The sequence below is a fragment of the Vidua chalybeata genome, chromosome 2 (assembly GCF_026979565.1).
Source record: "Vidua chalybeata isolate OUT-0048 chromosome 2, bVidCha1 merged haplotype, whole genome shotgun sequence".
Taxonomy (NCBI): Eukaryota; Metazoa; Chordata; class Aves; order Passeriformes; family Viduidae; genus Vidua; species Vidua chalybeata.
This window is the reverse complement of record NC_071531.1, coordinates 72,391,848-72,515,518: the sequence shown is the minus strand read 5'-3', so window position 1 is coordinate 72,515,518 and position 123,671 is coordinate 72,391,848. Positions and strand designations below refer to the sequence as shown.

Sequence of the window (123,671 nt, the reverse complement as noted above, 5' to 3'; positions counted from 1 at the left end):
GCTTTAACGAGGTAATCTTATTGTGAATCTTTTGGTATCAAATCAGTTTATCAGTCTTACACACCCATTAACCTAACCAAATTACTTGTGTAAAACTCATGGCGTTTTTATATAACTAAGTTCTTACTGTTTTAGCCTTGAATATTTATGTCCCATTGACCTTTATAAGGCCAAGCTCAAATCTATTGTACTGGCAATCTCGAAAAGCTGCAGGTTTGCAGGGCAATTTGCCAAAAACTACACTGTTGTCATTTTCTGAGTAAAGCTGCACTTTAAAAACAAAACAAAACAAAAACAAAAACAAATCTCTAGCGAAGAGTTACTTACACCAGAATAATCCTCGCTATGAATGCATAAAATCACAACATATTTGGCACACCTTTATAATCTCTCCAGTAAATCCATGTTACTGCTATTTCAGTTATGAAGCAATTGTTTGCCTGCATATTATTACTTTGAAGTTCTGTTACATTTAAGTTCTGGCACGTTAAGGTTCTGTTAAATTTAAATTCTTGTAATTTCTGGTAAGATTAATTTTTGTTAATATCTGCTCATTTGAATTACAAGATAAAATTATTTTGTTATAGAGATAAAACCAACTGAAATAACTGATGAAACATTAGTAGCCACCTTTTTAAAAATATAAGATAGTAAGTTGTGTCAAATACGTGAAGATACGGTTTCTTAAATCCTTAATTTCATCAAGGATTTTATGAATGTAAATGTTTCACACTGATTAATTGACATAATTATTTTTAACAATTGCTGCAGTTTATCTTCCATAGGTAACACTGAAGAATGAGTAACAATTCAAGATTATGACTGTTATTAGGTGTAAGCTGTTTAGTACTTTCTTGCTTTTATTCTGTTTTAATGTCATAACATGAATTCACTGACTTCCTATGACAGGTATTGTCCATAAGATACTATTTAACTGAGGATAAATGACAAAGCTGGCTGCTTTACCAACTTTAACATATCTTTGTGTAACTATCTGCAAGACGTCCATCATTTTAGGAAACTTTCCTAGCTGCTGTTAAGGAGAGGCTTGTTTTTAAGGAATGTTAGGGAGACCCTTCCAGTTAAGGCCTTGGCTCTGGCCAAGTCATGGATCTATCTGGTTTGGGAAGTACACCGAACAACCCAGGTGTTTCCTGCATAAAAACAATACTCCAGTCACTTTGACTTGCCAATTTGGACTCACGCTTCTTTTAAAGTGAACTTGGAAACCTTACCTGGGAATGGTTCTTCATGTCCTCACTAAAAACAAGGCTTGTCAGCTGTTGCAGACTCTGGGTGATAGTACAGTATTTAGGGAATTGGTAATGTATCATTTTTAATTACCATCCTATCTCTTGTGTGCTACTGATTTAGTGTATGTCCTTGCCTATGTCTGCTTAGTGTGAGTTTGTTGCTTTATCATGTATATTGTTTTACTTTCATGTTGCCTTCATGTTCATAGCGAGAAATGTGCATGTTGCAAAAAAAAAAAAAATAAAAAAAAAGGGATACAGCTCTTCAAGAACATTTCGCTAATGCAATATTTACACTAGAACTTTTGAAAATAAATCATCAAATGTAATCCCCAGCAGAGCGATACTGCTCTGAAGATTTGCATGTACAGAACCAATTTCTAGAAGTTTCTACATAAAGATTCCCAATTGGATGTGCAATGGCAAGGCCCAGCTGATTTACTAACCTAGGGGAGAAGGTACGCATGTGTTTAATTGCCAGCAGGTCGAAGGTGGCTGCCTGCTCATCTGGACAAACATCGATTGCCTCCAAGAGGATGAGGCCAAATGAAAAGAAAAGTGACCTAATCAGCATCCAGCTCTTGTGGCCAAGGCGGGAGCAGAAGTAGGACTGCCAGAACATGGCTGTGTCTGGAGACTTACAGAGGCCACCTGCCAACAGCCGCCTTATGTCATCGTCGTGGTATTGTGTTCCTGCTAACCTTCTGCAGTTATTCCCTGTTCCAGGCTTCCAAACAGACATTCAGTGATGTCAAAGTCAGCATTTCCAGCTAATGGGCTTCCTCCTGCCTAAACAGCACGGCCCCTGAACTCCAACCATATGAACTTGAGAACAGCCATTTATTTCCACTTCCTAGGAGACCTTGGACATTATCCTTTTGTTCTCCTATACTGTGAGTCTCTTTGTCAGTGGCATGGTTGTATTCCATGGGTTTTTATTGATTGTTATCTGTATTCCACGTATCTTATCCTGTGTCCAGCAGATGACCAGTAATACTCTTAGTAAATTAATAGCCTTACAAGTGCAAACTGTTTTAACATCAGGGTACACGAACCCTTTGCATAAAAAATAGAAAAGGGGGAATTGTTGTCACGAACCCTTTGCATAAAAAATAGAAAAGGGGGAATTGTTGTATATATTGTTAGCCTTGTTGTCCTTGTGAAATCATGGCTCAGGCCTGCTACTTCGGCTAAGTAGAAGAGGACTATGGGAGAGTGACTCAGCTGGAATAGGGGTAGGGAGACGTGAGAGACGTGCTGCGGAGACTGCCGCATGTCCACATCGTGGTGTATGCTGATTGGTTGACTTGGGCTTGTTGGGTCTTAAAACTATGCAATAACCAGCTAACTGCTAGAAAAGCCTGGTTTTTTGCAATAAAATTGGCAATTGGTACTTGCCACCATCTTCAGTGTCAGTCTTGTGTCCACTGTTAGTACCCCATCTTGGGCAGTGCCAGTAGGAAATGTCATTTAGTGGAGGAACGTGAGCTCTTCTGACTTGTGCCACCTGCAAGTTTCATGTGCTCAGATAGAACTGGAGACTGGGGATTAAGCAGCATCGGTGCTTACAATTACCAGTGGAACCTATGGAGATGTAATCCAGTTGCTTCACAGAGTGTAACTTGAGTGACTTTTATTATCACAATTTCCTGAAATTACTGTTACACTAATGGACTAATCTTCCAGTACCACCTCTCTCTTACTGGAATTGCGACTCTGTCTTACTGGAGTAACAAAAGTCATTTTGCCCCTGAAAATGCCTTTTATAAATGAGTATCTTTTATACTCATTTAAGTTGACAGCACCTACCTAGCAACTACAGACAAATTTGGTAACCCGTAGGCATTCTCTGATTTCCATAGCATGTAAAAGGATTTTAAATTGTCTTCAACTGATCTTGGCAAATTACCTCAGAAATACAGTCCTCTTTGTTGGTGTGAGACAAAGGTAACTTACATGTTTTGTTTTCTTTTGACTTGAGGAATAATTAAGACCTCAAACATCTGGACTGATTTGCTGTGTTCAAATGACAGTCTAAAGCAATTTTCTCAGCATTTTGTCATAGCTGACAATTTCCGTCACCATGTTGTTTGGAAGAACTTTTGGCCTTTGACCAGATTTGGACAAGAATAGCAGATAATGATAATACCCATCTATCTGTGTATCTCTCTATACACATACACATCTAAATTTATTTTTCAGAAGACTTTATCCATGGGTCGTTAGAAGTTTTTTTAAGAATTAAAAAGCCATGTACTGGCTCTTTGACCATTTCCAGTGGCCCTGACAGCTGTGCTCTGAGCAATTCCCCTTTCCCTCTTTGTCCCCACAGTGTGCTGCTCGGCTGCCATGAGTTATCTGCTGCTGTGTCACGCCTTGGAGCATGTATCAGCCCTGAGGTGACTTCCAGTTGCTTCAGTCCTGCGAATATCACCTTTGGCCGTGGCTCTGTAAAAGTGCCTATGTCCCCATGGTCACACAGGTGTGCTGCAGATCGACTGCCAATGCACAAAGGGGCCAAACACTTATCTTTAACATCACTACAAACACAATTATCACTTGATTCCTCAAATACTTTAGAGACATTGCAGACAAGTCTCCTGTTGCCAGCTCAGCTGACAGTCTCAATCTCCATCAGAAGAAGATCAGAATTTGCTAACTCTTCAGGGTTGTGTTTTTTAAATTACTACTTACATCTTCCCAGTTTTTGTGCTGTTTTTTTTTTTTTTTTTTTTTTTTTTTTTTTTTTTTCCTAGTGTGTACATGAAGTAGATCACTGAAGTGACCATTTTCTCACCCAGATTGTCAGTCATAAATGGTACCATTTTCCTCAGGCACACTGCACTGTAACAGAAGACAGTGGTAAGGAGTTATTGGTGCAGTTTGCAAAAGCATCTCCTTTTGATCATTTAGGTGATTAGGTTCACTCCTCCCTCAAGCTTTCTTCACACAAGAGTCTTCTGAGCATTTTGTCCATCCACAACTTTCTGGATATTTCCATCCAGAGGTATTGACCTATCAAGGTGAGTCACACCTGATGGAACTGGTTTTGACACTGATGGTTATTACCCTCACTGCCATTCAGGCTCAGCAATTATGGGATAATTTGTCTTCTGAAATCCCAAGTCTTGCAACAGGATGAAAGATCTTCCATCAGGCACTACAAATCATCCTTGGAAGTTTTGGTTCATCATATTTACTCCACCTCTAACAACATTTTAAATCCAAGGAGCTTTATGCTGAGAAGATCGTTGTCACTAGTTCCTTTTCTTGTGAAATGGGAAGCGCCCTGTTGTTCTGGGCAGTGCTTCTGTATATTTCATCTTCACAAGCTCTGAATGCATGATTGCTTTTTATTGCTACTGAACAACCTTTGAGTAAACATGAATCATTCTTTATGGCACCAAATTTGAAATGTTTCCTTACCAGCTACGTTGATTATCTAGCCCAGGTAGGAATTTTATAATGATCTGTAGTACGCACAACATTTTAAAATAGAACAAGCTTGTTACAAGCTTGTTTGCTGCTGTCCCTGCTGTGATGGGAAAAAAAAAAAAAAAAGAAGAAAAATCTCTCCCTGTCTGGTATGGATTCCAAGTGTAACAAATCATACATGTTTTTAAACTACTTATAAGACCTTTGATCAATTTAATTCTTTCATATATCTGTAAATGCAATTGTACTTTCCTTCTGCTACAAAGCAAAAGCCAGTGATTATTTTGGGATTATTTCTGGATGACCTGCAGCTGCTTACATTTTTCTGCATTAAAATTAGTGGTCTGAACAGCCAAGGAGTAGCATCATGGATGTTGCTGTAAGTTTGTTTGGCCAAAGAAGCCCCAGCACAGTAGGTGGCAAAGATGGGTGGGTGTGAGGCTACACATTGAATGGCTGCTGTCTTCAGCAGGGAGGTGTTTCCCCAGGGTGCAGGGACTCCCTGGGGGCAGAGGTAGTGATCTCCAAAGAAGGTCATTATTAAAAAGCCATCAGGGATTTGCAAACCAAATCTACTGGGTTGTTGAATGCTTTCTCCTTTGCTACTGATGTAACTTGCCAGGCAGCAGTGGTGTCTGTCCCAAATAAGCAACAAGAGCATGTCCATGTACACACTTTCAGTCTTTCATGTCCCCAGGAGGCTGATTTTCAGTGCATGTCTTCATTTGTACCTTGTAGGAGCAGAGTGGCTGCAGAGAGCCACTCTGGTGAAGCAAAAGGGAGCCCCAGGGGAAAACTGAACCTCTGTGTGTTATCTGTGCCTTTCAGCATGGGCAGAACAATGAAAACAAAATATTGTAGGACTGAGAAAGTCCTGCTGGAGACTGGGTGGAAGGAACCCAGCCTCTCTTCCTAGGAGAATGAAATCAAGGTGAGTGGACCCCAGAAGACTCATCTGGCAAACCTGAATTAGCTTCTGAAAAATGTAGCTGACTCCCATCTGTCATCCATATTTCAGGTTTCTTGGAAATGGTGCATGAGGCAGGGTGCTGAAGAAGCCCAGTGACCCAGACCGTTTAGCCACACTACTTTGTGTCCAAGCCAGCTGCCATCTTCATTACTTGTGACCCGTTGTCCTGCACGAGAGAATCGGAGTCACCAAGCTCTACCTCTGCCGCACATTCCCTCATGGAAGGATCACTCAGCCAGATCCACAGCTCCACAGACACTGATCTCATTCCAGTCCTGCTGCTATGGGACCAAGTGTGGAAATGGCCAGGTCAAAATTCCCACCCATTGGCACAGCTAAGCTAACACACATCTGGAGGCTGGGTGGACAGTCCAGGCTGGAACAGCAGCCAGCAAACCTATAGGACTGGTTCTGCATCGGCTTTGTCCTGAGGGGCAATTAATAAGTGAGCAATCAAGATGGAGCCTCTTTGACGTCCCCCCACCCTCCCCTGCTCTTCCCAGGTGAAATCTTCAATTTCCTCATTCCAGCCCGAACAATATAACCATTATCACAGCCACCTGACTCCCTGGCTCTCTGTCCCCACCCCTTTCCTGATCTCTCCTGCCTGTTCCTGCAGATCGGAGGCAGAAGCAGCCACCTCAGACCAGTTTTTCATCCGGCAGCTGCTGCTCCCCAGCCAACAGAGATGGCAGGGCTGGGGCTGGTCCCCTGCGAGCCCAAGGCAGCACCGGCCTTGGCACAGCTCGGTGGACACAGGTGCTCCCTGCTGCCTGCCTGCAGCTTTACCAGATCTGGTGACAGGACAGCCTTGCTTATGTTCACCTTGATTTCTGACACTGCCTCATGTGATTCTCCAAATGCCCTCCCCAGGCACTCCCATCCCAGTGGTTTCATGTTGCTTCTGCTTCTCAGCTCTGCTTTGTTGATGGTGATCTCTTCTCTGGAATACAAGCCAAAACCTATTACCTTGAAAAGGGAATACAAATGTAATTAAGCCCTTAAGAAGAAAAGTCAATCTATAAATCCTAATTCTTTTATGGGTAAGGCCGGATTTCATAGCCAAATGGCCCAAGGGAGCACCTCCCACCACACCCTTCTCAAAAGGAGGAGCAGAAGGCATCACCCCCACTTTCCAGTCTCCCTTTTATTTGTTCCAATGTTCAATTCATTCTTCTGCTTGAGAGATTTTATGTCCTCCCTTGCAAGATCTCAGGCCAGCAGTGACGCAATGGTCTGGAAATGGTCTTAAAGGTCTGGAATGGCCCAGGAGGCAAAGAACCTAAATTTTGTTCAAGGTGTAGCTTGATAAATTCAAGTGAAGCATTAGGTAACAAGATACTCTCTGGTGTTGTCTTGGTTTTTATAATGAAGTAATCTGAGGTTTGTCCTCTGTAGGACTCAGAATATCTGGATTCATATATTAATTTTTTTTTGTTTGTTTCATTCTTTCTTTTAAGCAGAAAAGGTTGGCCAACAAAACGTAAATCTTAGTCAAGCCATGTGACTACTTCTAGTGACCGTGAGAAGAGTGAGATTTCTTCATTATAGTCACAGTCTCATTCTGTCCTTTCTTCTTTTAACTCTGTATCAAGATTTCAGCTGCTTCAAATACATCTCACGTACCAAGAAGTTTGTACTCCTGGGTGAATTTTGGGATTGGGAAGGGATTTTCATCAAGTGAGACACATAGGTTGTTTTTTTAGAGAAAGTATCTTTCTCTGTCCCTTTGAAAAATGGTCCACTTCAAGGGGTCTCAGGTTTTTTATCTTTCATATCCCCTGCCAGTAAAGTATCTCAAAGTATTTGCTCCTGGTTTGAGGATGTGCATGTTTAGCAGCTGAGGCAATTGATCCTTCATGCTAAGGACTTAGTAAGATGTTGATGGTATTTCATGGGAGAACAGGTCTGTGAGGATGCTTTAGGTATGTACAGAAATATTAAAAAAAGGGGAAACCAGCAATCTGTAAAGAAACCAATACTAAACAAACACAGGACTTCAGAACTGTTTTAAAAAGACAGGAAATAAAATTATAAAAAGTAGAGTTGAAAACAAGGGAAGGAGAGGGAGCTGAATGGAAAGAACAGTAGTGAATGAACTCAAAAAGAGAATAAAATTGTGCCCTCCTTCTCTGGAAGCTGCACCTGGATATGGTGGGAAATCAGTGTTACCACCCATACAGCCTTCTGTCACTATCCTTAATTTGTCCCTAACCCCTTTTGCCTCCTCTTGTCACCATATCACTACCTGCTTGGCAAGTGTTGCTGTTCCCTCTTACTCCTCTCTCCCCTCTCTCTGTGACATTCCAGTGCCCTGCACTGAATAACAGCACCTGCCACAGCTGTTTTCTGCTATGTATCCAAAAGTGTCACCCCTTCCACATTTTCATCACCTGAATTCACTCCTGTCACGCTTTGCCATCCTTGGTAACTGGGCACGCTCATGGGCTGAAAAATGGGGTGAACACCTTTTCTTGTGGGCTACAGAAACAATTGTCCAGTGGGGTAAGGGAAGTTCCAAAAAGCATCTGGGGTTGCCTACAACTGGAAAATTAGAGAAACTTTGTAATGTTGCATATAGAAAGGCAGCAAGCCAGGTCCAACAAGGAACAACTAGCAAAAGGAATCAAAACTAAACAGATCTCTCTTGAAACCCATCAGGCACCTGCCAGATGTTCTGAAGGGCAAAACAGTGATCAGGCTGTGCAGGGAGTGCCCAGTGGAGATAAGGCCATCACAGACACCTCTGCAGTCTGTGTGAAGTGCTGAGTGATGAGATCAGGGTGGCAGAACCCATTCTTCAGCAGGGTGGGGTTTGTCAGCGAACGTGTCTGAAACTGAAGCGGCTGCGGAAAAGGCTGTTCAACACACTGACAAAGCAAACAGTAACAACTTGCTGGGAGCAATGGCATTTGTCCAAGAGTCTTAAAGGATCTCTAGAGTAAAATGGCTGAAACTGCTCTGAGCAGTGTGTAACCCAATGTCTACCCCCAGCATGGTACCTCAGGAGGGGAAAGGGCTGAATGTGATGCCCCAGTTTGGCCAGGGGCAGGTGGTGGAACAGTTTCTAGGGCTTGTTTGGGCTTCAGATGAAGATAACATGAATAAAAAGATGAGAGATTAGTACAGCTAGAGACTAAGAGGGTCTAGGGCAGCCTGGCACACCACTCCATGGTCCCCAGCAGGACATCCATACTGTCCTCTGCCAACCTGACAGTATGTGTGCTCTGGTCCACTTCCTGAAGGTTTGGATGCATCCGTGGATGAATGCTGCCTGTGGTACTGGAGCCAGCCAGGACTTGTGGAGTAGTTGGCTCTTGCTGCAGGACATAAGGGATGTGACGGTCAAGGTGCTTTGACCCAGCTCCTGGTGAAGGGGACAGCAGCAGTGACAGAGGGATGTGTTTGTGTCTCTTTCCCATCCTTTCTCCTTTCCTGATTCAGAAGAAGATGCTCCCAGTGCTGCAGCCTACCTGGAGACGTGGGTGGGGATGGTCTCCATTCCTCTGCTGTCTCTCCTCAACAGGGGCTGCTGCCAACTGCTGCTGGTTCTAGAGCCTGAAATCAACCCTTTCCACTCCAGATGGGCTTTTTGGACTTCTCAGTTAATTTTTCTTCTCAGTTAATTCTCAGGAGAGAATATCTGCCATTTTTCAGCATCTGCTCATCACTCATTGAAGTAAATGCATGGGAACCCACCTGGATGTGCTGGGAGAAGTGGAATTTTCAACTGACTTGGGAGAAGGAGCATGTTTTTGCAGTGGGTGGGAGCTGGACTGACTGAATGTTACACATCATGCTCTGGAGGGAAGCATGAGTCCCACGTTTTGTCTGGGACACAATTCAGAGCTGGAGGCCTTGAGAAAAAAAAAGACATCCTTTTCCCTTTTCTTCTTTCTCCTTTTGTTCCTTTTTTTTTTTTTTTTTGGTGTGTGGTTTCTGTTTGTGGGTTTTTTGAGAGGCAGAGAATATGAAAAGTTACAGGCACTTTGTTATCCATTGTAGCTTATCACTGCTCATGTTACTGAAGTCCAGGTGAAGGACACGTCAGACAGAGTGTTCAGGGCAGAAGATTGGTGTCACTAGGAGAAGCAAACACGCAGCACTAGTGAGGACGTGTCTTTGGTCAGCATTTTGTACTCTTCAGGAAGTTGTATCCTTGTAACCCTTCAGAGGAAATAAAGGGTTCTTCACAGTCTGATCTATGATGAACTTGGCAATTACATGTGAGGGTGAGCACAACTCTCAAGGCTTCTGACAATTTCAGAGATACCAAGAATCAGAGAATGGTTTGGGTTGTCAGGGACCTTAAAGATCATCTAGTTCCAACCCATTGGGCAGGGTCACCTTTCACTGGACCAGGTTGCTCAGAGCTCTATTCAGCATTCTCACATGTTTCTAGAGCGACATCTCTACGGCTTATAAAGCAACGCTTGGTAAGCCACGTCTTTCCTGTGGTGCACGTACACTGAATTCCAATGTCACAGAGGTGGCAGGTGCATGGCTGGTGGGGGCCAGCACACTGGCCTGGAGGGTTGGGAGTGGCCTCTCCTGTTCTTGTGTCTGCCATGTTCCAGAAAAGGGCTCTGGCTGAACACGGTGCCTGTGCTGCTGTACCTGTGCTGGAGAAACAAAGCCCACAGCTTTGGAAGCAGTGCAGAATGTGTGGTTGTGATATAATGTGAGGTTGAAGCAAACACAGTTTATTTAAATCATTTACCTCTGGTCAGTGCATGCTTTCTTGGAGGCAGCTGAGCTTCAGCTCTGTTCATAAAGTGCTTCTAAACCAATGTAGTTAAACTGCTGAATCTATTTTGCTAACTAAAATTGAATGAGCAGAGGCATAATTAAACAAGTGGAACCTACAGGGAAAATATAATCTTGAGCTTTGCTTTATTCTTTGAAAAATATCTGCTCTTTTAATACCACTTTAGACATTCTGGCTTGTCCATATCCACAAAACAATGCAGCCACAGCCTCCAAGTAATCTTTGTTGGCTCAAGTGTAAAGAACTTAATCTTTTGCTTTGCAAGTTGACAAAACATGTATAAAATTTTGTATCTTATATCCAACAATTCTACTAAAGAACTAGTTTTAAATGCCTACATTTAGTATTTATTTGCACTGACACTGTGCCTTACAATGGGCTGGTGTGCCCAGCAGCTAATCAGATGATGACCAGATTCCTGATCCTCGATCCACGTGGCCGGGCAGTGATGCCATGTGGCACTTGGCCACGGCACATTTGACCTTGGAAGGCAGCGTGGCTGTCTCCCAGAGAAGCAGAATGACTAATATTGTTTATTCCTGTCTTCTTAATGCAATCAAGTTTATATTTGATGCACTCTTAGTCTCAGTGACATTTTCTGTAATAAGTGTTTTATATTTAAAATGGAATGAGTATTGCTGTTAAGCACAAGGTCACCTTGTTTATCAGTGAGCATTACTTTTTTCTGCTTCAGAGTATCTACTTCACTTGTTTTTGTGATTTAAATCCAGCTTGAGACCTTCAGGGATGCAGTAATTGCAGACTCTAGTGGGGAGTATCAGAGAGCAGGTAGTCAAACAAAATCAAATGCCATGGTATATTTCTCCTTATGAGGAATATGGCCACTCCTAATGCATTTCTTCCATATCTCCATTATTTTTCCTTCCTTCCAAGACAGTTTATGGGCCAAAAAGGCAGACAAACTGCCAGCTCTCATTTCCGGTGTAACACAGGCCTTGGAATTTTACCCAGTGTCTCTTTTCACCAATGTAATTGATTTTTTAAAAAATTTTATTATTGTTATGAAAGGACAGCTTGAAAAAACTATCCTGACCTTTATTTGAATACCTTGAAAGACAGTCTACCCTTCTGACTGACTGCTAGCTAGGACAGTCATCCTCTCTGTTGAGGATGTGATGTCTTATTCTGCTCTGAACATGCCTACATAAAACTTGCAGTGGTTGATTCTCACTGTGCCTTTCTCTGCAGGTGACGGTGCCACCAGCACTCTGTATTTTCTGTGGTGTGACTGAGAGATACTGGTTTAGTGAGACCCGAGTAATGGCTCAGAGTGTCCCTGTCAGGCATTGTCTGACCTTCCTAATTGCTCCTGTCATTGTGCTCTGGGCCCTCTCCAGGCTTTCAGGATAATGAAGAGCCGTGTGGGTGGCTGCTCTGTGGGTGGGTGCTGCAGCTTCAGGCTTTGAACTCCGCACTGTCAGTCAAAGGTGACAGTGACTCCTCCAGTGGCTGCCAGTGAGGCTCCTGCTCTTGGCAGCTTGTCCTTCCTCGCTGTCTGCACAGCAGCCAGCGGTCACACACCCACCTGGGGGTGTCCAGGGGTGTCTGAGTCCAGCGGGCTGTCCACGAGGGATCCATGAGTCCTGAGCCAGAACAGCGGCATTAAAAGTGAAGAGGAAAGGATATGAGCAAAAACTGCTTCCACCAGCAGTTGCACGCTGCCCCTGGCCACTCTTAGGTGTTTCCACAGGTCAGACAATTCAGAGGGATTCAAGGATCAGCATTGAGGGAGTGTGGTGGTCCAGGACCTGAACAGACTCCACTAACACCACTGAGCATCCTGTCTCAGCTGAGGATGTTCACCTGGCCAGGTGACTCGTTCTCATCTGAAGGACTCCCTCTCCTTTAGCTACTGACCTTGACATTTGCAAGTTTTATCAAAAGTGGTTTTTACAGTTGTATCTCCTGGTGCAATTATTAAAGAGCACAGTTCTTGCAGAGAGACACACATTTTCAGCAGTGATTGGTGCTTCTTTTTGGACAATGAAGTTTTGCCTGTTAGCTGCTACTTAATCCATGTAATGCAAATTGTGATGTATACAGATGTTACCCTTTTTTTCTTCAGAATTTACAAGTTTCTTGATTTGTTTGCACCAGTGCTTTCATCAACCAAATGTATTATTTTGTCAAAGAATGAAGTCAGGTTTGTTTCTCACAACTTTCTTTTTTTAATACTAAATTATGAAAATTATTTTAATTGTTGGAGCATCTGTTAGCTAACTTGCAGTAACTGCACACTCTTTTACCTATGATTATTACTACAGAACCATTTAACAGTCAGGTGTCATCTCACTTTCTGTCTCTGGACACTGGCACATGTTTTTCCAAGACCTTGGGATTTATCTAGTACACCAGGATTTTTAAATACCAAACTCCATTGGGCCAGGTGCCTCCTCAGTCAAATTTTTCTATAATTCTGAGATGCAAATTTGCTTGGCTACTGATCTGAAAATACTTATGTTTAATAGATGCTGTTAAAACTTTCCTTAGTTTGCAGAAAGATGAAGATGTTTTTCACTATCCTCTTGTAGCATGAATACACAAATCTGTTTCTTTTTGTATGCAAACGACTAACTTTTCTGTATCAAGAAACCTCCATCAAAAGTCATCACTATCAACAGTTTTACCTATATCCACCCAGTAAGAGCCTAGGCTCTCACTGCTATTCCTTAGTTTTCAATGTATTTTGAAAAAAACTGCTTCCAAGTGCCGTTAGCACTTGCAGCAATCCAGTTTTTCCAGATTATTTTGAACACTCCTTATCACCTTGTATGCTTCATAAATTCTCACTTTTATTGTGTGCCATATACCTCCTTTCCATACCCCTTCCTTCTGCCTTTTCCCCCCCGCCATTGCTTTTATACAAGATTTCTAAGCTTTAACCTTCACATTCCCTGCTAGGCCAGAAAACAGCTGAATTGTGTCTGTCTTTTTTTTCACAACTACAGAGTCACAGATCTTCTTCATCTTGTAAACTCCCAACAGTGAAATGTTGATTAATAAAAATTTTATTGCAGCTTTCTCCTGAGGAGTCCTATTTTTCTGATTGCTTGATTTACCATCAGTTTAACCCATAACTTCCCCTGCTTGAGGATTTACCATTTTGAAATACCAATTTTTGCCTACATATATGCTCATCTTCACGCATAAAATGCATAAATACATAAAGATCTTGGTTAATGCCTTGTAAGCATTGACCAAGTGTACTTCTATACATCTACAGGTACACATCTACATACATGTTGTATATCTACTTACAACATGTACACATACATGCATGTACCTGCATTTCCACATCATACATGCAGGCATACAAACACACCTATATGCAGTGTATTTTTCTCTGGAAGCAGAGAAGAGGCATTTCTAAAAGTGTGTGCCTGTTGCCTGTAGCACAGCCATGCAGCACGGAGCTGAGGCTGTCCAGGCTGCCCTTCCTGGATGAAGATGTGTTTTTCTGTGAGTCCATCCCTGAATGGTCACTCAGCTCCTCCACCAAGGGCAACCCTCCCCCTCCCAGACCAACCAAGCACTCTGTTAATATTTGGACAGGGCTGGCTTTTCTGAGCAGGATGTGTCAAGAGACAGGAGGCAAAGGACTGCAGGTGAGTGGCACAAAGGTGTCCTCTATTCTGAAGCCCTTCCATGTTGCTGAAGCTTTGGTTTATCTGAAAAGGAGAGAGAAACAATAAAAGAAGTAAAATGCAGTAAGACTAAAGCAGTGCAAAACATCACCCTGTGCTGCCTTTTGCCAGAAACGAGTCTCCAGCTCATCCACTCCCCACCTCTCCCTGCAGGATCCTGGGATATCCTGACCTCCATCTCTCTTAAGCAGCAGTGCAGGGGAGAGGCAGATGCTCTTCTGTGCATCTCGACCATGAGGGAAGAGGCTCAGCATTTTCAACTCCCACCTGTTCTTCTCCTGAGCACAGTGAACAGGTCAGTGATGAAGATGACAGCAGCAATAACATCCCCCACCTGTCCTTGGGATGTCCCTTGCTCTGCAGAGGAAGAGAAGGCTCAGTGATGTTGTGTTACCTGGAGCAGCAGAGTAGCTGGCGAGTTGTCACAGCTGAACAACCATATTCCCCAGCAGCTGGCCGTGTGCGTGCTCTTGTCACACATGTGACAGGAAGCAAGTGAGCCAAAGCCACACAGACCCAGAACCTGGTGTACTGGCTGCACTGATGTGTCATGACTCGTTAAACTACGAGTATGGCTTGCTGTTCCCTGCTGGGTCAGAAAGAGACACAGGAGCAATCTGACATCAGCAAGGAGAGTGTGAACCCCAACAGCTCCAACAGGGGGAAGCATTTTTTGCTATAGCTCTCTAGTAGCTTCAGCCTCCAGCTGAACATGGGGTCCAGCTGTATGCCCAACTCCTTGGGGCATGGCTGCTTTCTTGTGCCTGCCCACTGAGGTCCAGCCCACTTGCTACAGACTTGTTCTGTTGCTTCACCTTCAGTCATAAAATCTCTTTTCCCCTGAAGGGAATGAGATGTTTGCTCCCTCAGAACCTCAGGGAGTCAAATAAAAGCTGAAGAAGTGAAAGGGTGGAGAAGGACAGAGAGAATGGGTATGAAAGGACACCAGAAAGAAAGCATGGGGAACCAGGAAGATGTGGAATAACTCAGAGGTTTTGATCCCCATGGTGGGTAGATGGGGTGTGAGGAGGTCTGGGCAGGATGAAGAACTTGTCCCTCTCCTCCTGACACCTACCTGGTGCCTTGAGATGGGCACTCACAGAGATGGGCTCTGCCAGGGCAGCTCTGGGTGGCTGGTGCCTGCATTGGGACTGAGCTGATGCTGAGGCAGGAGGTCATGCTGGAGGGGCCATCTCAGCTTTGCCAGTGCCTGGAGAAATGTGTGTTTGGGAAAGGCATTTCTGTGTTGTGGCAGGTCAGACTAGTCTTCACATCTCTCTCAAAGATGCCACTGCTGGAATGACATGAACTCTTGGAAGTTCTGGAGGAGGTAAACAGGGAATTGATTTATTGGTAGCACAGTACAAAAGTCTGTCCCCAAGGGAAAGAAGTTGAGCAGCCTGTGACAATGGGTGTTGGGAGCGGTGGTAGGAGGGTGCAGGGCAGTTTCAGTGCCTAAGGACAGGGGACTCTTGTTGCCCCCAGGTACTTCCCTTCCTCACTGGCCAAATGCAGCTAGGTGATTGTTGGACCTGGTGCTGTGGGGTGGACAAACAAACAAATGCTACATCTCTTGTCTCCCAGGCTCAGTCCTTGCAGCCAAGGGATGGGTCCCCACTTCCTAGCAGCTTTGATACAGCCACATGGACTTTTGGCCACCTGGTCACCTGTAGTCAGCATTGTTCCCTCCTTGGCTGCTGCAGTAGGTTTTTCTGAGCAGCAGGGCAATGATGACCCTGCTGGAGAGCCACAGAGTGACCATGAGCCAGGACGTAAGGCAGGGCCCTCACCAGGCCACTGAAAGCTGTGTGTGAAGATCTCAGGGTCCACCTCCTCCCCATCCTAGACCATACACAGCAGGGATTCTGCATGGGGGATGGATACTGACTGTCAGTGGATCCCTCTCACCCTGTACCATTTTCCTCTCTGGAAAAGCATTCACCTTTAGGAGGACTCTGTTTTCACTGGGTGACCTTCACTACAGGAGTGAGTGTGCAGGAGAAGCCCCACACTGGCTACCAGAGCTGCTTCACTTTCACTCTGACAAAGCTACAGAGAAAAAAACCCTTACATTCAAACCTATTAACTCTTCCTGCACCAAGCTTGGGAGCCTGGAGGCAGCAGGGAAATGAGGCACAACTGCTGGGGTCAAGGAGCCCTTCCCAACCCGCAGTGTTTGAAAGCAGTCACCTCTCTGGATATTTGCTTTTTATGCTACTTTATTTTTGTGAAAGACTTGGAGGCTGAAGAGGCTTTTTTCTTTTTCTTTTTCTTTTTCTTTTTCTTTTTCTTTTTCTTTTTCTTTTTCTTTTTCTTTTTCTTTTTCTTTTTCTTTTTCTTTTTCTTTTTCTTTTCTTCTTTTTCTTTTTTCCCCCCTGCAAAACCTTCTTCAGCTGGAAAGAAGATGGTTGCTCTGCAGTGCATGATCCAGCTCCAGCTCCCCTTTAGCCCAGTGGGCGTGTAGTGCCACCACAGCTGTGAATTCAGCCCTGGTTTTGCAGGAAGAAACGTCACTGGGGATAAAACAAGCTGCGAGAAAGGAAATGGATGAGCTCTGATGGTGTTTAACTGCTGCCTTTTCTCTGTCTTTCAAACACATGGGGAGAAGTTGGCTTCTGCTGGTCTGTTTCCTCTCCTCACAGTAACAGAACTCACCCTTGCTGTGGCCAGCTAAAATCATGGATACACACCTGCAGGAAACCATGATAACTACCAGACACAGCTCGGGGGTCTGGATACAGACTCTGCATCCCAGTCCCATCCTCACTCACCAGTTCAGTCCTGCTTGGAAAAGCCTCACAAGGAATATTAACTCTTCCTGCAGAAGCTATGCTTAGGAGCCATGAGCTGTCAGATGTGGCCAGCTGCTCCGCCTGGTGCTCCCGCTGCCTCTCCAGGGTAAGATCACACACGCCTACCAGCACACCCTGTGAGACCCTGCCAGTCTGAGACGCACTCACCTGTGCTCCCCTGGCCCTGCAGGGGCCAGCATTGTTGTCCAGCATTATCTGTGCTCTCAGAGGGCACCCACATATTCCAACAAAGCACAGCTTTGCCATGAAGGCACTGAGTTCCAGAGAGCCATTCGGTGGTGCTACAGCTGCTGGGAGAGAGCTGTGTATCTGTTTTCCTACTCAGGGAGATGAAAACCTGTTAAATCACTATGTGATGACAGATAAGAGGTATCAATGAGCAGAGGCCTAGACATCAAGGGGAAAGAATACATTCATTGTGATGAGAGGAGCAGCAGCAGACAAAAGCAGTAGCCAAAGGACCATCTAATTCAGCTAAGGGAAGCAGGTGAGGCCAGAGTGGCAGATGCTGGTGCACTGAGGGAATCTCAAGTGATGCTGTGGAATCAGAGAAGTGATGCGGGGAGGAGACCTCCAGAGGTCTCTGGTACAACCTCTGACTCAGTCAGGTCGCCATAACTTTGTCCAACCAAATCTGGAAACCCTCCAAGAGTGGAGATACTGTCACCCATCTGGGGACCTCTTCCAATGATGCTTTTTTGCCCTTCTGGTAAAAAAGTCATTCCTGAAGTTCAGCCTGAACCTACCAAGATTCAGTTTGTTGTCACTGTCCCTTGATACATCACCTGAGAAGACCTTGGCTCCATTATCTTTGTAACCACCTTCTAGATTTTGGTAGGAAAAAATATAGGATGTAAATTAGATACCAGGCAAGTACCAGGAACATGGTAGCTTAACAGTCATCCCTGGTGTTAAAAATTCTGCTGTTCAGGGCTGGTAGAAAGGAAAATAAAGCCAGTTCATTAATATCACATGTATGATGTTACAGGTTGTTTAGATGGAACTCAGAAAGCTAAAAGAGGCTTTTCTCTGGTGCAGCTCAGTGTCAGCCATGAACTGTATGAGTTCATACCTGGATATGTAGGGAGAGAGCAAATATTAAAAGAGATAAACCCCAGTAAGATCTCTGCTGATATGGGGAAAATAACTTGACATGGGAAAATAACAGAGTTATGGACCAGTGAATCATCTCTCATCATCATAATGGGCCTCAGGCCTATGATTCTCAGCCTGACATGACAAATTCCTTCACCAAACCATCACTGAACCTACAAAAGATTTGTTAGCTGTAAATAGCAATTAAGTCATAGAGCAGGTGGCCATCAAAAATAAATTTGGAGCATGCGATCATAATTTCCTTACATATAAATTCAGTGGGAAGAGAAATAAGAATAAGGCTGCACTGCATATGCATGTTTTGTTTCAAAAGAAATTAAACTCCAGGGAATTTGAGACTCTTTAGTGTGGAATGCAGTGGTAAGGAAACTGTATGTGAAAGATGCTCAGAATTTCTGACAGAGATGTGCAGTGTCTCTGGAACATGCAAAGCAAAGAAACAAAAGCCCCTGGATGAACAGCCACAAATTGAAGGGTAAGGAGAAAACTTTCCTTCATATGTTTGTAGATATAATGTAGCATCAATCTGGGAAATGGATTTTTAAGAGATAATTTTTCATTTAAGTAAATACCTGAACCAGAAAGGAGAAAGTGGCTGTGCAAAGAAGATGAGGTCAAACCTAAAAATATTTGTTAAAATTACATAAATATAAAACATATATAAATAAAAGTCTTCAACCAGGAAAATTATAGTGAAGAGCAAAGCAGAGGACAGGAGCATAATGAATATGAGAGTACAGGAATTGCCACCCCTGATTTGAAGGCAAAACATACATTAATGTGATGAAGTCAAGAAAACAAGCTAAGACCTGAATTTGAATGGATTTTTTTATACCATAATATTTTTTATTCCTAAGAACACAACAAGGAGTTACAGAGTTTCACAAAATAACAGGCACTGTTCAGATAAACTTCACCTTATCTGTGCTCTCTGTTTTGGGAATTGGAGGTCCATCAAAAAATTCCTTCCTTCAACCCAGACTTAGGATACATGTCAGTAGGTCACTTGCCCTTTCACCCCTTAAAAATTATCATCTGCCCCATGTTACTGTATAGCACCAATTGGGAATTTCCAGAGTATTTGTAAAGGAAATGCTTTTATCCAGAAAACCTCTGGTTTTGGCAGCACATCCCAACTCCTTTCATTCCTGTGCCCTTTCACCTGTCTCCTCTTGCCTCTCCTCACACCACCTACAAAGAGGCAGGTCTCTATCCAATCCCATTACCTTTTCTGTTTCTTGTCTTCTCTTGTCATGAGATTTTTTTGCCCTGCTCTGACCTTTCTGATTTCCTTTCTGATTCCTTCATTTCACTTCCATTTTTCCAGTGAGAGGAAACACTGCAAGACACATCAGCCTGGAGTGTGTGGAGTATTGCTCTTGCACTTCACAGGATTTGTGGACAGCACGAACAAGATCAAAGTCATGAAGCTCCAGAGTGTGGGGGCTGGACTGAGAGCAACCTCAATGCTCTGCTGGAATTGGATCCCCTTTTCCAGTTCAGACCCTGCCAAAACAATAGACTATTTTGAAAAACACCACATGCTCAATGTCTTCTAATGAAATTACTCAAGCTGAGATTTAACCAAAGTTTTCTTGGCCAAATTACAAACTCAAACCAGGAGCTAAGAACTTGCTGAACCCAAACCGAAGCCTCTTACCTTTTAAATACGCCAGCATTGTGCTCACCAAGACACATAGTGCAGGAAAATTCAGCTCCTTCCAGCTCCTAAATCTTCTGGTGACTCTGCTAATGGCAGGACCATCAACAATTGGCTAGCTTGGCATGACCCTTGGATTAATAAAACTGCATCTGACACCAGCCCACAGCACTCCACCTTTGGTAAGGCTGGGATGAAGCGAGAAGCAGCTCCCTGCTGACATTGGCCAGGTGGGTATGCAGAAATGCAAGGGTGATCTCCCCTTCCCTGTACAGCTTTGCCTCTCCCAGATCAGGTTGACTAGACTAATCTGAAGATTTTGGCTGTGGATTTTTAGCTTTCACTGGATGTGCTGAAGGTTACTTAATCCAATTTACAGTTTTTCAGAAAGACACCTAAATATTCACAGGAGCAAATACGTCTCTCTATGAATGAGCACTCTGTGTCTCTCCAGCCCTGTAGGAATACCAGAAGGGAAATGACCCAGTCTCCTGGATGTTCTATGCACACCCTGGCTGATCCCATGAAGTAGAAGTTGCAATATTCCTAACTCTGACCTGCACCATCAACCATCACATTTCCAAAGGTTGCATCCCCCTGAAGTCTGACTCAGGCACCCTTTGTGGAGGGAAGAAGCAGGATCCATTTTAATAAGGCTGGAACTGAAGTCATGCTGTCTCCAGGAGCAGGGAGTGACAAGAACAAAATCCTCTGGAACTGACAGAAGGCAGCCAGGAGCAGAATAGCAGCGGTGCTGGTGACACTGGCACTAAAGGTAAAATGAGCCAAATTCACACCTAACATAGGCCAAAATTTCAGGGCAGCCACAGCACTTTACAGCACCTAAAGTGGCTGATCATATGAGAGATGGTTCACAGGCTGAAATTTTTCATGGTATCTTGCCAGCCTTGAACACTGACTTACTCTGAGACCCTATTATTTAAGCAACTTTTTTTTTTTCTACCCTCCCCACATTATCCATAAGAGTAAGTGGCTCCATTTTCAAGCACCCAGCATAAATTCTGGCACCCAATTTTTGGACATACATTTGCAGATACTGCGGTCTGTAGCTACAGTTGGGTGCTCAGCATATCTCAAAATCAGAGACATGATAAGTGAAGAATGAGGCCCTGATGTAGAGACCTAGGAATCTAGGTATCTTAGGAATTCCTAGAGACCTAGGAAGTCTAGGAATTCTGGCTGTATGTTTTCACATCTGTCAGCTTTGCTGGGTAAACCAAGGAGATAATATTCCATGTTACACGGAATGTTTTGAGGATAGGTGAGTTTTTGTAAGCAGCTTTAAAGAATAGACAGTTTCTTTTTGTGCAGTGGCCTTAAGCCTCAGGATGAAGGATCAGAGTGTCTGGTTCTAACTGCTCCTGGCCCAGCTTAGGTTCCCTGTGTTCATTTCCTTCTGTTTCCTCTTCATAAACCTGGGATGCTACTTGTGTTTTCTGCAAGATACCTGTGCAGAGAAGTTTATTTTCATGTCTAAAGCACTATGAGACTTCCTAAGGATCTCTAGGGACAGAAAGAAAAAGAAAAAGAAAAAGAAAAAAGAAAAAGAAAAAGAAAAAGAAAAAGAAAAAAAGAAAAAGAAAAAGAAAAAGAAAAAGAAAAAGAAAAAGAAAAAGTGCTGCTTTTCCTGTTCCTGGGACCATTCCACTGTCCTCACAGCTCAGACTGTATGCTCCTGAGTGTGCGTGTCTGGAGACAAAAAACATCCTCATAGGGTTAAAAATCTCACAGGGACCACTTAAGCTGCAAGTGTAGACAAGGCTGAGCTGCACTCAGGGTGGTTTGGGTCACCACACAATTCATGCCTTTAACTGCCAAGCACTCAGCTCAGGTTCATCAGCAACCTCTCTGGGTAAGAGAGGGCTCCTTTTTGCATGGCCACTTCATCCCAGATCTGCACCGAGGTCGAGGATGGCAAGTGTAGCACATATCCCTCTGCCCAAGCCAGTTTGCACCTGGCCAGCCCAGGTGAGAAGAGCAGTGGTCCAGGCCAGCAAACATCCCAGCTCCCAGCAAGGTTCTCCTGCCTGAGACAGAGAGATGAAAGCCAGACCCCAGTCCTGAGCTCACACTTCTGGCTCTGAGCTTAAAAAAGAAAGGGGGTGAGTCAGCACCCTATGGCTGTGCAGTGGCTGGAAACTGTCCTAAGCTGACAAATAAATTTATGGCTGTTTCAGAGGAATCTCACCCACCACCACATCCATGGCATTTCTGACTAGCACCGCTGAAATGGTTTCAAGTAGTGTAATGAGACAGACACTGCTGGTAATATGCCTGTTTTCTCTCATCTTTTGCCTCAGCAAGCCCATTCTGGTATAAGTTAGTGTATCTATTAAAAGATAAGCCAAATTCTAATCACTTTTCTGCTCTGTAAAAAAGAGTCTATGCTCCAGACCATTCAACTGAAGAAAACATTATCCATACTGTTAACCATACTGAACGGGTTACTGAATTACTTTCTTTATGGAAAAGAATATTATTTCCTTGACATCCTGTTTTCAGTTGCTTACAATTAGAATTTGCAATTTACAACTGCAAAACTGTGTTGGTAAGGCATTCTAAAAATGACTTTTAATATTCTTTAATTGCTTTAATGAATTTTCAGATAAAACACAGAAAATTGTTGCCTTAAAATATAAAAAGTCTATTGAGTCTCTAAAATTGTTAGCTACTTGATTACTTCTAACAAAGAGCAAGTTTGCTTGCTTTGGTTTAGTTTGAATGCTCCCATGAACTCAGCTTTAGGCTTGCACTCAACTAGGTGTGCTTGCCTTAGTCAGGGTTCTAAATGATGGTCTGTGGCTGCGCAGTGAATTCCCACGTTCTCACTGGAGTTCTAATTAATTCATGTAATTTTGGGGTGTCCTTTTCTTTTGCCCACATCTCAGAGCAGGTTAGCAGTCCCTAGGTCTGCCAGGCAGGATGGCATCTACTTGTGCTCCAAGAATTTGGCTTTCCAGACAAAATGAAGGTGTTTCAGATCTATTTGAGCTAAGTACATTAACTGCTCTTGCTTCTCTCAGGCACATGGTACAGGAGCAGCAGCCTACCTTCAAGGATGTAAAAATGCTGTTTTCAAATAAGATCCTCATTGCTTTCTTCAGGATGCTGTATTAAACCAGGAACAGAAAACAGAAAGCACGTGATGTTAGTAAGCAGTGGTTGAAGCTTTAACAATTTAACGCGGGGTAAAAAAATGCAGAGGTTTCAAACGCAGTTGCGGAGAAGCCAATTTTGTACGTCCAAAGGAGAGTTGGAAGCAACAATCTTTACACCTGAATCCCCAAATCTTCATCTCAGAGCCCTGAAGGGAGGCATGTCAGAGGGGAAGCAAGTTGTTCACACTCTGTGCTTGAAAGTAGAGACCAAAGTCTTTCGAGTCTGCTCCCGAGATTCGCTCATGCCCGTCAGCAGCACGGGGTCTGTCCTGTGCTCCGCCTGGTAGAAGGGACAATTCCTCAGGTGCTCCGACATGCTCGGGACGTCGCTGTGCTGCCAGTTGTGAACTCTGGAGAACAGGCTGCTGAACTGCCAGATCTAATGCAAGAGAGGGGACAGGAATCGGGGAGAGGAAGTTAGGATTTTAAATAGCTCTCTATGCTTACAATGGGTGTACATTACTCACTCTGGACACTGCAATGAATGTCTGATGGTGCAGGGCTGGCATAGCAAGTGAAAGTGGGGTCTGTATTGTTATGTACCTTGTACTTGCTGGTTTTGCTGCTTTACTTATCACCTGCTGTTTTGAATGGGGATGGTAATACTTAAATATCAGGAATTCTTAGTTCTCAGTGCCTAGAAATGGTGCACATGCAAATGGGTTACCCAAGATGAGCTTGGGTGGGGACTTTCAGAAAATGTCTAGTTACACCTTCATCCTTTTGTTAGACGTATTGCACTCTACAGCCCTGGTCCCTGACAAAAAAACCTTGTGCAAATTCACAACCTCATGAACCTTCCCCACATCTGCATGCTTATATGCAGCTTTCCTTGTCATTCCCATGTTTTATCTGAAGAGAACACATGACTCTTTTTCCCAGTGTCATAGTCACTTGCCTTTTTACGAGCTCTCCAAGAAGTACCACCATGGGAATATCTTTTTTTCTCCCAGACCAGCAGGACCATTCCCCTCTCTTGAAGAAGAGTGGCACAGATGTCCCTCATGAGCACTGACACTTGTGATAGCTGAGATAAACTGAAGCTGTCCAGGAATCCTGCAATGTACTTGAGCACTTCCACTGGGAGGCTGCTCAGCAAGTCCTTGTTTCTCCCTCTACTATCCACGATGAAATTGCACTTGCCCGGTTCAGCAAGAAGGGTGTCCACCTCTGGCTTAATAGCAAATGTCTTGAGAGGCTTGCTGTAAATAACCTTGGCCTTAAGTCCCTCGGGGCGGAAGTGATTTTGGACAAAAGGACATCCCAAGTAGGCCAGTGGGCAGCGATGCTGGAACCATCTGTCCAGGCATGACTGGATATCAGCGTGCACGTTTTTGAAGTGGAATGGGAACTCATCCCTCCTAAAGAAATGACTGCAAGTGAATGTGAAAGCCGAACTGCTTTTATTGTGTCTTCTGGTTACACATTCAGTGTAGAGCTCCATGTGCAGTTCTGGTGGGCTGTTTTCATCCAGAATATCTGCTAGAACTGCGCTGGAGGAGAAGGGCTCCAAAGGAAAGCTGTATGTCTGTGTTGCAAAATCCACAAAGAGTCCATCGATACCTCTTGCTTCAGAGATCTCATGGCCTTTCAGCTCTTTTTCCAGAGCACACAGCAGTGTGGCTTCAACTATATTTGTCTTAGGTAGTTCTTCTATGTTTATTCCCAATTCTGAGGTATCCACTGACTTGTCTGAAGTTGGCATCTTGTGGCCCAGTGCATCTCCTAGTCGCGCTCTTTTGCCACAGTAACTAACTGGCACTTTGAAGGTGTAGACAGTCTTCACCTCCTGGGCTTCCAAGTTCCCATAGACAAAGTCCTTTTCTCTGGGAGTGCAAGCAGCCATCTGGCCAAAGCGGATGAGCATTCCCCCGTGATGTACCAGATACATGTTGTAATCCGCTACACCGACTTCCTTCTTCAGCCTCTCCAGGACCCCTTCTTGCCAGGGAGCCAGTCCATTCAGTTCTCTACTCGGTGTTACTTGTTCAGACTTTTGGCCCTTTCCCTCTTCTGCACCATCAGGTCCTTCCTTTGCCTTCTCTGTGGAGCTGGCAGCACGAGAGGCTGATGCTGTTTTCTTGGAAGCCTCCTCTGTCTTTTGTCCTGTGCTGGTTGCTGAGCCTGTTACCTGGCAAGCCAGAAGCTCTTTGCTGAAAATGTTCTCCCATGTTTTGTAACTCCCCAGATCCATTCCCTCTTTGTCCTTTGCCAAATCTTCCCGCTCACGTTGGCTGAGCTCAGACTGGTCATTGCCCTCTTGGGAACCACAGGCAGCTCCTCCTACAGCACCTGCTTCCCCACCCATGGCTTGATCCATTAGTTCTTCCAGTTCATCCTTTTTCCTCCACTCTGGAAATAATTCAGCTATTTTCAAAGCCCTGAAAAGTATCTTCTGGTCTCTGAGTGCCAAAGCTGTGTCCAGACATTCTTCATTCAAGGTCTCTTTCATAATATTCTTGTGCAGCGTTGTGTCTGAATCCACGTTTGGCCAGCGGTTCCACTCCATGGAGCAGCAGACAACACTGGCTGGACAGACCTGGAGGTGCTTCCCCAGCTTAAAGCGGGCCATGGAGAAAGGGCAGCCATAGGCTGAGTTGAGGCAGGACACCTGCTCCAAGGGGCAGAGCAATTTGTGCTCCTCCTCCTTGCACATGTGGAAGGTGGCCCCGCAGTGGAGGTGGCAGCTGATCACCATGCAGGACACGGAGATCTCAATGGGTGCGCGGCAGTGCCGGCTGAAACATCGCTCACAGTGCCTGTGTTGCCCAGGGGGAGCTTTCTGGGCCCGGTGCTGTGTGTGGCAAAGACAAGAAGACAAGAGTTATTGTCCGAAGGAACGAGGATGGCCACAGACCCTCCGCGCCCATAGCTGGTTTCCACACATGAGGTGTTAACATGCTCTTCTGGTGGGAATGAGGCTGTGAGAAAGTGACTGCCAGCTCCATAGAGTCACATATCATCTCTGATCCCCACGGTACAGCGTGGCCTGGTACCAGCACAGATACAGACAAGGTCTTTACTCCTTAGCTCAGGCAGCCAGGGTATGAGCTGTTTTCTGTCCCAATATTTCACCAGGCTGCTGAAATCAAGACTGCTAGGGGCACAGTGAAGGAGCATCCCACTTCCTCAACAATGAGTAGGAAAAACGACATTCCTTTTTCCTCTCTAGATTTGGCCTAGGCCTCTTCTCATCTCCCTACAAAGACATAAATGTTGCACAATGAACCTCCCTTTGCTCTACCCCACCAAGGTCAAGAGTGAGGATTATTTTCAGGATGATTCCAGTGTGGAAAACAGCCTGGGTAAGAGCTAGTTTCCTTGGCCTTCTTTACTCTGCTTTCCTAATTTACCCTTACACTCCAATTGTTGGCTTACAGAACTAGAGGCTGCTCAGTCATGACTTGGAGCTACTTCCCTGGATACCTTCAACTGGTATCAGTGACTTGGCCCATAGAAGACCTGCTGCAAGTAGAAACCTCCCAGCTTTTGACTTCTTGCTCCTTACTATAGGAGCTGCATTCCATTCTGGTTCTGGAATCGCTGTCAATCTTTGTCGAAAGAAAAAAGCTAATGAAAAGGAGGAATTCGAGTTCTGTTTTCAAATAGGACCCAGGTTGCTTTTCTTTTTTTATGTGAAAATAGGAAAAAAAATTTGACTAATCTTCCCCCCTCCATATTTCATGCAGTAAGAACTACCATAGGCCCAACAGACTCTCACTTGGCCCTGAGAAAAGACAGGCATTGGTAGCAAAATAATTTAGACTTTGTATTATTTTTCCTAGGGTTAAAGAAAACAAGTTAAAGAAAAGTACTGTTTACCAGATGTACTTTCTTTTGCAAAGCCAGGGTTAAGTGACCTAGCCCTGGGGAGAGGTGTGCTGCAGAGGAAGTGGGCTCAGGCTCTATGTAAAGAACTTCCTCTCTCTTTCTTGAAGGTGTTCTCTTGACTTTGTGTCTTTCACACTTTTACACCCTGGCAGTGGAAGTCATGAACAACACCGGAGAAGGAAAAATGTCTGGGAAAGGCAATGCTTGTGTGTCTCTGCACAAAATACCAACACTGATATTTGAAAATTTGATGTGCGTTAATTGCTCAACACAACTTTGTTCCATCTTTTGCAATTTCCAGTGCTGATCAATACCTGCTTACCCTCCTAATGAATCAACCCCATTCCCTCTTGGCCCTGCAGAGTAAAGGAACACACACCTTTTGTGGTCCCTTTACTCAGAGACAAACTTGCACTCTCAAGTATAAGGTACCATCACCTTTGCAGGGAAGGAGCTCAAGACAGCAATGCAGAAAGTAAAACGTTGTGACTTCCCGTTAAAACATCCCTTCCTTGTCTTAGGAAACACTGGCTTCTGCACAGAGGTGACACCAGGGTGCTGGCCAGGGTGGCCTCAGCCACACCAAGCCCTTAAATACATGTGGTTTGCGGTGGCACCTGTCCTGCTTTAGGCTGTTTAGTTACATCTACTTTTATGCAGCTCAGAGAAGCAGGAGATACAGATGGATTTATTTCACACTGGCAGCATCCTTGCTGCTCTCATTCTTGTAGCATTTTGCTGCAAATATAATCTCTAAAAATAGTCCCAGCCATGACTTGCATAAGGTCAGAGGAAGGCTGGGTACATTACACTGCAATAAAAACATGACTGTGTGAACAATACTTTCCACTGCAAAAGTAACAACTGGGGAGAAATAGTTGATAAAAACACCCCTACATTAGAGGCATAGGCCTTATTGTTCTCCAAAACACAGAAAGGACTGATGGCAAAGTTTCTGGAGAGAAGCCTGCTTTCACATTGTTGTATGCTGAAATAAACCCTGTCCAAATCATGTGTAGAGAAAGAAAATACATGCTTTGTTTATGAAAAGTGACCATATCACAGCATTCAGATGCAGAATCAGTCTTCCTTGTTATTCAGGCATTTTTTAGTTTAGTTTATCTCATCTCTAACTTGTATATGCTGTTCTTTTTAGACAAAAGATATCTATTCCTCTCTTCTCATTGTCAAATCTGTGAACATAGAGGACAGGAAGAAGGGACAGAGATTTTCTTTCTGATATTTATCAGGGTTTGAATGCTTCTTCTATTCTGACATGCCAGTAATCAGGAGCTCTGTATTTTAATTGATAATTTAGTTGGCTGTAGATAAGTTGATGGTATTATTGCAAGTACACAAACTGTAAACTCAAAAGGCTCAGCAGGAAGTTTACAAATTTTGCCTCAGTATGTCTGATACATAACATCCAGAGGTAGGTGACACACAGATAAATCAGGTGACAAAACATTTCTCTAAACTTGTACACTTCTTGATTCCATGCAACTTGCAAAATTTCTCAAAGTCTGGGTTAGAAAGAAAAAAACCAAACAAACCAGAAAATTATTACTTCAATCATGTTCAAACTACTGTGTAAGGAAAGAATGCACATTACAGTCCATAGTCTGTCCACTTTGGTAAATATTTTTAGACCATCATGACAGCAAATCAAGTAAGGTTTAAAAATATACAGCTGCTATTTTAACTGCAGTTATGTCTCTGTCTGGAGTGGGCTTGTTCAGTGATAATAAGTTACAGTTTGTAAACGAATTAAAATTTTTTTTCAGGAGACATATATTTAATTAATTTGCAGTAAATGAGCCAAAATAATACAAGTATTTTCTCATTTGGCATGTGACTGACCATTTGACATACTAAGGTCATACATAGTACCTGAGTTCTTTGCACAGAATCAAGGGATACCTCCCAGTTTGAAGAAACGTCAAAAAGGGCCACCAGAAACCCAGATAATGACCCTAAAGAGTGCCTCTGAGATGAAATTGCAAATGAACATAAAACAATCTTTCTAAATTTTACAACATGATAACAAGCTCCTAAAAAAATCTCATGAAAGTTCACATCCAAATGCTGGAGCCAAGAATGCTGAAGTTATATATAAAGTTACAACAGAAGGAATGTGAATACTTTTGGTGAAGTGTATAGGGCAGATAGGCAGTGTTCTCTATTTCTTTTAAACCTTGTTACCTAGTATATAGTGTTTATCTCATCTTTATCATACTGAAATCTTGAGGGGAATAGTTATTAATTTTCTTACAATAAAAATTTTCATGTCAGTATATTTACTATCTTAGATCTGATCGTGTTCACAATAATTAATTTATCTTTGCAATACTAGAGGAGCACTTGAGGTTGAAAAATACTATTGCTTCTATTTGGCGGATGTAAAATTTAAGTTTAGAAAGATGAAAATACATAGAATTAAATATAGTATTTTATATAAATATGTAAATGCCAAGCAAAAATGCCAAGCATAGAGATGCTCAGGTTTATGTTTCACTTGCAGTTGCATGCCTCTTGCACAAAAACTTTGGCAGAGCCAGCTGTAGAATCACATTATCTAGGACACCAAGTAAGTCTTCTTTAACTAGTTATTTTCTTTTCCCTTCATGCACTGCTCTTCCTCAATCACTACTTGCTTAAGAACCTTGTCAAGAAATCAAGCTTGGGTCTCCTTTTGCTAAATAGATATTTTTATTTCTTAGAGGTGAGGACAAAATCACTATGCCATAGGAAACCATACTGTACTGCATTTGTACATGAATCCCAGGAGCCCAAGTTTTCTTAAGCCCTCTCCTTAGACACAAAATAAAAAGCAAATCCAAAAATGCCACCACCTGGAATTGTGGGGACCTCTAAATAAGTCAAACTTCACACCTCAACACCCACAACAGGGTCACCTACAGCTTGAGTGACCCCCTTGGCACTCACCACAGTGGGTCACTGTCCTTCATGGCATTCCTGCTCTGCAGTTGCCAGTCAGACTGACCTTGTACATACAAGTTCCCAGCCAAGCTTTAGATGAGGCAGGCAGTGAGTATGGTATGGCTCAGAGCAGGTGGAAAGGGAGAATTAAAGGTGTAGATGAAATCTTCCTCAATAATACTCATAGTGAGCATAAACAAGACCTACTTTTGAAGTGACCTTGAACAAGTTCACATGGATTTTACAGGGGCCCTTTGATTCCAGGGCAATCCTAGTGAACTTCAAATCCTTAGCATAAGACATGAGGAGGAATAAGATTTTCTGTGAAACAACTGACTTGCTGGATAAGCCCAACAATGGAAGGATGAAGCTGTGACAATTAGGGAGCTACTGCCTGTATTTCCTACCTGGAGATCATCTGGATGAGGCTGTGGTGTTTCATGGCAATAACCACTATTTCAGAGTTACTGAACAGGTTGGAATTGCTTTATACTGAAAAAATAAATCCATTGTATAGTTCATCAGTTGGGCAAGGACTTCAATCCATGCTCCTTGCCTTTCTTCCAGAGCATGCCTGTTGCTCAGGTTCTCAGAACAGCACATCAGCTCCCTACACCTGACATGCAGGACCATGGAGATCAAGAGAAGCTGTTGCACCATCAGGCCTCCCCCTTGCCTGGAAAATCTGTTCTGCACACAGGCACCAAAATTTGCCTGTGCAATTTCTATCTGATGAAATGCACTAAAGCTGTTACAGGAGGAGCAGGGAGATTCCAGAGCAGTTAGGCACAGGTAACACAGGACACTGCTGGTGGGAACCTTGTACTGCACTCCCCACTAAAAGACTCCCCACTAAAAGGATCAGCAATGTTTCTTGCTCCTCCCTACCTGGTGCAATGTAGCCATAGCTCATCTGAGAGAAACCCACCCAAAAATTCCAGGTGCTGAAATGGTCCCCTGGGCTGGTGGCATAGTGCAAGATAGCTCAGCATCAGCATCATGTGCTGGGCATGTTGGGGAGTCCCGTGAGAGACAGGCAGATCAGCAGGCTGTTTCATGGAGCTGCTCTGCTGCTCCTCAGACATGTCAGGGGTCCCTGTGCTGTCCTTGGTAGACACAGTCAAGCAAACTTTCACTTTGCATTGGTAGCTAGGAAATGGGTTTGGTGTTGGTTTGAGTTCAACAAGTGCTTTAAAAGGATGGGTCCAGTTTCACTGCAGTTTGAGGGAAAAAAAAGGGAGGGTAATGGTCCAAACCATGTTCTTTTTCTCTCTGGGCTCAGGTTCTATTTTATGCTCCAGTAACAGTCTCATTAACATACTTTTCTGAAAGGTGCCCAGTGTAAAGAATCTCAGAGCTATTGGTTAAGATCTAAGTCATAAAATAAAAATAAAAGAGATTAATGAATAAAAATTGCTAAGCAGTCACAAGACTAAATGGTACTATAGTACCATTAACTCTTGTAATTCGTACTTCATCATTCATTCAGTCTAGATTGCAAACATAAAGTTTGCATTCTCAATCTACAAAACTAATTTTAAGTATAAGCACTTTTGTCATGAGATTGCTCTTGCCTTTCCTCTGACCCTTACTGTATCTCCTTGTCTTCTCTGAGTTTCCCTAAAATAACAGAAATTGAATTTTTGATTTATCATCTGATCTGCTGATGAAGCTCCCATCTTACAATCAGCATCTTAGTTTTTCTTAAATCCTGCAAACAGTGCTGCAAACTACAGCTAATTCACTGAATATATTATGGAGGGTTTTTTTTAGAGTAGTATGTCACAGAAGTGCTCACAGTTACCAGCTGCCTCTGTTTTAGAGTGTCATTTAAGACATCTCATGATTATTCTATTTCATCTTAATTACTAAGGCTGTTTTGAAGATGTCTTGATTTTCATAGCTTGCTACAGTAACCATTACATTGCATCAAGATTTGTCCAATAAAACCTCCAACTCTATTTACAAAGCCTTACCTTGATCATAGAGTCCCTGTGCACGTACCAAACACTTCTCTCCTGGTTGTGCTCAGCTGGGCTGAAGTGAGGTGGGTGGGGGAGAACTGCACGCAAAGAAAGAAGAGAATAGAAGGACACGGAGCAAGCCCAGGCAGAAACATCAAGTAGTTTTGGGATGTTAAAAATAAAACCTGTGCATGTGACCATGTAGCTCAGCTTACAGAGCTGTCTCTTCCACTGTATTTGTTAACTCTGTCACTCCTGGAGTGATACTTCACAGACAAGTAGAGAGGCAGAACCGATAGTACTCCGTGCCCCCTGCATAAGAGGAAAAGATCGAACCCCTTCCCCAGGCCTGTATCAGCTCCCTGCTGCTCTCTGATGGAGGTTTGCCCTTTACAGCTTAACTCCCCTTGGTGCCCACACCAGTTTGTGGCTTCTGCAGTTGGAATTGTCACCCAGTTCCCATTGTCACTGGACACAGCAGCTGGCACAGACAGCAATGGTGGTTTTCTGATCTGTCCAGGCAGGGTGGACATAAGGAGAGGAGAGTGGGAATGGCCCAGACTTGAGCAGCTGGGCAAAGGTGCCTGCCCTCCTCCTGGGGACCCCCAGGAGACTCCCAAGCTTCAATCCCTCCACTGCACAGTGAAAAGGTCCCACCAGCCACCAAGAGTAAGCCTGAGGGTACAGCTCCCAGCACCACCCTTCCTCAGCCAAACCTGGGGAAGCAAAGGAGAGCAGTCATGTTTTACTGCAGGCACCGACCCATTACAGCATTTCACGGTGACTTCCATGGTGAGCACTTCATACTGATGGTATGTGTGGACAGGTCGTCCATGCCAGTGAGGTTCAGGGGTTCAGGTGGGGCAGGACCTGCTTCTCCCTGGTGGGTGCTCACTCCATCTGGCTTGTGAGCCTGCTGCTGTTTGCTGCCACCTCTCACCGCCTCAGAAACACAGAACAACCCTTTTGGCTGTGGTGGCCTTGAGATCCTAAATCATGATGAACTTGATACTTTGCCTTATCTTTCTCTTTCCCTATCTGTGAGTCCCCAGTCACTCTCATGGCTTGAAACATTGCAGGCAACTGTTTTCATTTTTAGGGCTGAACAAAATGTCAGTGGGTGACAACCAAGCTTGCTGGTGCCAATTGCAACTTAGTAGAGCTAAATATGGTCAGCAGTCTGGCTCCGTGGCCTTTTTTAGAAAGGGCTGTATTATCGTGATACCATTTTCTGGCATCCCATTGCACTGGGGAAAACAAGAGCCAGGGGTATTTTGCCTAAACTCGAATTTAACCCAATCACAGCGTGATCTGTTTACTCTGTCCACTTCCACTCTTCCTCTCCCAGCTCAGGGTCATTTGTTAGCCTTCAATGTTGTTGTCATCTTTTCAGGCTGTGCCTTGCCTTTCTTTTTGCATGAAGAAAAATTCTGCTCAAAATTGTGTATTGGTTTAAGAGAAAATTCCCTCCAGCTGAATTAACTCAGATTACAAAAACACTCAAGGCTTCAGAAATTGTCATTAATGAAGCTACCTTCTGTCTTAATTTTACCAGCACCTGATATCAGCCTGATCTCAGATATCTCTGCTTTCAGACAGCTGGAACTCTGGTGGTGCTTTTTGCTGTTTCCATGCCTTACACTGTGATCACACAGACCCAGACAGCCTGGACCTGCCTCCCTCTCTCTCTCTCTCTCTCTCTGGTAGGCTGCCTCACAGCCTCACCCCACACAAGGCCCCAAGTTTTGCAAATCCTTGCCTGCAGGTGATAGCTGTGATCCAAAAAGGTGTCATCTGTGGTGGCTGTTAAGGCAGGTTATCACAAGACATGCTGAATGAACATAGTTCACCATGCCTGAAAATACGTACTTGGTGGGGAGAAGGGAGCAGAATAGCAGAGACACAGGAAACAAGAATTCATCCTTGTACCTGCATTGTGTTAGCTCAGTTGCACCTGAAACCAGACTTTCATCAAAACCAGGAGAACCTGAAGGTCTCTGCTGCCACCCATAATTGTGCTAATTTGATTCAAGGTATATCAGGAATGCCAACCAATACCGTAACCGGACCTCCTGCTGCATTACAGACGTGCTTAGGTAGGGTGCAAGAAATGTGAAATCCCTGAAAGAAAAATGGAACGGTTTTGTGGTGTGTTTTTTTTTTTTTTTTTTTTTTTTTTTTTTTTTTTTTTTTTGTGCAAATGATTTGGGAGAAAGCTGTTGCCTGTCTGCTTTAATCTATCTTATTCAATAGGCAGAAATGCTGTTCTTCTATATGAAGCCCTGTGAAATATACCAATGTGTGTATGTACACAAATATATGTATCTATTGATGTGGCAAAATTGTCTGAGATCTGGTAGCCTGAGAGAGGTGAGGCTGCTGCAGCCCCATGCCCATGTCCAAGCAATAGCCAGACAGAGTTTGTATCCCCAATAGGCACACACACAAATTCTCATATGCACCAATTGAGAAAATTCACATGGACACAGATTTACACATCCATCCACACAGAGCACTCCCACACAGCACTGGCAGCCTCATCCCACACTCTGCTCCAGCTGAGCAGGACAAAGGTGGACTAGTGAGCTTCTGTGTCCATCTGTGTATTTACAGAAGTATTTACACATGTGTACAGTGTGTCTCCTTCCAGCAGCTGGCCTCAGGCAGTGCCCAGGAGCTGCCCCTCAATCCCAACCTCTCCAGCCCCCAGCAGCCAGCTCCCCGTGGTGCTCTGACCATGAGTTCCTCACGCAGGGCAAAGTGCAAAAGGAGTTTAATGAGAAGGCCTGACAGGCTGTGCTGATCAGGTGCAGGACACGGACAAATCATCACAAACCATTTACACAGGACTGGCCCTTTTTATTCCTGTGTGCTATATTTGTTTCTCTGTGTGACCTAGGTCACCCCTGGCTCCTGCCCTAACCACTCCCTAATGAGTCCCGTGCAATCCCCAAATGCTCTTCCCCTGCATCTCATCCTGTGTCCCACACCCCTGAAGACAGCTACACCCCCAATCCTAAAGGTGCTCTGGGGCTGAGGCTCCCCTGGGGCGGCACTGGACAGGGTGTTCCTTTCTCTGAGTCCTTAATTTGGGTTCCCACCTGCCCCTGTGCCCCTGGAAATGTGCCTTTATTGGGCTGATGGCTCCTGGGACGGGCCTGGAAGCAGCCTGGCGGGTGCTGCTTGGGCTCCCCTCCTGCCATCGTCACCCTGTGCTCCTCTGTGGGTGTGCAGGCCCGCTTGTGCCACACAATCTAATGTACGTGTCTGTCGCATCATACACCGTGGCTGACCAGCAGCCTCTCCGGCCCGCGGCCGCCGCGGCATTGCCCGTGGCACAGCGAAATGGCTCCGCTGCTTGCCGCACCCGCAGTGACGCGGTCTGCGGTGACACCGAGGCCACCGCTAGGGGACCTGCATTAATTAAAGTGGAAACATTAGCCCGCTGCGTTATCCTGGGCCGTAACAGCCCCGGGAGCATCCCTGCCCCTTTCAGCACTTCCCGGCACGGAGCTCCCTGGCGGCGGCGCTGGCGGGCGGCGCGTTGGGGCCTAACACCGCCGTGACACGGGCAGCTGCTGCGCCATCGCCACCACCGCCTCGGTGTCCCGGCACGCGACCCCACCAGCCGGCCGCCGCCGCCCCTCAGGCGGGAAAGGGACGCGGCACCTTCTCCCCGCGCCCCAAACCCTCCCAGGCGCGGCGCCGCCGCCCGTCGCACTACAACTCCCGGCGTGCCCCGTGCGGGAGAGGCGCGCCCGCGCGGGAGCGCGCGCTGCTTGCCGGGAGCCGTAGTCTTTCCTTCGGGGCCGCGCCGTCCTGAGGAGGGCGCCGCCGCCGCCGGCCGGTCTCGCCGGAAGGGCTCTCCCTCCCAGAGGGCGCCGCGGCGCGCCGCGCGCGTGCGCAGTGCCGCCGCCAGCCAGCGCCGGGCAGGCAGGGAGGGAAGGAGGGAGACAGGGAGGGAGCGGCGCTCGCGCGCCTCGGGCCCGAGAGGAGACAGCGCGGTGCCGCGCCGGGCCGGCAGCAGGTACGGGGGCGGGGGGGAGCCCCGCTACCTCGGCCCCGGCGGAGCGAACGTGACGGCAGCCGGGCGGTGCGCGGGGCCGCGTCCCCGCGGGAGGAGGGACCGGGCGGGGATCGGCTGCCGGCGGCTCGGGTTGGTGGGGGGGGAGGGGAGGCCCGGGCCGGGGTTCCGCGCGCGGCGGGAGCCCTCTCGCGAACCCCCGGCCCGTGCGCGCGCGCGCGCAACAGGCGCACGGGGGCCACGCGCGGGGCGGGGCCGGGGCCGGCGCGGCGGGAGCGGCGCGCGCGTGGGCCGGGATCGGGACCGGGACCGGGACTGGGACCCGCACCTCGCGAGGGAGCTGGGAAGAGACAGGCCGGTACTGCTCTGCCCAGGGAGAGGCTCCTCGCGGCTGGAGGGACTCTCTTGGCTTGTGCCGATGGCGGGGCCGCGCGCCGGCTTTGGAAATCACAGTGGTTGGCTGCGCGGAGTCGGACAACTCCGTGCCGCGGGGCATGGCCCGGTGCTGCTGCTCCCACGGCGGGACGGGGTGCGAGCAGAGGCAGGGCGTCAGCTGGACGAGAGGACATCGTCTTAAGCTGAGCCAGGAGAGGTTTAGGTTGGACATCAGGAGGAATTTCTTCACGAGAAGCGTGGTTAAGCATTGGAATGGGCTGCCCAAGGAGATGGTGGAGTCACCGTCCCTGGAGGTGCTTGAGGAAAGACTGGACGTGGCACTTGGTGCCATGGTCTGTTTGACATGGTGATGTTGGGTCACAGTTGGACTCGGTGATCTGAGAGGTCTTTTCCAACCTGAATGATTCCTTGGGGGAGAAGGGAAACTTTCTCCTGGATCTTCCAAACTTTTTTTTTTTTTTTTTCCCCCTTGCAGTGTTAGTTGATTTAAAAAAAGCTTTGCCATCTCCCTGCAAATATCACCCCATAGCCTCGCATTATCTCACTTACAATATTGTGTTTTTGACTGCCTGTATACGATGCCAGGTTAGCGCTGGGTGGCCGTTTCCAGCTGTCCTGTTGCAGAGACTTTATATGCACCAGGAACCCGTCCCATTCTTAGCCTCTAAATCTTGTTGCCCGTAGCGCGGTCCATGTAACAATGATTTTAAGCTTTGCCTCTTGAGGGCGTTTCACGAAAATGAAACTCCGGGCTGAAAAGATACGTCATGAGCTGTGAAAATACCGGGCTGCTGTTTCTGCAGAATTCCCAAATGGTGCTGAATGGTGGTGTTTAATGGTCCCTTTATCCAAGCTGCTGTTCCTCTGGTTTTTTTTTGTTTGCTGGCGTATTTTCTGCTCTGACTGCTTGATGTTAATGAAAGACTTCGCAAAGTTGGGATATGTCAATGAGCTCTCAAGAAATGGGATTGCAACTTTATCCTCAGAAGCTCTTTATTTTAAAGCTATTTTGTATATACCTCTGGCAGTTAGTAGTTAGAGTAGAATAGTTAATGAAGCACTGTGTAAATTAATAAGCTCATCTTTTGTGTATTTGGCCTTGTTTTTATTGTAACTTCATCGTGTTCTCCTTTCAGTGTTACCACCTGCATTGACATATGAACTAACTCATTCAAAACAAGTTTTGAAGTTTCTACTTGAACTGTGGTTGCACCTTTTAATTACCCTTTGACATACCCATAGGCACGGGGGAAATGAATCGTAGCTTGAGGCATGGTAACTCAAGGTGACACATGAGGCAGAGGTTTTTCTCAGCGTGGATTTTCTTGTCACAGTCTTTTAAACAGATTCAGTGATGCTTCACTTCTGAGAGATATGACTGTTTTGGGGGGCTTAGCATTCCCCCACTGAGCCCCCAACTTCAAAGCAGAGTCTTTGTTACATCCGGTCTCTTGCTCTGACACTGTACCAGGGTGTTCACCTCTTGCTGTCAGTGTGCCATGTGCTGATTTTTTCCAGTGTTGTGTTCTCTGTGTTGATGACTTCAGAGCTGGCATGCTCATGTGGTCCTCTATATTCAGCTGAGTGCTGGCTCCTGGAGAAGTCCCGGTTTAGTCCATTTGGAAAGGGAAAGGCAGCAACAGCCCATGGCAGCAGCACTGGCCCAAGTCATCACGAGAACTAAAAAGGCCTATAGTCAGTTGTGGCAGTTTCTGAAATGTTCTTTATAGAAAGTTCTAAGTGTAAATGTTTATTTAAACAGGTTATTTGGTAGTCTTATTTCAGCTTTGGTGTTTCTATACAGTGCTCTTTTCTTTCCTTCCTTGCCTTTCCTTCCTTGCCTTTCCTTCCTTGCCTTTCCTTCCTTGCCTTTCCTTCTTTGCCTTTCCTTCCTTGCCTTTCCTTCCTTGCCTTTCCTTCCTTGCCTTTCCTTCCTTGCCTTTCCTTCCTTGCCTTTCCTTCCTTGCCTTTCCTTCCTTGCCTTTCCTTCCTTGCCTTTCCTTCCTTGCCTTTCCTTCCTTGCCTTTCCTTCCTTGCCTGTCTCCTTCTGTCTTTCTTTTACGGTCCTGTTTCTCCAGGCTTGCTTTAAAATCTTTCTGTTTGTCCCTCCATGGGGTTGTGAATTTTTTCTTCTGAAGTGTTCCACAAGTTATTGAGGGGGCTTAATTTCTATCTTTAAGTACACAAAATAAACGTGTAACTTTAAAGGCAACTAAACAAGTTCTTAAGTTGCAAAATATAAGTTTTATGGCAAGAAGGTAATGGATGTGAACTAGTGCCTCCCTGAAAAACTGAAATCAAGTTTTTCCAAAATATAGCACATAAAAAAAAAAAGTGTGATGTGATTTAGGGCTAGGGGCTTTAATGTTAATTTGAAACATAAGAGAAATAGAAGGGCAGCAGCAAATACTTCTGAAGTCCAAAGGGAATAGTGAGCGAGCCTAGTAGGCTGTGAGTAAGTTAAGTAAAATAAAAGACATTAAAGGAATTACACACTTGATGAAATATTCTGAGAGGCTGAAATATCTGTGCAGGAGGTTCTGGAGTGATGTAATGGACAAACAAGTTAGAAAGACCAGACCACCTCTTTTTGAGAGAACAAGTGGAAGCTGAACTGATAGAAAAATTACTCAGCTTCATACTAAGGGACAAAAGCATAATGAATGTACTTGTTTAAATAATATAATAATACTAATAAAGAAATGCTGGTGTAAATTACAGGGAATAGAGACAGCATTATGATAGCAAGTCAGCTTTTTTTCTGCTCTGAAGGAAAAAGAACCCTCATCTGTTACAGTTTTTAATGTCTGTTAAGCAAGTGAGTGGATTATTATATGTATATATATGTTATTTCCAAGAACAAATGTGGAGTTTTCAAGATAGAAAATGCCAGCAGTAGAATGCAAGGCCTGTAGAAATATCAGTACTTTTAAATTATTGTGGACAATGTAAAGGGACTCTGAAAAAACAGAAGAGGTAATTTTAAGCTAAACACTCTCAAAACCTCTACTGAATATAAAATCTATAGATCAGTAGGACTGGAAATGATATTATGCCACCTCCTGAATGTCTTGAATTGCATTAAACATTGTGCAGACTTAATAATTCATTTTGAGGATGAAAAGTAGAGGTAGTCTAAGACAGGTGACAGTAAATTTCCTTTCACCAGAATTGATTTAAAAAGGATGTTAGTAGCAGGAAGGTATGAAGAAGTGTTAGAAAGTTGTGGTAGACTGCACATCACAGGGTCACTTCTGCTGGTCTGGTCATGTTAGACAGGAATAAATGGAGTTCAGTGACAGAAAAAATTTGGTTTGGAATAATGTGAACACTTTCTTGAAACATAATTATTGCTTTGTATCATAAGGAGACAGATGCTAAAACTCATTGGAACTGAAAGAAATACGTCTGTTCCTGGATGTGTGTGGGGAGTTATGGACTTTGGGCTTCCAGAGTGTGACATAAGATTTAACCAGCCACCTGCTGCTGACAGCTTCCTTGTGATCCAGAGTATTTATTTTCTCTTTTTTTCTGTTTTTGTTGGTAGTTCAGAGTGCTTGTCAGGCTCAGCAGGAGGATTCATATGTTCTGTGAGATACCAACTGGTTTGACACACACATATCTTTATTTTATATGAAGTTGAGATTATATGTAAGTGATGCGCTGCTTCTAAAGCCATGAATTAAATACCCTGTGGCTAAACATCCTGAACATATCTCCAAACAAGGCTTTGTAAGCCTACCAAATTTCGTGCTAAGGTAACACTTGAAAGCAAATTCACCTGTTGAATTATGAAAATGTCATTTTGGCAAACAAGCTGCCTATTATTGGATCACAAACTGTAAGTATCTGTAAGTGAAGTCCAATAATAATGCTGTGATTAACATTAAGTTGTTGTGGTTTTTGTCTGAAGTAGGGTGAGATTGCCTCTTTAAAGACACAGGGATTCTTTGTAGAGTTTCCACATGATCCTTTCTTCAACTGCCTAAGTGTTCTTATTCTACCTTTTTTTGTATTGGTAATTTATCAGAAAAAAAAACCTGTCTCTGAATGTGCTGTTAGTTGGATTCAGGAGCTTTTGGTAGAAAGGGTGTTGGGTGTAAATGGGATTAGGGAGGCAGAGTGAGTGTAACTAAGCTTTGAAGTGCCTGTAGGTTTTGGCTTGATGTGGCTGATACCTCAGTGCTGTGTGACTCTTTCATTGCTGATGTCCAAAGCTAGGATGAAATCAGTAGAATTTTGACTTACTGTTATTTTGTGGGTTTGCACACGTATCTTCCATAGTGCTTAGTCACAGCAAATAATACAATTGTCACAGGCACATTTGTCATCATGGGAAGCATGAGGTAGCTTTGCTTTTGGTGCCTTCTGATATTTCCAACCCTAAACAAAAGCTGCTTGAAACTACAAAGTCAACTTAATTATTAATTTAGTTTATTTTTAACCTAATTTGTTTTAAACTGTCAGAGATTTCTTCTTTTCATGGTGTGAAATTCTGAAAGGTGCACTCTTGTTCATTCATAAATAATGTTTAGGGCAAGTTAGGATTTTGGAAATGTTAGGGTGATTTTTTTTTCTGACAAATGACTGTCAAATGTGGTTTTTCAAGCAGTCCCTCTTTTAAATATGACCTTACAGAAAACACATAATGAGTGCAGGGAGGGTGTTCTGTAATCTTGATCAAAATACAAATGTATCTCCTTTTTAAAAGAAAAACGGATTACATTTTTATTTTGCACACAGGAATAATCACTTCTGTTGTTTCATGTGGATGGGTACATTAACATGAGGGTTTTTTTTTAATGTTGGTATAATCCTGTGTGGCTGAATAGTTTAATTCCCCATCACTTGCTGCTTTGTGTTATGACTTGTGGGACGTTTTGGTTTCAGGTTGATTGTGGGCTGTGGGGCTATAGAAATGAAGGTGAGATTTTTAAAATTTAAACAGATTTATTGCACTGCAGTGTCTTTGAACGCAGTAAAGGAATTTTGTGTTTTCAAGTCAAGTCAGAAAGTTTTAGTTAACAAATTTGAAGATGTTTTCATTTGGAATTGACCTGGCTTTGACAGTCAGTTTTTTTGCCTTCCCACTCAAATTAAAAGCTTTCTGGAACTTTGAAAACTGTATCTGCTGCCTTGTTAAGTCAAAATCGGCCTTTTAGAAATGAAACTCAAAACATCTTGTAAATATCTTCATGGTAGTAAATCTATAGTGAAGTGCTAGATCCACTGTATATAATCTTCTATTGTGCATGTCCCCTTGCTAAAACGGTTTTCCAATAAACCTTGTAAAAGCATTACTTCTTAATCTGTTCAGCAATGTTTCTTCAAAAAAGAGGAAAAAAAGGCACACAGTCATCAAACTTTTAAAAATTAGGTGTCCAGCTCTGTGGCTATCAGTGGGTTTAACTAGTAAAACAGGACTGATGTGCCCGATATGTCTGAGGTAGCACCAAGTTTCAAGTAATTCTGTTTCTGTTAGTGGTTGGTTTCTTTATGCAACCAGAAATAGACTGCCTTGATTTTTTTTTTTCCCCCCTGTGGCTTTTTTTTTTAAGTGTAAAAATCAGGAGCTTGGCAAGCTGGTGTTAGCCTGCTTTTAAGTACATCTCTTAAAAAGTAGATACTTTTTTTGTAAGGACAGAAGATCTTTCTGAATGTTACCTGGACATAAAATCAATGTACACTTCAAGATCAGTACTTTTGCAGAAATGCCTTTGATGTGGTAGTTGTTTGTCGTTATTTTAGCCAACTTTTCAGCCCTTTTTTGTGTTTGTTTGTGAGAAAGGATGAGGTGTTGAAGTGTGACGATGTGACATCCCTGCAGATTTGACGGAGGTGTCTCAACATTGTTCAGATAGCACACAATGTATTCCCCCCTCCTTTTTTTTTGCCTTTGAGCAATATTAAAGTTTGTAATTTGTCTGTAATATCACATTCCATGTTGTGCAATGTTGTTTGTCTTTTAGGTCTTGTATTAATTATTTTAAGGTTATTCTTATTTTTAAACAAGAACTAGTGCAACTTGCCAAGTGGTCTAGAGCTAGAACATGCCAAATTAGCCATAGGTTAGGTGGGTTAGTACTTGTTTTGCTATTTCACATGGTTATAAAAGTGCTAGAACAAAAACAATTGTGAATTAAGGCTTACCACTGGGCAGGGAAAAGCCCTAAGAGGACTAGGAAGCCTGCAAAATAAAGCAGATTTGAAAGATATGGAAATGGGCAGCAGTTCCACTTCTTAATTCCAGTTTTTAACAGAAAGTCTCTTAAAGTCTGAACCCTGTTTCAAGGCTATACATTCTATTCATGTTTGACTACCATTCTTATGTTACATTTGAAGCTCCTTTAATCTTCTGGCCTTCTGGATAGCAGACGGTGATGGTTCCTTTTTGTTCTCCATTGTTCTTGTATGCTGGTTGCCCTAGGAGTGTGGATCCCTGCTGCTCGGCTGTTGCAGCTTTCATTAACCACAGAAAATGAAATTCACAGGATTGTTTTGTTTCCTTGTTAGGGCTGGAGTAAAACTTACTCTACAGGTCTTTACAGATGCTGTAACCGCTGATTTTATAGTGACTGTGAGATGTGTTTCCCAATCCTCTTTTACAGCTAAAGAGAGGTAGGCAGAAATCTGGGAAATTGGCTGTGCTTTGCTTGAACAATAGCTTTTTGTAGTTGAGATGATTAAATATCCTTTCCTGTAGATGTCCTGAGCTTTACAAGAGTCTGAGGACAGAGAGAAAGTAAAACCCCTGTCCCTCAGATGATATGGGTGCTCCTTCTGATGGGCATACCCACAGACCCCTATAAGCCAGTATGGTTTGTCAAATAATTTTTCATTAGAAGGTGGTACAACCTCATCATAGTGTTTATCTGGCTGAGCTGGCTTTTGAAAAACAGGAGACAGCAGTGAAGAGAGAAGTCAATCTGTTGATTTCCTTTATTTTTCTTTTTTTTCCTCAGATAACACTGTCAACAGTATAGAGACTTGGTGGATGTGTTTTCATCTCTGTAGGATGATGCCAAATGTAGGATTTTACTCTAGAAGTTTTCCCAGGGAAATAGCATTAATCCCAGGTGATATTTTTAACATTCTGTGCCCTCTATTATTCGTGGTTTTATTAGGAAGGGTTTTTGTCTGTCCTCTCCAATAAAGCTGACCATTTACTTCCCCAAGATTTAAATACTTCTGTTAGCATCTTGACTCGTTGCCTGTGAATTACCAAAAAGCAAATCAGAAGGACTTTCCAAAATCTACACTTCATAGGGAAAAAAATCCAGATACATTTGTGGCCAAAATACTGATTTTATTTTTTTTTGAGATTGTGTTGCTGAGAGCAATGAATGACCAAGTGTTGCTTTCAGGTTGGCTTTTTCAATTGGATAGGTTTTCTAGTCTCACACTGAAGAGTGTCGGAAGGTGATGTATCCTGTAACCAGAGCTCAGTGAATTGCTCAAACATCTGTCCAGGCTGTGCTGTAGGTACTTGGCTTGATGTCAAGAAGTGTGATTGTGAGGAAACTTCATCTCTAGGACATGTAGAATCTCGTGGCAGAGCCGGTAAACAAACTACAATCTCCTTGGAAGTAAAGCTTTTGTGCATTTCTTCCTTTGAATAATTCCAGCTTCTTTCACTGCTTGACAGTGCCATTTCTAACACGAGTTGTCCTTTCAGGACTGGTGGTGCCTCCTGTATCTTTTCTGTGTCTCTCTCGCAGCAGTCTAAAGGAGAGACAGCAGTGTGACAGCACGGCAGAACTCCCAAGTCTGCCTCCAGTGACTCCTTCCTATCTCCTTCTCAGATAGGAAATGTACACTCATAGTATGGCAAATCACGGGTATTTTGATAATTTTTTTATCACGCTGTTTCTCTTCAAACTCCTATTCTGCCTTAATTTTCAAGTCTTCCCCTTCTGACCTATTCCCATTGTGAGGTAGAATGTCACATACAGATCTACACTTCTGAAACACATTTTTTTTTTTTTACATTTTTTCATATTCTTGCCCCTATTTCCAAAGAAGGAAAGTCTGTCTCTAGTAGTCCTTAATATCAGGATTTGGTAATCTTATTTTCATTATGTATACATGGTACATATATGCTATTACATTAATAAAAAATATGGAATTTATACATATATATAATTATACAGTTCTTGATTTATAAGGGCTTTATTTTTACATCTTGGTACCTCTGACATGTGGAATATCCAAGAGTATTAGTCACAAGGTTTTTCTTCTGGCAAAGCCCTTAAGTCTAGTGACAGTGATAGCTGATTTAAGAAGGCAGGGAGTTAATTTTTATTCCTATCTAGCTGATTGCTTGGGACAAGGTAGGTCATGGCAGTAAGTGACTCTGTATTTCCCAGTGCTTCAGAGTTTCTTTGACTTGATGAGCAAGGAGAAATGCAGAACTTCTTATTTCCCTAAAGACGTGTACATTCAGTACAATTCTTGTCTTAATCAGCAAAAAAATTTGGGATCATGTTTGCCCTATGGAAGTGCAGACATCCAGGAATAGTGGGTTTAATTTTGTTAAAATTTGTTTTTATGCAGACAAAATGAGAAGGAGAAAGTGTCATATGGAGCTTGAGTGCTGTTGCACAAAAGCCCAAGAAATATGAAAATGAATATGAACAACATGAAAATTCATTACTGGGTCTCCAGAGGTTTTTATCTGTAGCCAGGAGTATCAAAAAATGTGGACAATGCCGTGCTATCTTTAGGAAAGAAAAGATGGGTAGAACATTTCCATGACAACCACCACAGATTTTCTCCAGAAGTAGCGTTAATTTTGACAATGCAGAGAAGATCCAGGGTTTGCTATTTGCTGCAAGGGTGAACTTGAAGTAACCACAGAAGGATTTTCAGCTAAGTCACACCAAAGCTGCTGAAGACCAGAGAGACAATTTGAAGTTGTTTTGCTTCTGTGGTTTAGTCTGGGGAAAAAGTTACATCCTCAGAAATGGATGAGGAGATTTATAGCAAACAATCCTTGGATGACTGTAACAACTAACATAGAGTTGTTGCATTTTTAGTCCTAAAAAGCCATAATGTGCTCACACATTTGAATATGTCCAAAGATGCTGTCAGTATGTGTTGGGCTGGATGGAATCCTTGATGCACTCGTTGAATTTTTCACCAGTGGTCAGGAAACCAGTAAAAGAATGTTAAAGAAAGAATTGATTTTAAGATACGTTCAGAATATAAGAACTACATATAGAAAATAACTATGGGTTTAACAGTTATAGAGATTAGACAGGTGTATAAAATAAGTATGTGGCTATGTCCTGGGATTTTATTTACTACCAATGATGGCCTAGTATGAAATAAGGTATTGAATCCATCTCTAGTTGGATTGGTAACTTCTCAGTGATGAAGAGTTTAATCTTTTCACCTTTAATAAAAGAAACTCTCTTCCCAGTCATTTGGTGGTTGGTATTTGTACTCCCAGGTAAAAGACAATATACTATTTCGAAAGGATTTTAAGTGTACAGTTTGCTCATGAAGTAGAGGAAGGGGTTAGTCAGCCAAGTAAGCTGTCTTGAAAATCAGAAATAAGCATAACCAAAACCTGCAGCTACAGCTTGTAGACGGTGTAAGAAAGATAATACCTGTGAAGCTGTTGGGTAGAGGGCTTGCAGTAAAGTCAGAGAAAGAATTCAAGTGAATCCTGTACCTGTATTTTCAATAAGTGAAACAATGATTTAGGGTACAACAGGAGGGGCTAAGAGAACTCTGAGAGGAAAATAGAAATTATTACCTTAAAGACAGAAGCAAAATTAATTGAAAGAAAATCAGTATGCTAACTGGGAGGGAAACGAGATTAATAAGTACACTAAGGAAGAATACACTTAAGGAAACCTACTTATGATGAAGTTGGTTGTGTCATTGAGGTTCAGAAACATTGGAACATTATATAGAGGCTCCATAATAGAAATTAGATTAAATTCAGTATTTAAGGGATGAAGATGTTCCCTGTCAAGAATTCAATTAAATTAAGAACTTGTAGGTATTGAAAGTGAAGGTATGAAATGATCACAGGACACTCCTTTATCAAAGGAGTTATCAGAGTCCTGAAATCCCAAACAAAGGCAAATACTGTCTTATGATTTGGAGAAGACAGACTTCAGACAAAAATGGAGAATTATTAGTAACACTATGGAAGGCCTGAGATGTTATCTGGGCTGTAGTGTATGCCTGTGTTTATTCATGGTCAGGGACAGAATGATCAGAGTGTCTGCAATGCCATTTTCTTGTTAGGAATGTCCTTCTAGCTCATGGTTGTCCACCTGGTGTTTGAATTCAACTTGTTTATTCTAAAATATATAAAATACTTCGTTCAAAATATTTTAGGAATGAAAGAAATTCTGAGTGTTTGTTGACTGAACTTCTTTCTACAGTTAAAATCCCAGGCTTATTCAAATAGTATGTGTGTTTAATATACAGGTAGTAGTCACTTAAATTAAAAATGTGAAGAACATATAATTGCCAAGCATACTGTAAGAAGCAAGAACACTTGAAGCTCAAATGTGTAAACACATGAAGAAATGGGTCTCAAAGCTGTTAAGAAAGATGTAGGGAACTTCTGGCGCTGTGAGATTTATCTTTTTGTTGTACCTCTATTAGAAAAAAAGGCCATTTCAGGAGAGCCTTTTTAGCAAAATTAGGCTGCTGAATTGCTTACCTATATACTCAGGTTTTTAATGTTGCATTTGGTGCAATCTGTGACTGACTGGCAATCAATGTAGTAGTTCTGAGTCCCTGAACAGTTTTTTCTCAGTTGTCAGAATACAGTAACACTTGAAGTGATGTCCAAAATTTCTGTGGAATTCTGTCCACTTTCTGTGAAAGTCAGTTCTGATCGTCAGAATTCTTATAAATGGTTGTCAGGTAGTAGCAACTTGAAAAGAGGCTCTAACAAGAAGCTTATTTGAGTATTTTTTTTTATTATTATTCTCTTAAAACTCCTTGTGCTAACCGAAAGAAGAGTTGTTAGAGTAGACTCAGTATACATTTGATGCATTTTAAAGAGGAAACCTAAGCTGTTGAGAATCTGTACAGACTCATGTTGCTTCATTTTAAAGTTGAAAATGCACAGGAGATCATTTATCATCTGGTGATTCTGTGCTTATGGAATTTGAGGTAGGTAGCTTATTTAATACAACACATTAGAGCATTTGAAAGAGAACTTTAAAAGTCCTGTAGATTTACTTTTTATATAATGCCTCTTCCTAAATTCTGGGTTGCAGGATTTACAATATGTTGGAGTCTCTGCATCTCCGTGAAGATGCGTGGAAACACTGACGTGCTGAGAATTTGATTCCCAAACTCTTTTGGATTTAAAGGGATGATGTAAGGAGAGAAGTAGCAGCAGAATGGAGCACTAAGAGTAGAGACCTGATCCACACCCATTGCTTTCAGGGGAATGAGTTCTTTCCACACAGTTCTCCACCTACTGCTTTATGCTAAGTGACTTCAAAGTGTGGTGTTGTACATATGCAAAACATCATGGGCAGCTATAAATGCTGACCCACTGAGTTACGTAAGGCAGATGGAAATCACAGACTGAAAAAAGGCCCCTCTGCATAAACAGTGGCAGGATTAGGGATTGGGGGTGGGGAGGAGGGGAACAATAGCACTGCTTTCTTTTCAGGACTGAGCATTTTCTATGGTTAAACCACCTTCACCTAAAATTTTTCTTTTCATTTCAATTTCCTTGTAGGCTTTGTCTGGATAGAAAGAACACAGGGTTTCTTCAACAGGATTGTGTTGAATTAACTTAAAATGTTGGATATGAAGTGCAAAAAAAAAGCCCCTGTACTGACATGCAAAGTAAATTAAGCTAAAAAGCAGCTAAGACATCTTCACTCTTGAGTAAAAACAGGAGTATGTAATTTGGCTAAATCTCTGTGTGGAGCAATGTTAAAATTTTTTAGTATAGTTTTCTTTTTAGCCCAGGCTATATACTCTGCCTTATAGACCTTAGTTCTTAGTAAAATATTTTACTTACTCTCTGATGCCTCAAAGTGATAAAATAAAAGTTTGTTGGACTGATGTAAGGAACTGACACACCAAAGTGACAATTCTGTGAAATTTTACTTTCCACCTTCTAAATTTTATTAGAAGTTAGGTGATGGAATATAGGGGGGCAATGGCTGGATGTTCACGGCTACAGAGTTTAACGAGTGGACATGATATAAAATGATGTGTTGTTGAAGAGTAATTTTGTCTTCTTTTTTAAATTGCATTGTGAAGGAATCATGACGACCTCAGGAAAAGAGAATTTCCGGCTGAAGAGCTACAAGAACAAATCTCTAAACCCTGACGAGATGCGTCGCAGGCGGGAGGAAGAAGGTCTTCAGCTACGGAAGCAAAAGAGAGAGGAGCAGGTAATGCACAGCATGAGATATCTGTGACCAGTCCTTAAACAGTCCTGTCTTGCAGTGTCTCTGACTCTCTGCTTCTCTCAAACCCCTTCTTACTTGTTCCTGCCCTCCAAATTCATACACAGTCAGTCTGAAATCAGAATCACTTGCACACTTCACTGCTTCTTCTGCAGGCTCTACAAGACATAGAGTGAGTGCTCCTCATTCACTCAAGTGTAACATTGGCCAGAGCAGCTTGAGGGTTTGAACAAAACTGTCTGATTAATAGCTGTAGCCTCTCCAGCTCTTCTCATGACATCTTAAACTGGGTACCTTCTCCTCATCATACGAACCAAATTCTGCTCATCCCAGTATAATAACCTATGTATGATCATCCTCCAAAGCCCTCTTTGCCACTGTAACTGGACTGACAGAGCCCCTGCAGGTGTTCTATGAAGATGTGCGACACACAGGAATTTGAACCCCTGCAAGAAAGCAATGGTGTGGAAGCTAGACAGCTTGTAGATGGAGGCAGATGGTGAAGAAGAGAAGGGGACATCAGAGAACATTTTCCAAAAATGTTAGGAACCAATATTTTAGCACATTGCTGTTTGCATTTACTCCATGGCTAAGCTTTCTCCATGTGCTTTCAGTTGAAGTCCTGTAGCCACTGTACTGCCTTCTCTCAGGTGATAGCAATATGTAGTTCTTATAGCAGCCCAATGTAACATGCTATGTATATATTGGCTATGTAATATATATTAAATATATATTAAATATATATATATATATATATGTTAAATACTTTCTCTTTTTAGTTGTTTAAACGCCGAAATGTTGCAACGGCTGAAGAAGAGGCGGAGGAGGAAGTGATGTCAGATGGGGGCTTCCATGAGGCTCAGATGAACAACATGGAGATGACTTCTGTAAGTGATGAGAAATGAATATAGTGTTTGTTGAAGCTGGGCAAGTCTGTTGTGCAGTGACGTGATGGAAATGAAATTCCAGAGTGATGTGAAGAATGCATTCAGAGATGGACAACTCTGAAACATCCATGTCAATGAACCACCCTGAAACAGATTACATGAGAGAAAAATGGCAGGGATATATAGCAAGTGGTTTTCCAGAGGATATGTGCTCAAGAAAGTGAAAAAAAATGTCATTGTCCTGGCAGACTGATCACATCCTGGATCACCATTACGGGTGATTCTATCAACTGTTGCCCAGAGATTTTTTAATCTGAAATTCATACTGCTTGAAGCATGAAAATACCAATCAGGCGGTGTGTTATTGCAATTTACAAAGTTAAAAAGGGGCTCAGTGGAAATCTTTCTTAGCAGATTTTCAAGTGGCACCATTTTTAACCTAAGTGTTTGAAACACTGCTAGACCTAGCTTAACTGTATGCATGAGGCCTTGAACTACTTTCTATGCTAGAATTAAAAACTACAGAAAAATACTTCTTGTGGGAATTAGACATTTTACTTTCTCTCTGGAAAGAAAAATGGTAAAGGTTTCAGTTCTACAACAGAAAAGTTTAAGGAAAGTGCAGTTCTCACTTAAAAGTGTTGCTGATCTTCACAGTGTCTATGTTCAGAGTATGCAAGTGATGTTTCCATAGAAATCAGGCTGAGCTATTGGTGGTTATAGGAGCCTTGAAAATTACTGAGAATTTAAGCATAAGAGACATGCTTATAAACATTGTGGTGGATCAATAATAGAATATATGGTTTTACTCCTCAAGATACTATTCAAATATTGAGGCAAGTCCTAAATACCATTAATCATTTGTGTGGAAGCTTATATTAAACAGAGAGTAAAAACTAAGGAAAGGTTTATGCCTAATTGATAGATAGTGTCATTACACAGTTTTCTGTGTTAAATGCCATTAATTTCAGGCTCTTAACAGTTGGAGCTGTTGGCTGTTACAGACAACGCTTAAGTATTTTCAGCACTGTCATCTGTCTCCCTGTCTGTCTAAGGGTTGGGATCAGATGTATCTGAAGATTAGATAAGAAGTGGAAGAAAAAAATCTGACTTTTCTTATGCTTTTTTACATGGGTACATGTGTAGTGAGCAGAATGTCAGATTTTACCTAGCATAAGAAAGGTTGCTGATTTAATTTATTTATGTTATTGGAAACCATCACTATTATGGAAAATTTAATACCTCTCCTTGATTTTGATAACAAGCATTAGGGTTCGACTCTTCTAGAAATGACAGGTCCTATACATTTTAGTGTAAGAGAGTGAGTCAAAATGTACATGTTAGGGAAATCTAAATGCTAACATAATTACTTATTATTAAAGCTGACAATTTTACACTTATTTTAGAGGAAGGGAGAGAATACCAGTGAAAAATTCTGAAGAGTAATTTTCTTGCCATATATTCAGGAAAATTTGAATTTTGGCTTTCAGTAAAGCAAAGTTGCATTTGAGAATGATGCTGCCCAATACATCTACATATTATATATGTAGATGTGCATATATAGTGATTCCTTTGTTGTCCATAATGGTTTTACCTAAGTTTTTATTCAGTAAGAAATAAGCTTTATACTGGTTTAGCAAATGTAACCTGTTTGTCGCTAATTGCAGGTTTTTTCCCCTTTTGTTCTCTATCACCCTCATTCTTTTTCCCATGTAAATCCTAGAGTGCGGTCATCACTGCTGATATGATTGAGATGATTTTCTCCAATAGTCCAGAACAGCAGCTCTCAGCCACCCAGAAGTTCCGAAAGCTGCTTTCTAAAGGTAAGGGCTGAAATTATGCAGAGAAAAATGTAGAAGCCTCTCTAGCATGTGGTTTTAATTTGACAGCAATAAAAATTGAATTTCACACTGAAATTTGTAGGTCAAGGTCTGCTTGACACAATGCCAGCTTGATGTATGTAATAGTCACTTCTTTTCTTGAAATCTGTACTGAGTGTTGGAGATGTGAGATCTCCTCTTGGATGGAAGTTTAAATTTTGTAGGCAGTGTCTCTGTGGCCCAAATGTGCTGATATACCAAAGGTGCTCTGCATGTGTGCATGCCAGAGTGACTGCACAGAGCTGCTGCTCTGAAATCAGTCTGTCTAAACTACTGAGTGCATCAGTCCTCTGAATCATGTTATCTTATTACGTCAAAACTTGGGAGTTTTCTTATGTTGACAGATAGGAATCTGTTGCCTTTTAGTGCAGTATTGTAGAAAAAGAACACACTCCAAGAAAAGAGCAGCCAGTATGTCACTGGATATTGTCTTGATGCAGTAATTTGAGAATTTCCTTACAAAGAAGTGAGTATATCTAACTTAACTTCTTATTTTAAACAGAACCAAATCCTCCAATAGATGAAGTCATAAGCACACAAGGAGTAGTGGCCCGGTTTGTGGAGTTCCTGAAGCGGAAAGAAAACTGTACATTACAGGTATAAAAATATAAATGTATCTGCCTTCTTAGTTCAGGAAGGCATTTGGTGATGCAAATTAGATAGGAAAAAAATTAGTGATTTGTTCAGCTATACTGCCTCTCTTTCTTCACTATGTTAAAAAAGCTATTTTATCTTCAGAATTTCTGACAAGACCTCTGGGTGCAGGACAGGAGAGAGAGAGTGAAAGAGAGATGTCTGACGCGCATTGAATGACTGATAGGATGGGGTCTTCAGCAAATACAGAATTTGAAATTTGGAACTCAACAGATGAAAAGCTATTAAACAAAACTTTTATGTTTGTCTTCTTTGTACAAATTGAAGGCAGTTTTAAATCTTTAGAATTAGGATTTAAATTGATTAAAGTAAAAAAAATGTTTAGAATTAGAAATACAATCTGTAGTGATAAACACAGAAAGCTGGAAATTTTACTGTGGTTTGAAAAAACTGAATTATATGTGCTACATTGGTGGTTAATTTTTCTTGACCTTTGTCTTATTTCCAGCTGTGTGTTTTTCTGGTCAGTCTATCTTGGCTAATAGAAAGTGAAAAAAAACCAAATTACCTGGTTAAGGAAAAAAATATGTTAACATGTAACCATTAAATACAACACACAGAATCAGTGTTCTTTTAAAATGCATAAGGCAACAGGCTTGTGAATGCCATTTGAAATCCAAATTTTGTTGACTGGAAATATGCAAAACTTTAGTTTTTTTACACATTAGAGAAACCATTTACAGGTATTATTTTTCAGATTGTTATCCACAGAATTCCAGAGGTCTGTTAGCTTCCTTTGAGGAGTCTGGGGACAGTAACTAAGAATATGTATCAGATTTATGCTGGTTGGTTTGCAACCCCAAGGGAAGATTTGTAAGCTATGTGTTGTAAAAAAAAAAATTGAATGCCTTTTATTACTTATTGGGGTCAAGCATAGAAACCTAAGGCAGGCAGATAAATGGAAGCAATTCTTGTGGCCTTATTGGTGTAACCTTTATTGATTTTTACATGGAAATGGGAAAAATCAGTCAGAGTGGAAATGTGCAAACTTGTCCTAAAGAGGTTGTAGGAAAGCAGTGAAAATACAAGCTTGAGAATGTTGCTCTTGATACTCCATTTTACCTGGGTAATTTTCCTCCATCTTGCCAAATCTCTCTGCCTGCTTGGCAATTTAGTGTCTGCAGGTAGAACTTTTTTCTGTGATCAGTTGGGAAGTTCTCTGGAACTCACCTTTTAATGTTTTTATTTGCTCTGTTATTGTTTCCAAAAATATTCCTTTGGGCTTGGCATTCTAGGCATTTCTAACTGTAGCCTAGCCTAGAAGGAAAGGATTTTCAACTTGTTCTGAGACAGTGAAGTATAATTTATACTGCTTGTATGATGGATTGAATATGGCAACTTCCATGTTAATGAACTTGGAACTTCCCGGGAATTTATGGTCTGCTTTTCTTCTATGTTTTCAATGGAATATCCTGTAAAAACTAGGCCTCTGGGATCAGTGATAGGGAGGCCTAATTTGTTAGGAATTCCTCTGTCTTGTTTTTACTCAAGGTAAATTGAAGACTTTAAAAAGCTCCCCTGTTCTCCAAGGTCAGTTTAGCCATAAACGAGCAAGTACATTTGTCTCATGTGGAGAGAGGAATCTTACAAAAGAACAGCACCACAAAGATATCTTTGCCATTAATGTGTGACTGTTCTTTAGTTTATACATCCTGGAGCATCAGGTGTCCACAGAAAAGAAGGAAGGGAGAAACTGTCATTCTCTAACCTTTCTGTGACTTACACTGGAGACAGTGTGAGTCTCCAAGCTGTGAATTGTTCAAGCTAGTGGTACCACTAGGAAGCTGGAGGACAAACTTTAAAATAAGAGACCTCTGTGGTTGAAAGATGAGTTATGTTATAACATACCCCAGAACACTGGATACTCACTTCAGAGAAAGTAGAATTACAGGAAAGCAACATTTTACGTTGGCCTTAGGTTCTGGTCACGCTGTTTTGCTTCTTGTTCATTAATGATGAATCTTGCAGTTTTGACTTTGTCTGTTTCTACTTTATTTTGCAGCCCATACTCTTTGTGCATTGCAGTGATGTATTTTGGAATTGTTTATTCTGATCACATCTTACTAGAATGTTCAGTTGATCAGAAGGGCAGGATTAATTATATTGTATTAATTGTATTAATTAATTGTCTTTTCAAAACCAAAGTCTTTAACAACACATAGAAATGAAAAGCCTTAGAAGTCTAGGCTTAATTCTTGAGTTCTTATTTCAGGCACATTTCAGGATTTCATGCAACTCCTTAGCAGGAGTTTTTGGTTTTGTAAGTAAACCCTAAATATAAGTCCTTGCTCTGTCTCTTCAGACAGAGACAGATTTTTTTTGAAGGTATGTCAGTATTTCCACTGGAATACAGCTGGATCAGCATCTTTTGTTAATGTCAAAATCATTCATTTATAGCTTAGAATTTTCCATTTTTACTGTTTGTTGGTTTTTATTTTTCATTCAACTTTTATCAGTCTTTTAATTCTATAGATTGTGAATGTACCTATTAAGATGTAAATTTGCTAGAGTAGTGTAATAATCTTGGGCTGAAAGCATGCAGAAACCTACTCAAATCCTTCTCAAATTTCTAGAATCTGTGTTTTCTGATGCCTGAGGTCTCAGGTAGAGTTAAAATTTGCATTTCATCTTAAAAAGTTAATGCTTTTGCAAGTTGACATTAAAATAATAAATGACAAAAACAGTTAAAAATGCAAAGTGTTCCGGATCTCACTTTTTCTTCAAGTCATGAATAAAAACATCATACACTAATAACATTTGGCATCAGTACTGATCACCAGAGTTGGAGAAAAGTTCTTTGTGTTGTTTGTTAGAAATCTGTTTTTATTTGTTTGTTTTTTAAATCTCTTCTAGATCTTTTATTTGCTTCATATCCATGAAGTTTTGTCAAACAAGGTCTTCTCCTGCATCTTCAGGAATATCACTGGTGATCCAGTGAATGCAGGTGTCATGTTGTGGGAAAGCACATTGTTTTGTGTACAGGTTCTTAGCCAGTAAGAAAGGCAAAGGTAACATAAATGCATAGCAAAAAAAGAAAAATTTGAAAAGCCACACCAAACCTGATGTTTTCATAAGGAACTCCTGCAAGTTTTTGTTTCAAGCGATAGTGATAACTCTTAAATACATGATTCTAGTTCTTTGCAAATTATCTGTTAATTAGTAATATCGCATGTTTTCCCTATGTCAAATCTGTCACATCTCTCTGGTTTTAAAAGATATTTAATCTCCATGTTTGGTGTGGCATAGAGAACTCCTAGTAAACTGATTTGTATTTTGTTTTCCAGTTTGAAGCTGCATGGGTGCTGACAAATATTGCCTCGGGAAATTCCCTTCAGACTCGAATAGTGATCCAAGCAGGGGCTGTCCCCATCTTCATAGAGCTGCTTAGTTCAGAGTTTGAAGATGTGCAGGAACAGGTAAAGATTGAGAACAGTGTTGAATTTTGTGTGTGTTAATTTGTGGAATTGGAGGCTTTTTTGTTGGACTTTTTGTTTGTTTTGTTTGTTTGATGTTTTGTTGGGGTTTTTTTTCCCCTTCTGTGGAAAGGAGCAAGGCTATCCTGTAAGAAAGCCTTTAAAGAAAATGCAGTGCTTAGTATGTGTTAAGTTATCTAAGCAAGTATTGTATTTTTCTCTTTCTGGAAATTATATACTTAACCATAGCTAATGAGGTAATTAACTTTGTTCTCTAACAGGTTGTTATATTTCTGTGTATTGAGGAATTCAGGGAGCCTTGTTTGAATAATTGCTTTAGATATGAAAAGTTCATGCCTGTTTCTCCTGAAGATGAAGCATGAGTAGAAATTATAATTTGTTCTCCAAGCTCCTTACAGCATAGATGAATATACTTCAAGGCCCACAGGCATGAGTATAAAGCACAGACCAAACATTTGATTCAGTAGATTCCATTTGAGGTCTGTAACTTGTATTTAAACAAGGATGTACTTCAGACATGTAATCTTGCTTTGAAGACTTAGGGTGATGAAACATTAACGATGTTAACAAAGTTAGTTTCAGCCAATCTTAAGCCTAACTTGGAAGTATGTACCTTTACTATACAAATTTGACTAGCTTTGGGTCCATGTATTGCTTTTGTTACATTTTTTACTCCATTAGTAAGTTCTTTGTTTTTTCCTATGGCTACTTGCAGGCCATGGTTTAGGCTTTACTTGAGTAAATGAAATTAAGCACTGTATTCTTATTTTGAGAATGTTTCTGTGGTGGCTGGTTTGTTTTTTGGTGACCTTTTTCTGAACGTTTCTTAGTTTCAGTATCTTTTTGTGGTGGTGAAATGACAAGCACTAGCTATTCCAGTAGCACTCTTTCAGCACTGCTACTTGCAGAGATAGTACCTCATTTTCACTTCTGCTCGATATTTGCTGTGTAAGTATCCAGTGTCTTAGTGGACTCCTTGCCACAGAAGCTGTCCGTGAGTTCAGGTTAAGCTGATTATCCAGTATGATCCATTGTTCTTTTCAGAGTCACTGACTTCCAGGGTTCAGTTCTCCATCCTGTAAGTGTGACCTCTGTTCTGTGTTCCTAGATATCTGACCTTGCATTTGGCTGAATTGAGATGCATGATTGGAGGAGTCCCAACTCATAAACATTGGACTGCTTTGTGTAACTTGCCTTTCTTTCTTGTAGCTTTCTTGGCTCAGAGTGTACCACCTGTACTTAAGGTTGCCTAACATTTTCCACAAGACAGATTTTTTTCTTAGTTGCTTGTAGCTTTCAAGCTACTCCACTTGTATCTTTCCATTTTCAATGTTCTGTCTCTGACTGAATTGTTGTTGAGAAGGCTTTTAAAGAGGAATGAAATTCAGGTGTTTGAAAAAAATGTTAAAGAAAATAAGAAGTATTTTTTGTCCATTACTTTAGCCTTGAGGAGTTGAGCCTGCTGTTGTAGAAATTAGAAATGTAATAGGGAACTTGGCAAAATGGCAGATAAATGCTGTGTTCTGCCCGTGTGAAAATCCATCCAGACTTAGCTATATGGATCCTTTCAGATTTTGTAGTTTGGGGGTTGAACTGGGTAGCATTGCTTTCCAAATTCAGCCATCACTTGAAGAGTGCTGTTCCTGCAGAATGATTGGTGCTCTGTTTATAGTAAAGGCTGCTCTTACTTATTTTTTTCCTAATGACTGATCTTCTGTGCAAGAGCTAACTTGCTTTTTTTGTTAGGTTGTTATCATCCCTGCTGATGTTCAGAGAGCAGGTGGGAAGAGCAAACCTGTTTAGATTAAGTTGTGCAGCCTTCAATCTTTAAATGGGTGAATTAACAGAAGAGCTTAGAGGCCACAGTTAAGTAGTTTATCTGGCTCCTTCCCCCCTCCCTGCCTCCTAATAAACTGCTGACATATTAAAATTCAGATTACAGGCAGGCAGAGAGGCTTGGTTGTTATTAATGAAAAATATTCTTCCATGCTGTTCAATTGCTGCCAAATTCATGATCTCTCTCTTACTGGTAATCTCAAAGTACCAGTTACAAATTGCTCCATAGTAAGTTGTGCTGAAGAAGGAAAATGTACCTTGGCAAAGTGTTACTTGCACTGTTTCATTGTGGGTTTCTGTGCTGCAGCTCTGGAGATCGTAGCCCTGCTCACAGCTGCCATGGGGTTTATGCTGGCCAACAAAAGAGGAATTCTGCTTTTTTCCCAACAGCTTTATAAAGCCCCAAGCACTTCACCATAGTATCCTCTGAAACAAAAATTAGGAGCATATAAGCATTGAGAAGTTAGCTCTTGTACTTCTGCATTACAGGATAGCAGTAGTACACAATTGCATAGTATTTTTCCAGATGACTCTTGTCTCATTCAGTATATGCACAGATTGTTGCCCTGGTAACCGATGAGTGGGTAGTAAAGGAGGCTTTTATTTGTCACACTATGACCCTGTTTGTTAATGTTGGAACAAATTATAGTACATGGAGGACAATAGGGAAGAAATTCTTGCAATTAAGCCTGATAGTAGGTTTGTGAGAAAAATGTTTCTACTGCTTAGTGTCTGATGTGGGGTGATTTCCTTCTCTCTTTTCAGTAAGTGGGTACTTGTTCTGGGGTTTTTTAATGCTCAAGGTGAAATATTTCTTTTTCATTTTGTAGTTAGGACAACTCAGCAGTGATTTTTATAGTTAGGCCTGTGTTTTGAGCAGGTCTGATCCTGGAGTTCTCAAGTTGGATTTCTGAAACTGGGTGATATTTGGCTACAGTTTTCTTCTAAAATGATCACCCTAATTGTGTCTCACAGTAGTACTGTGAAGATTATTATTTGCAAGCAACTGCATTTGCAACAAATTACAAAAATACAGGAAAATACAGAAAATTTAACAGCATGTTCAGGGTAGAGGGGCCAGAAGTTAACCTTGTAATCATATAGTAGAAGATGAAGAGAGAAAGAAGTATTGAAGGCTGTGTTCTAATTAGGATAGCAATTCTTTAGAAGGAAATGTTAGGTGATAACATTATTTTGAATATGTAGCATGGCATAAGCAAAAAAAAATGTATAATATCTTACTTATTGGCTAGTCATTATCCACTGTATTTGTTTTACAGTGAGTCAGTTTTAAAGATGTATGTGTTTACTTTGTCTTTTATTTCTAACTTCCCTTAGCAGTAGTTCAGGAACAGATATCAGTGTACCTTATCTTCTGATCACAATATTCCCAACATGTATTTTTCATATCTATAAGCCAGTTTTAATTTTACAGTTTTTTTCCTTTGCATATGCTAGTTTCTGAGTCTAATGAAGTGTCTAAGTCAGCTGTTTTATAGAAGTCTGTGAAGGAATCTTTATAGCTATGTTTAATAAGCAACATGTATGTTAATGAAATGATTCCTTACATCCTACATCCTTTTACAAGATCTGTTTCCCATTAAGCTGTGCAGGCCTTATTTAATTAGCCTACCATCCTTTAACTCTTTCATTGCTTGTATTGTGTGTCAGTCTTTCTCTGTTGTCAGTGGTCAGACCATTTAGCATACATTTTTCCAATCAGAGAAACTGAATTTATCACAGAATCTATATCTGCATTATTTATGAAAAACACTGACTACATCTCCCTTCTCTCCCCATTTCTGTTTTTGTTGTACTGATTTTTAGGTTTAGTTAGTGGCATATGTCCTAGTCCTTTTCCACTTACCACAGTATTTTTTCCAAAAGACATCTAGAAATTTTGATATACCTGCCTGAAATTATTTATATTGAAAGACTCCATCAAAGCCTTTCAGACCTGCTTAAGGTTGATGTGGCTTCAACAGTGTCTTAGCTGCACTTTTTTCCTGACTTCCCCTCCTGTGGTACTTAAAACCCAGATGTCAGCTTGGGTTTCCTTGATGAATGTGGAATTTCCTTCAAAACCCATGCAAGGTGTTGTGCTGCCTGTCGAGGAGGATTGTGATTGTCTCACTGTGACAGGTATGTGTCACCGTGCTCCACTGGAGAGACGGTGGCATGAGCATCCCCAGCTGCCCTGTTCCCCTTTGGGAAAGTTTGCATTTTCAGCTGAGGCAACCAGTATGTTTCTCCCTCAGTATTTTTCCATTTCTAGTTGTATGCTATTCCTTTTGGTAATCATCACTTGCTTGGCAGAGCCTGGTATCCAGGCTCTGTTTGGCTTTTACATCAGCAGTCCTATTAACAAGCTCTTGGTAATCAAAATCAGGACAAACAGTCAAGGTATGAGGATGAGCTACTTTCTCTGTTTGTCAGATAAGATATGAGAAGAAGGAGCTATAATCACCCCAGCCACTGAAAGAAAGTTTTTTTCTGTGTTAGGACATAGTAGTAGTCATCTCCTAGGAATGTGTCCTTCTGGTTTCCTTCCTTGTGTTCACTTAGCCAATCACACTTGCATGCAAGCTAATCTTCACCGTCTTCATCTCAGCATTGGATCCTTTTCCCAAGTCAGCATCTAAATGTTGAGAAAGGGTTGATTCTTTGTAATATTTCTTCTTCACTGAGAGGCAAACTCTGCATACTGTTGGTGATTGGTTAAGCACTTAGCCATTATTTCTTTGGATATTTAAACTAAGAATCTTCAGAATCCAGGGGATAAATGGAACGTTGTCAAAAAACACATGGATTATTCACAGAAGGCACCATATGGTTCAACAGTACTTTACAAGACTTGCACTTTGCTTTTACTGACTACTGAAGTCCAGCACTGCAGGAAAAAACACTTAGAGTTCAGTGATGAGTAAAATATATTGTAGATTTACAACAAACCCTACTCCACTGTTAGCAATAAATGGTAATTTATACAAGTGTATAAAAATAGGTGATGTCAATTAACAAGGCAACATTTGCACTTTCAGTTGCACACAGCTTTCTACCTAACGTGGGTTAAAAAAATCAGGCTATAAATCTTGAAATTAATGTCATCTTTAAGTTGGGATTTAGACAGTAGAAGGTACTGACATGGATTTTTTTTAGTCAAATATTTTTTGATTGAATAAGCTCTAGAATTGAATGACCATGGAAACATTTAAGTTGCGTAGAATGAAGCCAAATCCAAAATGTTGTGTCAAGTATTTGCATCTTGAGGACAAATGGAAATGGAAATCATTGAACATTATTCAGACAAACAAACCCTAAAGAAACTTGTGATTGTTCATGTGTTTGTGGAAACCTTGACAGAGCTTTATATTTATGGCAATGTTTGATGAGAAGAGTTTAAATGAGCTTGACTTCCATTCCTTACTTATCTGAAGAGCTAAAGTAATTCCCTAAGGAGACACATCTTCCATATTGAATGAAACATTGCATATTTTTCTAAAGTCACCCCAGGACATGATATTTCAATTAATTGGCATCTTGTGTGCTATCAGTGATTAGCATTACAAGGATTTGTTATGACATCATCTCTTACCAGCTCCTGTGACAGCAGACCACACAGGCAGACTTTCCTTGCCTTAAAAACAATGAAGAATGGGAAAGCAGAGGTGCTATTTGACTTCTCTGGTCAGACTTTTTGATGTGAGATTTGCTGTTGCAAAACCAGTCAGTCATTCAGGGTCAGAATGGATTCTTGGATTAAGTGATTATGACTCTTGTCAACCTTAAAAATAGGTATTGCTATAATGGCAGAAACAAAGACCACAGACAAATGAAATAGGGCTTCCTTGTTGTTTACCTGTGTAAGGGTGTTCAGGCAAGGAAACTGTGCCTTCATACAAAATCACTTACATATTCAGTGAAAGAGATTTATTCTTTCCCCCCCACCAAGTATTTTCAGAAGATTCACGAATTTATTTAGAACTGTCTGAAATCTTTGGTTCATTCCTCAGGCTTCTCCTTGCTGTAGAAATGCAAATATTGGAGTGAACAACAGGTATGGCTCTTGAAAGTTCTGACATGAGCGATATTTTGCAGGAGGTGGCATATATTCTCTCTCTTAAGCTAAATTTTTCTGGTAGCTGTCTGCTGTGCGTTGAGTCCAAGAGGCTGCCAGATCAAAGTTACACTTTTTAGATAAACTGTTGTCAGAATAGTTGTAAAAAGAACAAGAGTTAGAATGAAAAATGATGATGAAGATCAGTTTTGGGAAAACATTGTGTAGTTATAATGGCTGTGCTGTTTCATGGCACAGGTCAGTAAAGTCTCGTGCCATGCCTCTGACTGTGGCTGACAGCAGAAGCCTGGAAAACAGTAGAAAACAAAACAAACTAATCCTTCCCAGAACAGTCGCCTACTCTCTTCACAACTTGTAATTTAATGGCTCCAGTCCTATGCTGTTGTTGGTAGTAGTGGTACAGAGGAGGAGTCTTTTTATTTTGTATCTAGCAAGCTGACATCTCTATCTACATTCTGTATATACTTCTGGTTTTAGCTGTATCCATTTTGCAGGGTTTGCTAGTGCATTTGGGCCTCTAGAGTGATTAGAGTCTTATTTTTTTTATAGTAGCATCTTTTTGCCACCATTTAAAAACATCTTACAAGAGAAATCTAATGCATTAAATTAATTGACACCATATTGAAAAAGAATAAATGCGTTTATTTCAGGTTATCCAAAAATTTCCTTTAGGTAAAAAATGTGGCAATTCTGTCAGTTTTTTTAGAGGAGAATTTTATTTTAAATAGGTATAGAGAGAGAGAAGAAGATGTTTATTTTGTGTGAGGAACTTGCTTTGTTCACTTGGATAAATAGTTATACACTATAACTCATTTTATTGCAGCTAAATACATAGCCTTCAACTGAAGAGAAATTTGGGGAGGACATTCAGCTACTATCCATGACAAATAGGATTGCTCTTGTCCTCTGTATGTAGAATTGGAAGTACTATAGTGGTTGTGTAGATATATGTGTCTGTAAAGCCAAAAGTCAAATAAGCCATCCAAATGAGCAGATACATGTATCTATTTGATACAACACTTAGTCTTCTGCTAACTTGAAGTAAATAACAAATGTGAACTTCATAAGCTTTCTTGTGTGACAAAATACTGCAATTTGCGTGGAATTCATAAAATTGTTTTTATATTTGACATAGACTATTTCTACTTTTAAAAGTTATAGCTCTCCTACTAGTGGACAGTGATACGAAAAACACCACTTGGCCCAAAATATAAATCAAAACCAATTAAATCTTTTATTCTCATCATATTACAAAAGATGGACTTCATGCCACTTTAATTCTGGTATTTTTGATCTTCTCAAAATGAAGTTAGGAGTAGTACTGATATCCAAGCCCTTACATTTTGCCATGCATATGACTTAATCAGCAACACTGATTCTGTCTCATATAGTTTTATTTTAAAGAATTTATGTCCAGGCCCACCTGAATTCTTTGATTCTGAATATTGATTTATCTTGAACATAGGGTCTCATTTTTATCTATGACTATGTAAACAATGCACACTTTTATGCCTTCATAGTAAATAGTAATGCAGTCTGTTCCACACAAACATTTCTGGGTAGATACAGACTTACTTGACCTGTGCTACAAACGTCTGGTTTTAAATTGGGTGTGAACAAGGAGGGTAGAATTAGAATGTTCCTAAGCCTGTGAAGGTGAGCTCATCTCTTACATTGTGGGCAGAGCAAAGGTATGTCTGCCTGCACAATCTTTGGAGACATACATATTTGCTGTTATGGTGTTCTTCTTGCATCGCCACAAATATTCCTGAATCATATAATGAACTTAAGTGTATACATGTAATATGCAACCAGAATGCATTCCCCTTGTGTACATTGTCCAGGACCTAACAGAGAGAACAGATTATATCCCAACTCTAATACATATGTTAAACTGGTGGAATTTTGAGAATAAAAGCAATTATTTTTCTGTTTTTCATTGCAGGCAGTATGGGCTCTTGGCAACATTGCTGGAGACAGCACTATGTGCAGAGACTATGTTTTGGACTGTAATATCTTGCCCCCTTTGTTGCAGTAAGTTTGTTTTAATTTTTTTTCAGAATTTTGCTTGAGTGTCTGATATGAACTAAAATTTGGGTTTTGCCTTGAAGAATAGTAATACTGTTTTCTTTTATTGTGGACCAATCACAGTTTTTAAAGGGGAGTCCTGAACTTCTTTTTTAATGAAGCTAAAATGAAAACATGTTTTAGAAGCAGCTAAGCTGGAACTATTTTATTCTACAGTGTGGGTGGATGTCTGGGCTTATTTTAGAGTCACTGAATAATTTAAATTGAAAGGCACCTTTGGAGGTCATCTAGTCAAAACCTTTCTTCATAGCAGGTGAGATCAGATTAGATTGCTCAACTACTTAACCAGTCAAATTTGGAACATCAAAAGTAGATTCCGTAACTACCTGGAGTAACCTGTTGCAGTGTTTGACCATGGCGTGGTGAAACACAGTGTTCTGATACCTAATCAGAATTTTCTGTGTTTTACCTCCTGATGGTGCCTCTTGTCCTGTCACTGTGCACCTTTGAGAAGGATCTGGCTTCCTGATTTCTGTATCCACCTGTTAAAGTGTTGTTGGCGGCAGTTGTATCTCCTCTCGCACTATCTCCTTCTAAGGCGAACAAATCCAGGTCACTGACGTCCCACTGCGTGTCATTTCTCTAGCCTGCTAATTATCTTGATGATCCTCTGCTTAAGAAGCATATTATTGCTGAAACAATGACACCATCTTGTGTTGTCATGTCCAAATTACAATTACTCAGTTTCTGTCCTTTGCAGACTCTGTACCAGGGGAATTTCCCATGCTCTCATAAAGACATTGGTACAGTGGGAGATGGCTATGAGAAAAAGAAACTGAATTGTTACACTTGTGGTGAAATTAGGTCTTGACTTTCTGCATTTTCTTAGTCCAAAGTGGAACTCATAGTCTGAGACTTACATAAAAATGCAGTTTGGCTATGAGAGTTCTCTTCAAAACTACTTGCATGCCCTCCTTCTTAGAGTAATTTTGTCACAATTCCTGCACCTCTTTTGACTGTTAATCTGCCACGCCAGTATCTAAGCATTTGAGTGAAATTTAGTGTAATGTTTACTGTTCTTGTTGGGATACTAGGTTCCTGTGTCTAGCATTTATGTTAGTAGCAATCAAGGATGATTTTCTTTACGATGTATTTTTGAAAAAACCAAAACCTATCATGTTTTGCCCTGGTGTATATTAAAAAGAATTTGATTTAATGGTGTACAGAGTTAGCGGGGTTGCCTGGCTTTGATTTTTTAAAAGCAGGGGTTGGAATTTTTTGTTGGTTTGTTTTAGATTGCTTTCAAAACAGAATCGTCTCACTATGACCCGAAATGCTGTATGGGCTCTGTCCAACCTCTGCAGAGGGAAAAATCCTCCTCCTGATTTTGCCAAGGTAAGAGATCCTTGAAAGAAAACGTGTTGTGAAGTGGTGATAGCTAAATTATTAAAGGTGGTGAAACTTAAAAGTAAGCAAAAGGAATGTTTCAGAGAAATTCTGAAATATTTGATGGCTGTATTCCAGATGAAGTTTTTCGCTTAGTCCTTTGGGCAGATATTCACAACCACTGTTTTAACACGGCTGCCTTGTACCTTTTTGTTACTGTTTGTGTGCTGGAGATGACTGTCACATAGCAGAACAAAACTCTGCACATCTTGGCTGCTGTAGAGCAGCACCTGGCACATCTTAGTGGACAAGGCTGAGTTTCATTGGCAGACGTTCTGTAGAGGCTGAAGAGTTGCTGTGGTGCTTTTCTGGAGACATGCTTCTCCATGCTCGTATAGCTACAGTTCTGCACAGACGTGCTAGCTAGGTCTGAAATTTTCTTAAAATCCCAGTGCCCAATCCAATAATGACATTCAAAATTAGCTGACATTATAATAGGTCTTCTGGCACTTTTAATGTATGTATCTCCTCTTAATGTCTTACAGGTTTCACCTTGTCTTAGTGTGCTTTCCTGGCTGCTGTTTGTCAATGATACAGATGTATTAGCTGATGCCTGCTGGGCTTTGTCCTATTTGTCTGATGGCCCCAATGATAAAATCCAGGCTGTGATTGATGCAGGAGTCTGCAGAAGACTTGTGGAACTGCTGATGTAAGAAATCCATTGCAAGCGAGTGTCACTCTTTTCCCTGACATCAAGATTGTAACAATAAGGAGTTTAATTAAATAGGTCTTGAAATGTTGTAATTTCCAAAGAGCAAGATTTGAGTTTTAATTTTACCTGTCTGTTCAATGTTCTCTATTTGTCATGACTAACAAAAACAGTGGAACTTTTCTTGTACTAATTTTGCTGTTTCTTAAGAGATTTTTTTCCTGCACCTAAGAACTACATTTTTGTAAAATCCACAATATACACTGGAATTTTCCTTGTGTCATTGAAGTCTGTATTATAGTTACCTATAGGAAATTCCCTAAAGGATATCAAAGATAAAAATATAAGAAATTGTTCAATTTACTAGAATTGACAGTACCAGGGACTTGCAATATAAATAATTTCCTCAACCCTTACTGTAGAAGAGTAGATGCACACTTTGGTCAGTAAAGTGTAACTGTGAGAGTTGGGGTCACAGAGACTGGCCTTGTTCAGAGCCATTGCTTCAGATCCAAGGTCAGGACATGGACCATTCAATGGCCTAAGAACAAAGAATAATGGTTTTCAGTGATGTAAATAAAAAACTATTAAGGCCTCTTAACATTAGAGCAGATGTGATGCTGGATTAATGAATAGAACATATTGCCTCTAAGTAGTGTTTTATAGTGTTTTTATTGGAGAAAAAAAAATCCTTACTTCACCTTTCCTATTCCAGTTCTGATTTAACAATGATGATAGAGGGATGCATATGATAATGGAAGATGATCAAACAGGGTTTGATGGGTTAAACACACAACTTTTATCCCTGTTCTTCTGTCTCATTCTTGGCCTTTGTGTGTGCTACATTAAGTGTATTTTGTAGTTAAAGATAATTACTTTTTCCTCCCGAGGATGGGAGCTGCTGAATGACATCTAAAGGTCTAAATATTTAGAAACCCTAGAAAGGTTTACCATTAGTTTAAAATCAGTGTTTATTTAGATAGTGAAAGTCAGATCTATCAGGGAAGTTTTCCCCAGGCTGATAGCTGTTTCTTCCTTGAGAATATGAAGCTGGAGATGCTCTGGGAAGGTTAATACTTACATTTTTCTTTGTCAATTTTAGGCACAATGACTACAAAGTTGTATCTCCTGCCTTACGAGCTGTGGGAAACATCGTTACAGGAGATGATATCCAGACCCAGGTATGGATGAACTTTCTCTTGTGTTGTACTGCAGTTCATGTTTCTGTTAATTGTGGTAACCTGTTCACAAGCAGCTCCTCTTGTTCCTTTTGAAGTTTGAAACTGAATGTTGATGACACTAACTGCTTGAAAATGTGATGGTTTTCAGTTTTTCTGTTCAGTCTTGAACTGGTGATGGTTCTTAGGTAGCTGTGTCTGGGACTTATGTGCAGCTGTGCAATACCCCTCAAGGGTGGGATGTTTTTGGCTTATTTAAAGCAAGTCTGTATCTTAAGTTTAATTTTGTGCTGAGTGATGTACGCTGGTAGTGCCATCAAACGCCTGTCACATTCAGTGCTGTTGCCAATCTGTGATGAATCTATCATATATATGATGAAAATATGTCATATTATGATGAAAACCAAGTGTCTGGTAATATTTTGGGTGGTGTGTAGCTGTGTCTGGACATTTATTTGGAGAAGCATCAGTAGGAGGCAGTGACTCCCACCACTGCATTGGAATTAAACTGGAAGGCAGGAAACCTGGTGCTTCAGAGGCGCTAGGTTATCACTGGGATGCTTCTGTAGTTCAGTGACTCTGAGACGAGAGTTAAAGATGAGTTAGCAGCATCAGGGCACTGTCAGTATCTTATTCCTAGGAGGAAGATAACATGATTTTTTGATTGTTGCAATATATTTTGTGTAGCTGAATTGCATTGTTGCGTTTTTTTCAGTGGCATTTGTTTCGCAGATCAGTCATAAAGAATGACTGAGGTGGGATTTCATAATCTCGTTAAAGATAAAACCACAGGGGATCACTAATTCACATGCAATGCAGGTTATTAAATACTGCATGAATCTTAGATTTGAATTAAAAATTTAAAGTTTTTTGTTGTGCATGATTTTTTCTGAGGAGCATACCATGAGCTTTCCTAAAATTCTAGAGAACTGTATAGATAGGATAGTTTGATAGTCCTGCCTACAGTTTGTGCTGTATGCTAAAAAATGATACAAGATGCATGTAAAAATCAGTAATCAGAAGGAAGAGCCTAGCTTTGAGAGCTGATACATTGCTGAATATGAATGCAACATACAAGACAGTTCTTCAAGAGCTGTTCTCTTGGGGCAAAAACTTGCTTTTACTTTTTCTCTCATTTTCATCTATTAACAATTGGCAGTGCTTGAATATGGCTAAAACCATATATAGTATGCATGAAGAAAAAAAAAAATATTGTCCCAGCAGACTCCTGATAAAATCCTGAACCATAATCTTTGCTTTTTTAATCTTAGTGGGGAGTACACAGATTTTAAGAATATGGAGCAGGGGGGGATGCAAGCAAGGGAATTAAGTCCTCAGATTCCATGATCAGAAATCATGACCATGATTCAGCTTGACTGGGGTATTTCTCATAAAATTCTGTACCACACATTCTGTTCTTTCCAAGGTGCTGTTTTTGCTACACAAGGCAAAACTATTGTGCTTCTTGGTATACTCTCCCAGTTTTTGGCTTCATTGTTAGAATTGAATTTAAACAAAAAGAAAAAAAAAAAAAAGATTGTTCATTTTTCATTGTTTGAATCTTGTTATGCCCTTTTAGACAGTCAAAAAATCCTTCACTATCACACATGACAAATCAAGGGTGCTGTCTTGTAACATCCAAGTTCTGGGGCATTTTTTGTTGTACTTCAGTTATTTAGGAAAAGGAAATGTTGCTGCAATTTTTCTGCACTGTAAAATTGCAGGGTTTTGCAATTTTTTGAATTTTTTAAATAAGAATTGTCCATTCATAATGTTACTGCATACAACACTGGTCACACTCTGCACCACAGTGCCAGCAGATGTGGAAATAGAAGTAGTTGGTGCTTACAATTGTACAAAAATATGGGAAAATACAATTGTTTTATTTTTGTTTGGTCATAATATGCTTAGTATCTTCTTGTTTTCAGATCACACTGAAATCATTATGAAAGTGTAATCTCTTACCTGAAAGACTTGGTTGTTTTGCTCTTTAGTTTTCCTGCAAACATTTATTTCTTAATTCTTGCTGGAGTTCTTTTTTTGGTTTTTTTTTAGTGTATATTTAGTGGTTTTTTTTTTTAATACCTCTGTGATCATTTAATGAGGTATGCTTTTTATATTTTCAAGACATTGTACTCCTTATTCCTGTGATTCTTTATCCTAAATTTCTTCTATGGTGTGTTTTGTTTTGTTTTGTTTTTTTGTGTTGTATTCAGGTAATTCTGAATTGTTCAGCTCTGCAGAGTTTGCTGCACTTGCTCAGCAGCCCAAAAGAATCTATCAAAAAGGAAGCATGCTGGACAATATCTAATATAACAGCTGGAAACAAAGCCCAGATCCAGGTAAGCTGTTCAGCTATGATCAGTAATCTTTGTCCTGCAGACTAGAAGGAACACAGGTGATTTTTTGTGCATAAAGTGCATATTTGTGTGTATGCATTGTCACTGATCTATAATTACAAACAAGAAGTATATTACTGTGTGTAATTAGAATATATCAATGGCCCAGTCATCTCCAAACTCAAATAATTTAATTTTCTAATACTCTACACATTATAAGGGAGGAAGACAGTAATGGTAGAAAATGCCAAAATACGGCTAAGCTCAAGAAAATTTTGTCTTAAATAATTTGCTTTGTGCTTTTGACAGACACTAAGATACAAAAATTCTCAAGTATGAAAATAATAGGCTACAAACTTTGAGAATCAAATAATTTCACATATTTCTTTGTTTCACTATCAGACACAGACATACATTTGAAAGTACTTTATTGCTGTTTATATTTTCTTATAATTCCTTTTATAATTTCCTTAAATGGGCCTTAAAATGCCCCATTGTAGGCATGTGTGCTTAGACAAATCTAAATCTGCTGTTTATAAAACTGAACAGTAATGGAGGCTATCTAACATGTTGTCCTGGGATTTGCCCTTTCTGATTACACCAAATGTTGTAATCCCTTCATATTGAGTGGTAGCACACAGAAGCTGAGTCCCATTCCCTTATGTCAGTCATTACAATTAGACTCCAAAAGATCAAATTGTTGTTGTGAGTCTGGACTGATTGTCAGCCATCAGGAAGAATTCCCAGGACTTGTCTCCAGGTGGTATAAATGAGAGATGGAATATCTTTTCCCCAGAGAAATGTCTTTGGCTAGATGAAGAAGAAGCAGCTCAATATATTTTGTTTTCCCTGAATATGGAATTTTGTTCAAGAGCAGTTGTACTAGGGAATTTTTTGCTTGTGTTTCAGGGACGTGGTTTGACCTGGTGGGATGTCAGGTGTCCCCCTAAAGCTGCTCTGTGACTCTTCTCAACTGGTCAAGGGAGAGAAAATACAAGGGATGCTTCATTGAGGTTACAGTCAGGGAGAGGTCACTCACTGATTACTGGCATAGGCAAATCCAGACTCAACTTGAGAAATTAATGGAATTTATTAGCAGTCAAGATCAGAGTGGGATAATGAGAAATAAACTAATCTTAAAAGCACCTTTCCCCCACCCCTCCCTTCTTTCTGGATTTTATTCCTTATTCTTTTCCTCCTCTCCTTGGCAGTGCAGAATACAATCAGTTCTTCACAGGTTGTTTCTGCTGCTGCTTCCTCCTCAGGGAGGGAAGTCCTTTGCCTTCTCCAGCATGGGGTCCCTCCCAGGAGAGACAGTCCTTCAGAAACTGGCTGCTCCAGCATGGGTCCCCTCTGGGATCACCAGTCCCACCAGCAAACCTGCTCCAGTGTGGGCTTCTCTCTCCAAGGGGCCACAAGTCCTACCAGGACTCTGGTCCACTGTGGGCTTCCCATGGGGTCACAGCCTTCATGAGGCATCCACCTCTTCTTGGGTCCTCCATGGGCTGCAGGTGGATCTCTGCTCTTCCATGGGCTGCAGGAGGGTATCCTGCCTCACCATGGTCTGCAGGGGAATCTGTGCTCTGGCACCTGGAGCACCTCCTGCCCTTCCTTCTGCACTGACCTTGGTGTCTGCAGGGCTGATTCTCTCACATACTCTCACTCCTCTCTTCTCTGGCTGCAATTACTTTTGTCCAATATTTTTTCCTCTTCTTAAATGAGTTATCACAGAGCTGCTGTCACTGTCTCGGGTGGGCTCAGCCTTGGCCAGTTGCAGGTCCATCTTGGAGCCAGCTGGCATTGGCTCTGTCAGACATGGGGGAGCTTCTGGCAGATTCTCTCAGAAGCCGGTCCTGTAGCTCCCCCCACTGCTGCCAAAACCTTACCATGAAAACCCAATACAAAGAACATTGCCTCATTCCTTCTCTTTTGCAGAAGTGTTGGAAAAAGAAATTGTAGTGAATGATAGAATCATGAAGGCTTGGTTTGGAAGGGACCTTAAAGATAATCTAGTTTCAGTCCCTCTGCCATGGGCAGGGATGCCATTCACTAGATCAGGTTGCCCATGGCCCTATCCAAACTGGCCTTGAAGCCAGGCTTTATCTGATAAATACAAGTGTTTCTATCAAGGCAGTTAAATAACAGTCTCAAGTAAATCAAATTTAGTTCTGAGGTTATGTTTTTCAATTCTTTTTCCCTCATTGGGTACATAAAGTATTTTCAGAGGTTGCAGAGGGTGCATGAAAGTCTTGCTGGAGACATTTATTCTTTGAGGAATGGCAGTAAATGTCAGAAATATTAGACTCTGTAAATATTTGTCTTACACATTAGTAACCTGGAGGAAACAATATTTACACAGAAAATGAACCAAATCTCTTAATATATTGGCAAAAGTAGCCAAGGCATACTTGTTGCCTCTGTTTTCCTTGGAAGGCAGACTGATTTCTGCTCTTACAATGGTGACTCTGGATTACTCATTCTGAATGATCAGAATTAGCATGAAGTGGTTAATCCTCTTCACCTGTGGGGTGGAGTTACTTCTCTTTTTGCAGAAAACTTGCACAAGATGATGAAAAGGCTGCATTTTTTTCCTGAGGAGTAAGTGTATTATACCCTTTGCAGGTGACACTTGGAAAATTTTCAGTGTGCATTCTCCCTTACAAAGAACATTCAGCTGCTGAAGAGGCAGGCATAAAGCTTTAATACCTTCAGTGAGAGCTTCATCTCAAGAAGGCATGGGAAATAAAGTTAATACCTTTGTGAAAGATACTTCAGTCTTTGCTAAGATACCTGAAATTTCTGAAAATGAGAGGGAGTGCTCATCTAACATTCAGAGATCCTTATTTTAGGAAATGAGTAGGCAAAACCCAAAAACTTAGAAAGGTGGAAAGCTCTGTAGGTCCTTCTTGTTTGATGTAAAGATGTGACTAAGATGGAAGTGGGATTGTGAGGAAAGGAACCCCTACAGTGGTATTTGCTCTGGTTTTCTCAGTCAGGATTTTGTTTTTACCTCTGGAGGTCATGTTTTTTGTCAGATACAGGGAACGATATGGTTACCCAGTCTAACCTTGATAGAGAGCCAAGAATTTTGATTCTGCTTTTATTGTGGTTTGTGTGTTAATCTGTGGATTAGCTGAATTTCTAACAAAAAGTGTTGTGTAAAATCAGCAAGTGTACCACTGTTTTTTTCCCCACATCAGCAATTGTAATTGCTGTGCAAGTAGCAGTGCTCAGAAGGTAGTTACTGCTGCTGGTACCAAGGTAAAAATGTTTTTGCCTTTGTATTTCTTGTGTTTCTTCTTTTTTTGCTCTTTATCCCTTCAACAGCCACCTTTGAAATACAGTATTTTCTCTCTAGAAGGGCATTTCTGCTTTTTCTGGAAAGTCTAAGAGTATTTTCTGAGGAACGGTGCAACCAAATACATTGTCTTCAGTTTGTGTTTTTTTCTCAAGTCTGTTGGAGGGTTACTTCAGGATGTGTAATTGTATAGGGATGTTCCAAAGTTTAGAAAGCCAGATACCTATACAAGTTATTCCATAAAGACATCAGAAGTGACAATGGAAAGTAGTTTGTTGTTAAAACATTTTTTCAAAACTTTGGGATCTCTTTTTTTCATATTCTTGATCTGCTTAAGATACAGTTATGAAGAATCCTAGAGGTAACTTGATTTTGCACCAGAAGCTATTTCAGTAGTGTATTCACTTCTGTAACTTCTTTGTAAGTATTCACTGTACCGCATTGTGAAGGAATAGATGCCTGTCCTTGTTTGCACAGTACTCTTATACCTGGTATTTGCTACTCAGGCACAAGTGAGGCTTTAGCTGAAGAGTTTTATCTGTATCCCTGGTAATCTTTGGTCTTCTAAACTGTTACCACGTCGTTACTTGAAAATGAGTAAGGATAAAATAACCTCTCCTTTGTTAAAACAGAATTTGCCTGATCTACCTGAACAAAATAATTCGTCTATGCATGTGTGTGTTTAGCAGTTTTTAAATCTTTTGAGGTATTTTATCACCAATCAGCTGCCTTTCTATTGAGAACAGATAAGAATTGCATGGTGACTTGAAAAGGTGAGGTCAGAAGGGAGAGGGAAATTAATGCTTTGAGTCATTAGTATTGCATCTTCATTTCTAGCAGCGACTCTTTAAAAAGTGCAAAAAAAAGCCCTTTAACTCTCCATAGAAAAATACTTGGGATTATGTGCATAGAAGCTCTCATTCTCAGGAGTCTTATATCAAGAAGAAAAGTGTCAAACAAATCACCAGAATACATGTGGATTTAAAAGAATCCTGCTTAAAAGCAGCTGCCTTAGGATATGTCACAGACAAAGTTGGAAGTGTGTTGATGTGTTACGCAAGTCCAGGGAAAAAGAATGTAAGAAGCATCTTCTCAAAGGTGAAAGCTGTATTTCATTTAAGAGTCCCTCAGGCCCCATTCAGAGTAATTGATCTGCCTTCAAACTCCAAGCACACACTTGCTTTGTTAGTGAAAAAATTACTGACTAAGTGCATACCCTAAACTGACAGTTACAAAAAATAAATTAAAAACCAGTGTTTCTGATTGGGAGCAGGATATAACTATCCTGTTAATGATATCATACTGCAAATCATGTCCATCATGAGGCCTTGATTTTTGGAACTGCAGAAAATGGATCATTAGAGAAAGTTGTGAAGTAAAGCACAGTGGAGAATGCTTACAACACGTTTGATTGGAGAGCTCAAAGTCAGTGTTTCTTGGAAGTAAAATTGGCAGTTGCAGATGTGATTGCAATGATTACCTTGTGTTGAAAGGAAAGTCTCATCAGAGATGTGTAACAAGTTCCAGAAAGACCCTTGATTCTTTAGTTTCTAGTCTCAACCTAGAGAATGTTGTGTAAGATACAAGGTGTGATGAAATCTACTTTCAGCTCCACAGCTGCGTCTGCGTTTCTTAGAAAATGCCTTTGAGGTATTACTTCAGACAACTCCTGTTTAATGGCAATATCATTGTAAACATTTGAGCTGAAAAGAACTTGAAAAAAAGGATTTCTGAAATTGAAAAATGCTGTTTGGTAAAACGTTTCTTGAAGATGGTCATATGCTAAAATAGTGAATAAAAGTGTAGTCGGTTTTTAATTGCTGTGATGATAAAGGATAATTCCCATCTGGGATGAATACTTGATTTAATTAAGTTCATGGGTGAACCTGTTTCATCTGTGAGCTGAGGTAGGTTTTTTTTCTTTCTCTACATTAATTTCACATTGTGACAAATTAAAACATTACTTCTTGAGAACTGGTCTTCCTTACAGAAGGAATTCTAAGATACTAGATGCAGCTATAAATTAAATTATATATTCTCCTTTCTTCCTAGTCCCTCTAAATTGCTCAATAGTTGCTACTAGAGGTCAGCTGGAGCAGATCTCTTCCGCTCTCTGTGATGTTTACTGGATTTTGAATATGCACAATCTTTAGCCAGAAATCAGACAAGAATGATTTTAGCACATGGTAATTTTTTTTCACATCTGCTTGGCATAGTAACCCACATTTTTGCAAGTTACCAGCTGATCTAACTAGTTGATTGTTGCTTCAGAACAGTTGGGATGTTAAAATTCTATGGAACTTCAGGTAGTGCTCAAGCCATAATCTAGCAATCCCTTCTGCACACCAAGAAGACATTACAATATTTTGATGAATCTAATAGGAATTTTACCTAACCAGTATTAACAGACAGAACTATATTTAGTGTTGTCTAAGACTGCATTGGGTTACACTCCCTCCATACACCCACTGTAAAGTATAGAAATATAAAGTCAGAGGGAAGGACTTTTATATTCATCTCCACTTTCATACTGCCTACAATGCTGTTTGGTAGCACACTCCAAAGGCTTTCACTGCCATTTCTAAAAGATAAGGCAGCAGCCTATCACTATTAGATTTGCACTCCAACACCATAAAGTAAACTCTTTCTAGTGTTAAGGCAGTGTAAATTAACATGCATGAAATGTGTGAAAGTGCGTGCTGAACTGTCTTTGGTGGCTCTTACTGAAGCACAGGAGGTTTGGGTTTTTTTCCCCACCAAAGGTGGAAGTGAAAGCCTTTCAGAGTGTGTTATCAACAGTGCCTAGGCAACAGAAAAGTGTGGTGGAATGCAGCAGTCTTTCCCCTCTTTATTTCTGTGCTTTCAAGGTTTGGGGTGGATGTGTATATCCTGATGCAGTCGTGATTGTCACTAAGTATAGTTTTTGTTTGTTAATTTCCTAGTTTGTATACAGCTTTGCTGTACTTCAGTGGATAGCTTCCCCAGTCAGGGAGAAGGGGAACTACATCTTCCTGGGAGTCAGAAGGAGAACTGCACAACTGAAGCTTAATCCTGACTGTCGACCCTTCTGAAGGGTATGAAAGGCTATCACATACCTCAGAAAATGTTCTGTGGCTTAACTTCGCTACCCGTTGAAAAGCTATGGAGGGCAGTACATCAGACACAGTCTTCCATGTCTGAAAGTGAAGACATCATAGGAGGTCTCTGCTCTTGACAGGTTAAGAAACTTCTCACTTCTTTTCTAACATACCTTAAATTTTCACAAGAACATCCAGAGGTCTGAGTATGGATAGGCATGGTAGCAACAGGATCTGTGCCATATTTTTCCTCCTCTAGAGTTTCTTAACTTAACCTTGCAGAAGAGTGACATGGGCAAATGTAGCAAATGATATATTGCTTGTCAGTTTTAAAAACTCTGGAATTAAATGCATTTTTACAAAATGTGGTGGAAGTTACAAGGTTAGAGTTGTCAGAGGCTCTTCTCCAAAAGGACCACTGGGGACCACTCCAAAAGCAGTACTGGGGACATGGAAAAGAAGTTACATGATTCACACAGAGCTGTGGTTTATACAGGCATCAAGTTACCTTAAATATAAAGTGTGTTTAGTTTATGTCATAGTTTGCATAAGTAACCTAAGAATCTTAACATGCTATTTGTGGTAGTAGAACTTTAAAAGGTATATCCATTAAGAGCAAAATATGGCATTGCTGACAAGGTCATATTTGTTTGCAGACTAGTGAAAGTCAAAGATTAATCTCTTTCAGGTTTGACTTTGTGTTTAAGTACAAAATCTGCTTTCAGGCTTTTGGATACCTTATACCACACTGAGGGCAGCAGAGCTAGAATACCTTTAATTTCTTTATTCTGTCTGAAAACCACAGCAGTCAGTGGTGTGTTACTGCCTTTGGGAGGCTGGTTGGTCTGTTTGGTTTTTTTCTTTCTTTGATTTGATTTTTTTAGGATTGACTCTAAAAGCAGGAGAGAGCTCAAAAAGGTACTGCTCATCATACTGTAGGTTCTTCGTGATGGCAATAACAGCCTTGTGTAAACTGGCTGGAAGTTTGCTTCATACACAGTTTGGAGGATATAGGCTTAGGTGTCTGTGTCAACAGCATAAAGGTTCATTAGAAGTGAGATCTGAAGTGCATCCCCTCTGACTCTAGGAAGGCAGTGTTCTTTGTACCCATGCCATAGTCTGAAGTAGTTTTGGCTTACGAATATTTGCTAAGTTATTTATGAAGAAGTTGTAAATTGAATAAATAAACAAGGTAACTGGAAAAGAAGTCACTGAGAAGCTTCTATGAACTAAAATTTCCAGCCAGGAGGGGGAGATCATAGCAGTAGGGCTGTATTTGCAGCTGCCAATTAGATGGTGTCTGTAATTTTGATTTGTTAAAGGTAATGAGAGACCTTGCAGGAGCAGGGAATAAATCACGGTCTACGACTTGTTTGCTTTCACATTTATGTGATGAATGATACGTAGACATGTGATGCCAGCACACGCGTACTAAATGTGTGTGTGTGTTTGCATATCACAAGTGATTTAGGTGTGGGAACCCAAAGGGGGAGAAGCAGATTCTCACAGGGTATTGACGAGCTCAAAATATGAATTTAATATACTATGGCTGAAGACCTCCCTAAGAACAACTACATAATATTTAGATTAAACATCCATGCAGGTTTAATGGTGCTTAGAAAATTTATTTTTGTAATCTAGCTTCACTCTTTAAAAATCCAATACTGTGAAGTGAAGAAGCTTGATTAAAATAAGACAGGTAGAGTGTTTCCAAGAGACAGGCAACCCTCCTAGAGGACTACACCACTGGGATACCAAGTATTAAAAAAACCACCCCAAACCAAAACAACATACACACCCCAAACCAAACACAGAAAAGTTGACACTTCAGAAGTGAGGGTCAGGTTTGCTGAAGTACCGAGCATTACAAATCAAATTTGAAAGTTAACATTTCAATTAAAATTTAATTTCAGTTAAAATTTAGTTTTGGTTTTCCAAAAGACTTGTAATTACAACTCCAGATGGGATTCAGTTCCAGCAAACACTGATGGATGCAGCTGGGCAAAAACTTCAGTGTTAGTTTAATGTATTAAAGGATGGGCTTTAGATTGCCTGTTGTGCAAAAAAGAGATTTCTAATGTATTTTGTAGATAGCACTTCCGTGCCTAGTAGTGGCAGCCTAAAACCTTTTTATTTATTTAATGTTTTTCAAGTTCTTGTTGAACTGAAATCTCTTAACTCTGTTCCTTTTGTTTGAAAGCTATACTTGAGCATTTTCTATGCATTACACTCCTTTAGTCTTCAACACACTTCCATGTCAGGCATACACAGTATAAGAATGCTAAAACAGTAAAGTAATTTGAATTAAGCCAATCTAAGTCCTTAGAAGTTTTAAGTGCCTCATCCTGCTATACTTCTTTAGGGTTTTGCTCTGCATGAGGCTTGCTTTTCTCAAAAAAAACAAAAACAAAACCGAAACCGAAAAAAACTAAATCAAATTCTATTTTACCATTTACTATTTTATCACTTAAAAGAAGTTTACCTGAAAGGGAAACATGACCTATTTCCACAGTAACTGTTGTTCCCACATAAAATATCATAGAGATGGGAATCCTTAAGCATTCTAATGTGCTTTCAAGAGTAACTACTGTGGGCAGGCTACAAGTCATAGGGTGTAAATAATAGATGCTGCCTAGCACTTACTCTGTATTGGTACTTTATTGTTTCCTCCCTTGCTGAGCTTAACTAGACTTTTGAAATCTAGTGAAGATATTAAGGTTAAAGCAGACCATTTTCTCACCTAGTTAATGGTGGGGTTTTTTTAATAAATCTGAGGTCTGAGGGTTTCAACTGTTTGAGAGAGTGCTAGTGGAAAAGCTTGGCTGTGTTACAGAGAGAGAGTTGAGAACCTTTCACTAAGACTCATGCTAGGGTGAGACGGCAACACTTATGCTGCCTGTCAAGCAGCAGAAAACAGAAAAGTATACTGACTGGTAATCATCTCTCTTGAGTCAGTCTCTTTCAGAGAAGTGCCTTATGAGACTCTGTGATTCATTGTGGTGCTTTAACTTGTTCTGCTTGGGTAAAGATAGCCAATTTCATTGTAGAGCAGAAACAAAGCAAGGTGCCCATAGCATTTTATGCAGTAGAAATAGAAGTAAGAGCACTCAGCCAAGAGATGTGAGATCTGGATTCAGTTCTTTCTGAGAAGGTTCAAGTGTGTATTTCTCCACTCTTAAGAAGAGTAATTTTACCCACTGAACTGGAGCATCCAAGCACTGAAGCAAAGAGTTCAAAGTTGATTGAGCCTGAGGAAAACAGTCTTTTGTATTTCTCCCACTTAATTGACTTCCTGTTGGTAGTTTCCTTTTTTTCTGAAATTGTCTTTCTATTTTACAAGTTTGAAGTTGAAATATTTTAAGGTAACAATTTTTTTGGCAGTAAAAAGACTCAAGTGTTAGTTACTGCCTGTGAGATAAGATGTGCTTATGTAGTTGCACGCTATCATGTAATATACTCTGATTTTAGTATTTATTATAGAAGTTGATTTTAAGAAGATACTTTCTAAGGAAATGAATCTCCTGTAAAAGGATTGTTTTGGGTAGAGGATTTAAGAAGTGATAATGAGAATTTTTTGGCTTGTTTTTTGCCACAATAGTAAAATCCTAATGCCCTTAAATATCCCTATCCTAGATCCATATCAAGATCTTTCAGCAGGCAGTGCTTGACGTCCTGTAACACATTGTTCTTCTGAGGGCTTCAGAACATCCTTGTATAGAATTCTCTGGACTCACATAAAGCCAAAGTGCAGACTGACGAGTCCTCTTTCTCCTCTCCATCTGATGAGGACTGAAGTTCACTGGAGAAAAAACTTGCACTCTCACTCTCTAGGTGCACAGTCATAGACATCTCAAGTACCATTGTGGGTTCTCTGCTCAGCTGCTGTTCATGGCTGCATCTGGACCTCTCTTAACTCCCCTTGCTTGGGTTCTACTCACTGGCTGGTTCAGCTTGATTCTCACTGGCAAACAGATGACGTTTGTCTTGGGCATCTCCATGCTTGCAGACCCACTGAATATCAGCACAAACCCTCTGTCCATGTCCTGGATCCTGGACCTCCCAGTTGCTGCCCAGTCAGTTTGCCAGCAATCTGAGTATACTGTGATCTTCCATACCCACCACTGCTTTTGGGAATAACATAAATTCCCCCACCACACACGGCAGGTGCCCAGGCAAACGGGTTCTGTGACCTGCAGTCCCTTTGCAGCTGAGGTGCTGGAATCTTCAATAAAGTTTGCTCCAGTCCCTCTAGTAGCTGGCATCCAGGCACATGGGCCTGATGGGCTGTGATCCTGCCCCAGTGGTTGATGCTGAGACCTTCACCTGCTCCAGTTGCAGGTGACCCTTTCATCCAAGACATGACACCAGTTGCTGACCCCATATTCACATTTTATGGGACCTGGTTTCATGGCCCGTTTTGCTGCTGAGACACACCCATCCACTGTAGCTGCTGGCCCCACAGACACAAGGGATTCTCCTGAGGTCTGGTCCAATTCCTGGCCCAAAGTGCATTGTGCTCAGTTGCTAGCACCTAATCTTTACAGTGCTCAGGTGGGACAGAGAGAGAGGTTACGTGGTAAAATAGTTAAGAAAATATTTGTTACTAAGATTTGCACAGTTCCACTTGTCCCTGTCATCAGTTACAAAGTCCAGCTGGCTCTTTGCCTGTAGATTCTTAATGACCTATTAATTAGTGACTGGAACCTTTTCTTCTTTGTGATTGTTTCCTTATCCCTTGTCTATCAGGTTTGTGTCACTATGTGTTTTAATTATTACTTTCCTGTTATTTGTATCTGCCTTTGAGCTGGAAAGGTTCTTGATGTGATAACCTTAATGAAGCAGATGTTCTCATGTTCCAAATACCCTACAGTGATAATTTCACAAATTAATTGGGGTTTTTTGCAGTAAAATATGCGAGGGGGTAAAATGCATCTATTTTTAAGATACTTCCTTTTATCTTTTTAATTTTTTTTAAATAGCTGGCTCCTATTTATGACCTCTCACTTTCAGCAGTCATGTTCTAAAATTTCAGTTAAGGATACCTTTTTGAAATATTCTTGGGAATGTACAAATGTAATACAACATGGCCTGGTGGAAGTAATAGGTTCCTTGAGGACCCCAGATTGCTGTATCGGAAGTGTGGATTCTTTGGCATAGGAGACAGTGTTAATGGGCCTGTTGGTACAGCTGAGAGGCTGTAGAGATTTATGAAGCAGAGGCAGTGTGGATGCCCGGACAAACAGGAAGGATAAAAGAAATATCAAACAATTGTTTTATTTATACCAGGTTAGCCATTCACACTATGAATTGACTGTGGCTTTTGCTGTATGTAATCTATTTTCTTCTACAGAGCTCTGTGCAAAGGATCTGTTTGGCTTTTTATGGATTTCCCTTTGTTCTGTGATGATTTATGCTTGTAAAGTGGTAGATTAAAAAAGTAATCCTGAGATCTTGCTTGTTTGAATGATCCTTATCAAAGTGCTTCAAATCCTTGTCATAGGTGTGTAACAAAACTGGTTTAATTTTAATCTTATTGCAAAAGGCTGTTTTCAGAAGGAGCTACCAGAAACTTAAAGCTGCTGCCCAAGTGTTCATTTGGCTTCTATCACTTTGTTGAGCTAAGCAGAGAACCCTACTGCCAAAGTATCAGTGCTTTGTCTTTCCATCAGGTGGTTGCTTGTTTTGAGTTCTTACATGAACAGCTTTGCTCTGTTGTCTTGTGCACTGGAAATGTATTATGGCATACAGGCCTATTGAGTTTAGGGGATCTTAATGACTTAATGGTTTACTGACTTAATAGCTGAGAGGTTTACTACCTGGAAAAATAAGGGAACTATGGCATTCTTTTGCTGTCAGGGTGTGATTAAGTAACTCATTAGATAGGGCAGTCACTTGAGTCTGAATGTGTTTTGAATTCATTTAGAGTAAGAACAGACCACAGCAATAACTAAGGTTTTGAATGTAAAGCTGAAAACTTATTTATCAGTTTTGATGTTTGATAAAGTGACATTTCATTGTTTAATGTGTTATGCTGGGCATGGACATTAACTGAGGGCAAAGGAGTTATTTCTAATTTTATTATGACCCTGTCATATAATTTGCTTTTGCAGACAGTCATAGACGCCCATATCTTCCCAGCTCTTATAAATATTTTGCAAACGGCTGAGTTTCGGACAAGGAAGGAAGCTGCTTGGGCAATCACAAATGCGACATCGGGAGGCTCTGCTGAACAGATCAAGTATGAAACAGTTTAAATTTTTTGATGCAATAGACTGAGTTAGTTTGTGTAAAAAAACCAAACTATCAGCCTAGAAACTGAAAAAGCTTTCACTATGATTTCAGTGCTGCATCCAGAGAGACCACGTCCCTGTTATGAATGAGCCTTTCATTCCTTCAGGGAGAAATCATAAAAGTATTTCAGCTGTAATACTTATTTACATAATTGAACCATTTGTCTTATGTAAAAAAAACCTAAATGCAGCTTTTAAACTACTTCTGAGGGGTGTAGAGTATAACAGAGTGCAGTAACAGTCTGGAGAGGAATAGCTCAGCCCCTTGGACAATGGCATCACGTGCATTGTTTCTCTTGTTTAGCTTATACCTGTACATTATGCTTATATGCAGTTTTGCATAATGAAAAATGAAAAAAATACTTTACAAGCATGTTAAATTAATATAATTGCTTTTTATAGAAAATATTTATAAATTACCATTATAGAAATATACAGTTTATGGTACAAAAAATAAGTTATTATTTCATAGCTATATGGAGAGAGTGAGACAGAGAAATTATTTTAAAGGTATTGTCATTGTTTCAGCAGAATTGACTGGATAGAAATAGATGTCTTTAATTTCGCTTATTTCTTCCAGTCAAGTTGGTACTTTATCTGATTGTTTTGATTTGCTTGACTTTCATACTAAGCGCTTAAATGGCTACACCAATTATAATTTTGCAGACAATTTACTGGGTTCCATGTGATATTTTTCAGGTATTTAGTAGAACTGGGATGTATCAAACCACTCTGTGACCTCCTTACAGTAATGGATTCCAAGATTGTGCAAGTAGCACTGAATGGGCTGGAGAACATCCTGAGGCTTGGAGAGCAAGAATCCAAACGCAGCGGCACTGGCATTAATCCTTACTGTGCTCTTATTGAAGAAGCATATGGTATGAGCAAAACACCTGGGGAAATCAGAGGATACAGAAATGGTCACAAACTCACTGGAGTCTCAGCAGGCCCAGTTCTGTTCCCTTATCACTGTTACTGAAAATAACCTGTTATTTGATAAGTCTCCAGAGTACTCCATCGTCTGTATTATCTTTGTCTGTGTATAGATTGGAGACAGAACGTGCAGATCTTCTTTTCTTGATCATACAGAGTAAAAGGTGTTAACAAGAAAACCACTACAATTCCCAGCAGTAGAGATTTATTAGAATGGCTAACACTTGGATTTCATTACGGCATCATTCCTTGCTGGTTTATTTTCCTTTGTATCTGACTTCATGGCTTGAGTTTGCCCATGTGCTTTAATGCCTGCCCAAAAACTGATTGCCTGAGTTTAACTGCATTGTATACATATGTATTATTATACAGGTTAGGAAATGGAGTCTCCATCCTTGGAAGTTTGGAATACTTGTCCAGACACATCAGATCTTATCTGGTGTTGGTTAGTACTGCTGGGATGGGCTGCAGGTTGGTCTAGATGATTATCAGAAGTCTATTTCAGCTTACACGTAGGTGATTCTGTAGTCACTGTCTTCATAAAGAAAGCACTGTGAACACACTTTTAGAAAACACGATCCTAAAAGTCTCTTCAGAAAAAGTCTTTGAGTTTGAGGCCTTGTTCTTTACCCATTCAAGCTTGTTGATTTAATTTTTGAGTGAAAGGGTAAAGGCAGACAGAAAATATGGAACACATAACACAGTTACAGAGATCTCTGTAGTTCAAACTGGCTTTCCTTGGTTCTGGTGAGTACAAGTTGGATGCAGGTCTCCATAGAGGGGCCTGTTCTTTCTGAAGGTGGGAGAGAATAATGGAAGAGACTGAAAATTATCATGGTCATATCCTTTGACTGAGCTGTAACTTTTATGTACTGCTTTTCTCTGCAGGCCTAGACAAGATTGAATTCCTGCAGAGCCATGAGAATCAAGAGATTTATCAGAAGGCCTTTGATCTGATTGAGCACTACTTTGGAACAGAGGATGAAGACAGCAGCATTGCCCCACAAGTGGATCTCAACCAGCAACAATACATCTTCCAGCAGTGTGAGGCTCCCATGGAAGGCTTCCAGCTTTGAGGTGCCCCTGTGCTGTGTGCTCCTCTACCTAGCCAATCCTGTTGTTGAGCCACAAGCCACCCGTGGAGTGATTCTCTCAATGTTTTCCATAACCCTGTTTGCGCTCATTCGCTTGCCTTGTGCACATGCTCTTACATACGTCTGGAAAACTTTTGGCTCTCTGTGGCAGGATGCCCCCTCCTTGGCAAGGGGTCGCCAGAATCACCCTTCTCCTTTAGATTCTGAATCTCTCCACTGTCATCTTTGTGGAGTTGAGGCACCTTTCTATACTTTGAGATATTCCCTGTTCCTATTACAGGAAAATAATCTCTCCTCCACTTGGCCCCCTACTCCTGGCATCCAAGAGAAGGCTGCCTTTCTCTTGTATTTGCTGCAGAGTGTGCCTGCAGTCCAGGGAGGCATTCAGCCTTTCTGAGAACGTAGCTGAATTCATCCCTCACGTTCTTCCCTGGATGCCTCTTTGGACAGCTGCGAGAGATGCGTTAAACCTTCACACGCAATGCATCTACCTTGCTGTATGTGCCAGCTGGGGTTATTGGCATGAGGAACATGTTACAAACAATGGAGTAAGTTCTCTTTCCCCTGCAACAACAGGCTGCAATGGACATGTTCTGTGGTTCTTAGGAATACTGAACACATCTGGCCCCATCTCAACACTGAGAACATCTCCCAAGTTGGATTGCAGACCACTGGAGTGGAGATTTGTATACCTTCCCAGTTTTTTCTCTCCATCCACTAAAAAAGAACCTGTGAATAGGTCACTTGTAACACCTCCCCAGAAATGACTTTCCAAAAGAGCTTCTAGAATGGAGAAACTGCCCCCACTTCTGCTTGCCAGCACAGTATGATCCAGCTGGGCCTTCCTTAAAGATCAAGCCCTTTCTGGCTCCATGCTCCAGTCTGGTCCCCAGTATTCTAGTTATGTCTGAAAAGTTCCTGTCTGCCTCTTTACATTTTTACACAGCGTGACTTGAACAGATTTGTCTTCTGAAAAGTTAACTTCTGAATACAGAAATCTTCATTTGTAAAACTTGGCACACGGAGTGTTAGATCTCCTTTTCATTTTCATGAGACAAGAGCTTCCTCTCCAACTCACCTGATGGAATATAGTCCTTCTGGTCAAGGCCCTTATTTAACTGAAATGACACTACATTCGCAGGATAGTACTATTACATCTGTATCCATCTGGCCTTCTCATTTCACTTTCCCCTTTCACTGTTGATGAGATTTCAGGTGAATTAGCATGGAACACATGGTTCCTCCAGGTGACATCTGTAAGGCATCGTTGACTGCATAGCAGCTGCCACGTGCAGCTGGAGACTGCCCTTCTGCTAGCAGCATGTTCTTGGCTCTGCAACCTGCTTGGATCACAGACCTCTGATGCAAAGGCCAGCCACTCCTCACTGAGTTCAGCTGACACTGACACCAAACTTAACATCTGGGGAGATGCTGCCTGATTGAAAGTGGCAGTTCCATTTCAGAGAATGCAATGGATTCCCTAGGCCGTCCACTGCCCCCTGCATCGGGCTATGTTCTTTCAAGCCATTTTGGATGCTTGGAACACACATTTGTCCAGTGTAAACATTTCAGAATCGCCACTGGCAACTGCAGCGTCATGTACCTGTGGTAAATGTTTGTGGCAGAACTGTCTTCAAGATCCTCATGACTCCTCTCAGTGATAAGCCACTGCAAAAGCAAAACCAGCCCATTGGATACAGAGTTATAAAAACATATAAGTCATTTGTCATACTGCTGAAAGAAGCTAGGCAAAGGCCTGAACATCAGCTCTGTGTGACCATTATTTAAATAAAGTCTTCTGTCTCTGCTTCAGGATGGAGACTCTGACCTGTGTGGCCACTGCAGAAGCCACCTGCTGCCTCCCTAGCTAAGCCAGTTGGCCTCCACTTTCCTTCTCCCAGTTATTTTCTCTAGTGCTGCTTTGTGCTGAAGGAACATTTAGTTTACTGCACTTGATCTGTAAATGGACTTCAATTCTTTGTAATTTTAGGGGGTTAAATTTGGTGGTTAATTTAAAAAAGAAAAAAAAAACCCTCAATGTTGCCTTTACATCACATATAAATAACTGTGTTTCTCTTTTCTTGAAGGGTGATAGAAGCACTGATTAGTAGCAAAATCTTGTTTTAGCTTTTGGATTTTTTTGTGCTGGATTTTTTTACGTGTAAATTTCCAATAACATGTCATTTCTATAAGATTTGTTTAAAACCATGTACCTCTTATTGGATGGTATAAAAATGCTACATATTTTGTAAACAAATCTGAGCAAAGTGTGTGTGCATATATTCTGTATATTCATATATGTATATTCTGTGTATATATACACTGGCGTGTATATATACATATATACACACACACACATATATATATACACACGCATAAAGTGTGTGTGTATATATATACATACCTATATATCTATATATATATAAGTGTTTTCTCTTCCAGGCTAGTGAAAACAATGTGGTGCATTGGCGTTTCCCTCCCCTGCCCCCCAAGAAAGTAATGACAGTTGCCTCTAAATGAGTGAATTAAAAAAGAGTCCATTTAAGCTGACTGGTGTGCCTTCCTGTGTAAGGAGCCTGGCCAGTATTTGTTACTTTTGCCGTGGATATGTGAATTCAGAGCAGATAAGTATAAATCTTTAAACTTGGTATGTTTGTTTGAAGTGACAGGCCTGGTTGATGCAGGTAATACTGTTATCCTAAATACTTAGACTGTGTAAGGCATTTGACTGCATAATATTTTGAGCAAAAACCACACCAATACAAGAATCAACATGGCACACATTAAATGGATTAAAATGTGGCTAATTCATAGGTCTCAATGTAATTTTAAATGGTGCTTAATTGAGTGTATTTCCATCAGGATCTTCCAGCAACCAGTTCTTGGCGTTGCTTTACTTAGCCTTATTAATAGGTTGAAAAGAAACAAAATCTACTTCTAACAAAGGCTGCAAATTAAATGGGTACAGAAGGGAGATCAGACTTGTGAGTTATAAAAGGAAAAGCTCACTGATACAGACTGACCAGAATTACTTGGTAAGCCAAGGGCAAGTAAACTACTTGCATTCTAACAGAGCCAAACATGTAGTGTAACTTTACCCATCTAGTAAGTAACATTCATGCCACAGATGAAGGACTCTGTTTTGGAGGAAAAGTGCCAGTGAAAGTATGAGGATCATTATATCATATTGCTTGAACACTGCTTCCTAACACAGTTCTGTGTGGCTGTCCCCCGTGCTAGAAGCACTGAAACCAGTATTCTCTGCTCTCCTGAAGGATGTGCTCAGATAGGGACCATCTCAGAGAACACCTCTAGCTGCCACTTTTCTGAAGGTCACACTGTGTTTTGATTGATCTGTTGTTGGTTTTTGTCTAAATAAGAGGCAGCATGGTCTCATGTAGAGGGTAGGTGGGGGAGCTGTTGGAGTTCTTGTGTTCTTCTCTTAGCTCTGTCAGGCAGCATGTAATGGTAGAAAAGTGTCTCATGTTTTCTTCAAAATTAAAATACACGCATTGGTTTCTATCTGCTTGTGGAGATCCGATCTAAGCGTCTTCCAAAAGCCCCACAGGCTGGTAATGAGAATTTATTGAGTTTTTTTTTGAAACATCAGGAATGAGGTGGAAAAACTGCACTGAGATTTTAACAATGTCTGTTTTAAACTGGGTGTTAGAGAAAGGAAGATGCAGGACTGCCTGGAATTGCTATCTAGCAGTACAGCACACAGATCTGTAATGCCATTAAAGTTACTGTTTTGTTTGGGCAGCAAACAGGAACCATCATTCTTTCTGTTGGTAAAGTTCTCAGTGGAAAATGGTAGGCAAGGTCAGTGTCTTGGATTCAGGAGGGTACAAAGGATGATGGAGCAGGTTACTGAAAGCTCAGTAACTAAGTCAGGGCCAGCACTTCCTGGTAAGGGTATCACACTATCATTTGAGGGAACTGCTGCCTAGAGACTTCAGCCTGTTCCTAAATTCCTGTTTGCTCCTTGATGCCAACCAAATACAGGTGGTTTAAGACCCTTTGCCTAATGTTAGAAGAAGGGAGGAAGGCAATGACCCTGGACCTACATGTTCTTGGACCTGCTTTTTTTTTTACTGTCAGCACCCAAGACTATTGAAGAACTAGTTTGCACCACATGGTCCTACATGTGACAGTGCTCCTGGCAATACACTTCTCTGCTTCTTTGGGGACTTCCACAACAGCTGTCTTAGCTCTCTACACTTTGATCTCTATGCCAGCTTACAGTAAATCCCCATCTCTTCCAGTGTGATTTTTTTTTTTTTTTTTTTTGCTTCTGAAAATTGCCACAACACACCACTGGTACTCTTGAAGGTGTTAGACTTGAAGGTGTTTCTTCAGGTGCCTGAGTCTTAGAAAAGTAAGTGAGACTTCTTTGTGTGCTGCTATGGCCGTGTCCTGCTGTGGCTCTTGCACGTTCCACTGATGCAGTGTTGGAGTTGTCAGGTGATTGCTGCATTGGGAAACTTCAGTTGCCTCTGGACCAGGTACAGTAATAAGGCACATAGTATAGGATTGATAAACTGGACTGTTCTGGATAAATGGGAATGGTGTTTCAGACCAAGCCAAAGGGAAGAAAGAAAATGAGGTACCATTTCAGGCTTAGTATGTTCCTTCCATTGTGCACTGTTGAAAGGCTTTGGGCTGAAGCTGTGAGCTCTCAGTGATCTGAGGGGTGTTAAGTTCTCCAGTCAGCTGGACTGGCTGCTTCAGCCAGAAACATGTGCTGGTTTTGTAACCACTGTCTGCGTTTAGAAGTGCTTCTTGGAAACCATCGCACCGGGAAAGAGGTGGTTCCTTTCACTGCCTTACTGAGAAAGATCTACATCATTTTATAGTACCCAGCTATTGCAGAGAAAACAGTACAGTGGCTGGGAGCGAGCTGGAGACCACACAAAGCCCATTGTCTTGGGCTTTGGTTTGAGACTTGAGCCTATGGAGAAGCTGAAAGAAAACACAAAGTTGGGCAGTGATGTGGAGTCTTTATGCCAGATTCTGAAATGGAGATACCAGGGTGGCAGAAGGATATGTGGAGCTTTTGTCAAACCACTGGACCAGACTTCAGTTTTTGAATAAATTGCATAAAGCTTATAGAAATTTAAGTAAAATGAAAAACTGGTTACTGTTGCTGCTCTGAAGTATTGCTTTTGAAGTGGTGTTTTGCATATTTTCATTTGAAATATTATACCAGCTAGGTGAGTCCAAACAGTTTTATTGCCAAAACTAGGAGAGGAACCTGCCAGTGCTGTTCACAGAGTGCACTCAGAGGTGTGTTGAAAGGGTGGTATTTTTGAGATGCACAGTTTTAAGCTTTGCCATTCCCAAGGATAAATCACAAGCTTTTTCTTCACAGAAACCTGAAATGCATGTTCTCTTTTTTGGTGTCATTTAGTACATACATTACCACAGGCATGTAATTGGGCAAGGTTTTGTTTGGTTCCCACCTGTGTGCCTACTGGTGTGGCCAAGAACCAGAATTTTCATGAAAAATCTGTTCACATACCTGCAGTGAAATTAAACATGGTTTGCATTCAGTGCTAATTAAGTGGACAAATCTGTGCAATCCTGCTCTGCTTGATTGACAGTGTACTTATGATAGCTTCCATCCAGAGAATCTGACGACAGGTCATTGTTATCACCTGAAGGTTGTGACTTCTGTGGTGGAATTGACTACACAGCTTGTCTGATGGGTTACATCTCACTGTGGTACTCAGAAATGCAATTCATTGATGGAACTGCAGCAACTAGTGAAGATTTGCCCTGCATTTTTGTAGGGCTTTTGATTATTCAGCAATACTGCTAATTTTTAGTGGTACAACAAAAATCATCTCCCTCTATCTCTGAGAAAGTTCACAAACTAATTTTGTTAAGCTGATATGTCTCTTGTGGTTTTGGAGTCCCCAGGGCCAGTCAGGAGGGCAGTGCTGAGCAGCAACATTTTGAGCAGTCCTGACACTTCCAATCTACATTTCCTTACAGATTAAGTGAAAGGAGGAAGGAAAATACTTCCCCTGGTTGTTGTGGGCTCTTTAACGTGAATAGTGCGTGACTGGGCTCAATGCCAGTAATAGTACTCTTGAGGCAGGTGATCTCTAGGTGGGTCTAGTAATTTAAAAGAGCAAAATACACATAAATCTAAATGAGATTCATAAAGAAAGAGCTTAGTACCAGAGAGCAGGGATGCCTTATTGACTTTCTCATACTCGTGTGTCTCTGGTAAATCTGACAGTACAGGTTGAAGCAGTTGCTCAGTATTCCTGAAAATAGTAATCTCTGTTCCCTCAGCTGGGATGTTCTCTCTCTCATCTCACTGCCAGCTCTGCTGGGACCACTCTTAGATGTCAGCTGCAACACATGGTTCTCTGGAATGCTATTTCACTCTTCATCTCCTTCCTCATTTTCTTGAAGATAGGCAGTTCTTCACAGGAAGCTATCCCTCCCTTAAACAAATGCAGACAGAATAACAGGACCTAGACCAGGGAATTAGGCTTTCTAATACCTTAGGATAATTTTGCTGATGTTAATGCAGGTTAGACAGTAACTTTAGGCTCAAGGGCTGCCTTAATAATTTTCTGTCTTGCATAAGAACATGTGGATTACTTGAAGTAGCCAGTACCAATACAGAATAAATACAGTTCCATTTTTGCTGACCTGAAATAGTCAGTGATAGTGGATGGCTGGCTAGTGAAGGTTTTTGTTTTTTCTACAAGCATGGATGTACAAGTGGAAACCAAATGGACCCTTCTTTCGTGTTACAGTTACCTTCCTGTAAGTGGTAAGTAAGAACATGAGACTTCATGCAGGGGATTGGTACCAAGAATTCAGGTGTAGGTCCTGCAGTACTTTAAAAGATGCTCTGGTGCACAGCACATGTGAAACAATTACATTTCTCCTCCACTGTGCTCATGTGTCCTGTCCCACTAACCATGAAAAAAAGAGTTTGGAAGAAAGGGGCAGTTATAAGGAAAAGAAAATAGGTATTTCTGCTTTTATTAATTACAGGATAGCATATTCATTCTTTCTTGAACCTGAGTGTACAGAACTTAACAAACAGGAAAGATATGATGATATCTTCCTGTCAGTGTTTTTCTACCCCAGTCCTTGATCTCTTCTTTTCCTCCTCTATGGTTTAGCAGATGCACCTTCCGCTTTCCACTGGGCTTTCTTCTCCAAGTTTATGTTCGTAAGAGATTCATGTCTTTTCATACCCTACAATGTAATAAGATCATCAGTAATCACCTGAAGGACCATGAAGTTGAAACTTAAGTCAATAACTTACAAAATACCTGACCTGTCCTTACCAAGGCAGATCTGTCACAACTTTAAGGCCAGGAAGCCAAGAGGGTTAAAATAAAATATTGAGAGATTATTTTGGCTGAAAGTAATTACTTCTCTGGGAAAAAATTAAACTCCTTTTTCGAGGCACTAGCAGATACATTCTGTGCTTCTGGTCAGTATTTAATACTGATCTGATTTTCACAAGACAGAGAAACAAATCAAAAGTTAAACATTATCACAGACTCACAGAATATTTTGAGATGGAAGAGACCACATGGATTATCAATTCCAACTCTTCAGTGAATGGCCCACTGCGGGATCAAACTTGTAACCTTGGCTTTATTAGCACCATTCTCTGGCCAACTGAGCTCATCTCAGGAAACATAAATAATTCCAGCTGCTTTGAAAAGAAGGATTCCAAAGTAGCTGTCCTCTCTTCCTGGTATTTGCATTCATACTTCTCCAGTACAGAGGAAAATGCTCTGGGAATCATCAGTGTTTGATCTCTGCTATTAAAACCAGGAAAAATCCTTCCACTGTTTCATTTCAGAGAGCTGCATCCTTTTCATTGTAATAGACAGATCCTGATGGAAATGTCAGGTGACACTCAGTAGCTCACTGTGCTGGGGTTAAGATTGTCACTACTTTTAAGGTTTCTCTAGAACACAGTAGTCCATAGAAACCAGACCTGAACGTTGTCATCAGAAGAGAGGCAGCATAACAAATAAGGTTCTTCTGCCACACAGATGCTGTAAGCTCAGGGGTTTTTGTTTGTTTTTTTTTTTTTTAAGGAAGCATCTTAAAGGTGACATCATCCTTTTCTGATGAGAATTAGTCAATGAGTGTCACTTCTGGGGAACCAGAAGGAGTTGTTAAAATTTTGTTCAGTGATAAAATGACAAAAAAACCCCAAACCAAACAAAACACCAAATCCTCAAAGCAAGACAGTACTAAAAATCCATAGAGGAACTAAGAAGTTTAAATGAAGGTTTATTTGCTCTCATCAGCCCAAATTCTGTGCTTACCTGCTTCCCTCTGATCACCATGGTGATGCATCCCACTATTGTCAAGGCAATCATGACATAGCTGAACTTGATACGCAGGGTGGTCTCTGCTGCTCTCACTGTTTCAAGCCTCAAGAAAGAGTAAAAGAACAGACTCATTATCAGAGACCCAAAATAATTCACTTGGCTAATTATTTAATTTCTCCTAGTGCGCTGTCTTGGGCTAACAGCATTTGGCTCTTTGCACAAAAACGTTCTACAAGAACAGGAAAGGCTGATTCCTAACTACATTGGGAGATACTTGGTAACATGCATTCCTCTCAAAGCTGGAAACAAGCAAAACTTTTTAAACTTGGCTTACTCTACTGTTAAAATAGTGCCTTTGCAGACCACTTGACTGCAATGCAAAGGAGGAAGGCTGCAGGATTTAAGTGTGTACGCTCATTATGGAAAGAACAGGAAAAAGAGAGGAATGGTTTAACCAATACCATATTTTTCTTACTGTCAGCTCCGTCTGTGCTCACTACCACCTTCCAATATCTGCAAAGTCAGGAAAAACTCATCTGTATTGTAATTGTTATGTATTTAACATAGTAAAACATGCATTTTTCTCCCAATAGCAGAAGTCTGGTAAAACCCAAAATATGGTGTTTTAACAGTTGAGAGTTTATTGGGCAGAGGGAAGAATTAGCACAGCTTTGCAACGTCTTCTGCCCGAACTTCACAGTGGTTTCATTTATGAGGCAGTCTTATTTCCCAGCAAGGTGCTTCCTCTGCTACAGCAAAGTGCTATTGCACTTGGAAGTGCAATAAGTGACACACAGGCTGCTGAATGCAACACTCACAAATTCTGAATAGGGCTTGGTAAAAGACCAGTGGTCCCCACTCCTGCTTGAATAAATAGTCCTAAAGTGATCTGCTTCCCTGAGAAACTAAGGAGGCGTGGAGGATCATAAGCTTTTGTATGAGCTCTGGACAGAGGAACTCTTTACATTTTTTTTTTTTTTTAATTTTAGGGGGCTTAGCTAGCCACACCAATAGCTATACCACCATTTTGGGAAATGTGTTGCCTACTCTGCTGTTATCTTTTAAAAACCAGAAGTCTTCCACCAGAAGAGTAGCAGTTATTGACACCTTCCAGCTGTGTGGAAAGTAAAAACTAAAGATCTTTTTGTTTGAGTTAACTCTGAAGGTCATTCTACCCAAATGACATCTTGGTTACAGCAGGTTTTAAGTCTGTGTTAGAGAGAACAATGGAAGAAGGACCAGTGAAGCATTAATGCTTTTTAGAAGTGCTTTCCACAACAACCAAAGACCTTGTATATTAACTCTCCTTGCAGAATTTAGGGCAGATAACTCCCTTCTCAAGGAGGGCTGATACTCTGACTGATTATATTTGGCACATGACAAAATTCTAGAAGACTGGAAAATCACCAACATTGTGTAATGAAAAGAATAAATGCATCAAACTAGGTTACTTATACCCCCAAACTGATGTGGAGAATGGATTTAATGGAACTGGAAATTATTACTGTACATAAACATGACTGAATATAGAATCTGTTACTACATTTTGATCCTTACATTTGGAAGAAAAAAAAAAAAAAAAAAGATACTTCAGGATCCATGGTAATTCAGCATGGTAAATCACACAGGACCTGAGAGCTGAGAAGTTTTGTTCTTGTTTTTGTCAGAGCATTGATATGCGTACAAGATTTCTGATCATAGGGAACAAACACATCCATCTACAATGAATACAATGAAACTAATTTTAGCATCCAGGTTATTTGTTTCTGCTAATAATCTGCAGTTAAAGCCTTGAGTGCAGGCTGCAATTAAGCTGAAATGCACAGCAGTAGGATTTTAAAAAGTTTGCTAGTTAATTTTGAAAATATCTTAGATGTGTTAAGAATTTACAAGAGCAAAAGGTAGATATCTAAACACAACTTGCATTTTAAATCAGTTCAGTGGCTAAGTTTAACATTTGTTTAATAAATGGGTTGCTTCACCACGTTTTACAAGATTACTGAGTTAAAGCACAAGCCCTTACAACACATAATTAATCTCAGATTAATTAATTAATCTCAGAACAGAAAAAACAAGTTTTTGTGCTTTTATAGTTCTCAACTGTCTTCTCAGATTTGGCTGAATTATTTATCTAAATAAAAAGAATTCCCTATGCACTTGCAGAAATGGTCAGCTTTTATCAGAAATTGGTTTGTCCTTTCAATAAACTACTGAAATCAATCACTCTGCTAACTCTTGTTTTCTTAAAAACACTAATGACAAGTGTTTGGTGTGCAAAAATATAAGAAGTGATACTATGTTTTAATAATTTACTCCTGTATGTATTTCAAATGTAGTTTTAAGAAAAATGATTCAATACAAAATGGAAGGATTCCACTTTTAACTAAATTCATTCATTGTGATACATTTAAATATAGGGGTGGATTTTCAATTCCCACGTGGTGCATCCAAACAAACAGAAAATATGTAAGAGGGCAGCTACATCATTTTCTTACTCAAGTAGTGCAAGATTTACTGTTTTTTTTTTTTTAATTTCAATAAATACATATATTTAAAAGCATTACGGGCATGTTTTAAAAGATAACTATACTACCACTAGGAATGTTTTTTAAACTAATAGTTGTCTATTGTTGATAAGTTTGATCTTTATTTTTGGTGTCCAAACTAGAACATCCAGTTTTATTTTCTACTTTTCACACTGGACAAAGCTTTTGACATTTGGACTCAGCAGGAACAGGGAAATTTCGACTATATATAGTTAGGGAGCCTTAACACTGTTTGTTGGTTTAAATTCCAACAGTAAAGGAAGTTGACCCATGCCCTTTAGGTATTCATTAATAAATACTTTATATGAGTTTCAGTTATTTTATAGCTGTATATGAAAGTTTCCCACTGCAAGAGACTGACATATAATGAAAAACACTAGAAAAAGCTCACACTAATGTTTGAAAAAAGCTTTCTAATTGTGAGAGAAGAGTAAAAATTAACTGATCTGACATGGTTTTTTAATGAAACAACTGATAAATGCTGGTCAGCCCTTTTCAAAAAAAGGAAAAAAAAAATCAAAAAATCAATTATCTTAGCACAAGAGAATTGCGAGGTCATTTCATCTACAAGGATGATACACCAAACACAGCAGGGTACGGTTTTTCAGCTGTGCAAACCCATTCCTTTTTAGAAAAGTTACTCTGGAGATGCATGCAAGTAACTTATTTCTGCATAGACTAAGTCTCTTTTACAGCTTCAAAAGCGACACTTACGAGACAGTCTCTGGAATATCCTCTGGCTTTTTGAAATGGCCTGCCCACAACAAAAACCTTCTCTCCCAGAGTGTAGGCTTGTATCCAGGCACTCCCGAAGCAGATCGACCTAAAAAACCCCCAACAAAACACACAAAGACAAAACAAAAAAACACCACCAAAAACAACAGTCAGAGAGGCTGGATGGTCAGAGCTGTAACAAAACCAGTTAGGGTGAGCAATGCAGATTGCTAAATATGACTGCTAGACGTGGTTAGAGAATGAAAACTGTATCACAGATTAACAAATGTGTAAATATGAATTAAACTGAAGCCATGTAAGGAAAGCCAAATCCTTCTCAAAACCTCTGCATCTACAGGTCTAAATATGTAGAAGGTGCTCCAGCACTGTTTTTCTATTTCATTTAAATAAGGTTAAAAAAAACCCCAAATGGAACAGCTATAGAAAAGCCAACATGCTGCACAATAACAATAAAAGCCAATATAACATCACAGAATGTTAACTTTTTCAGGCAGTGTAAGATTTTATCTGAAGGTAAAAATAAACAGATGACTGTAGGCAAAGACTGGACACATAATTTTCAGGTCAGTCTTTCTAACTCCATAAACAAAATATCCATAATGTAACACGGGAAGCTTTTCATATATTACATAGCATTGATAGCTAAGAAAAAAAGTGCCAAGATAGACAGCTTTTTCCTTTTAAACAATAGGCAGTATCCTGTATGGCCATGTTCTCCCTCACAGATTCATGAATTACCTAGGAACTGGAGTGGATACAGTTTGCTGACATCACCAGGTTATTCAAAAACATAAAGAAGAGGGCTGAGCCCAAAATGCCATGGGGCTTCAGAACTCAGAGTCAATGAATTGGCCTGGGAACTCCCTTGTCCATAAACAGGAAGCAATTCCAGTTCACACACAAGTGACAGACTCTGCCCTCACTTACAAATCATTACCTAGGCCTGAGCAAGGCCTTGGGGTTCCACAGTGGTTCTGGCAAGTAACAGAAAGGAAAACAGCGTAACTGTCAATGATCAGGAACTCTGACCAACACAGCATTACTGAGCCTCCGTGTAAAACTGTCACTCCAGCTTTTTGAAAAGCATGGGAAATACTTAGAGGGAGCTGAAATAGAACAGGCACAGGTATGGAATGGTCACCATGTAAGAAACTGTGTCACAGACTGAGACCCTTTGGCCTGGAAAAGCAGTGACTGAAGCTCTCTTCAGCCCAGCAGAGAACACTGTAAGAGACATTGGGAGTGTGGGTTTTAATGAGGTCTTGGTTTGGAAAGGGTACTGAATAAAGGAAAATCAGATTATAAAAAAGTGCACACTGGGTTAAAAAACAAACACAAGACTTTAGCTGAGGAATTTCTTCTTAGAGAGGAAATTCTTAGGGAATTTTATCATTCACATTCTCTAAGAATGTGAATGCTAAAAATACATCCAACCCAGCTTCAGGAATCTGGGAAAATTTGTTGGGGAAAAAAAAAATCCTGTGAGGACTATTAAACACCAAGATGCCACCTCTGGGGCAGTGGTAGAGAGGAACCCTCTTCCTATTCTATTCCTTAGGTTCTTGCTGTAGGTCACCACTCCCACTTTACAAAAATGTAAGGAACTTCCTTTACTGGCCCCTGCTGGAGACATCACACTTTTAAGGAGACCTTTTGTCATACCCAGTACAGCCGATTCATGTTTTTAACACAGTCATGCCAAATGCTTCACATCTGTGTGCTCCTTTTCTCCTGCATGGGTGGGCCATAAGGAACCTGTGATACAGGGAGCACAGAAACTGTCCCATATATAGTGAAAAAATGTTTAATTGCTTGAGATTTCCCTTACCAGCTCCACCCTTAAACATGAACAATTCAGACTCTTCCCTGCAGGGCACATTCAGTTTTTGGAACAGCTGGAGCTGGCTGCACTCTGAAAAACTGCAAAAGCCTTTTATCTCACACAACATTCCTGAACATGAACAGTTTACAAGTGGGGCTGAAGAAGCAGTTCCAGGGCAGAGCTGAGGAGCCTCAGTGTAGGAGTGTTCACTAGATAAGGTTCTGGTGATCTGCTACAAAGTGAATGCTGTGTGACCGTCACAAGTGGAAACATTGACCCCTGGCTTTTTGTTAGAAAACAAGACTTTACCAAATTTAATGCTCCATTTTTTCAGTCTAGAGACCAGAACTCTCACAAAATCAGGGATATGACCACCTATGTCAGCCATATTCCTGTTTAGATGGCTGCAGCATGGATATGTGAGTATTCCATGGCATGAAACATTCCATGACTTTATCAAAGACTCTTACTCTTTGGCTGAACGTCTTGCTGGGGTTTAATGCACAGCCTTCTGCTTATCTTTGGGTCCACTCCCGTGGTCATCCTCAGAACGGAGGGAATATTTCTTCCCAGCAGTTTAACAGCCCTATCTGGAAGAGAAAGCAGAGGAAGCAAAGAGGCCAAATTTAACTCAGAGCAGTAGAAAGTGGGAACTAGCTTTTTAATGGAAGCACTTGGGTTTTTTTTTTTAACACAAGAGAAAAAAAAGAAAGAAAACAAATAGGTACAAATGAAGGCAAGAAGTACCAGATTTAGTTGTAATAGCCTACCAAAGAAATTAAAACTTGCTTATAAGGTATGCCTTGAGCTTGCTCAGTAATCTTATATAGAAAAATGTGAATGCCATTAAAAAAAAAAAAAAGAAAAGCAAGATAATGTCCTGCCAGCAATTTCTAAAACACATGACAATTTCCAGGAATTAATCTATACATATGTTTCAGATACACTTTGGATGGTGCTATTTCAAGGACTGCACACCAGCATTCTACCAATCTTGTCACATCCCAAAAGCATGACAGAGTCAAGTCAAAAAAGCAGAATATTTAGCACTGAGAGGTAACGACTTTGTAGCACATTAGAAAAGGCCAGGGCACCTTATATACGAACACATACTTTAAAGAAGGTGCTTCTAATGCATTAATTAATATAATGAAAAGTTCGGGAAAAAAACTCCAACCAACCAAACTATCTCAGAAAGGCAAAAAGGACACTTTAAAAAGTACAAAATGAGTTCTTTTACTTTGTTACACTGTCTGAAGGTGTCTCTCCTAAGGCCCTTTCCTTTCGAGGAATAATATACTTCCGCTCTGAAAAACCAATAATTTACATTTACAGGCGACACCCCCAAGGAAACCGGCCCTTTTCCAAACTCTTTAGAGAAACCGAGGCCCAGCCCCACTCCTGTCACTGTTTTGGACGCCAGTCCATCAGACACGGCCCCCCAGGCTTGGCCTCGCTCCAGCCGCAGCGCCGGCCGGCGCCGCCCCGCTCCGCGCTCGGCCGCTCGGGGTCCCGGGGAGGAGGCGAAGCAGCGGCGGCAGCCCCGGCCCGGCCGCGGGGCTCGCTCGCTCGGTCACTCCCTTCCCCCCTCCCTCCCTCCCTCACTCACCAGCGCAGCCCCACATGGCGCTGCCTCGGCCCCGCTGGGCGCAGCTCAATGTCACCGCTGGGCCCCGCCCCGGGCCCGCGATTGGAGGCAGCCGCGCCGCGGGACGCTCGGGGCCGCCGGGGCCGGCACCGCCTCCGCTGGGGGCGGCCGGAGCTCTCGCAGCGGCTGCAGGAAGCGAAAGGGCCGCGAGGCCGCTGCCGGTGGAGATGCCCGGCTGGGGGCCGCTGCGCCGAGGGCCGCGCTCCGGCGGGTCCCGCCCCGCTCCGCCCCGCGCGTCATCCCGGCTACCCGCCGGATTGGGCGCCGCGGCTCCCTCGGCCTATCCAGGATGGCGGCGCCCAGCGGAGCGGCGAGCTGCGAGGACTTCGCCGAGTTCCAGGTAACCCGCGCGGGGCGGGCGGGGACGAGCCGGGCCGGGCCGGGCCGGGCGCTGCCGCCGCCGCTCCGTCCCGCGCCCCGCGCGCTCCCGCCGCTCCCCGGCGGGCGGCCCCGCGGGAGCGCGCGCCCCGTGCGCGAGGTCACCCCGCTGCTGGCGGCCGGCGGGATGCGGCGGGAAGGGAGCGGGGTCCGGCCTTCCCCCTCCACTTCCCTCCGGCAGGAGCGGGGCCGGACCCCTCCCCTTCCCCGCAGGTGCCTTTCTCGGGACGGAGCGCTCGCGGCGCAGAAGCCACGCGGGCGGCGGGAGCTCCGCGGGCGCCTCCGCGGCGGTCAAGGGAGCGTGGGGTGCCACCCGTGTCTTCGGCGGTGCGAGCCGGGCCCAGGCCGGCGGGGCCGTGGGAACCGGCCTGTGTCTCGAACACGGAATCCCAGAATATCCTGAGTAGCTAGGGACCCTCAGGAATCACCGAGTCCAGCTCCTGGCCCTGCACAGGACACCCCAAGGGGCACACCGTGTGCCTGAGAGTGTCCAAACACATCTTGAACTCCGTCGGGCTTGCTCCTGTGACCACTGCCCTGAGGAGCCTGTTCCACTGCTCTGCCACTCTGTGTGAAAAACTTTCCTTGAGATCCAACCTAAACCTCCCCCAGCTCATCTTCACGGCCCCCAGAATGGTGGGGGGGTTTTATTCAAAGTTTGCTGTTTTGGTGCAGGTTTGGTCCCAGTTTCCTGTGTGGAAGTGGGGTCGGGGACTTAGGCACAGGCTCTTCAGCCTGTCCATGCTGCCTGCAGGGCCAGGGGACTTCAGGGGGCATCAGTTACTCACCCCTGCTCTGGCTTTTGCTGCCAAGGAAACTCCGTGGTTTGCAGCACATACTCCTGCATGAGGGATTGCTCCTTCGGTGTGCTTCTAACTCTTTGTAAGGATTCCTATTTAGTTTCTATTAAAATACTTAACTATGCAAATTTTTCTGTAGCAGGCTTTTCTGAGAGATATAACCGAGTATCTCTCTCTCTTTTTTAATACAGGAGCTGCTCAGGGTGATGAGGACAATCGATGATAGAATTGTTCATGAATTAAACACTACAATTCCAACAGCTTCCTTTGTGGGGAAAGTTGATCCTGGCCAGACGTGTAAAGAGCTGTACGAGTCTGTGAGTGTGCACGCCTTCCACTTTCAGCTCCCTTCCTGCTGCTTTGTCGTGTGCAGTGGCCAGTAAAGCATCCTCAGTGTCTGAGGAAAACACTGCCTTGGTAGATCCTGCTTTGTGTATTCCTAACTGTCCTGCTCAGCATCTCCACACACTGCTTCAGTTTAAAACCATGCAGGGCAGTTCTTTGTTTGGTAATACTGATCCTTCGAGGATCTTTTTAAAAGAGTGCTTGCTTTTTCTGCTGCTCTGCAAGACTTCTCATGTTTACCTTTGACTTCTGATCAACTTGGTAAAAGCAAGAATGACAGGATAGTCTAAGTTGAGAGTAGCTGCTGCTCAAAGCCGTGTTGTTTCCCACGTGTGGATTATGAATTCAAAGGGATTTCTGTAGGCACAGCAATACTATGACTTTAGAAAGTGTCTATTTAAACTTATAATTAGGAGTTTTTTATTCTCTGATGAGTCACTGTGACTTTCTTTTTCTTCCCACTTAGCTGATGGATGCTCACACCAATAGAGAAAGAATCATCAAAAACTGCATCTCTCAGACTTCCGCTGTAGTGAAAACTCTCAAAGAAGAGAGGGAAAAGGCCCATGAAGATGCAGCATTATTAAAGCAACTCAGGAAAGAGCAGACAAAGGTGAGTGGTGGAGCCTTTGAGAGATCACTTATAGAGGAAAAAGTGGATATCTTTCCCAAACGGAAAGACCAGTGTGATGGAGAGAACCTGAAGTGGATCCTGAGTCAAGCAGTCTTTTCCAAGGTTCTTGTTGGGTCTTGTGAGAAGTATTTTTCCCAAGGCCTCAAGGCAGAGAGCTGCTTTTATCCTGCAACTGGAGCATTTCCTGAGATTCTTTTACATGAATGCTGTAGAAAAACACACATTCCTTCCTGTGATGGATTCTAACCTTCACTGACTGACACCACTGAGGCACAGCTTAACTTTTCCTGTTCACTACAAGATGCTCCCAGGCAACCTTGAATTCCACTTACACAACCTTTTTGCTGGTTGGTATTTCTTGGATTAATATTTGGAGTACCTTGTGATGAGAGAGAGACTTCTGGGTTTGCATACGGAATTCTAATGTGCAAATGCCCTCTCAGCCTTCTGGCCTGTGGGTGGGAAGTACTTTAACAGAGGTGACCAGAGGGATTGAGTATCAGAAGTGGAGAAAGGAACCCCATTGAAATTCTCTCCTCACTTCCAGGGTCCCTTTTGTAAGGAAAAGGATACTGAGAGAACCATGTGGCAGATGAGCAGTTTTATTCTTAAAGCCTCACTTATTGAACAAGCATGGATATTAGCTTGGAATGCTTAGTATTTTCTACAAATTTTGTTAGCACAGGCAGTTCCTTAAATAATTTAGTTACTGAGCCCGAAATCTCTTACTGAAAACACTGAGAGGATCACAATGAAAGTGTTTAATGATAGGAGGTGGCTTTAAATGTTAAAAGCAATTCATGATTTAGACACAGGTCAGAAATTTTTATTAGATCATGTCAGTCAGATTTGTACTTGGACCTTATGAGGTGTGATCCCATGCTTTTTTGGTTTTTTTTTTATTTTTCTTTTTTTTTTTTTTTTTTTTTTTTTTTTTTGTTTGTTTGGTTTGGTTGGTTTTTTTTTTTTTTGGCTCTCCGAAACACAGAGAGTTGTGTTTTTATTACATGTCAGAAAAACTATCTTGACAGAACACATCCTAGTTTTAAGAGTGGGAATTTCAAATATCTATACACTTGTTTGCAATACAGATCTCTTTTCCCTTGTTCTGTGTGTTTCTCTCATCCTGCTAGTTGTACAACTTGGAGGACTTCATGCATAATTATTACTTCTGGGTTACTGAATGAGAAAACTGGAGGGGTAGTTTCTTTGAACTACTAAAGATCTTCTGAGTATTTATTTTATAGAGACTTATCCTGGTCATCCAGTCACTCTGAATGCTGGGTTGTTATTTCAAACAGATTGAAGTCCTGCTGAGTTGGGGAAAGTGCATCCAACAGCTGTAGCAACTCTGTGTCCCTGGATATCTTACTTGGAGGGTTTTTAGTGGAATTGCTCTCTTGGCTTGCATCTGTTTACCAGGCTTCTAATTGGAACCACGTATTGAAAATGGATAAACTCTGACCCTTTGTCTGTTCTGTTAAAGACTCCAACAAGAATACATCCTAAATTTGGGCAAAATGGCAGATGGTTCTTAAATCTCTTCAGGACCAAATTACCCAAACACAACCGTCACACGTGCCCCGCAGGGTTTCTAATAGGTGTGAAACAAAGAGATTCTTATCCTTCTCAGTGGTCAAGTGAGTGCTCAAGAACTGTGTATTGGTAGTTCTTGCCAGAGCTTTTGCATCTGTGTAGAGCTGATTTGTCCTGCAGTGATGACATTAAATTAACTGGTTCAGACAGCACAAACAACACATGATCAGACTGCAAACCCTTTTTTAGTCAGTGCACTTAGTAGATGGCAAATGAAGCAGAGAGGGTCTGTTCATACCTTAGTTTTAAATCCAGAATCCTAGCTGGATTCCTAGCTTTGCTGCCAGCTTCATATGACTCTAATGTGGCAACTCAAGGCTGCAGAGCTAACCCCAGCCCTGGCATTCCCTTTGCTCAGTGCTTGCATTAGGTGCAGTTATTTGTGCCTGTGAAGCCATCAGTGTTAATCAGTTAATTGCTAGCAAATCTTGATGGGCATTATTTAGGAATAGAGCATGAGTCATCAGGATCTACTGCCAGGCTTGCTTTCTGAGTCTGGCTGACTGGAAGGGACAGGCTCCCAGGGTGATTATACATCGTGCCCTTTGGTTTGCACCATCAGAGGAGGTGTGCACCTGGTGCTGGGGTTGGGAGCTGGAAAGTTGCATTGGTAGTAAATACTGAAGGCTGCAGGGAGGCCTGTTTGACAATAACCCTTTTATCTGTTATTTTCTGCAGTTGAAATTGATGCAGTCGGAGCTCAATGTTGAAGAAGTGGTAAACGACAGAAGCTGGAAGGTACTCAGTCATTTAATGATGATGTTCTGTCCCAACAGACAGTCCTGCACTGGAGGTGTGGGACTGGTGCCTTGTGAAGTAGGTTAACTGGAAATAGATGAGGGCACTGCTGGGGGAAATGCTTCAAGTCAGTAATTTTCCCAGTTCTGGATGCAGAGATCAAAGCTTTTCAGTTGCACTGCTAAGGGAAGAAAAGCATCTAGTTTAGCATGGAGGAAGGACTGTGGATTATTCCCTGTGTCCCTTTCTCCCCCTTGCCAGTGGCTGAACACTTGTAGGCTTTTCTGTGGTGACTTCTCTGAAAAGCTTTTCAGGGCCTCTAACAATGTCCAAGAGAAGGGTCTTTCACATTTGCCTGTGTCTGGTGCTGATCACAACTCTGAGCAGAGCCCAGGGGAGGGTGAGGCTGTAGAAGTTGAACCTTTTCCTGATGGAGTTTCTTCAGGCCTAAACAGACACTCCCTGGTGCAAAGGGCAGCCTTGCCGTTGCTCTCCTGTGTCAGCAGAGGGTGCAGATCTCCCTCTGGATTGATGGCCCTGAAGTCTATCTGGTGATTTTAGCACTGAGCTTAGGTTCTGAGCTGGCTGTATTGTGTCACTGCAGCATTTCACATCTGGCATCCTTTTCTGGTTTGATGTAGCTTCTCACAGCTTTCGGTACTGCAGAGAGAACCTCTTTCCCTCTCTAAATGCAAAAAGGATTTTTGCAAATAGCCATATTACTAGCTGCACCTTCCTTTTTAATCCCTACTTCATGATTTTAGTCCCCTAGATTGCGCCAGTGTAAAACCAATACAGCTTTATGTCTTGGTTGTTCATCTGTAACCTCAGTGCAGGCTGATGAAATGAGCATTTACACAGTTTTCTGCATATGCTTTGTCATCAATACACCTCTGTACTGTCCCAAAAAAGCTAAGCATGCACTTCTGTTTAATTTTAAACCCACTCAGATCTGATTAAGCAATGCCACAGCCTTAACAACAACATGCTGCAGGTCACCAGGGGCAAATATTTTACAGTGTCTGTGCTACAGGGGAACAGTCCCCACCCTACTCTTCATTCTGAAGCACTAAATTTAGTAATGATCCCAGAGACTTCTTGTAGCTTCATTAAGCTTTTATTGGTGACAGAACTGTAATTTTTCCTAAAGATGGAGAGTTTATAAACAGTGAGGGTATGCATGGTGCAGGGGTACTTTAGTCTGCTGGTGTATTCCTCAGCCAGTGTTCAGAGTGGGGCTTGGAGAGATAAATATTTCTGGGTTTTATCTCCAGCTCTGCTGTACTGTGCTCTGAATATACACATAAATTTCTCCTTTAGCTGCCTGTTAAAATGTCAATTAGAACCAGTCATGGTTGCAGACTGAATGCAATTTGTTACATGGAAGTGATTATTGGTGTGCAGGCTGGTGTTTCACTGTTGTAGACTTCTGATTGGGAAGTACACTTGTGTATTTCCATTAATCCTAAACAACTGAAAACTAATTGGAAAAATCTGATTAGGAAACAGATTTTTAAACACTGGCTGACTGTAGCAACAGTGGCATAGAGAAGATACTACTTTAGAGAAATGCATGTGGAATTTGGATGATACCAAACAAGGAATTGACTTTCAAACAAGACACTTGCATTAGTCTCTGTCCAGCACCTCCAGATTGGAGTTTATTGTTGGAGTGGTTTATACAAATACGTAAAAGCCAGCAAAATCAAACTTTTGCGTAGTAATATGCATATTAAGGTTTCTCAGCCATTGATTTTCCTGAAAAATGTCTGATAAATGAGAATAGCACTTCACAGGTAGACCAATGAAGTTAAATGGCCTGAGAAACACACTGAGACCTGTGAGCCGATGATTCTAAAAGTAGGAGGCAGTGTTAGTAAGAGTGCAGTGTTGATCTTCCTGCCACAGGTTCTGGAGTTACTGTTGAAGATACTTTGAAAGTTAGCATGATAGCAAGCAAGCTGGTGTGTTGTTTGATGCTAGAGACCCTTGCAGTGCTTTAGAGAGTATTTCCAGCACCCTTTTAGACATTATTCAATTAAAATGTCATTAACAGACAATGGACAAAAAATGGTGTGATTTGTTTATGAGTAAAATGTTTCTGAATTGGACTTCATGCTGTTGCTCTTAATTTCTACAGTTTCCTCCTATCACTGATCTCAAACCTTTTCCTCATCTGAACTTTTCCAGAGGTGTCCCTTCCATATAGTAACATAATGGCTGCACATTACTGTGTGTGAAAGAAACTGTATCACAGCTTTTGTTTTCTGCAGTATGAATCAGTTTGTAATACATGTCTATTTCTTTAAATAAATTAAATTTGAAAGGTAGTTGAAAATCGCTCCAAAATTGTTGAGAAGCAATGCTGTACCTAATGTGTGCTCCAGGCTTCACTTTTGCTAAAGTTGCCATAGGTTCTGAACTGTGAATAAGATCTGCTGTAGAAGATCTTTTTTTTTTTCAAGATAGAGCTTGAAACTGTGTATTTATATAAAGTGTTGGATAACTTCCCCAAAATGACAAGATCACTCACTTTGCACATAAAGCCATTGGGAAAGTTCATGAAACTTCATATCCTGATGATCACAGGCACTTGGGTCTGCCAAATCCCTGGACAGCTTGGCAAAACATGCTCTTGTGGGAATGCTGGTGGGACAACCAACAAACAGCCTGCCAGAGCCTCAGCTTGGTGTCAGGTGCTGCTTGTGTCGCTTTCAGGACTTGTGCTGGACAATTTTGGATAAAAACTGATAAATAACTGAATGGCTTACGAAGAGCACTTGCAACCTTGGTGGGAGCCAGTGTGTTTTGCTTTGGATTCAGACTGCCTTACTTTAAATAGTCACGTTTCTTGGCCCTCCTTAGGGCAGGCTGGCAGCAGTTCAAGCTAAATATACACGATCCTCAGTATCCAGTTCTGGAGGCTAAATTTTACCTAGAGAAGGTGCCAGAGGTGAGTGAGGCAGGAGTGCTGTGCCCTTTGCAGGGAGTGCTGGCAGCATTGGAACAGGCAGGCAGGTCACTGGAAGTTGTGCACGTGGCTTTCAGGAGCCCTTGCCCCTCTTCTTGGCTGTCACGCCAATGTAAAATGTTCCTGCTCAGGAAAGACAGGAATACAGCACCCAAATTTGAATGCCAGAGTGAACCTAATAGAACACGACCATTCAGGAGCCTTCCCATCATTATTTCCCTCCCTTTTAAAAAGCAAAAAGGCATCAGCATTTTTGATGGTAACAGCCTGCCAGGATTAAGAGTCTGCATTTTCTGAGGGAGAATACTTAGTGCTGTGCAGTCTCCCAACAGTCTCAGGCTGCAGACTTTGGATTTACTAAAGCCAGGAGTGAAGGTGGATGGAGATTGATGTCTTGGTAAGTGCCATTTATTGATACCTCAGAGCTGGGCAGCTTGAGATGGGTGCTACATGAAGAAGTAGTTGCCTGAACTGTCTGTGAAGTTCTGCTCATTTCCTGGATGGGGTTGATTCACTTTTGCTCTTTTATTTTGGTATCTCAGGTATTTAACGAGCGTTGCCGAATTCACTACAAGCCTCCGAAGAGTCAATGATGATGTGGGGTATTTTCCATCAAGGTGGTCCATAACTGTGAGAGCCAAACTGGAAAGAGACCTTGGGTGAGCTGAATTGGGACCCTCCAGAACCAGTAGAACCCAGTCTTGTTTTGTTTTGGACCTACTTAGCCGAATTCTCAAGCTTGAAATGATTCTCCTGTAATTAAGAGAAAACAACTCATCTTTTGTACAAAATATGTGAACAAATGAGTTTTATAGTATTAAAACAATTTTCAATCGGAATGCAAAACTGGCATCTTTCTTGAACTTCTACAGCTTCAGTGATCCCAGAGGGGAAGAAAGAGTAAAACCTATCCTGAGCAGGGAGGAGAAGGCTCTCCCTGAGCTGGTGCCTGCTAAAATATCAGTGAACATGGTCTTTTTGTGGAAATAATCTGCTGAAGTCTGCAAGGAAATAAAAATTGCAGAGTGATCAACAAGTGTAGTAGGTTCAGCATTTCTGAAAGAAGTGACCAGCCTTGTTCTGAACTGCTCAACATGAGCAGCAGTGGCTCAGAGCTGTGTATGGATACAGGTTTGCCATTGCTCCAGCAATGCTGACAGGCAGCATCTGTTGCTTGCTGCCCTTTGGTCTGTGTTTCCAAGTTCTGGAGTTTTCCTTTATATAGGGGATGTGGTGTCAATTAAAACCATTTTGGGTTGGAGCTGAAGATGTGTCTTATTTGGGAATGAGACTGTCCAGGGGCCCCTTTTTGTCCCTCCATCTGAATATTTAAGAGTAGTTCTAAAGGTGAGTTGTGTTTGAGCTGAGGAAACAGCTGTTCATACCTGATCCTGCTGATCCTGGCCATGGTGTTGTGTTTAGAAAGCTTGAATGCAGCACCCCAGCAGTAACACAGCATTTAAAGGCAGATGAATAGGAGGAAAGCTGAATTGCTGCAATTACACCTGTATATTTTACTTTTTATTTTGTATTTATTTCAGATAGGTTGACAGTCAAGTGACGAGGTCTGTGTGGTTATCAGCTGATATGATCTTAAGAACCACTGAACTCAAACAGAGCCCTAAAAATATAGGCCCTGTCTTGCAAACACTTTGGAATTCAGCAACAGCAATGAAATTACTGGATATACTCTCATATCCCTAAAGCTTTGCATGTATAGGGAGTGGGAAATGAAGGAATGTACCTGTGTTACTGAGAGCTGGCAAAGATCTGTGCAGCAGCATCTGTTTTGTAGTTGTTTGTGCAGTTAAGACTCAAACTGCTTGGAAGCCTTTTGTTTTTAGGCACCAGGGTCATTTCGTCTTACCTTTTTCCGAGAATGAGGTAGAAATATATTTTAAGTCTTTGAGGATGTAAATCCTAATGTTCCAACTTCATTTTCCCCCCTCTTTTTTTCTCAAAGTACTGCAACTGCTTTATGCAGAACTTTGAGTTGGAGCACTCATTCTTGAAGATTTCTTACTGTTTTTCTGCAACTCTGAAAGCAGAAAATGTGTTTCTTCTTCAGTTGTTAAATTCTTATAATTGTTTATCATCAAAGTGTAAATCAAATACTGCTCATCACTCTGGGCTGAATTGGCACTAATGAAATTTCAACAGGAGATGATGGTCAATTAATGAGATGTTGATAACAGTAAGTTTTGATTTCAAAGTTGGTACTTAATTATTGACCTCTAGGATAGGTGTCTAAAATATTTGTTCTCTCCAGGGCTTGGATCAACTGCAAGGACAAATTCTCCTTTTAAGCCAGTTCTACAATAGAAACTTCTACGAATGTGTATAGACTTGGATCAATAGTCTTGAAATAATAATTTTTTATTTCTGTATAAACTAGAGACTGTAATGAGAATTAATTGTTGTCTTCCTTTATCCATCCAGATGTTTGCTCAGCTGTTGTGGAAAGCTTCTTCACTTAAGCAGATGCTGTGATAAATGACCTGTGAAATGGATGTGATACACAGATTTTTTTTTTTTCCTTTTTTGCATTAGTTATGAGGAAACTATGTTAAAAAACCCCAAAACCCACAACCCCAAAAAATCAGCCCAACATTTAATTATTTTCAGTTTGAATATAAGGCCAAGCAAGTAGTCCTATACAAACCTGAGTATGGAAAACTGATACCATGAGAAGACTCCTGAATCCCTAGCATCCCTTCTTGGGGTGATTGCATACAGAGGGTTGCAGTAAGATGTTGAATTGCTTTATTTAGTTTGCTCTGAGCACAGAGGGTGTCTCTTCCAGTAGCCCACAGCAAATCAGGTGGCTCAGAGGCTGTTTAATGTTGCTGTTGAACTCGATGGAACACGAAGGTGAGTAAATGGAATTGCATGCCACACTTTGGGCGTGGGCCAGGAGGATGCGGCTCTGCTGGTTCCTGAGAACCTCAGAGCTGTGTGTGGAGCGGGATGTTTTGGAATGTGTGCAAGCGGCATCGGTGTGAGCTGTGTGCCACACTGAACACAGGCAGGTAAATTCTGTGGCTAGGGACCCCTGAGGATTCCGGGATGGTGTTTGTCCGGGATTGAACCTTGCTTCAGCATTACCATTGAGGTAGTTACAAAATTACTGGGCTGTTTGCTGTCATATGGGGGTCAAATAGTGGACCCTACAAACAGCAGAATTTCTTCCTTTCCCTGGTTTTAAGTTCTATTTCTGCAAGTAAAGGCATTTGAGCACAGCTGATGGCTGTGTCCAGAGTCCTGTGGGTGCCTTGCCTCTTCCACTGGGGCTTTCCCGTTGCTTTCAAGTGGTGAATAGAGGTGGGCAGATCCCGCATGCTTGGAAAGTCCTCTCAAGCTTGTGCATCTTTCCTTCTGTGAAATAGAAAAAGGTGTTGTTCTGTTTCTAGCATTCAGTGCTGTTGTCTTCTGCAGCCTGTAGGCATGAAAGACTGATGAAACAGGTAATTTCTTTATAGAATGTTTTTAACAGTAGATTTCAGTTGTCTTGAAGCAGACTGAGAGGAAGAGGCTCAGCATAGGCTGGGCCATGATAACTTTGTGCTGCTGAAGGTCAGGTTTCTGTTGATCCTTTTTTATGTATGATGTCAGAAATCTTTCAAAATCAGGATGGGTAGCAGGAGTGGAAACCTTTTTTGCAGACCAGCATGTTGAAAATCAAGGCTGTTGTTCCTGTGACAATGAGAACAGATCTTCAGCTGGTACGTGGAGGGCTGCTTTCCTCTAGAAGATCTTAAAGACATTCAGACCATGTGTCATGTCCAGCCACAATTACATGTCACTGTGAAACCAGAAGACTGACCTTACTGACTAGGCTTTCACAATCATTTCTACAGAGCTGACTTCATTCCTTGTTTAAAAATGACTAGTAAATACATAACCCTGGGGTTTGGATTTGGTGGAGGTTATTTTGTTTGCTTTTGTTGTACTGGTGTTTTTATCAACAATAGCTTGGCACTCTTAAAATTGCTTAAATAGGACCAGTGAGTAGTGGCCTGCCGATGGTAAAGATCTGTTTCTTCTGTGTTGGAATAGTACATGGTGCAAGATGCTACTCAGCTTCAAAGCTGTACAGAATGCCAGTGGTGGTTTCCCAGCAGAGATTCTCCAGGATAACAAGCAGCACAGTGACGTGAGAGGAAGCTGCCAGTTGTGCTGATGGAGAGTGTAGACTGGCCTGGTACGTGATACCAGCCACGTCTCAAACACTACAGGGTGCACAGTCACCATGCTGTGCAAGAGAGGATGTGCAGGCAGCTGTTCTTTTCAAGGCAGTGCTCCAAATCCTGGTTCATTACATCCAAAACTTAGTGTAGAGAGGGGTGGGTGGATGTGGAGGTTGCCCCAGATAAGGTTGATCAATTGCCTGTGGTCATCTTTGATCACAGGTCTGTGAAATGTCAGCACTTCAAAGTAGTTTCATTAAATACTTGTGCAGGATGAGTACTGCATCCCAGTCTTAGAAATATCACTGGATTTTGGGACAGCCATTAGCACTGTCGTGGAAAGGAAACAGTCTGATTTGCCTCTGTAAACTTCAGCATCAACTTGCTGACAATTAGTCTTGATTTTTTTCCCCTTGTGCACAACTGTGCATTCTGGGGGAAACAAGTTGTTATGCTTTAAAGTAAAAAAACAGTAAACCCAGAAATATGGAGTCCAGTGAATGATTTCCAGACATTATTAATATCTTCAGTTTCACACCTATTCTTTCCAAGATTATAAATGAACCCTCCTAGACTTTGTGCTCAGTGTATTTGTTCCTAGACAGAATCAAGAGTTCTCCAGGAGTGTACTAGTGCCCTAGGGATCTTAACATCCCTTCCCAAGGAACTTAGCAGGATGTGTATCCTGGTGAGTGGACAGGTTTATAAAATATCCTGTTTTAGTACTGGTGCTGTGCAGTTGTGGGACACATTCTCTGATTTCTGGCCTCAGTAAGGTGAACTGGCTCTTCCAGTTCTTCAACTTATCTGACTTGCTGTATGAATAAGGCACAGTTGGTGGAACATGATCAGCATTTGAGTGAATCAGCAGGGTCTTATGTAAAAGAAGGTTTGAGTTGTCATCAGCTCCATGAATAGGACTCTGAGGAACTCCTCATCTGGAGAGAAGTTGTTGAAAGTGGCAGAATTCCAGTTTTAACAGCTGCCACTCCCTTTATTCCTGAGTATTGGAAGGATTTTTTTCTGTTCACAAAAATACTGTCTCAGGACAATGAATTTTCCTCAAATGCTTTTTGTCCACTTCCACAGCACTGCTGCTCAAGTCTGGAAAATTCTGCAATATCTTTTTCAGTAACATGCTGTAATACTCATCAATACTGCTGAGCGTAGGGCCCCTACAGCCCCAGTTTCTCAATCTCAGGGGCTTTGTACCAAAACCAGGCCTCGAAGTCAGATCTGAAGTACTTTTTACAGTGTCTTGCATAATTTGTTATCTCTAAGGAGGAGGTTCAGTAGTATGGGTAGGACACAGATAAGTTTGTTGATATGGCCGTAAACCCACCTCTTCCTAGCAAATTCCCTAATACTGATCCTAGCAGAAATGCCCATTGCCTGTGTGCAGCACATATTCTCATTTCATCTGCTCCCATGTACCTGCCCCCACAGACTAAAAAGTGTCTGGTCTGCTGCTGCTTCTCTGGTCCTCACGCTGGAACAACATTCCTCTTATTTGCTGCTGAGGGGGATGGCAGGAATATTGACAGGGAGTAATTTCATCTGTGGTCTTGAAATGTTAGTTCTCCCTTCCCAGGGAGGGCTGTTAGCAGTTATTAACCTTCCCCCAGTTGGATTTGAGCTTTGTACATTCACATTTGTGAGTGTGAGTGTGCCATGGCACTGTAACTGCAGAATGAATACTTCTGACTATATGTTCTCATGTGATCTGTTTCAACAGCATAATTGAAAATAGGACAGCTTTTGTGTTTTTTGATTGTACTTTGTCTTCCAGGAAATTGGCACTAGAGTTAGAAAGCAGATTTTATTGCACATTCAGTTGGTATTATGATTGCTGAATGCAGTTCTTGGTTTGATGGGAATGAAGCAGAAATGCCTTATTTTCAGTACTTACCTGAATCTGGGATTGAATTATTTTCTACTTCTGATGTTGGTGTTTACCCTGGCAGCTTTTTGGTCAGGCAGAGGAAAGTCAAGTCACTGAATGTAAGATGCTGTCTGCTCCTGTTTCCCCTCTTAGAAGGATATTGAGAGATTAAAATTTCAAGTTAAACAGGACCTATGCTAAGGAAAGTGCTGCATCCTTTCCTTTGATCAGTAAAGGTGTTGGGAAATACTGGGTGTGTCTTTGATATGTTTCACAAGAACTCAGCCTAGTCATCTGCACATGGGTGGGGAGGCAAGAGGTTCCAGCTGCAGCTCAAACTAACTCTCTTTAAGATGCGGGTGACTGGAGGCTGATGTTTGCTTTTCTTTTGGATGTGAAGACCATAAACACTTCTTTAAGTGCTTTTTACATTTATTAATAATATTGTCAGTGCTTTACATTGCTTTTCTCCCCCTTTTCCCCTTTTGTCTCCTTTTCCAGATCAGTAATGGTAGGCTCCGTGTGTTGCAGGTCACATGGTTCCATGACACATGTGTGTGTGTGTATATATGTGAGATGCCTGGGGACTCTGCTCAGACTGCGCTGAACTTCCCTCTTCAGAGCCACTCATCATTTCAGAGAAGTCACCTGCCACCATGATGCCTGGGGGCTTATCTGACACCAAGCCTGCTACTCCAGAAGTTCAGCAGCTTGTTAACCAGGTGAGTTGCACCCTCTCTCTAGATTAAGTTACTTGTGTGCAAAGAGGCTATTCCTGAAGCTTGTGTAAAGCCTGGGAGACTGAGCCAGAATCTTATGCTGAAAGTGGGAATCCCCTTGATTGGCAGTGTTTTCTTAGCATTCTATGTAGGAAGTGCCTTGGTAAGACTGAGACAAACCACTTCTCTGTCTCCTCTTTTTCCATGGCCAAGCATGGTACTGGCTACCTTCAGTTAATGTCTGTGTGAAGTTCCAAGCCCAGCTCTGCTATGCCAGCAGTGAGGTCACTTGTTTGAAATGAGAGGTGGCATATTGGAAGGAAAAAGGTTGTACCTGGCAGAGTTCATTCCTCAGTTGAAGGACTGCATAGGACAAACCACATGCTAGTATGCAGTAAAGAATTATATACGCAGGACAAAGCTTTTAAATTGTGTGTTCCCTGCTGGCATTATGTGTTTTCTAGAGTCACAGCTGTGATACAGGGGCTGCTGCTGGGGCAAGATGAGCTTTGCACAAGGCAGGGCACTAAGTGAGCCCAGTTGCCAGGTGGTTGGTTACAGGCAGTGGTCCTGAACTGGAGCAGCTGTGTGAGCAGCACCTCACACAGACGTGATCCTCTAATGCCCTGCAGTGTAGCAGCTCTTTTTAATGAAAGTATAAAATGCATCCTGAGGAATGAAAGGGGTTCCCACCCACTCACCAAATCATCTTCACCCTTCTGACTCTGAAAGACGAGCTCTTGTCCCTTTGGCACTTGCACTCAAGCACTCTTTGAGGAAACAAAACTAGGAAGTAGCAGGGCTCAATGTATTGGCCAATACTGCAGCACACTCACTACACCTGATGTGCAGGGCTCCCAGCTCTCTCCTTTGCTGTGCCACCGAGGACAGAGTTTGCACCAGCATCATGCCATGTCTTCCACGATCTTGCAGCTGAGACCAGGCAGCCCAGTATTCTGACAGGACTCTTTTTGGTACTCCACCAGTGGAGGGGATAACTTTAACATCCAGTTTACTGATTAGAAGATACTCCATGTCACTCCGTGTGTCTGATTTAGCAGAGATACAAATATGCTGGTAAGTTGATACAGGTCTAAGTTACTCTTAGCAAAATGTAGCGACTGCAATCCCAGTTCTCTGAGGATACCAGCGTGTTCTGCACTCCTGGTGTACAACACCCTCTGTCACCACACTGGGCATCCTCAGTGACTGGGAAGGGGGATGTGGGTTGAAGTCAGCTCTAGCCAGCAGTTTTCTTCAAAATTCTTTTGTCCAACCATTTAGTTTTTATACTCGGGGTTGGGCAGAGCCATGTGTTCACTCTCCACATGCTGGTCTGGCTAACTCAGGTGCGTGTTCGCTTTCTCTTACTGAACTCGAGGAGTTGCACCACCACATGATCCCTTCCATTGACAGAGCTATTTATCAAAAACACCCTGTGGTCAACCTTTATGTTGAGATAAAGTCAGCTCATTTGCAAAAGCTGTGGTCAGTCACACCCTGCATTATTCCCTGAGTTTCATGGGTGGAAAGTCACCCTTCCCCAGCTCCTCTGAGCCTTCTTCCATTATAGGGCTTTATTGATCAGTCACAGCTTGGGGTCACCAGAGCTGGGGACATGTACATGAGGGAGGGCTGGAGTTTGGGGTAACTGGTTAGTCAGAGATGATTTACTGCAGAGCAGAAATGGATGATCTACCGTTGTTTGGGGGCCACTAACTAAATTACTTGGGAGCAGTACAACTCCTCCTTCTATGCTGGCAGGAATGTTTGAAGGAGCAGCACTTGCAGAGATCAGAAATTCCCTTTTACATATGGAGGGGAGACCTTAGCAAGGGACTTGTAGCACCTTTGTGTATTTGCCATTTTTGTTTCCTCATGTTTAAGATGGGGCCAGCTGAGGGCTGTGAAAATTAATTTGAGTCTGTGAAATGCCTCAAGCACCACACTAGATACTGAGCTTCGTTTTCAATGCTGGACTGTGTTATTTATGGGTCATCAGAAGTCTTGCAGTGTGTATTGGAGGTGAAACCACAGCACTTGGGTGTCTGTGAGCAAACAGGCACTTGAAAATGTGAATGCTGGTTTCAGGCAGTGTTAATGTCCCCGGAGTACAGGGCATGTATGGAATCTGAAATGTGGATAGTGCAAAGTTTCTGTTTGATTCCAGAAAAGGGCTGATCCTAATTTTAGTGTTCTTTTGTTCTCAGTAGCTTCAGGAAAATGAAAGCAGATTGTTCTTTGCTCTTTATTTTCTTCAAGGTGAAATTTCTGCCCTGTGCTGAGAGCAGGAGAGAGAACACTTCCTGGTCCTTTCCCCCTCTGCAGAGGCTTTGGTACAGTTGTCTATGGAAAATATACTTATGGAAACCTTATGTTGGGGAAATCCTTCCAGCATAAGTGTCACCATTTCATGAAGCAATTCTGGGGGCTTTTATGCTCTGCTGAGCAGAGAAGCAATTCCTATGATTTCAGTGAAGTTGTGAAGAGCGTTTGCAGAACTTGTGATGCTCAAGGTCTGTCTGCTCATGGGATTACACAATTATTTACTTATACCTCTGCCTTGTCTCTAGCCATCATTAGTGAGCTGAGAAATGTTATTTACTTGGTCTCCCTGTTTTACAGCTGTTGCCCAAAACTGAGGAATGTTTTGGATTTAGGATGCTGTTAGATAAGAGCTTAGGAATGTTAAATTTTTTCACCTGAGGATTAAGAAGCTGTTTGCCTTCTTGATTTTACTTATGGCTTAGTCTGTAAGTAACAAGTGGGGGATACAGTGTCCAGAGGAGAGAGAGCAAAACTGGAGAGAGGTGGCTTTGTTTTGTTTTATTCTGAGAGAGGAATATAATGCACCAAAAGTTGCTACTTAGGCGCATTCTAGGAGGCCCCTGCCCCAGTCAGCTGGAAGGTTGTTGGGAATTAAAATTTCCCTGGTTTGCAAGAGTTAGCAGCTCCTCAGCTGAAAGTATAGTTGTCTGTTCCTGGGGATAGAAATCCTGTGAAAGCTACTCAGCAGAAGAGCAGGGTAAAAGATCATGAGGAAGCTGAATAGGATGATAATTTCTGGCTCTTTGGAAAAGATCTGGATGTTTCTTGGGTGCTTTCTGTGGCCTTCCTGCTAGGAAGGAATGTCATGGGAGTGGCAGCCAGCTGTAGGTGCTTGTGCTGGGAAAGTTAATTAATTCAGTGGGTTCTTGTGAAACAGGTGGGTGGTGAGAAGTGCTGAGGTACTGCTGGCCTGGCCCAGGGCAGCCTGAGGAGGCTGGCACTGACACTGCTCCTCTGCCCAAACTCAGTAATGCACCCAGTCATCAGTGTGGGTGTCATGTGCAGAGGGGCACTGTGTCACCCAGCGTAGGAGAGACTGTCTCTGCTTTCTGTGTGGTCGTCATGCAGTGATCATGAAATGGGAGAGTTTTAAATTATTGGAGAAGTAAGGAAGAGCAACAGCAAAACCACTGCCTTGGACTTCGAGAGGGAAGACTTTGGCCTGTTTAGCAGACTGGTTGAAAGAGTCCCTTGGGAGGCAGTCCTGAAGGGCAAAGAGATCCAGGAAGCCTGGGCATTCTTCAAGAAGGAAGTCCTAAAGGTGCAAGAGTAGGGTGTCCCTATGTGCCAAAAGACAAGCTGGTGGGGAAGAAGACTAGACTGGCTGAACAGAGGGTTTTGGCTGGAACCCAGGGTAAAAAATAGAGTTTATAAGCTTTGGAAGATGGGGCAGGCAATTCAGGAGGATTATAAAGGTGTTGCGAGGTTATGCAGAAAGTCAGAAAGGCAAAACCCCTATTAGAACTTAACTCTGGTCACTGCCAAAAGCAATGACAAAAAGTGTTCTTAAGAATACATAAGCAACAAAAAGAGGGCTAAGGAGAATCTCCACCATTTGCTGGATGTTGGGGAAGTCATGGCCACAAAAAATATAGAAAAGGCTGAGGTACTTAAACCCTTCTTAATCTCAATCATTAATAGTCAGAGCAGTTGTCCTAAGGGTACTAGCTCCCTGAACTGGAAGACAGAGACAAGGAACACAATGAAGCTCCCACAATCCAGCAGGAAACAGTGACCTGCTTCTCCATGTGTAAATCTATGGGGCTGGATGGAATCCACCTGAGGGTACTGAGGGAGCTCATGGAAGAACTCTCCAAGCCACTGTCCATGATTTACCAGTGGTTCTGGTGAACCAGGGAGGTCTCACACAATTGGAGTTTGGCTAATTTGATGCCTCTCTAAAAGAACATCTACAAGAATGGTAGGAAGGAAGATCCAGGGAACTACAGACCTGTCAGGCTGAGCTCAGTGCCAGGGAAGGTCAAGGAACAGCTCATCCTGAGTGCCATCACACAGTGTGTGCAGGGTAACCAGGGATTCAAGTCCAGCCAGGATGGGTTCATGCAAGGCAGGTTCTGCTTGACCAACCTGATCTCTTTCCATGACATGCTGAGTGGATAAGGGAAAGGCTGTGGATGTTGTTTCCCTGGACCTTAGTAAAGCCTCAGACTCCAGTTCCTACAGCATTCTACTGAAGAAGCCTGGACAGGTGCACTGCTCACTGGGTGAAAAAACTGGCTGGATGGCTGGGCCCAGGGAGAGGTGGTTACATCTGGCTGGTCAGAGGTGGTGCACCCAGGGCTCCACCTGGGTTGGGGCCAGCTCTGATTAATATCTTTATTGATGATTTGGACGAGGGGTTGAGGGCACCCTCAGTCACTTTGTGGAGTTTCGTTAAGGGAGTATGTGTGAAAGGATGAAAATTGGAGTGGTATATGTGAAATAAATCCCTAAGTATCAACCTGCCAATCATTTTTCCCTTTCTTTTTATAGGTGAAGCCACAGTTTGAAAGCCAGACAAACATGAACTGTGCTGTCTTTACAGCCATAGAATATAAGACTCAAGTGGTTGCTGGGACAATATACTTTATTAAGGTTTGTATATATTGTAGGAGGGAGTGTTTTGGAATTAAATGATACAGGTGACTTGCAGAGTGGCTTACAGCTAGAAAGAGAACAAACATAATAGGAAACTGAGTAACAGAAGTTGGGACTACCTCCAAATGCTTATAAAATTCTTCTGTTTGGCACTACTGTAAGCAGGAATATAAATACTATAAAACATGTGCTGTGTTTTTTCAGATGTGACTGGTAAGCTTCTTGGGATCATCTCCCTCAAGGACTATAGATTGCCTTCCCAACTCAAATTATTTCAATGAGTGTAACTGGTCTCCTGTTTCCTTTCAAGGCAAAATAGTATCTGAGTCCTTCAGTTGTGTTTGTTGGGATGAAATTGAAGTCAGCTTAAGGAACTGATGGGAAGATAGAGTCAATTTTGTTATGCAGTGCACACATTTGCTGACTAGTTTTGCATGCAAGCAGGTGTGTTGATGTTTTGGTTCTGTGTCAGATGCTGCAGAGGTACAGCCTGCCTGCTGGTTCTTTCTGTATTTTCAAAACCCCCTCTCTGATGCAGAGGAAAAATTGGGTAATGCTTAATTTGGAGCCCTCTGATAGCACCATTCCTCCTCTACTGGAAATCCATACCAATGGATGTGAGCAGCTTTCTGTGAAGCAGCAGAGAAGAAATGGCTGAGTGTATTTTTCATCTGAAGGCCAGCAAGCAGTGCTGAGCAGCAGGCTGGCCTTCTGGAGCAGAGCAGACATGGCCTGTGACTGCTGAAACCTCACGTGTGTGTGGGCATGTGCCTGACAGGGTATGTCATATTCCAAGGGACTTGGAATAATTCTTTTATTAGAGGAATTGGCCTGTAATGTTTGGGGGAGCATAATTCTGCAGAGAGACACTGTGAGCATTAGCTCCACACTTCTCATACTTAGTTGATACCAGGAAGGACAGATGCTGCCAAACCTTCTTTCCCAGGTGCTTCCTTAAAAGAACTCTTAACTCAGAAACAAAGATTGATTACTGAACTTGGAAGAAATCCATTTGTAACACTGGAAATTGATGATTTGTCTCTTCTTTCCCAATTTTACCAGTGATGGAAAACAGTTCCTCATTTTAGCATTAAATGGAACAAACTCTGGCACAAGATTCATTCTAGCATTAAATGGAACAAACTCTGGCACATGATTCATTCTTTTATATTTCTGAATCTTCCACCTCACTGATCTTTTACCAGCAGACTTACAGCTGAGCTGCAACCCAGACCAAGCATAGTGCCCCACTGCAGCCACCAGAAAGCATGCAAAAACCTCTTGGAGCCAAAGGCATTAAAGTTTCCATGTCCCTCACCAAGGGAGAGCTTAGCACTTGTTGTACTTGGCTCTGTAAAAATGAAATTTTACAGCTTCCTACCAAGTCTTCATGTGAGGACTTTCTAGGGGGGAAGGTGAATTTCTTTGGAAGAGTATTTATTGTAGGCACTCCCATAAGCACCGGGATATGTCAGGTTCCCTGTTCAGGCATGGATGTGTTTGGAATAACTCTGCAGACCAGGGATCCTGGCTTTCAGGTTGTCATTGCTTCTCAGGACCATGTTCTGGTCTTTATGTATTAGATGTTTCTGTACCCTTTGGGAGCTGACATTGTGTCTGCACTGTGTCCCACCCCCAAGCCATGGAGGTTTCCTCATTGTCTCTTGACGAGCGTGTCAGGAGGCTGTGAGCAAATGTGCTGACATCCTGGTGACTGAAATAGGACACCATCAAAACCTTCTCCTGTTGCATCTTCTGGTGCTTCCACACCAAAGCAGTTCTGCTCATTTCCCCTTCACCTGAGTCTGAGGGTTTTTAATAGAGTTTTCTACAGGTGTACATAGTTTCTGCCACCAGTTACTATCCAGACTTGGATAAGAGCTGTTGAAGTAAAAATGAAGGTACATCTAAAATTAAGATCCTGAAAAAAGATGTTCTTTCAAGAATGTAAAGAACAGCCTTTTGTTTGAACCTGCTTTGAGCCCTTGATCCTCACTTCCCCGCTCTTTTGGTTTCTAGGTCCAACTTTCTGATGCCGAATATGCCCACTTAAAGGTGTTTCAGAGTCTTCCTCAGGAGAACCTAGGTCCCAGCCTTGTCGGTTTTCAGACTGGCAAAACCAGAGATGACCCTCTGACCTACTTCTAAGACATGATGTGTTGCAGTGCCTCACCTCTGCAAATCCTATGGGGATTCTGCCCATGACAGTAAATAAAATAATTTTGGAAAGCTATTGTCCATATTTTCCTTTTGCTGTTGATATACCTGCAGAGGTCTTGTTATCTTTCATGTCTGTCACAAGACTAAAATAAAGTTTTTCTAATTAAGACATAGAATAAACATAACCTTATCTGGAATATAAAAAACACTTAAGGAAAAAAAGCGGAGCAAGATAATAATCAATGGTGAAAACCAGTGAAGAGAACACTAAAGCACCAGTCAAAGATGCAATCTCAAGTCAAAAGAAATGTTTATTGTTTTAAATGCAGAAATGCTCATCCAGCTTAAGTTCCTTTCCAGGACTTTTCCATAGGACCGAGAACACAATCAAGCTGGTTTGGTATTTTAAACTCACACACCCTCTATGGGACATTACATGTTACTGCTGCAAGAGGATGAGCGTGATTACCAAGGGAATGTTTGTTTCAAACTACTCTAAGCCTCTTCCTTACAGAATTGCTTCCACTCAAGTCTCTCATCAGGTCTTTGCCCATAAAATACAAAGTACAATTTAAATCTACACATATATTCACAGTTGCAAAACAGCACAGAAAAGACTGAGGCTTTCCTCTTGTTCCTTGCTGCAAATATATGAGTGCTGGTGTCATTCCCCTTTTGATTTCCAGACCAAGGAAGTCCACAAACAGGACTCAGCCACAGTATTCTTGTTAAGTTGCACTAAAGCCTAAGTTAAGTTGCAATAAAAGTAGGATTTACATTAGTGCAGGTAATAGGAGAGCTCTGTGACTCTCAGGTTTGGAGATTGCACAGGAAGGGAATGGCATAAAAGAAATTGATTTTTCCACCATGATGCTAAAAAGACACTTTTTTCTGCCTTTGTTGGCACAGGAATCAACATTTTGCAGCCTGTAGAAAATGTACATAAGAACCAGCTAGGGAAACACAGCAGAGAAGGTTGCTAGAAATAAGCCAGTTCATCATGCTTTGTCTTGCTGCCCTGGTAACTGTGGAGGCTCAGCTGCTCATTCTCATGGGGGAGGCTCTTGAATACCCGCAGGTGCATGAACTCCTCATTCCCAACATGGACCTGCAAAGCATGAAACCCAGTGAGATCTCTGCTGGGGGAGCAGCCTGCAGCAGGAGGGGTGGCAGAGGCTGGGCTGGTTTGAGGATGGAGCAGCAGACAGGCAGTAAGAAAAACCATTGCTTGTTTTAAACCAGACTAGGAGCCGTGACTTTGCAGAAATACCAACTAATCTTCCCATGAAAATGGAGAAAAGAGGATCTCTCTATTTAACAGATAGGAAGAGGGGCTGGGAGGTGGATATTTGTAGCTTTTTAATGCACAATTTTTTTTTCTTATAAAGGTCAAATCATAAGCATTCTCTTCTAGTTAAGAAAAGGAAAAAACCCACCATTCCAAAGATTATACACATTAATAGAAAAGAAACAACCCAGCTTGTTGTTGCTCTACCTTGATGAAGTAGTTTGTTCCAGCAACCAACTGAGTTTTAAACTCCACTGCATTGAAGACATCAAAGGTCTTCCCTTCTTTTTCTTCTAGCTGAGCTTTTACCTTAAGGAAACAATAGGTTCTTTAAGACTGTTGCAAGATTCACGTATTTAGGACTTAAAGCTTACAGTTCACTGCTGCTGAATTCCCAGACACAGAGTTCCCACTTTTCCAAGACATTAAAAGATCAAAATGAATCATGTTAAGTTTTGTGTGAAAGCAGTACCAGGAATCTAGAGAGGTGGCAAAGCTGAGTCAGAGGTGGGAGTCAGTCACAACAGGCTAACACCAAGTCTGGAAAACACTTGACAGTTCTTTCAGCATGTCTGCTGGAATCTGTGTTTTCAAACTGAAAAACAGTGCTCAAGAAGTCAAAGTAACCTGTCCAGTACCCAAGAGGGGAGCCATGAACTCCTGAGATGCAGCTCTTCTTTCCTGCACTGGGCACTCTAGCACATTGTGGCTGTATGGAAAATTCTTGGTCAGGAAAGCAGATTTCAGCTTTTGTTTTGCAGGGCAAGAGGAGTTAGTCTTGGAGTCCTTGCTTGGAAGTCCTTGTCTGCTCCAGGCTGCACCTCCTGCATGCATCATTGCATAGCCCTCCCTTCATTCCCAAGGCAGTAGTACCAGCATTGAGTAGATCCTCCAGCTATATGGTGTACTTCTCCTTCTTCCTAAATTCAAGGAAAATAGATACATCTGCACTCCTGCCTAAATCCCACAGGCTTCCTTGGGGAAAAACAAGTGCCAACTTGCCACTGGTCAGGTGCTGTAGGTGAAGCAGGAACAGAAGAACCATTCCTGCAATGGGCTGTGTTCTCCCACCTCTCCAACTCCCAGAACTCTGGTGCCTTTTCAGTGACCATCCTGAGAGCTGTGTCCATGCTTTTTATCTTTTCTTGGAGGCCATACCTCTACACTTCCTCCAGATTATGATCAGTATGTCACATGCAAGATAATAATCTTTGAACACTTTCCTGTTTGTTCTTTGCCATATGGAAATCCAAGATGCATTCTAAGATGCACTGAAGGGCACAGCCCCAGAAAGCACCATAATTCAGTCCTGCCTCCTCCCCTTCTCCTGGTTCCTGTCCTGTACTCCATTAGCAATCCTAGGCACTGGGCAGCTTGGTTTCTGAGGTCACTAAATCACTCCAGCTCAGCACATTTTGTATTTCCACCACCAAGCTGAACACTGGACCCTGGGTACAGATGGCTCAGAGTCCTGCAGCTGCAAGCTTGTCATGGTGTTTGTGGCAGTGAGTCACCACAGCATGTGACAAACCACCATCCTGAGTCAGGGTGGAGAGGGAGATCCCAGACAGAAATACTCTCCCAAAGACCTGGTTCTTGATCTCAGTCTGGATTTGGGAGTCCTGGAGGACAGGAACCAGCACTGTGTCCTAGTGGTAGCAAAGTTAATGGCATACTGGGCTGCATCAGCAGGAGCCTAGCCAGAAGACAGGCAAGTGATTATTATTACCCTTTACTCGGCCTTTGTTAGAAAATGTGGAATCCTGTGCCCAGTTCTGGGCCCCCAGTACAAGCCAGACAGCAATGAACTGCAGTGAGCCCAGTGAAGGATCACCAGGAGCACTCCATGAGCACACCAGGATGGCTGGAGCACTTGTGCTGTTAGAAGAGGAAGAAAATGAGCTTGCTCAGCCCAGGGAAGAGAAGGCTTTGAAGAAAACTTTCCAGTACCTACAAGAAGCCAGGGTCTTTACAGGGATGAAACTTTCCACATGGCAGAAGAATGAGACAGAGTGGTCATAAACTGAAACTGGAGGTTCAGACTGGATATAAAGAGAAACATTTCCCCTGAGGACTGCACTACAGCAGGAGTGTTCAGAGAAGCTGCGCAGTTTCCATCCTTGGAAATTTTCAAGACTGACAGGACAAAGCTCTGAGCAGTCTGAGGATGCTGACTCTGTGCTCAGGCAGGAGGTGCAGTCCCTTCCCACCCAACCAATCCATGATTCAGTCACAGGGCTGGAAATGATCATGCCCTGAAGACTCTCCACTGCCCTGCATGGCCTGTTTGCCATGCACTGCCAGAGCAGTTAACTAAAAAGCAGATGGTTCACAATCACCCTGGATAAGCTCTGCCACAATTACCAGTGAGGAGCCAAAGCTGAACAGGCCTGGGTGGAAATCCTTGCCGTGAGGAGGCTGTTCCTATGGGATTCCTAAGCCAGACACTG

At 41.8% G+C, this 123,671-nt stretch overlaps 6 protein-coding genes across 10 annotated transcripts in view; 3 read left to right on the top strand and 3 right to left on the bottom strand.

The window, feature by feature from the left end:
• Positions 1 to 22,471: 22,471 nt before the first annotated feature.
• FBXO40 (F-box protein 40) lies at positions 22,472 to 36,114 on the bottom strand. Its single transcript, XM_053934755.1, has 6 exons — positions 35,947 to 36,114; positions 35,264 to 35,645; positions 34,858 to 35,008; positions 31,607 to 31,667; positions 23,758 to 25,653; positions 22,472 to 23,238 (listed from the first exon to the last, which is right to left on the bottom strand). The coding sequence occupies exons 1-6, from the start codon at positions 36,112 to 36,114 to the stop codon at positions 23,041 to 23,043; spliced, it is 2,856 nt and encodes a 951-aa protein (XP_053790730.1). The 3' UTR covers positions 22,472 to 23,040.
• Positions 35,528 to 94,066, top strand: KPNA1 (karyopherin subunit alpha 1). Of its 2 annotated transcripts, none has more exons than XM_053936607.1 (14): positions 35,528 to 35,621; positions 48,270 to 48,403; positions 49,198 to 49,305; positions 51,029 to 51,128; positions 51,688 to 51,782; positions 55,124 to 55,255; positions 63,133 to 63,221; positions 64,511 to 64,610; positions 65,147 to 65,310; positions 66,413 to 66,491; positions 68,705 to 68,830; positions 81,313 to 81,440; positions 82,192 to 82,370; positions 83,314 to 94,066. In XM_053936607.1, exons 2-14 carry the CDS (start codon positions 48,275 to 48,277, stop codon positions 83,499 to 83,501), a joined length of 1,617 nt encoding a protein of 538 aa, XP_053792582.1. In that variant the 5' UTR covers positions 35,528 to 35,621; positions 48,270 to 48,274; the 3' UTR covers positions 83,502 to 94,066. The 2 variants fall into 2 exon arrangements, with proteins under 2 accessions (XP_053792582.1, XP_053792583.1); XM_053936608.1 differs by lacking the exon at positions 35,528 to 35,621 and adding an exon at positions 35,920 to 35,976.
• FAM162A (family with sequence similarity 162 member A) lies at positions 90,512 to 98,725 on the bottom strand. 2 transcript variants are annotated; one of them, XM_053936609.1, is made up of 5 exons: positions 98,559 to 98,725; positions 97,420 to 97,539; positions 95,107 to 95,215; positions 91,841 to 91,949; positions 90,512 to 90,746 (listed from the first exon to the last, which is right to left on the bottom strand). In XM_053936609.1, exons 1-5 carry the CDS (start codon positions 98,572 to 98,574, stop codon positions 90,660 to 90,662), a joined length of 441 nt encoding a protein of 146 aa, XP_053792584.1. In that variant the 5' UTR covers positions 98,575 to 98,725; the 3' UTR covers positions 90,512 to 90,659. The 2 variants fall into 2 exon arrangements, with proteins under 2 accessions (XP_053792584.1, XP_053792585.1); XM_053936610.1 differs by lacking the exon at positions 98,559 to 98,725 and adding an exon at positions 98,190 to 98,281.
• Positions 98,726 to 98,855: 130 nt separating this feature from the next.
• On the top strand, positions 98,856 to 106,898 carry MIX23 (mitochondrial matrix import factor 23). Of its 3 annotated transcripts, none has more exons than XM_053936611.1 (5): positions 98,856 to 98,937; positions 99,967 to 100,092; positions 100,587 to 100,733; positions 103,029 to 103,088; positions 106,602 to 106,898. In XM_053936611.1, the coding sequence occupies exons 1-5, from the start codon at positions 98,887 to 98,889 to the stop codon at positions 106,650 to 106,652; spliced, it is 435 nt and encodes a 144-aa protein (XP_053792586.1). In that variant the 5' UTR covers positions 98,856 to 98,886; the 3' UTR covers positions 106,653 to 106,898. The 3 variants fall into 3 exon arrangements, with proteins under 3 accessions (XP_053792586.1, XP_053792588.1, XP_053792587.1); XM_053936613.1 differs by lacking the exon at positions 98,856 to 98,937 and adding an exon at positions 99,123 to 99,188; XM_053936612.1 differs by lacking the exon at positions 98,856 to 98,937 and adding an exon at positions 99,200 to 99,857.
• Positions 106,899 to 111,383: 4,485 nt separating this feature from the next.
• On the top strand, positions 111,384 to 120,002 carry LOC128784542 (cystatin-A-like). The gene is made up of 3 exons (XM_053936245.1): positions 111,384 to 112,850; positions 117,669 to 117,770; positions 119,793 to 120,002. Exons 1-3 carry the CDS (start codon positions 112,785 to 112,787, stop codon positions 119,919 to 119,921), a joined length of 297 nt encoding a protein of 98 aa, XP_053792220.1. The 5' UTR covers positions 111,384 to 112,784; the 3' UTR covers positions 119,922 to 120,002.
• Positions 120,003 to 120,226: 224 nt separating this feature from the next.
• Positions 120,227 to 123,671, bottom strand: part of LOC128784682 (cystatin-B-like) — a 5,357-nt gene continuing 1,912 nt past the window's right edge. The window contains exons 2-3 of the mRNA XM_053936505.1: positions 121,429 to 121,530; positions 120,227 to 121,041 (exon numbers count right to left, since the gene is read on the bottom strand). Of these exons, the coding sequence (XP_053792480.1) occupies positions 120,913 to 121,041; positions 121,429 to 121,530 (231 nt within the window). The 3' untranslated portion in view covers positions 120,227 to 120,912. The remainder of the gene's footprint in view (positions 121,042 to 121,428; positions 121,531 to 123,671) is intronic.

Bases quoted from the DNA above. Each gene is read 5' to 3' on its own strand.
- FBXO40 (XM_053934755.1), bottom strand. From the start codon at position 36,114: ATGCCCCGCGGCACGGAGTTGTCCGACTCCGCGCAGCCAACCACTGTG. The intron at 35,009-35,263 runs GTGCCGCGTCCC...TAATTAATGCAG, and splicing joins GTTTGGGGCGCGGGGAGAAG to GTCCCCTAGCGGTGGCCTCG. The intron at 25,654-31,606 runs GTAAGGCTTTGT...TGCCACACACAG, and splicing joins ACAGGGACTCTATGATCAAG to CACCGGGCCCAGAAAGCTCC.
- KPNA1 (XM_053936607.1), top strand. From the start codon at position 48,275: ATGACGACCTCAGGAAAAGAGAATTTCCGGCTGAAGAGCTACAAGAAC. The intron at 51,129-51,687 runs GTAAGGGCTGAA...TATTTTAAACAG, and splicing joins CCGAAAGCTGCTTTCTAAAG to AACCAAATCCTCCAATAGAT. The intron at 63,222-64,510 runs GTAAGTTTGTTT...GGTTTGTTTTAG, and splicing joins ATCTTGCCCCCTTTGTTGCA to ATTGCTTTCAAAACAGAATC.
- FAM162A (XM_053936609.1), bottom strand. The intron at 91,950-95,106 runs GTAAGTGTCGCT...CTCTTTCTTGAG, and splicing joins GATATTCCAGAGACTGTCTC to GCTTGAAACAGTGAGAGCAG. The intron at 90,747-91,840 runs GTAAGCACAGAA...ATTACATTGTAG, and splicing joins TGGTGATCAGAGGGAAGCAG to GGTATGAAAAGACATGAATC.
- MIX23 (XM_053936611.1), top strand. From the start codon at position 98,887: ATGGCGGCGCCCAGCGGAGCGGCGAGCTGCGAGGACTTCGCCGAGTTC. The intron at 100,734-103,028 runs GTGAGTGGTGGA...TATTTTCTGCAG, and splicing joins TCAGGAAAGAGCAGACAAAG to TTGAAATTGATGCAGTCGGA. The intron at 103,089-106,601 runs GTACTCAGTCAT...TTGGTATCTCAG, and splicing joins TAAACGACAGAAGCTGGAAG to GTATTTAACGAGCGTTGCCG.
- LOC128784542 (XM_053936245.1), top strand. From the start codon at position 112,785: ATGATGCCTGGGGGCTTATCTGACACCAAGCCTGCTACTCCAGAAGTT. The intron at 112,851-117,668 runs GTGAGTTGCACC...TTCTTTTTATAG, and splicing joins TTCAGCAGCTTGTTAACCAG to GTGAAGCCACAGTTTGAAAG. The intron at 117,771-119,792 runs GTTTGTATATAT...TTTGGTTTCTAG, and splicing joins GGACAATATACTTTATTAAG to GTCCAACTTTCTGATGCCGA.